A 102,981-nucleotide genomic window follows, 5' to 3' on the forward strand; every position below is an offset into this window, starting at 1 on the left:
ATAGAGTGATAAGTTCACTCAGATCTCGGTTTGCTCCGTCACATAGCACTCGAGTCTTGGACTCATGAAAATGTTTAATTGTCTTAGAGAACATATGCACCTTTACTACCCAGGTTTAATTATGTGTTTTTATTTTCTCAAGCTGCATCTCGCTGCTCTCTGAACTGCAGCACTCTGCGTGAACACCGCTCAGCGCATTCGCCCAAATGACCTCTTGTCCTGTGGACAAGCAGACAGAGACACCTGCTGGACAAAAACAACATCATGACAATAAAACAATAAAATGCATGCCATTTTTTTTTATTTCAAACAAGACACTTTATTATCCACAATTACTATCAGCTCTAGCTAGGTCAATGGAAATGTTTACAAAGAAAAACAAAACATGATCTAACGAAAAGCAAGTACTTCACAGCAAGTAATATTAAATTGATTCCCCCTCTCCCCCCTCTGGCACAGAGTAGACTATGTATTGATAATTGTACATCTCATCACAGTGAATCCTTTAAGTGCTTTTCTCATGTAAATAAGGACAAACATACAAATCATGGGATTTCTGAAGCCGCTTCTTACCCGATACGTTCATTTTTGTCAACTTGTACATTGAGGTCTGCCTCTTAAGTATTATAAAAAATATTGTAAACATTTATATTAATTGCACGACATACATTCAAATACATACTGTACTGTACAGCAAAGGTGTAAGTCCGTGTTGTTATCCAGTAGCACCATGTATAGCAAGCTAAAGGAACTATATAGAAACCTCTAAAGTGTGGAACAAAGGAGTAACTTCGTGATCGGCGGTCAAAAATCCTTCAGTTCTAACTGTGAGGGAGTGTTCAGTGAAGGCCTATTCAAGGGTTTTCTGTGTAGGTGGTCGAATGATTGTGAAAGAAAAGTCTGGTCACGTCACATCTCACGGCTGTGAGGGAGATGATTCCTCATAAAAGACATTCATCAGTGTTAAAAATCAACTACACCACAACAGATTATGGCGAGGAGTTGTTTTGTTTTTTTTTTTTTAGTTTTTTTTGTTTGTTTTGATTTACAGTTCGTTGTTGGAAAGTTCACATCACTTCCAGGTGCAAACACGTCGGTGCGGTAAATATGTTCGTCCGGTTCCTCGTCAGCACGCGCCAGGGGGACGTGACGAGGCCGTGATGTCATCGTGTAGCAGCAGAGTCGAAGCGTAGCTCATCGCGTTTCCATCCCGGTCCCGTTTCCCGCCAAAGAAAGCAGATTAAAGCGATATTCTGAATGTTATCTACAAGGATTGCTGACAAAACTGGACGGCTTCTGGACACCAAACTGACCCGAATGCAAATGATTATGAGATGTTTTCCGATGCAGATAACTTAAGAAGTTTTCTTAGCTTCTTCAGTCTTAGTGTCTCATTTACACAAAGGCAACAAAGAGCAGCTCTCCCAAAAACTAAACCTGGTTTAGAGATGAATAGTATCTCAAGTTCATGGTTCAGCGAAGTGTGGTCAAGGTCCTTAGGTCTGTGTATAGCCTCCATGCTCCGTCCTCTGCTGGAGGAGACTGGGGTGGTTTGGGGCTGCAGGTGGTTACCCAACCCATCCTTCCCAAATCTGTCCTCTGCAAAACCAACACATAAAGCCGTCTGAGTTAAAAGTGCAACCTGAGGCATCCGATAAATACCGTCGCTCCAGTGCTTTCTACCGCCACTGTAAGAAAAAGCAAAAATAGACGATAGGAGGACTGACAATACAGCATCATAGAATGACTTTTTTCCCCCTGCATTGCATGAATGTTCTTGACTCGACAAGATGAAGGAAGAAAAATGAGCCGCGGCTTTGCAATGTGGGTTGTTACTGTAAATGAATGAGTGCAGAGCTAAAGCAAATGGCAAGCTGCTGGGTCGTCTGAGCGAGCTAAACAAAAACCCGGAGAGAAACGGGGCGACAGGAGTGGAGCTTGTTTGGCTGACTACAAATAGCAGATGGGTTATGACAAACTCACAGCGACTTGGACGAGGGCTTCTTCATTTTTGGCCTCTTTCGACGATGAACTGGCCTGAGGCATGCACAGCATGTACACACGCGCAGGCCAAATGCACGTGCATGGAAACAAACAGGTAAAGACGCAGGCGTACACACGTAGAGGCATGCACACGCACAAACACACACACTCACACACACACACACACACACACACGCACACACACACCACACACACACACACACCACACACACACACACACACACACACACCACACACACACACACACACACACACACACAAAACAGAGATGAGTCATTAGGGGTCAAAAACAGGACCGGCAGAAACAGCAGAGCAGTGCTTGCATGTTAGCCTGTTTGGTGTTTGTTTGAATCTCACTGAAAAGGTTTTGGACTACGATAAAACATAGAGGCTTAAAATAAATTCTGATTATTATTTTTATTGATTGCTCTGACTGCAGACAGAAAGCAGAATCATACAGTGCCTTGCAAAAGACTTTACAACCCTTCAGATTTATACATTTTCAGTATCAAGGGAACCACTTGTTGCTGCTAACGGGGCGAACCAATAGTCACAAGGGGCCGTAAGCAGGACTTCATTTGGGCCCCGTCCCCCTTTTCAACACCTCTAACAGCGTTTTAATCCAGATGTGTTGGGATCTGGAAAGGGGGGGAGCTGAAAGCAGTCAGAGATACGATAAGGCAAGGTAATTTTATTTATAGAGCACATTATCAGCAACAAGGCAGTTCAAAGTGCTTTTAATTAATTAGAAGGAAAACAAGAAGCCAAAGGAAAGAAGAAAAAGTATAAAACTACACATTTAAGAATGATCAGTCTGTAATTGTTTCTCTGGATTCTTGTTCTGATAAGGTTGATCTAGGGTAGTAAGGTGAGTTCTTCTGGATTCTAAGTTGGTTTCCGGGATTAGCCAGAAGGAGTTTCTCTGCATAATAACATAAAAAGTATGACATTGGTCTACATAATGAATACTCCACAATTTCTACAAGTAATATGAGTTTGTTTGAACTAATAAGAATATTAGAATAAGCAGAATGAAATGACAATGTTGGAAGTGATAATTGATCTTATTTGCCGAGACGTGTTTATGGACAAACTCAAACACAAAGAAACCATTAAACTCATAGCATCAGCTACACTTTCATAAAGTAAACTTCACAATTCCATTAAAATATTGGAATCTTTCAATTTATCGATGCCCGGACCAATAAATCAACTTTAATATTGTCAATCTTTATAAACAACAGTTTACGGGAGGCTCCTGAAGGTCTGGGGGCCCCTAAGTAGCGGCTTAATTCACTTATGGGCCGGGCCGGCTCTGACTGCCGGGTATGGAGAACCTCAGCCTCAAATTGTGTGCTGCCTGTCAGAAGCAATGCCTGTATTTAGTTACCTTGTTTGTTATGTAATGTTTGTAACAAACCTCTAAATCCTAAACAGTGTTTTACCCTGAGATTTAATCACACACACTGCTGCTCTCTATCTAGTAATCAGATAGCAGATGGTAACGCTGCAGTTGTCTCGTGGTGGAGTAAGGAGTCTATTTCCTTTTTTGTATCATTCTCCTTCCACTTTGCACTCATGCCCTACTTTGTGTCTTAACAGGGGCAATCCTGATGAACTGATAACATGACAAAATGTGAAAGTGTTGCGTTCGCTTTTGTAAGGCACTGCAGACGAAGTTTTGCCGTACAGACAGAAGCCTCCCTGATTTCATTTTGTAGCTTTACTTCCATCTGGAGTGATTGTAAAAGCAATCAGAGAGGAAGACATACCTGTATTCACTGATGTGGCTTCTCTCCTTTCCCCCTGGAAGGAAGTTAAAGGGATTAACGTCGCTCCAAAAGGACTCGAGAAAAAAGCGACTCATCATGTTCTACACCGAGAGACGTGTCTTACTCACCCTTTTCCGGGTTGCACTGCTTGTGGCCCTTGCAGCTCCTCAAGCCCATAAGCTGTTGATGCATTGAGTTGAGCGCGTTGCGATCCAGAGTGCTGACAGCATTTATCAGCTGTGGGAACGAGCGAGGACAAAATGTCAACGAGCGCGTCGTAAACTCTGGAAAATGTCAGTAAAGCTCAACTCCTGTGGACAAAGGAATGCACTGCATTTTTAAAAAAATATAGTTATTATTGTTGAAGTATTTATACCCTCCACTATAGGTGTGTCTGTGCAAACAAAATACCTGGTAGGGGTCAGTACTGAGGTCAAAGTATTCCATGAACCCGGTGGCAAATTCACAGAACAGGAAATTGTGTGTGTCATTGATGGTCCTCAGGCACCAGTATGTGTTGTTGTTGGCACTGGTGCACGCACAGAACGGACCCACTGCAGGGAGAGGGAGGCCGAAGGGGAAAGGGAGGAGGCAGATTTAGAAAACAACAGCTTTTCAGAAAAAGGTCGCCATAATATTGTTATTATCTCATCTGCTGTGCCAAACGGCGGCAGAGACAGAAAACATGTTCCAAAACACTTTCTGAAAAGCTATTTGTCGTTCCTTACTCGTCCAGAAGGGGGCGGTCTGCCAGTGATGATTGTCGTGTGTGAAGCAGGTCAGGCCAGGCATGCTGCAGGTGTCGTTGTTCTGGAGCCGCTTCAGGAATTTGCGCAGTTTTTTTCGCCGCTTCTGCTCCTTCTGCAGCCACTGAGTCTTCTGCTTGGATGGCATTCTGACGGGAACAAAATCTGTCAGGGTGTCTGAAATATTAAAAACATTTTTAAAAGCCTTTACTACTGAAGTAAAGTTTTACCTGAGAGAGTGCATTTGCTCCACGTTTAGCAGATAAGCCTCCTTATTCTTGAGAAGATCACTGAGGAGACAAATTTCAGCCGTCACATTTGGTGAATCTCCGCGGCCCGACTCATTTCGGATGACCTGCTCACCTGGGCGCGTTGCACTGGCATTCCTCTGGCCGCACCTTCTTCAGGTGACCTTTCACCTCGCGCAAGTTCTTGATTTTGGTCTGCAAGGTTTCAATCTGAGAGTAGAAGAACCAGAGAGTCACCAGGAGCACGTTATACGTCAGACAAACTCAGCAGAGTTTTATCTGAACTCGGTAGAGTGTTATTAAAAATGGGAGCACCTCGTGCTCAATGTGCAGTTTGTGGTCCTTCCACGCTTGAAGGGACTTGTAGAGGCCCCCGTCACACTTCACGGTGTCGTTCATGAGGATCGAGCATCTGCACGTAGAGAAAAATCCGTGCATATTTAGTACAACACAATGAAACTTAAAATCCATCCGGTGTAAATGCTTCCTACTGAAACAAATGGATTTATCCGACAGTGAGAGCCGTCGGATAAATCTAACTAACTTCCTTTTGTCATCTCCAATCAGAAACAGGTTCCTCAGTTGAATGGAATATGTTGTAAATCTATATTTGTGAATACTTAATAAAACTTTAAATTGCTGCACCTTTTATTATCATTATTTTAGACCTTCAAAAAGCAACTTTATTTTCATTGCAGAACTTAATAGTTTGTTTTAAAGACGCACAAGTACTTTGTAATTCTCTTTCTCTAATATGTAAATTCATGTATATCTTGTTAGAAGTTGCGGTATGTCAGCAGGTGTGTGTGTGTGTGTGTGTGTTAATGTGTGTGACATGGGAATCGATTTACATTTGCTGTTTTTTTAAAGAAAGATCCAATTTAGGATTGGGTTTGCAAATTAGCCAATGGCCAGAACCCCTTCTCCCCCAAAACAATGGATCTTTGTTTTCATCATGTACTGTTGTTTACTGTGCTGTCCCTGATTCAATAAACTTGAACAGATTCAGCCGGTGACCAGACTCGGGATTATTTACAGCTTCTTTGTTTTCGGCCGGTTGGATTTGCAGAAATCCAATCCTTGTCCAATCGCCGAACATAATAAAACCAAACAACTGCAAAGGTGCAACAACTTTAATCTTCATTGCTGGAAGAGCGCCCAAAGTTATCTGTTGCTGGTATAAGTGGGTTTAAAATTTAAGTTAGAGGAAGAATAAATACTAAAAAGCTCCTTAAAAAAGACATAATGCATTTTCTAACTGTTGAGAAATGAGGTGAGAACGAGTGACAGAGAGAGACAGAGAAAGAGAGAGAGAGAGAAAGCAAGACAAGAAGGATGAAAGTATCACAACAAAGTTGCTCTGTTTCATCTTGAAACAGGCTGGATGTGTACTGTTCTCTAGGGAATACAATAAGGTTGCTTTAGTAATGATAAGCTTGCTAATCGCTTATAAATGGTGTTGGAATATCAGCTTTGTTCATGTTTTCTTTATTTCTAACTTCTGGTAAAACCCTGTTTGAAGAAGCTTTGATGTGTGAAGCTGTATTTTTTCACTCGCTGCACCAGAATGACTTAAGCACGTGCTAATCATTTTACTCCATAATGTGAAATGATGCTAATCATTTTACTCCATAATGCGGCACGTTTACAATTCCTGTTGTTTTGGTTTGAAAAGGAACCATCAAACACAGAACATCAATCTGTTTCCATCGTGTTGAAGTTTCATCAAATCGTCAAAGAGGCTGAACGAATATACACAGTGTTGCTGAACACAAGATGCTAAAGGCATTCTTAAAAAACACAAACACTGCAATCCTGACGTTGTCTCTGCTTCTAACAGAAATTATTAACAAATGCTCACAGGGGCAAAGCTAGAAATTAACATTTACTTTGTTTAGTAATAATTTTTAAAGAAAAATCGGTGCTAGAGCTTTACCAAAACCAAAGGTCACAAATCAGTCACATATTTCTGATCATTACAGCTGTTATAAATCTGTAAAAAAAAAAAAAACAACAACAACAACCCTCCTTTCATGGAGAAATTACTACTTCATTTCAGAACAAACAAACACTGAGCTTACTGTGAGTTTTATTCCGAGACACATGCAGTAGTTTTGGACCTGACAGCTTGAATATTTGCATGCCCCCCTCCCACACACCTGTAGGTGACTTTCAAAGCAGCAGGTGGTGTGAGCTTGTCACGGGTGGTTGGCTTGGCTGTGACTCCCATTCCGCTGAATTCTTCGCCGTCGTCTCTGGCGGCCGCGCCTCTCCACCTGTCTCTGGTCCAGCTGGCGTTCCCGGATCCCAGGGGCCTGTAGCCCTCCTCCAAGTCGACGGCGTACAGATCTCCATCCAGCTCGAACGAGACGGAGCGCGCCCAGCGCTTCCTGGTCTCGGCCTTACTGGACTTAATCTCTGCAGAATAGGAAAGAGATTCATTTGATTGACAGAAGATAGTCTGAGCACATTTGATCAGAGTGGATGCATTTTACAAACATCGTACATGCCAAATTTGTTTCTTTGGAATGATTTAGGGCTCAAGTGATTTCTCAACTCCACCACTTGGTGGCAGCACTGACACATGCCTCTTAAGTCATGAAAACCTGGTTGTTTTAATAACAGGTTATAGACCCGCTGCTTCCTTTTCAGGCACAGAAGACGTGTATTTCTGATTAATTCATGGTGTAATAATAGTTATTGGTACAGCAGAACAGTAAAGTGAGATAAGGAACTCACTCTTTTTGTTTAGGAGTCTCTTCTTCTTAAGGACAGACATTTTGAGCCCCCCGTCGGCGCAGTTACAGTCGTCAAAGTTTGAGGTGACAGACATGGTAGAGGGACTGCTGGCCATCAGAGCCTGCATGCGAGGGGCAAACAGACCCGCCATGCCTTTACACTTATACAGCCTCAGCTTGCCCGTCGGATCCTCCACACACTGCCACTTCTGGAACAAAACCAAAAAAGGAAGGGGAAATGCATTTAAGAGGGATCTATTGAAATAAATTTATATTTTACCATTTTTATTCTTTCCTTTGGGTCTCTGCTGCTCCTAAAAGCAGCCGGTCATGTTTTGGCAACAAGCTGATGCTTTTTGGTGTCTGGAAAATGAGCCGTTTCAAAAACCTTCCGATTGCTGAGTCACTGCACCGTTACTGAGCAACCCAAGTGGAGCTCCAGCACACTTGGCCGGCTGGTTTTACTCTTTATGGGCTGTACAATGGCTGCTGGAAAATGCAAGTGTTTTGTTGTTGACTTACCATCCAGAAACCGCTTGTTGCATTCTTATTGGTTGAGCAGGCTTTGAAACTTTGAATGGGTTTCAAAGCCGTAGGGTTGTATTATTGTGCATCTGTTTGTAGCCATTTTCACATGCGATTGTAAACATCGAGTTTGGGAGGGGGGCAACAGCAGCTTATTTGGCTTTAAAGTGACGAGAGGCCCTGAAATAGATCATTCTGAAAGGAGCTCAGATTAAAATCTCATTATCAAAGAAAGATTCTGTGCAAAAAATATAACGAACATGCTTTGCATATTCATTGCGTTCTTTCCTAACGTGTGTAACAGTTCACCTTTAATGATGTAGCACTACATATTTTTCCAGATTATGAACAAATCTCAAAGATGTTTGAAAAAAGTTATATCCCGACTCAGTCCTCTTTGTTCATAAAGAGATTAGGTGCCATTTTCAAACGCATCCCTGAGCTTACAGTGACTGAATGGCACAGAACGTTCACAGATGGCAAATTACTATCCTGCCATGGCAACACAGTTTGTATTTTTTTTTTCTGGAAATTAAATAGGCTCCCCTTCTTGGCTCATACAGGTCAGGTACCTGTCCCGGTTGTTGGCATGAAGTTTGATATTCTGCTTTCTGGCACAAGTCCTTCACCCTCTGGTATTTTGGCAGGAAGTTTTCCTCCTGGGCCATTTCCTTCCCATCGGCTCTCTTATGCGGAGGCTTCCTGAAAGAACAGACAGAACATTGACAGGGAGGCCGATGCTGCCAGAACACAGCGCCTTGAATGAGAACGCGTCTTACAAAAAGGTCAATCAATAAAACATACCCCCTCTCCACCAGGAAGGAGTCTCTCCATGTTTTACCCTTCCTGTTCAACTGGAACCTGAGAAATCAGTAAAAAAAACAGACAAAAAATCCAAAACAGACTGTGATATTTGCAGTGAGCAAACATCTGTGGCATTTCGAAATGTCACACTCCGATAGAAGATAATGATGCTGTACCTCTATGTTTGAATTGTGAATTTCATTATGTACGACAAAGCGCTTCGTTTTGGGAAAAAAAATTGAAAATAAAAAATTCTAGCTAAATCCCCGTTTGACTTGGTAGGTTTCACTCTTCCCTTTTCTAAATGTCGTCCAGGAACCGTCGATGGGATGCTAAGACGCCGAGCGTGTTCACCTGTTCATGGGTCGATCCGAGGCCAGAAGTTTCAGGATGGACTTGCCATCCATTTCGGCAGGAATATCGACACCTGCCATCTCCAGCATAGTCGGTGCCAGGTCAACGTTCAACACGATGTGAGGATTTCTGCCAAGAAACAGCAAACTCAATGTCATAATGTTGTTTCCCCCCAACAAAATATATAGACAGTTCAAAGTGCTTTACGTGAATTAGAAGGAAATACAAACAAAATAACAAAACCAAAAGGTAAAAGTATAAAACTACATGTTGGTTCCCCGTGTTTGATAAGAATAAATAATCCATTATTTATAAACTAGTAGGGGTTTCTCTGCATTTTCTCTCTGATAAAACTAGATGCTGGTTCTTCATGTTTGGTAAGATTAGTGAGCATCACTACTTTTAATTATTCCTACTTTCAATTAGATACAATTTCTGAACACTGATTGCAGACAAGCTTGTTTTAACCAAAGAGGCACCAGACTCACAGACAGACCTGTGGTTTTTGAAAGTTTCATAAGTTTTATTTTGAAAAAATTTGATTTGCAAACATTTTTTTTCTTTCTAATTTTGTTATTTTGTAGTTATGTTTTTACATGAATTATTTTAATTTTAGTCTGTTTGATGATGATTTTTAAAATATTAAATGGCTGACATCATGGATCAGTTACTCAGTACATTTTTTACCCTCGAGTAGTTTCTTGGACGACTACTTTTTACTTTTACTTCAGTAAAAATTTGTTGAAGCTGTGCTGCTCTTACTTGAGCACAATTTCTGGGTCCTCTCTTCACCTCTGGCCTTTTTATTTATACAGAACTTTGAAAATTATGCATCATTTCCCTTCCACTTTACAATTATGTACTTTTTTCAAATCTATAACTTAAAATCCCAACAAAATATTTACATAAAATGTGCTAAAAATAAAAATTTGTTGACTTCTTTCTTGCACCAGACTTCATTCTGGGGTATCAGCATAAAAAGATCTTAATTCAAATTCACAGAGTGTTCAAACCTGTTAATTCATAAATCCTGCATCACTTCCTGTCAGTTCATCAAATAAAACACGTCAAAGACTGAGATTTCAACATGATACAATGTGATCATATGCAAAAGAGTGAGTACTTCACTACAACAGTGATTAATTTTGCTGTCAGGAAAATGAGCAGGGTAGGAGAAATACTCACGTAGCGCCTTGCTCCACATTAGGCCCCCGTACGTAGAACGGCACGCGGATATCGAACTCGTAGGGCATTGATTTGCCCTTTACCAGTCCAAACTGGCCGATATGATAGCCGTGATCTGAGGTGTAAATGAGGTAGGTGTTGTCCAGTTCTCCCGTCTCCACCAGCATGTTGTACACCTACGGGGAGACACAACTCATTGAGCAGGCTCACGGGGTGGAAAAGAACAAGAAGAAAAAAGTTACACTTTTTGTTTGATAGCTCAAATCTCTTGTGCCAGTTTCAAGGAAAAGGAGATTGAACAATTTGCCAAGTGTGTCAGTGAATTCATTACCCCAGGCCCAGTCAGAACAAGCACAGATCTCCCAGGACCGCTGGCTGTCAGACGGGCGGTACGTGTGCGTCCATGTTTAAGGGTTGATGTGCGTATAGGCTCACTATGTACCTTTTGCACGCTATCGTCCACGGACAGCAGCGTCTGCATCCTCCTGCGCTGGAGCATGTTGGTGAACTGCATGTGGACAGGCTTCATTGGGCCAGTGTAGCGGAGGATCCAGTGCTTGTCTGGGTTGGGAGCGTAGTTGTAGCTCGGCGTTCTTTGGGGGTGGAAAAACCAGAAGATGAAAATAATGGGCTATAAATGATCAACTACTGAAACTCTCCATTATTGAAAAGGATTTCATATTAAAAATGTATTGTTTTTTTTTCAGACGGCACAATTTAAGGTAAATGCTATATCTCCAAGCTGTCGTAAAATGTTTATAGTTCTGTTGTGCCGACGCAGCATCATTTTCTGCTTGCGAAGCCTAATGACTTTCCAGAATCGAAAGAGAACTATTTATTCAGTGTTGTAATGGATCTTATATAAGTAATGTAAAAATGCTAATCAATATGGCTGTGCATTTTAATGAAAATTTAACACCACTCCATGTTGATAGTTGATAATTTGGAAATAAGTGCCAAAGAGCAAAGGGGAGTGAACGCTAAGGTGGACTGACAGGAAGATAAAGTATCACTGTTTTTTATTTTTTCTGCAAATCAAATAGATTGTAAAGTTCAGGACAAAAAGAAACGGAGAAATAAAAAAGGACTTCGCAGCATCAAAAACCCAGGAGGGCGCGCATTTATGGAGAAGCAGCAATTAAAAGTTTCCACAAAGACACAGAGGTTGAATTTTCTGAGTCTTCTCTGTACAAAGCCAGTGTGGTACAGGTTAATGATGCTGGAGGGATTAGAAGAAGCAGTACGGGTGTGAGGGGAGGGTGGGCCGAGGGAGGGAATAGTAACTACAATCTCATTACTGGCCTTGGATCCTTCTCTGGAGGCCAATAGTGGGCTTGCTATTAGCCAGCAGCTACAGAGAGGCAGCCAGAGGTACAAAAGGTCAGAAAAAAACAAAAGGCTTGAACGAAAGAGGTACACGGTTGTGCATATGCGCGACGAAATCATTACCTACACATTAAAAGTACATAATTTATCTGTGATCATAGCTGGCAAAACAGTACAAATCAATGGGGCTCATTGTGGTGACAACACTAACATGAACAACACTCGAGCCAAACAAACTGGAGCAAATGAAGAAAAAAAAAAAAAAACGCTGGCTGTGCATGCAGATGTCCCGAAGCTGCCAACAGACAACTGTAAGCAGTGGAAGACGACATCCAGCTCAGATTATGAAATTTGTGTCAATCTGGGTCAAATGAGAAGAAGCGTGAACACAGGGATGAGTCACTTGTTACCAAACAGCAGAGAGAAAGTAAAAATGTACCGTGTACTTGTCAGCTTTGTCTTGCAGAGATCACACAAATTCTCCACGATGGAAAAAAAAAATGAACCTTTTATTCAAACACCTTGCAGTTTAATTGAGCATGAATAGTGAAATACAGAACCTCGTGAAAGCTGTCGACCCCTTAAACATCCTTGCATTTTGTCGAGCTACAATAACATTTTTTTATGTATTTTTAAAGGATTGTGGCTGATGGACCAAACAGAATTATGAGGTGGGAGAATTATGAGCACTGATTGCGCCACACTTTTTATTATCTAGAACAAAAAGTGTGTGATTTGATGGCCCCTATTACACTGACACCATAAATGAAATCCACTGCAAACAATTGACTTAAGAAGTCACCAAATTAATACTCAACCGGACGTGACATCGACCTGAAAGAGACCTTTCAGTTCCAAAATCTAATTTTCCCTCTTGGTTGGAAAAACAAACACGTAAGCTTTCCAAATTCAGAGTGGGAAAACTGGATGTTTCTTCCCCAAACAGACCTCAAAATCCAATATGGCTGCCGTAAATGGTTTATTTGTACTCTGTTGATACATGGTTTTAATGAATAAAGTCAAGAGGAATCCATTGTTATTTCTATTGATGTTAGCAGCAAGTTGATCAAAAGTAAACAAAGATGCTCTCTCCAGATCAGATGCAAGGTTTTGGTTTGTGGTCATCCATTTTGTACCAGTCAGTGGTACTTGTACTATAGTTTAAGAGCAATGGGTTTAGATAAAAGTGGACTCATCTATCAGAAAGACCCAGTCAAAGTCCAGATCTAATTAATAGCTTGTTGCAAGACTTTTACTTTTGCAAATGTTTTCCTGAAATCTGACTGATCTACTAACCTACAAACATGAATTTACAAAGTTTTGATTCTGGGGGCACAACATGTGAGTTTCCATTTGTTCAATTATTTTAAACACACATCACAACTGGCTTTTTTTTCTTTTTTTTTTTTGCTGATCTATCCCAGTTGTTCCCAAACTTTCCAGCTTCTGTGTCTTACATGTGCTGAGAGGCGTTGGGAAAGGCAGCGCTGTACTGCGGGGCAGAGTCCTCTGGGCCGTGTGGAGCTACATGGCTCAGGACCATCAGGACGGGCCGGTGAGGGTAAATCCTCTTGGACATCCGGAAGTAGTTGATGCTGTTGTTGGTGATGATGTCCGTCAGGTAGTCCTGTGGAACAAGCAATTATTGCCCACCAGGCACTCAGCAGTCATTGACAATACAGCAGATGTCGAAGCGTATGCTGCTACGCTGGGTCAGTGACAAATACTAATAAATTCCGTTTTTCACTTTGTCAAACTGATGAGACTTGTTCGATCAATCCACTGCTTGCATTTGGTCCAACAGGAGTACAGAAGAGTATGCATCATGTACACATTTGGTTAAATTATAGATTTGATTTTAATTCTACACAGTTCTGCAATCTTTCACATATTTGTAAAAGACGTAAAGTATTTTGAGAAGGGCTAATAGAAGAGCTATGTTGTGATGACTTCCTGAAGGTGGAGTTTCAGTTTTGAAAGAGAACTTCAAGGCGTACAATTTGGAAGTATGGTATTTTATTATGGTATTTTTATAACCACTTGATGTTAACCTAGTTAATTTATTAATTGATTATGCTATAAAATGGCACTGGGTGAAAACATAATATGACCCCTTTAATATAATGTTGCCTCACCTTTTAGGAGCTATAAAAGATGCCACTCTTTAGGGAAAGTATTTCAGTATTACAATGGAAAATTTGGACTATTCTTCTGAAACCCATTTGTGAGGTCACACACTGATGCGGGACATGGTTGACGGTTTCCATTTTAATTTGAGGTGATCTATAAAGTTGAGGACTTTGTACAGCTCAACCAGAGTTTTCCCTCATTAAATTCAGTGAGCCGTTTCTTTACAAATCTTTCTTTGTGTGGTGGAAGGCAGTGATGTTGGAGCAGGAAGGAGCCGTTCCCACAAAATTAAGACCATGAAATTGTCCAAATTATCTTTGTATGCTGAAGAATTAATGGTTCCATTTACTGGAGTTAAGGAACTGAACACAACACCAAAAAACGACGGCCCCATATCATTATCCTCTTTTCACCAAACTTAACATAATGCTAAGGCAGGTGCCGTTTCCCTGACCAATGCCAAACCAGGACTCCTCCATTAGATTGTTGGACTAACAATCAGTAGTAGAACTCCACTAGTAGAATCAGCAGTAGAACTCCACTCTACTGCTGTGGAGTCCAGATGTAATGTCTTCTACACCACTGCATCTGATTATTCGTCTTACAACTTGAAATATAAAATTTGGATGTAGCCGCTCTCTTTCTTGAGCTGATCTGAGAACCACGTGAAGCCATTTACTCTGCAGAAAGTTGGTAATCTCTAGGCATGAAGCAACTTATCGCCCTTTGACCCCGCTCTCTGATTATACATATCCTAGCAATTCATAGCTGATTAGTTCATTCTAACACATGAATTCAATGATTTGGGTGGACGACCCAATAATGTGTGTTTAGTAATAATAGTCTCTAAATGTGAAGTGCTTAAAATTTATACTATAATAACCAGTTTTCTACAGTAGGCCATTGTTTTGGGACATTTGAAGAAGTAATGGAGTATCAATACCTTTGGGTAGTCGCTGCTGTGTTTCTCCCGTACTCCATTTCTGCAAAGGGTGTAGTTGTAGAAGCGGGAGTTTTTCACCAGCGCCACCCATTCCTTCCAGCCAGGTGGCACATAGGAGCCATTGTACTCGTTCAGATACTTTCCGAAGAACGCTGGGTGAAGATTCGGGAGCAAAGATATTAAAGATCTTTTCTGCACGAGTTCTCAGGACTTCGATAAAAACGTGAAGGCTGTCACGGCAGTACCGACCCGTTCTGTAGCCGGAGTTGTTGAGGTGCACGGCGAACGTGTGCGGCTCGTGGTGCGCCTGCCACGAAGGCGAGGAGCAGTTCTCGTTGTTGGTGTAAGTGTGGTGGTTGTGCACGTACTTCCCCGTCAGGATGGAGGAGCGGGACGGGCAGCACATGGGGGTGGTGGAGAAAGCGTTTGAGAAATGAGTGCCTCCCTTCTCCATGATGTGGCGAGTTTTGTTCATGGACTGCATTGAGCCTGAGAGAGAGCGGGGATGTAAGGAGGAAGAAAAAAAAGAGGATCTGGTATTGGGGCGGAGCTGGCAGGGTTACATTCAAAGGCTAACAACTGAAATATAAAAAAAACCAAGGTGAAAAATTGTTTATTTTAAATCTGGAAATTCTAGAAGCACAGCTGGGAAAATGCAAATATACACTTACAGGAGAGGGTAAAATGAATAGGAATAAAGTTGGAGAGAAAAAAAAGCGCTGGACTTATTTGAGGAAGTAAATCTTTTTGGTAAAGTGCGACCCATTTGGATTTCTGTGTACCAAAGGCTTTTCAGGCTGATGGTGATTGTTTGGGGAAACAGATGCTTGACCATAAATTCCTCCTTCAATGGCTGCCTTCTCACTGCCATCACAAGAGGACAAAAGATGTCACAGAGGCCATTATGCTGCTACTCCAATCCAATATGTTGCTAAAGGACTCAAGCGGGTAGGGAGATGGCCAGAGTTTGGCAATCAGACAATGGAAGCCATAGGCTGGCCTTAATTCATGTCAGAAAGAGATCTGGCAACGGGGAGAAACATGACTTGGACTGAGCCAGCTGTTAGGTTGCCAGGGAGCGGCTTAGGTTGGTTTTCTCTTACAAATGTTGTCCGACTGACATGGACAGAATATCTAAAATGATGGAACAAAAGCAAAGACGGAATTATTTGTACACATTATAGATTTCCTTTTTTTTACTTTCTTTATTTGTGCTTGAATGTTTCAGATTATACAGCAGATTTTCTAAACCAAAAAAGATAAGAGTAAATGCTTCATCTTATTTATCAAGATGAAAAGCTATTCAAAACAACCTGGTGGGATACAGAATAGTAATTGCTCCTAATTCTGATAACTGGTTGTGGCAGATTTGGCAACAATTGCTGTCAATCAGTCTTTTCCAGTAAGGTGGAGGAATGTTGGCTTAGTGTTCTTTGCAGATCTGTTTAAATCCAGTCACACTGGAGGGTTTCAGGAGCATGAACAGCCTGTTTCTGGTCAGATCACTGCATCTCAATGAGATTTTAGTACAGACTTTGGCAAGCCTACTTCAAAACCCTTCATTTGATGATTTCTACCCGTTCACAGGTGGGATTGGTGGTGTGCTGTGGATCAATTGAGTTTCTGCATAATCTAGGTCTGGCTTGTGCTTAAGGTCTTTCTGTGAGGATTTTGTGGCAGACAGCATAATTCATTATTCTATCAAGATGTCTTCAGGGTTCTGAGGCTTTTACACTTACACCGCTGTTCGCATGACATTCAATATTTGTTCTTTTTTTGACCGATCTGACAAGGTTTCACGCCTTGCTGTCCACAGAATGGTTTTCCCAAGACTCTTGGCGATCATCAATGTGAGACAGGCCTTCATGTTTGTTTTCATCTTTAACCCAAAGAGGCCGAAGCTGCTCAAGACTTTGTTCTTTGTTATGTTGTGACTTCCTGGATGAGTCTCCAATGATTTCTTGTTAGTGCATTTGGTAAGCTGGCTTGTCATTGTTCCAGATTTTCTCTGTTTGTGGATAATGGTTGATTTCTGGTTTTGTAACCCTGTCCAGCCTGACTGAAGGTGACTTTTCTTAATTATAGATTAAGATATCATGAGTTTAAAATTCCTGATTTGTTTAAATCAGGGGGTTTAAAGAGATTTAAATCTCCTTATTTAAATCTCTTTAAAGCAGGGGAAGATGCGCTGCTCTTAAGATCACATCTTACAAGCATGTTCATGTTGTTAGAGAGGCTTTGGGAGTTGTTGGTGAAACTAACTAGAAACTAGAAGCGTGGGAAATCGCATTAATTTCTTGATTTTACAAGGTGGGCAATTACAAAAAAAACAACAACAACAAAAAAACGTGAAAAAAGGAGATTTCTGTAAGGGGTAAATAGTTTTTCCACAGAACTGTACAACCACAGAAGTCATCTTACCCAGTTCTATGTCCTGATCATCTGTGAGAATAAGAATGATGTTGGGCCGGACGTTTCTCATCTGGCGGTCCCTTTGCAAACGAGACCTGAGGCGAAACCCAGACAGGTAGCCGGAGCCCTGTGCCTCAGAAATGACTCCCACCAAGACAAGTACGAGAAGAAGAGGGGGAACGGCAGGGTGTCGTCGCCCTGCCATCTTTTCAGCTTACAGTGCCACCTCAGTCCTTCATTCACCACACGGGGAGTCGACAGATCTCTCTGCAGCCTGTGAAACAGGACACAGGAGGGATCTGATAAGAACAAAACATTTAAAACCCAACACACACACACACACACACACACACACACACACACACACACACACACACACACACACACACACACACACACACACACACACACACACACACACACACACACACACACACACAAGGAAAAAATAAGCAGATGCAAGCCATACGCAGCCATTACAGGGTGTTCCTTCTGCTCAAATGCACCCGATTGGGCTGAGCTCAGCTCGTTAATCAATCATTAATGATGCATTAGAGTGGTGTCATTGGCTGGTTGTAATGATTGCTGGTGATGAGCACATGGCTGCCAGGCTGGGGCTAATGGGCCTGGGACTCGGGCCAGCTCAAGCCTCACCTCTCCCTGAGAGGGTTTTGTGGACAGGAGGGATGCAGAGTGGTGTGGGGTCAGGAGGACGGATGGAGGTTAAGGAGTGACAAAAGCAGAAAAAGCAGGTCAGAGTGAGAGAAGGGAGGAAAGAGGTTACAAATGCTATTTTTAAATAGCAGCAAGTAATCAGTGTACATAAAAAAGGAAATATTTGTGAACATTAAAGCATAAAAGTGACATGTATAATTGAAACCAAACTCAATACACTCCTAATATGTTGAGAGAGTGACAAATTCTTGTTATGTAAAGTCAACAAAACTGTTTAATCGCAACACCAAAAATTGTCACCAGTTTTTCACATTTTTTTTTAATTTTACTGCTGGAATCTCAAAAATGTTGTTTTGGCTTTGGGCAGCTCAATGAAGTTACAAAATAAAACGGGTTGTCGACTCTAAGCAATATCAATGTCATGTTGCCTTTTGCTGGAGGAAAATGTCTATTTTATTGGCTTATACAAGAACAAGCCAATAAAATACTTTAATAAACAAATATAACTAAAATATTGTCTATGTATATTCTTTAAAAAGGTCTTCCACTGACATATAGTGAGAATTTTATTTCTGCATGCATTTTTAGAAGAAGTGTAAGCGTAAGCCTGGCTAGCCGCTAGCATACCACGTAGAGCGCTATGCTGTGTGCCAAACGTTTGGGTGTTTGTTGTATTTATCGTCAGGTTCTTTTTGTTTTTTTACACAAATCCTAAAAATATCAGATGTTTTAGATTTTCTAGTCTTGATAGAACCCCAGAATAATGCGTGCTTGCTACATCACTGTAATTCCCACAGTTGAAAAAGATGCACCTGAAAGTGACTGTTCAGGGAGCACGAAGGCGAAACAAGTCGATTTTCCTGCTCGACTACTGAATGGTGAAGCAGAAGTGACCTATATGGAAGACAAGGAAGATATCAAAGTTTTTCTTGTATTTTTTTTATGAATTACATAAAGTATGATGTAGTGTTCAAATCTAAAACAAGAACCTGCCTTTCCAGTGTTTTATCGGCTGCTGAAATCAATGCCTCCCATGAACACACTTTTTAAAGAAGCTGTTATTTTGGTGCTGCACGCATTTCAATGGGGAGCTGACAGCGAGCTCAAATGTTGTGTCTAATTAATGATGACGCATAGCTGGAGCCGCGACACGGCCCAGTGACCGCAGCTACAAGCGCAGTTAACATCATGCAGCATCTGTGTGTCTGTGGAGATGTTCTGCTGTCATGCAGAGGTGAGGGTCTGGATCATTTTTGTGTGTATGAGAGACTCTCTCGCACATTGATAATCTGCAGAAAATGAACAAATGTACGTAGTTAATCGAGTCTGGATGCACATGGGCTTTGCTGTTATTCAGAGGCAGACAGATTTGTCGGCACCAAATCAAAAATGGTTGAAATGGAAATGTGTATTTTATTGCAGCAGCAGAATCTCACCCATTTTTAGGAGAAATTCAACCTGTATTTGAGTATATTTATAAAGTCGGAGAGTAATTTTTTAACAAAACTACAATTTTAAAATAATCTGATGAGTTACTTTTAAAATTAAAATTTTTATTTACTTTGTCACATTGGCTTCTGATTAATGATCTCTCACATTCGGTTTTCTCTTACACAGAGAGCAGCCCAATGGCCACAGAGGCAAAACTAATTCTCCAAAGCTCAGGAGCTGAAAGTGGCTAGTAGCATAATGGTGGGTAACAAAATCTCCATAGCAACCAGCGGTAGACATTTTGGAAGCCAGGAGCTCAAGTGTATCCACCAGTTTGATACTGGGAACATCACACATCACACCATTTCATATCAATAGCCATATGCTGTCTTTCAATTTGCACAACACAATTAAAAACAAAGAAAGGATTTCAGACTTTTTTTTATCTGGAGGAACGAAATGGCAGGCGCTTTAACAGCTTCTGTCTCTATCCCTAAACACAACCAATTGATCCATCTGGTCTTTAACCAGAACCATGTGCTGTGGTCAAATGAGACTGAGTTTGAACCTTTCAGTAACTAAACACTCCAGGGGCATTTTTCAGCAAACAAAGGGTGAATCCAAGTCAAGCTTGCTGTTAGGCACGGTAGAGGGAGTGTGGTGGTGTTGGCTTGTTTCTCTTGAAAATACCCTGGAAACCTTGCTAAAGTGAACGGCTTCTTAAAATTTTTAAAAACACCAAATGATTGTAAATTCAAATCTGGTGGATCCCGGCAATAAACTAAAAATGAGTCTAAAACTGGTCTTTCAACAGAAGAAGGCTGTATAACTGATTGAGATACAAAGTCATCCTTCTTCCGTGTACATAAGGATCCAGATCTAAATGCCACAGGGGTTAGCTAAAAGAAGAGAGCACGCAAGAGAAATCTAGAGAAATTATCAAAGATCTGTGCGTCAGTGTGGCCCAACCTTTCAGAAATGTTGTAGGAGGATGTCAGGAGGAAAAAGTGAGATAGATGTGCCTATTCCAAATGAAGGGTTGATTTTTCTACTTTTTTTTCCAGGGTGAGCTTATGTCCGTTCAATAAAAGATGCATTTATTTCAAAGCTTTTCACATATCTTCACCAGCACTCCAACAAATTGCTGCACTTCATCACAGGATCCCAGCAGATTATTGAGCTCTGAATGCAGCAGCGCTGCATTCCAGCACTGTTTCTGCTCCATAGTGTCCAGATTGTGCTCATTAAGGACCTCCCTAATGCACCAACATCTACATCTCTTCCCTCCTCTTTCCTGTCCTCCATGGTTCTGCATCGCACACACCTACACATGCAAATCTACTGTGTGACTGTGTACATTACAGTCTGAGGTAAAATCTATGACAGGGCTGTATTTGCTCCGGTTTCCAACACCCGGGGCACGCGCTGCCTCTTCCCCAGGGGAACATCTGATCTCTGACCCGAGGCGATGTGCTGCTTGGAAATGTCCTTGCTCCCGTTTTTTTTTTCTATCCGTTCTGCCTGCCTGGCTCTTCCTTTCATCTTGAGTGTTGGATAAATATAAAAAAAAAGAAAGAAAAAAAAAACAAAACAAGGCACCAACGAGAAAAGATTATCTAATGTTAAAGAAATAAAAATAATGAAAAATGTCCATTGAACTAGCTTTGTTTATATTTAGCTGTGAATACATTTTCACAGAGAATCGAGGGTGGATTTGTGTCGATGTGGAGATCATCCTCCGCCAGTGGCTCCTTCGTTCTCAGTGGTTTGTGAACGTTGGAAGGCGCTGTGCTCGCCTTTGATATTTGCTTGAGACGTTTCAAAGAGCTGATGTGGGCAAACCATAGACTGTAAAAGAAAAAGCCAAAATCTGCACCACTCTATAGGGAAAACTGTAGTTCTCGTCTTCAAAGAAAGTATTCAGATATATTTTTGTAAAGATCTATCAATGGCCTCATATGTAAATGAGGGAGTACATCCATTTTATGGCTGTGAAGATTTCCTTGCCGTACTCCCGTGAAAGCCGTCTTCTTCCACCTGATACTGAGCGATAATTGGATTTTCAGGCTTTTATCATTTGACACTTGGACTTATTTCTTCCCAGTTTGCTCTTCCCCTCTATCTTTTATCAGCAGAAATTGTTTATCCAACTGTGCGACAGATGATACATGAAACAAACAAACTAAACAACAACAACAAAAAAAAGCAGATAAAAACAACGTCCGACAGTGCCGAGGGCGTGACATCTCCAAAGATGTGTGGAAAAGCAGAGGAGGACAGCTGGTATGCAGTGGGGAAAATGAGCTTTGAACATGTCAACATTTTTTCCCAGCAGAAAAATTTCTAACAGGGACAGTGACATGAAACTCAGGCCAGATGGCGATAAAATTAACATAAAAAGGCCCTTAAATTATGTCGGACACAAACAAATGGCTCAGAAAATAATAATTGAACATTTTTGATAACGAAAACTTCAAACCATCTCCTGCATGTAAAAATTAATCATCTGGTGGGTTTTCAGATCTTAAATTCAAGCGCGAGCTTTTCCAGCAGCTTTAATTATGTTCTCTGAAGCCAGCAGAGAGTTTCAAAGGCTGTGTGTTTGAGATTATCGAAAACTCCACCCTTGTTTCATCTTTAGATTTGTTGAAAAATGTCCCAATGCGTTGCTCCGTTAATCCTTCACTCAGTTCTACTTCGTCTGCCGGTACCACATGTTGAAGACGAGTGACAGCTTGACATTTTCACACCTTTAAACCTCATTGTCCCGATGTCATTCTGAGCTCCTCTTAAGATTTTGTCAAATTCTTCCTGTACGTCATTAGCTTGTCGAGATGTCCTGCAACTGCAACTTGGAACTATAAAAACTGATTGTTTTTCTCGACTCCACAAACAGAGCCAGGGGAAGGGTCTTAGCGCTGTCAATCATCCTTATGTATGCGCTGCTAAATGTGCTAAAGGAAGAGAAACCACTTTCTAGATCAGTTCTATTAATTATAATAAAAGCAACAAACGTTAGTTTGCACTGGAGTGGGTTGTGTTTGCTTTCTAAATGCAAAAGAATTTCAGCAACCGTTCTGGCTTTCCATATTTTTTTTTTATCTTTCCTCATCTCCAGTAAGGTTAATAGTCTATAGTCTCATTTCTTTTGATTTTTTTATATGCTGGGGTTTACTGTGGAAGTTACCGATATGTGTTGTACTTTAACAGCCAGGTTTAAAATGTAATAACCCAGAGAAACATGGACACATGTAATATTTATCTTCTCGCTGTCGACCAGCAATACCTTAAGCTCCAGCTTCTCTCAGCCTCCGACAACATGACCAGCGCGACGGTTTTCAAGCATTTATAAAGCCGTTCCTGAAAACTGGGATGATTCTCGAGCTCGTTTTCCCTGACAGAGCTATAGCCGCATCAGCTCTTTGCACTAACCGAACTGTGAAACGACAATGCTGATTCAGCTCGATGGGACGCAATGAAAGGGGGGTGGGGGGGGGGAGGGGGGGTCTGCCTTTTAGACAGAAGCAGCAGACAACATGAGTAAATATATCTCTCAGCAAAACTCATTAAAAGCCAGAGGCTCGGAGAGAGGAAGGGCTGTGGGAGTTAGCTATAGCGGAATATGAGATCAGAGGGAATCAGCCTCTAAAAGCATGGATAAGGAACAAGGATCATCTGAGGTTATACTAATGCCTAGTGATGCTTGGAAGGAAGAACAGAGAGGGAAAGTTTTGCTCTTCAGTCATGTGCTTGTAAAGAGGCTCTAAGAGACGGCCGCGCTGCATCATGAGATGAAAACTTAATGCCGTCCATCATTTATTGATAGGACTAAATTATGAATGCAGTGACAACAGGGCTGGCCATGTCACAGCATGGGCATGATGGTAAGACAGCACCAAGCGTGGAGGGACGAAAACACACACCGGATCAACTCACAGCTACTTCACACACATCTGTATCAGAGTCAATACGAGGAAGTTGAGACACAGAGAGAGAGGGAGAAAGAGAGCGGCTTGTGAATTTTTCTCCCAACTTTTCAGATGTAATTTTCTTCCCATGAATAAAACACCCTGCATTTTGAAAGAGAAAGTTTGATTCGCCCAATCTTGAATCCCTCCGAGATTCAAAAGTTACAGACAGCTTTTGATGGAAGCCAGCAAATTGCATGTGTATTTCTTATTAAAGAAGGGCAAACCACTCTGCATTTGTGATTTAATCAGCTGCGTCTCACGATGCATGCAAAATATAGAGCCAGCAGCCCACAAGCTTAAAACCACACTCCTGAATTCTCCATCTCGAACGCTCTGAGAGAGAAAAAGATCAAGAAAATACAAGTAAAAAAAAAAAAAAAGTGGGCGAAAACAAAACAAAAAAAAAAAAAAAAAAGGAAAAAACTTTGGGAGTACAGCCTAAACAGTACAAAGACCAAGCACATCCACTGCAGATGGATTTTATACAGCATTAAACCAGACACCAAGACCAAGGCTTCCATATAAAACAGAACAGAATCAAACAGAATCCACAAGCAGAGAACCTCTATATTTCTCCTTCATTCTCGACACAGAAATGTGCGATCTGCTATTCCCTGATGGCAGGAAAAAAAAAAACATAAAGGAACTGGCCAGGGAAGCTTAAATGGACACATTCAGAGCTGAATGTGACCGGCCGAACGTTATCAAGCCAGTCCCTGCGGTCATAATTGAGGCTGGCAGGGCTTTGCTAATGCCTGACTTTGTTCCCACTGGCATGCCTGGCTCCAAACTGAAAGTGTAAAATCTCCAAGGACCCTTGAATTTTCCAACAAAAGTTGGTATTCAGATGCAAATTGAGCAACGGCATGTTTCTATGCGAGAGTAACTTCTTCTCAGAGGAGTGTGTGTGTCTGTGTGTGTGCTTTAGTATTTCTCACCTTGTAAGACCCATTTTGCCAACAAATACTACATCATGAGGACCCACTGATCCTTTTGGGCCCATAAGAAACTCTTTTGGGTTTTCTGTTTTGGGTTAGGCTGTAGAAACCCATGAAAGCAAATCGACGCAAAATTCTTGTGAAGATATAAAAATGTAATTTATGTGTACTTATTTAACTTTCTATTTACGATCATTTCTGACATATTTACTGAATGTCTGAAGACCGATGGGCCTTATGGGGACACAAAGCCCTATCCATTGTTTAGGATCAAGGGATAGGTATGGGGGTGTGAATTAAGTTTTGGTTAAGGTTAAGAAAAAACTAGTATTGGATAGGTCTGTCAGGTTGAGGCTATAGAAATGAATGGAAGTCAATACAAAGTTCTCAGACTGACATAAGTAGAAGGATGTGTGTGTGTGTGTGTGTGTGTGTGTGTGTGTGTGTGTGTGTGTGTGTGTGCATTCTCAATACAGTATGGAAAGCTTTTTCATAATACAAAAAGGCCACAGCTTGCTGCTATTGCTTATTTATCATCCTCTACAAGTAAATCTCTGCCCTGCTGCTAGTTTCAGAAAAATCTTTATAAGCGGTAAAGACCCGTCATTCTAATCAGGCTAGTTAATCTTATAGATGAAGTGGATTGAGTCAAAAAACTCATACACAAAAACAGCAAAGACCGATCTCTTTAATTTGTCAACAAGGCAGCAAGCAGTTCATTCTCAGTCCAGTTGTGTGGGACTTTCTTATGGATCCAGTCAAAAGTGATAAACTGTTCTAATTATCTTAGAGAGCTGAGCTTATCAGAAACGGCGGTCCACCCTGGCCTGCAGGATCCAGCTTACTGTCATTCGTTTGCGCTGATACAGCTCACAGAGTTTGTCCACTGGGAGGTAGCAGTAGTTACTAGAAGAAGCTCTGATTATTATTTTGTTACAGTGCTCAAAATATTGAATGCATGGTTTACTGGGAACAGAAAAGCAATAAATCCACTGAGTTTAGTAGAATCCACGCGACATCAAAACAAATTCATTACTAAAGCTGAGCCAAGAAAATGAACTGAAGTGAAAGTTCAGCAGGTTTAATTTGTGTAAAAAACAGACCTCAGGAAAAAGCATTGAATTAAAATTATAAAGATTCTAGGTTTCTAGTACATAAGAAAATGATGGCAAATGACATAATTAATGCAAATTTTGTTCAGACCGGAAAAGAAAAATAAATGGAGTCATGGCACCTTCTCGTGTCCGCTTATTAAAAATGATATTAACTAACAATAAAGGTCTGATTTTCCAAGCTATCAGCAGACAGGTCCTCAGTCACAATGAGTCCTCGTCAAAATCATAAATTTTTGCTTGCATTAGTTTTTCATCAGTGAAATTTGACTTTTTGATCTCGATGAGTTACTACTTTTCACATAAATAAACTCAAAGTCAAGAGCTTATTACCTTTTGTTTTGTTTAATAGCTCTTTGCTTTGTTGTACGATAAGCCGGAAAATTGACTTTATCATTACAGGACATAAAGCTTTAGTGTTGGGTTATTTTGGTAAGAAAGTCAGAATTTTCTGGTTTGTGTGAATGTTCTAGTCTTCATTTCCAAATAGATAGATGTGTTATTGATCTATTCCTGTTGAAATGTTCTCCCAGTTTTAATGTTTACATTTATTATTTATTGCCCCTGTTGAAAACAAGGTAAATGCTGCATACGCTTTGTGCAAACATCAGATGAACCTTTTATCCACAGAGCTGCTCATCACTTATTACTGCTGACCCGTTTACATGAGTAACAATCCACTGCTATAAAATGAAAAGAACAAATAATTTTATCCATTAGAAAATGCATATTAAATTTCTTAAAATGGAAAAAAAAGTCACCTACTTAAACATTCTTTCGATAAATGTGCCTTTGCTTCCCAAAAACTTCTCTGCCCAACTTCAGTTGATCACTTGAGAAAGATAAGAGCTAATTTGGAAGCAAGTTTCATTTACCGTAAAAGATTTAATTTAGATTTCCCTCAGGTTCTGATAAGCTCAGCACTCTGCAGACACTTTAAGATGACAAGCACTTCTTGCACAGCAATTTTCATTGTGTGCATGCAGACACAAAAGGGCACTGACTTTTAAAGTGAGAGTAAGATTTCTGCTGAGATACCAGCACTGTAGATAAGAACTGTCCCTTTGGAGATGCTCTTAAACATTTCTCCCTCTGTATTTGTGTCTTGTCTTACTTATATTAGGCCTATGCAATTTTAACAGTGTTGTGAAAAGCTCTTTCTTGAAAGTAGAATATAAATGTGTGTAATTTTAGCACTTAACCCATCATTAATGCAGTTGCCCTGGGAAATGGGGTGAAGATGTGACGTGCTCTGGCTCAACTCTCCCTCTCTGTCACGTACGTCCCCTCTGATATCCTTCTAATCAGAGGAAAAGAAGATCTACTCCTGACTTATTTAGGTTTCCTGGGGTGAGACACTAAGCTCTACGTTGCCTCAATGTGTTCATTAACTTGTAATTGTGTCTTTAATGGAAAACTGGCTCAACGAAAGGCTTTTGGAATGTGTTTGTGTTTGCATAACGCCTTGGTCTGGAAAAACATATTACAATACAAAGCTAACTATATAATTATTGCCGTTTTATATTTGTTATAATTCTGTGTTTTTTTAAGGGACCCAAATAAAGCGAGAAGACATCCTGCAGTAATTTAGCAAACTAAAATGTCATAAAACACTAAACATGATAATAAACAAACTAATTAACAAAGTGGGGATGATGTGACCTGCACCAAAATAATGTCACTGTGGATAAAAATATTTATGAATGTGGCGTAAATAAGTTTTACCTTGGTCAATACATTAACACAAGCCATGGCTTGATAATAAAACTCCAGTTTAATTTTCAGGTCCTCTACAAAGAGCTCAATACTCTCCCGGAGATGATGCCATCACCCAGGAACTTACCCGAGTACTTGTACAACAACATTTTTTACCACAACAGAGATTATATAAGATGTGAGAGTGATTTGTAGTAAATGTAGCTTCACTCACTTTGAGAAGACATCATCACTCGTGACGGATGCATTCCACGAGTAAAAGTCAGTTTTGGTTCATCAAGAGCCAAAGAGTAGAGCCAAAACTTCTCAGCTTATGACCCACAAAACAACAACAAAAGTAACTTGTAAATACTATATTTATATCTTCAAAACTTTTTTATAACAAATACTTTTGACTTTTTGTGTTAATCATTGTTATTGGTAATGAGAAAATAAAGAGTTTAAATGTTAATTTTGTAATGTTTTTGACTCCAGCGCTTTAGAACAGTAACATCTCTCTTTCACACACAATGTGAAGTTCCCTCTACTTATAAACATTATTGATTAAAGGTTGTAGTACAATAGTACACATAAAGAAAAATCATTTTAAAAGAATCCAAGAATTTGTCATGTTTTTCATTCTGTTTCGCAGTATCTGTGATTTTCCCAGAGAAAACAGTAAGAAAGGAAAAAAAATAAACTTTGTGCACATTCACAATGACTGTCATAAAACCTGGGGTACAATCTATCCTCGTAAAAAATTATATCTAGAACTAACTGCCTGTAATGCAGAAAAAGTGGGTCCAGCCCAGTTTGATTATCAGAATTGTAACAGATTCTGACATCATGGACTGGATATGACGTTGATGGAGGCCATCCTCTGACAAATTGTACTCTGGAACTTTAAGTTTACAGCAGAGAAAATATGAGCAATCTCATATGATGCTAAAAAAATAACAATAGTGGTATTATTTCGTTATACGTGTGCACAAATACAGAGATACTGCTGCTAAAGACAGTAATGCTAATGGCTCTAACACCTAAAATTGATCAAATAACTGGTAAAAACATTTTAGAAACCATTTCATCATTAAATGTTTTTTGTCCTTTTTGTTTCACTAAAATGAGAAACTAATTTTATTGTGTCATTTCTCACATACACACAAGCTGTCGGCTCTGCTCATCAATAATTAATGACGGTTAATAATGAGCACATAGCTTCTTAAATTACAGTAAAATGGTGCGATTTTGTCACCAGCTTTAGCAGTTTAGCAGAACATTTTACAAAGCCCAATACGCACAAAACACTGTGCTGCCTTGCCTTCTCATTTTACATTCCTACAAAGAACAGCTTAATAAAAATAATACTCTAAGTAATCAGTGTTATTTGTTCTACATCTCTTTATTTTTATTTTTTTCTACAGCGATTAAGCACTTCTCATAATTACTTAGCAGCTATTTCCATTGGTATTTGGATGAGTTATATTTAGTGAGGAGTTCCAACTCAATGAGGTTGAAAGGCCTCCTTGCCATCACCTTAAACTTCACCTCTAGGAAAGTGTTGGCATCTTGGCAGATATCAAAAAGTAAATATCAAGATTGGATCCTGGTTCGGAGAATCTCTGGACATGTTTAAGTTTAAACGTTTTCATCTGGGATAGAAGGGGCTAAGATAGTAGGTGGTTGGTTCAGCGGCAAGTTGCAAAGAGTGATGCAGAAAGAGAAAAGAGAGAGGTAGGATGATGGTGTCAGTTCTGACAAAAGGCCCAGTCATGATGTGTTCTCACTGGAGAACAAAGAGCTCTGACAGAGTCCCTTGGTCTGCTCTGTTGACTATAAATACACACACGCGCACACACACACACACACACACACACACACGAAACTCGACGTACATGAGAGTACACCCACAGTGTGCATCATTCTTCAAGCTCTCTCTCCAAAAGAGAACATGAAAGAGAAGAGGAACAGCCACGCTAATTATCTCTGAATCTGAACAAAATGAACAACATCGCATTGTTCAATTGTTCTCTAAATGTAAAGTCCAGTCTTCATCACGACATCACAGAGTTACTGTCATGCTTTTTTCCCCATCTTCTTAAGTTACAACAAAGACAGTGCATTTAATGAGCGTGTTATTTTGTCACTATGGATTACACAATGTCAAAATGTGCAGCACACAGGATGTTTTGGTAGTTGAATGCGGTCCTAATCTCTTCAGATTCTCGTTTTCAAGTTTTATTCAAACACTTCCATTTGGCGCTGCGTTTCCAGCGGCAACCGCGCGGCATGTCGGGCCTGAGCAGAGGTCCGCGGATTCCTTCCCAGAAGGCTTCAGTCGGAGTCTACGTTGGGGTCAGGGTATTCACCCCTCCTCCGCTGCGGCCTTGTGGTGCACCCCATGAGAGCCTACAGAGAACACAGAGGTGTTCAAGAAAAGCCAAACAGAGCTCTGATTGTCACTGCTGAGGGCTTAACACCCCCCTACGGACTCACTCTTAAGCATTTAAGACTGACAGAATGAGCGTCCATCAATGGCGGTTCTGTAAATACGTAGCTGCTTGCACTGTGGTCGGGCTCATTCAGACGTTGGAGAGAAATCAGTCAGTTCAGAAACGTTTGAGTCCTCAAGTGTCGTCGTCTTCGTTGTCCTATTCAAATTTGCATGGGAAAGTCATTTACAATCTGTCCGAAGCAGCGTCCTTTGAAACGGGTGTTGACAGCAGTAACAAGTGAGCAAGCTGGTGGGCACTACAGCCTGCTGAGTGATGACTGTTTCTTATTGGCACTTATTGACCAGAATCAAAGCCCCCCTACAGTGTCGCAGCACAACTAACTGGATTACAGACCCCATCAGACGGCGCTGCCTCTTCCACCGACTCATCTACCTTATTAAGACCGCAGGGGTGACGAGATGACCGCTGCGTGACACAGCGGAGGTGCAACACCACCAACAGATCAAATGTTTCCAAAAACAGATCACAACAAGCGCGGCGGATGGACTGCTATTGAGAAGAATTTTATTGACTTGCGATATTAAAGTTTGTCTCTAGTTCATAATCTGAGCAAACAACGGCAAAATTAGATCTCGTTCCGCACGGCTTAGAGGTTTTCCGTTATCTGTTGTGTTTTAATTATACGACTTTGTTTTTTTTTACCCCCACTTCATCTAATTAGCACCTGCAATGGGACCTGCTCCTAATGACCCTGATTTAATGATAATTACAGAAAGCAGGAGTTTCAGCTTTCTGTAAACAAATCCATTCCCACTCGCTGAATAAATTACAGATGACTGAGATGAATCAAAATACCAACTGGAAGTGGACGATGAGTTCTCCACAGGAGCTGGTATCAAGGTGGACCCATGTTTTAAAATGTCAGCATATAAATATTTCTTTACATTACTTCTATGCTGTAAAGTGCTTTTAATGGAGATGGCAGACAGAATGGGGGCGTTTTCTTTGGCCTAATGGCGCATAGCCAAGGCTGAACTACGGCTAAAGATCACCGGGGCTTTAGCCTGGGGGTATTTATCATGCTTGGTATTTGATGTGTACCCAGGTGAAAACAGGACAGAGGTACGATTTGGACATTTATACTTCAAATTACTATGAAGATGTTTATTTCTCATAGATGATTCATGGGCAACTATTTTAGCATAGTACTGATCTTCAGTGTGAAAGGCTAAAAGTGTTCATCTTCGCAGTCAATTAATGTCCCTGAGAAATTTTGAAAATGAAAAGGAATTCACAAATCCTCTCCTCCCACCAAGTCAGACCAGGAAATCATGATCAGAAAATTATTTTGATATTGCAGCAGAATTGATCCATCAGTTAACGTGGACTCTCACTGCAGGCCTCCTACAGGAGCAGATAGCCTGACTGCTTACCCAGCTAATAACAGCTTTATACTTGTGTTACTATATAAAGAGCACAATGTAAAAATAGCTTATATTCCAAGCAACAACCAATGTTTTTAGAGTTGGCTTTGATAAATAACAACTGAAATGTAGATTAAATTTAGTCTTCATTCCAATATTTTATGATATTTCAGAAAATGTACTTTTTATTGTTTTATGGTTTCATCCGTTGCTGAAAAGTGATATAAAATAAAAATGCCTTGCCACATCTACCTGAAAACCATCACAAATTCAAAGAATGTGTCTTCACAAATGTTGCTTCAGCCTTCGTATAAAAATGCTTTGATTGTGAAAAGAATCGGTGCTTTTGCAGCAGAATATTTTTCTCCAGTTTCAAATAAAATTTTCTGGATCATATTAAAGACATTTTGTTTATAATTTTGGGGTAAATCCTCTGAGAAAGTGAAACTGTGGTAGGTTTACTCAAGTTATCACAATAGCCTGTGTTTATTTCTTTATTTCCCCCCAGCTTGGACGAACCTCAACTACCATAAATGGTGCTCCACCAAAGGGTGGCAGAGTTCAGTGGGCGCTGTGGGAGTCATCTTCATCTAATGTTGAGCACACCCTTGGGACTTTGAGAGGCAACAACTCCTTCTGCACCTCTTCACTCCTCCCATTCTCCGTCCTCAACCCCCCTAAACTTCACTAGCTGCCTTTCTCCTGGCCCTTTTGTCAGCAGATTACCGACGGTTTAGAGACGCACAAACCGATCTCTCCCTCCCCTGTTGGAACCACACAGGGGGTTAAGGCCGGAGCACACAGGGGAGACCCCCCGCACAATGATCTGAATTACAGAGCCTATTCTGTGCATGCCACTTTGTATTCCCCCCTCCCTCCACTTGCTTTGCTCAGAAATCACCAAAGTTATTCAACAACTGTGGTTTTCCCAGCAGGAATCAACAGTTTCTTTGCCAAAAATCCAGATTTTCAGAATCCCTGCGAAGACATACTTCAGACTAACTCTTTGTCTTTTTGTTTCGTTTAAACACAAAACATGTGACTTCTTGTAATGAATCACAATGCAAACAGCGAGCTACAGGAAGTCCGCCTCCCCACACGGGAACGAAAACCAAGTTCCAGGTGAAACCACAGTCTGTTTGTTTTTTATCTAAAAACTAAACTAAAGTCACAGTCGATGGCTTTCCTCAGCACAGCGAGAGAACACATGCTGTCTCTCCTCTTCTACAGGTCCGTATCCATCTCTCCCTCCCCTGTCTCTGGGACAGCTGCCCAGACATCTTATCTGTCTGTCCTGACCTGTGTTTGGGACCATCAGGGAGCCTAAGTGGCCCATGAAGGGGGTCTCTGGCAATTTGCCCACTCGGTAATGACAGGGAAGCTGCAAGCAGCCAGCCTAACAGGTCTCTTATGTGGTGCTACAATATTGATATTGTATCAGATTGCAAAGGGCTTTGCAGCCTTTTAATGAGAGCTCAGATTGATCAAGCAGCGGTGACTCTCCCTGGCTGTCCCTGCAGATCTCACCTCCATCTGATCCGTTTCACTGGACAAGAATGAGCAAAAAAAAAAAAAATCAAACCCCTTAACTCACAGAATCCAGATACAAGAACACAGAAACTGCACAATAAAGCAGAAAATGAGATGTTTATTTTCTAAACAAAAATGTCAATTTTGTCCTAGGTGTTTTCTCACAAACTACAGCGCTAATGACTTCTTCGGATACTCCTGATTTTATCTTTCTGTCAATAATCAATGAAAGAGTGTCATAAATTTCTCAGCCAAACTGAGAAAAAAAAAACAAAAAAAGAAACAGGCATCCTTTGTTGCAGTCACTATTTCTTGTTGTTGTTGCGCTGTTTTAATTAATGTAGTTTTCAAGCTAAAACAAAGCATGGCTTTCAGCGGACCTGATTAGAAATGGGATTAATCTGATTTCCATAAAATTAGCAGCACAGTTTAGCTCCTCTTCTAATCTTGTTACAGAAAATGTGTTCACTGAATTCCTCAGAAACTGTTTTAATTAATAAAAAAAGATGATAATTGTGATTCCACTTAATTTGGAGTATGAAACCGAATAGCGGAACAATTAAAAATCTAGTATTAGAAGAAAACAGAGCAACACAGCGCTCAGAGTTTAAACGATTGCACTGGGCCACCACCAACACAAGTTCTGACCATTTATCACACAGGGCTCTGCTCTTTTAATATGAAAAAAACTAAATCTTGTGACTTAAAAAGAGGTAAGTGCAATAAAAGCTATAACAAAAATGCATTTCTCCAGAGTAAGAACTAGAAGACAAAACAATGATTCAACATCACTCATTCAATTTAATAAAATTAAACAAAAGACTTGAGCATTTTTATAAATATCTTTGTAATTCATTCATAAGACGTTACAAATAAAAATAAAATCATACACTGTAATTTAAGTGCATGAGCGCCAAGACCTTTTTTTTTTTTTTTTTTTTTACAGGAAGGAAAATGGAAGAGATTCATATCTCTTCCTACTTGAAGTGACTTGGAGACATTAGAGACTTTTCAGTTCAGGAGAAGACTGCAATTAAAATTTTATCAAAAACACACACACAAAAAAACATGTTCAACAACTAAGTCCTACATCCAGGGAAAGTATGTTGAACTAAAAGTTGCTCTTAACGTCACAAAAACTGAAACAGAGGTCATGCTTTCCTAAAAGAAGAAAATATGTTTTTCTTTCCTGCTTTTTCCCCCTGTGACATCAAGTTGCAGAAAAGGGGATGATAAAAGCGAATGGCAAACAGGCAGCTCATTCTACCACAAGCTGACAACCTTTCAGATGCACACCTGACAAACTCAGCCTCCAACACGAGTCTCTAAGGAAAAGTAAAACGTTGGAGTTTATGGAGAAGATGTTAGCCGAGACGAGTGAGGATGTAGTAAGTCCACCAGCACTACCAGCCAGCCTCTGTAATGGATCTTAAACTTTGCGTCCTTTATCTTCCTTTTCACCTGCCTCCACAAGCTGCCATAAAAACCACAGCAGAGGTCTTACAGTCTTGAGTCTCTCCTATTAGCCCTCCATTAGACTCCTGTCAGAAAGGCAGCCAGCCACCCTCAGTGCCCTCCTCTCCACCCCTCCATCACCCGGCACTGTTGCAATGCGATCATGACCCCCTTTCAGACCTTGAAACGCCGCCACTCCCCCGGATCTGCAGCAGGGAAGTAACAGGATGACGGTAAAAATGAAACCCTGCTCAGACTCGGAGGAGAGGACATTGTGATTGCTTGTCAGTTAAAAGACTATTCCACGGCTGTGCAGGCAATCGGTCACGCCGAGATGTGATGTGAAAACCTCAAACGCTGAATGCTGCATTACCACGGGTGGAAGGATATGAACTGTGGTCCTCTTTAAAGCGTTCCAGACGCCCGGGTGACGCCACAATCCTGCTTGTTTTCCTTACCTCCGCTTGTTTCACCTCCTTAAAAATGAATAAACAGGCCTCTGATCAAGTTCATAAACCTTGTGCCGTGCCAGAGCAATTCTCCAGACATGAGTGATCGGCCCCTACCATCGCGCATCTTTGACTCCTGTCCCCCCGTGCAACTTTAAACCCTCTTACTGCACCCATCCATCAGCTCAGAGGGAACATAAAGCACCAAACACAACGCGGAGATACAGCCAGCTTTTCAACCATGAAGGGATTAATGGGGACCTATATCCATTTACTGTGGATTGCAGGGAGCATGAAAGGTCAATCAGATTCATGAGAAAACGCTGTGGATGAATGTCTGCATTTAATGAACGCTGCGGAGAGCCAAGACCACTGTTACAATCTCCTGTGTGGAGCAGCAAAGCAATGAAAATAAATGGGCGGCGAAGCCGATTCATGATGCTCGGCAAACGATCAGTAAATCCACAGGATAAGCAGACAGGAGAGGGAGTGTCTTCATCTCGGGGAGAAGGACGCCGCTTCGCTGCCATCATTCGGCCTCGCGTCATGTTTTAAGAGACCGTTAGGAAGGCAGGGCAACCGGGAGCTACTCCACCTTTACCTCAATATATCACTTGACGTGTGATGTCATGATATCTGATGACGTGACGATGCTATTCCATGTATGATTGTATCCGATATTGATATTTTTAGTTTATCGAGCTGCATTCTGCCAGCCTGCAAACTACCATTGCTGCTCTGTTCTCAGTGGCGTCTGCTGTGGCTGTTTTTGAGGTGCTTGATAAATAAACTTTTTGAGTTGGCTTGGGGGTCAACGTTAGCACATGTGCTGAATCTAAAATGTTTAATGCGTTAATATTACATGATGTAGCTTAATTGTATCACCTGTTTAGACGTGCAAGACACTCTCCTGCAGAGGAGATACACCGTGACATACTATGGAAGGCAATAAGGGACACAAATTGCCACTTTTGCTAGATTTATGGCTAAAAAGCTGTGCAAAAGAACTGTAGTTTAGGACTTAGAATTACATAAAATATGCCAGTAACCCCATCAAAATGCAACTTCTTATGCCATTGTAAGACTATAAGAGTTGCAAACGTGTGAAAAGATGAGTGAGGAGTCAGACTGGTGTGCTTAGTGGCAAATTTCAGCTTAAAAACCATGGCAACAGACGTTTTTTAAAATTAGTCTAGCTACTTACAGCAGCTGTGAATTACCCTCCCACCGAAGCATAGCCAGTTTATAGTTAGCATTTTCAAATTATGTTTGAAACAAAGTAGCTTCAGACAGAAATACTGATAGACAGTAAGACATTTTCTTAAACATATTTTGAAAACGTGAATTTTAACAGTTCAAGCAGTGAATGTTCACAGCAGCAAAGTGTGATTAATCTGATTATATTTTTTAATGGATTGGCATAAATGATACATATGAGCAATGGAAAATAGTTGAGAAAAAAAAGATCATTTGGAGGAAATTTAACAAATACTTCTTTCAGACCCCCACACTCCATTAGGCTGCTCAAGTTAGATGAGCAGTTACGCAAGTGGACATAAAGGATTGTTTTCACACATGCACATTTTTGTCACAGCCCGGTGCTTCCTTACAAAGAGAGAACCGACTTCCCAGCTCACTGATGGGAGACGACCCAGAGCAGAAGAATGAGCCGCCTCGGTGTCGTCACCATAAAGCCCGGCTGAAGTGCCGAACGGCCTCAGTGTGTGGCGCCGCAGGTTGGCACACTCACAGGGGTCTTTATTGGGGTGCCGTCCTAAGCTCCAGGCAGCGTGCCCAGTGTTGACAAAGCCTGGTATCGCCTGCTGTCAGCCCATTCTGTGTGCGCCCGGCGGAAAGAATCAATTAGGCCTAGCTCACAACAGAGCACTTTAATATTTGACTTTTAATTGGCGGGCAGACGGCAGGACGGGATCATGAAAGCAGGGCTGGCAGAGTCCGTTTTACTGATGTGGAAAATGACGACGCGGTGCATTTTGTATACCCCATTCGACGGCTTTCATGATCGTATAAAAGTCCCTGGAGATGTGAAAGGAAAATAAACTTTTATCGCTCACAAGATACTAAAAGCCTTACGTAACCCGCTGCAAGGAGCAGGGAAGGGGTGTCACAAGTTCGTGCAGAAAGAAGCGCATCGCTCTGCAGAGGACAGTGGTTTGAGAGTCGAGAGCTGAGCTGAACTTTGAAGACTTGGGTGTTTAATCCCAGACTGCTGAAGGCCCTGCGTGTCAACAAAAGGACGAGCCAGAGAGAGAGGGAGCGAGGTGAACACTGTCCTCACACAGAGGAGGGTTTTGAAGTGGAGATCAGCCCTCAAAGAGAATATCTTACCAAAGGCCCGTCATTTACCTGTCAGCTCCTGCCAGTGTCACAGACGAGCGACGGAAAAATCAAAGTTCGGCTCCACCGAATATTCTGTCATGAAAAGTTTCTCGCCTGAGAGTATATATTCTAAAACTATCACAAAGAAGGTCGTCTGTTCATCCAAGGGGGATCTGATTAGAGCTTCATGTACTGCTGATGTTGAGGTACTAATGAGTCACAGCTGTAAGTCGTAGTTTCTGCTGTGACTTACAGCTGTTCACACAGGATGGCTCTGATCACCGCAAGATGCACCTGTACATTACAGGATGCCGGCAGCACTGCACTGCATCAATTAGCTAATTCAGTGTCTACTGTAAACACATGGAGGCGGATTAATGCTACGCTTTTTGGGGTCTCTAACTTTGCAAAAAAAAAAAATTTTTAAAAATAAGTAAAATAAAGCCTGGCGCTACAATAAAGTTTATGGATTTTTTTTTTTTTTTACTTTGGTAAAGCAGCGTGATGCACAAGTCTGTTTCTGAGGTGATGAATCTGTTCGCCTGCAGTAAATAAAGTGTTGACAGTTACTGCGGCGGATAGCGTTTGTGTTTTATTTCCTCTGGGATCTGTAAACTCCACAATAACAGCAGCAGTAATCAGAATCTGACATATTTCTCCACAGCTGGATGAATGATACCCACGGAGGTGTAAAACACGAACATCCCAGACCGCTTTAGAAAGACACGAGCGTCACACAATTAAACTTTTTCATTCCATAATTTAGTTTTAGGGTTAAGATAGATAAAAAACACCAACTGGTAGGAAGGGAGCAATCAGTATGAAGATACATGTCTGAGGAAAAACGACACAAAAGCCTCACAAAACTATTCATGATGGTTGTAATAACCAACTTTAATTTATGAGATTTTATGTGACAGGCCAACACAAACTAGTCCAGAGTAACAGGAAGTGACACATCCTTTTAAGTTCAGAACAATATATCTGATACGTATTTTTTTTTATTAAAAACAAAAATGTTTTTTACATATTTGTTAGATCTATCACTGTGTCATGATGGAATAATATGAGCAATAATCTATAAAACATTTAACTCATCTACAAAAATGCACAGCCCAAACCACCAATCAGAGCCAGGAGGAGGGTATCAGTGCTGTCTATCAATTATATGTATGTGCTACTCACTCCTTCCCTTTTGCTCTCTGAACTCTACAACTTTCTCCCAACAGCAGAGTTTAACCTGAATGCTAAAGCTATTTAGCATAGCGCAGTAAAAAAATATTTTACAGCAGTAAAATGCTTCTCTTGGCTCTGATTGGCTGTTCTTGACAGGGAGCTGTGGTTTTCTTTAGACATCAATAGTGACTCAGAGAAAAGGAGGTGGAGGAGTTTGATCGTTTCACAGACTATCCGTCTCATACTAAACAGTCACAAAATGGCGACAGTTTGAGCAAATACGTAAAAAACATGTTTGTAAATTTAAATCTCCTTAGAGGTTTGTTAGAGAGCTTTAGAAATCAAACTGCATTGTGAAGAGCAACCACTAAACAACCATGGAGAAGTTTAAAGTAGAGTCGGGTTATAAAACAATACCTCAAGGTAAATAAAAAAATATTTGCATTAGGACTGTGTAATCAGTTATTTGACAAATAAAAAAGTACAGCACAGTATGAAGACCTGGTCATCAAGCTAAACATTTTTACACTAACACTGTACATCACTCTACACACCAACCTCCTGCCTCAGCATGGTGGTGGCAGCATCATGCCGTGGACACAAAGTTCAAGGAGATGGATGGAGCTAAATGCAAGATAACTATGAAGAAAACCATTTCTGATTGTAAAATCCCTAAAACTAGGGCCCCACAACTATAGGAGCCCTATATTAAACCTTGAGAATGACCTCAAAGTAACCCGTATTTATTGAGCAAAACTGACTAAATAGCCTCAAACACCTCATCTGACTGTTGAAAGATTATTAAAGTTGCTTTTCTTTAGCTGGAACCAAAGCTGAAAATCATACTTTACAAAGTTTCATTTAATTAAGGCATAATTTGACTAAGTCATATTTTGGCCAAATTGAGAGATCCGCCTAACATTGATGTCCTTACACTATTACACCCGCCCTGCCTAGTTGCTTACATCCTCAGCCGATCAGAACACTTGCTATGGTCCAAACGTTATATTTTCATCTGCATTTCATACATGTTTACAAAAACGTTACAATATTGACTTGGGCAATCATGGCATGAGGCTAACGATTTGCAAGGCGGACAATCATATTCCTTCAAATAAACACATTGAAGCTTGTCGCTGTAACGTAACGAGTTGGAAAAAGGTTTAAGCTGCAGGAATGTTTCCAATGCTCTCTGTCTGTGACAGTGAGGAAGGAGTGGTTTCAATCAATCTGTGAGTAGGTGGTGAACAGCCTTACCTTCTTTTCTAAACAAGCTCCTTTAGATGTTCTCCTCTCCCACAGAAATCAGCCTCAGACTGCCAAGTTCTGAAAGCAAACACAAAGTGAATGAATTCTTGGCAAGCGCGAGGCTTCAACACAACTCGCACATCTTTGCCTTTCTGGCTTGTTTGCAGAAATCCTTTTTAATTAAAAAAATGAAAATAAAAAAATGTCCCTATACTGATTCACTCAGACTTTATCTCCACTCGTCCGTCTCTGTCGTAGCAGTTTTTCATAATCCTGATGCCCCTCCCATACCTTGCACTTTACACAAAGAGGATACTAAATCTGGTAAAGCACTCCAGAAAACACACACACATTTCAGGAGAGGTCGGTATAAATACAAATGATATTCACAACGGATAATTTCATATTTTACTCCTACTGACGCCTGAGGAAACAGGAAATAGTTCTGGGGAAGCTTTAATTAGACCCACGCCAGGAACAAGCCAGAAAAATGGTCTCCGTTTTTTAATATTTAATATTACCATCATCTGTGTAAAAACTACCACAAGCAGACAGGTGAGTGATGTGCCTTTTTTTGTAGGATATTATTCCAGGACAAAAGCAATAATGTTCAAAAAGCATTCGAGGTGGTAACGCCACGTAGAAGCTGGATCACTATCCAGGCAGACAACGTGAAATCCTTTTATTGCTTTTAGCTCGGTGTCAGAAGCAGCCGAGGTACAAAAGAAAAAAAAAAAAAAGACAGCTGTTTTCTCTCAGCTCTTTCCATCAGACTGCCATCTCACAATATCACTGTGTCTACAAGTGCCTGTATTTGTAATCTTGTAAAGTATGAGGCCTTGTTTTTCATCGTCTGTCAGTGAAGGCGCGTTGACAAGAATGGAGCATGCGTCTCGCGCTCGTTTAGATTGGACAGGTGTCAGTGTCCGGCTAAGTCGAGCAGACGGCTCTTGCGAGGCGAGGCATCCATGTCTGTTACGTACCACACCGCTAAGAATAGCGGAGGGCTTTATAAAGTCGTGGTCGTCTCACAGCCGAAGCATGCCAACAACCCCCAGCTGTTCTCTGTACTAAACTGAAAAACATATGTGGACATCAGAAAGCTGGTGTCCACATATGTCCACAAGACCAGAGGTTCCCCAAACAGCATGAGCTTCTGGACAACGACGCCCTATACAAACCCACAAACAGTGCTATGACATATGTAAAGAATCATTCACTATTAGGAAGTTTCTCCCTCACTTTTATTCACAGTTCTATTATTATTACTTTCGTTTAGCAGAAATTGGTGCTTCAAAGCCTCTGATTTTAGTTGGCAATGAGTTCGGGGGAGAAAAGCAGCTTGAGTTTCAGCCCATCAGAAAGATGAGCATGTCAAATAACAAAATAACATTTCAACACTTTATTTTATCTGGGCTGTAACTATTCCAGTACCTCGATTATTAAAATTTCTCAAGGAAAATTTATCTGCCTGGAAGCTTTGTGAAATTAAGTTTTATTCATTAACGGCGGGTCGTTATTTGTGTTGGGCAGCGCGCTCCTGCCGCCTATGAGTTGTTGCTATTGTGTCGTTTCTTGGGGGGGACCAGAAAGTTGTTTTGACTGACTGACGTGATGCTTGGAGTACAACAGCTTTTCTCCTCCCAGAACTGCATGTTGACGTTTTCAAATGATTGAGAGAGACAGAGAGACAGAGTACTCGATTAATCATACAAATAATCGAAAGAGTACTGGATATTCTTTTTGCAACAGCCCTAATCTTAACTTACAGTTCATGACATTGAATTGTGATCTTGTGATTAAAAAGTCCCCACTTTGAAAAACTCTAGTCAGGACAAGGGGTGTTCACGATGTTCCTAAATGTGAATATTATGAATATTTTGTCCGTCCGTCCCCAATAGAAGTTTAACAACGATGTAAATTTGGCCCTCCAGTAGGTCACTGAGTCAGACAGAGAAATTTTTAATTTTATAATGAAAGATGTTTCAAACAGAATCTTTTAGGCACAACAATGAATGTTTCTCTTAATCTTGGTTTCTGCATCAACTATTAACAGTGAATAGGACCATAAGGAGTCAGCGACTTTTATTCAAAAGCAGGCTTGGACACAACCTTTTATTAAACATGACTAAAAATAATAAGAGTGACTCATACGCACAAGATTTCAAAGGCTCAAATTGGGCAAAAACCTTTTTATGTCTCAGTTTAAGAATTAGTTATCAATTCTCAAAAATCACAATATCGCATGTTTAATTCACGGTAGGTAAAACAAAAAAGGAAAAAAAAAAGGTAGGATATTTAGTTTCAAAAAACATTTTGATGAACTTAATCTTAAAAATTAGGACACTTCTGATCTAGACAATGTGCCTCGTCATATGGATGCATTTGTCACATCACGACCACAAATTTTACATCCACTCCACCATTATGTCCCACTTTGTAAAACATATCGGTTATTGTTTTAACCAGATGACGTGAAAAATTTGAAGGCGTACGAAGAGACATTTAAGTCCACCCGAAACTTTAAAAGCCAAGTTGAAAGGTAAAATGACATTGGTATTTCAAACAAGGACACATGAGGAGCAAGTTCTTTAGTCATCATGAAGAAACAAAGCCGCAGACACAAAATTGATTTTGACAGTTTTTCACAAGGCCAAAAACTGACACCCACATGCTTGCTGCATTCGGCACACAGCAGGCTGCAAATGACTTACTTTTCTTTTTCTCCCAATAAAATAGAAGAATGACAGATTTAATATAAATAAGCGAAGAGGAGGGGAAGGGAGGAAGGGAGGGGGAACCGGTACAGGCTGCGGGTGACAAGGCGCCGTGACGAGCGTAGCAACCCGGGAGGGGAAAATGCGACACCTGGCCTTGTCCTTGATGTGAATAAGAGGATGATGCATCAAAAAGTGACAGAGCAGAAAGATGGTTATTACCCTGCCAAAGAGCAAGGGAAAATAGGGAGCAAGAGTAGAAAGTGACTATTTTTAGCAGTAGAGTAAAAATACACCAGAGCTTTACTTGATATTCCTTTTCATCAGAACATTTTGTCATTCCCATATTTTCTCCAAAACTGAATTCTGAACGCTGATTTCAGAACGACCGAATCGACTTGCCGTGCAAGCTGATGCTCTTTTTGACTGAGATAAGTAGGAGCAGGTCCTCCGCTCAGATCGATCCTGTTGAAAGTTTGATCAAAGGAGTAAGTAAGCAGCAGCCCAAGGCTCTGTTCTCCTTCCCTGAGCCAGAGAGAAGGCCGATTGATTTCAGTGGGCTGGAACCCTTGCTTTTCCCTCTATTGATCCCTTATCTCCAGCCTTGTCTCCTCACCAATTAAGAGTTCACTAAAGAGCAACTCTTAATTATTTCGTCTTCACTGCCAAAAGTCTCTGCTGTGTATACTTCTTCTGTTGTCTTTAATTTGGTACGTCTCAAACTGCGGTCGCGATTGTCGCCTAACGTTGAGAACAATGTCGATCTCCTGATATCGTAGGGAGTTAAAGAGAGGTGTAAGAAAAGCTGCCCTTTCTTTAAAAGATAAACTCGCCGTGCACGGTTTAAAAATCACAGAGCATAGCTGCAGACCCAGCTGTTTACCCCGCAGCCAGATATCTGAAGGGATCAGAACGAGCTGAGATATTTTGGACGCAGAAATCAGGGATGTGTCTGAGTGTCAGGCGAGGAAGATCAAAAGATTCATTAGATGAGAATTAGATCAAACACGGCTGAAGTTGTGCGGACGCACAGAGGAGGTGTACGAGTGAGCGTGGTCGACATGAGAGGACTAGAAATCCAGGCTGCGGAGTCAGAAAGCCAACTGAGCAGGAACAGCTTTAATTGCTGGGAACATCCACGTCCCAAGGAATCTGCCTACATCATCGTCTTTTTTTCCCCAGAACCGTCGCGTGTTATCCTCTAATCTGGCCACGTTCTGGGTGAAACTTTTATTTAAGATGTTCACACTCAGAACTTTCAGTTCGCCCTCCAACGCACGTTTCCACCTTTATGTTTAAACTTGTAATCCCATTGCATTGGTAGAGTGAGAAAAATCCAATTTCAGATAGCTGGAGGACCATAAATAATATTAGGCACAGCGGCGGACGCACCACCCAAGGGAGAGACAGAACAGGCTGTTGTTGTGAAGCAAAGAGAAGAGAGAACACCATCTTTGGGGAACAAATAAAACAAGAAAAGCGAAAAAATAGATTAATAGAACACAAAATTTGAGTAGGCTAAGTTGGACAAGTCAGTGGCTAAGCAAAGTACAGGTATGTTTGAGATAATTTGAAGAGAAGCAGAACCAAACGAGGAGAAGCAGCTTTCAGCCTCTATGCACCACCGATCTGAAACAAACTTCCGGAAAACTGCAGCTGAAAAACTAAGCTCCTTAAAACACAGACTGAAAACCCAGATGTTTAGTCGCCTTTGAAGCATCATCGACTAATTTAACAAATTAGTTGATTACTATGTTATTAACAATGATTATTTAATGACATAGTAAATACAAAATTCTTTGAATAAGCAGACTTGGCAAGACGGGTAACTTTCTGAAAAAGTAACCCCAACATTTCAGGAGTAAATAGTCATTATAAGTGGTGTTTGTCAACTAAAGCTAAAGGACAGGTCCCATCTTCAATCTAATGGAAACTCTGTGCAATGCAGCTGGAGATTATGGTGAAGGTATGAATCTCTTCACCCAATAAAAATATCAAAATACCAGTGAAACATGCAAAAAAGGGTTTGAATACTTTAACACCAATAAAACATTTTCCACTGAGATGCAGAGGATACCTAGATACCCGTTTCCTACCTAGGAAATGTTTTGGCCGTAACTGTATCCCATTTTTATTTCTTTAGATATTGGGATGTGTTTAATAAAATCCATTCATGTCCATCAAGCTACAAGAATGTGTTTTATAGGAATGAAGTCGGCAGCTATTTTTCGTAATGAAGTCAGGAAGGTGGATATTTGTTTCCAGCAGACAAAGCATTTAGAGGCATGAAGCAATCGAAGCCAGTAGGACTTATGAAATGAATGGAGTTATTTATTTGCTGAGCATGCGTTTTATTGAGCATTAATGTTTCTATGAGTTGAGTTTACAGACATGAATGTCCTCTTATTAAGCAAACGTTCAGTGCGAATTCATTTTTTTTTTTCAGGAGCACTAATGAGAAATTAGGTTGCATCCGCGACTATTGGTTGCAGTGAGCCGCTTCGTACTTAACCTCATGTTGAGTTGCCATGACAAGTGACAGCGTAATGAAATGGATAATGTGAAGGTTTTGGTGGCTTTCATTTTAGATTCTTCAGCCTCCCAATCTCCATTTCCAGCCAGCATTCTCTCTGAGCTGTTTAACTTCCCTTTATCCCCGTTTTATCAGTTTTACATTTGACCTTTTTCGAAGCCAACACAGGCCAAAAGCGCCCTTTTGAAAAGTAAATTACAGTGGAAGAAAAAGCTATTTTGAGTTGTTTTGGGTCAGAGTGTCTTACCCTTTTCCAATGAGTCCTGCAGTCCTAGATTCATTTAATTGTGACTTTAATGGCCCACTTAGTCTACTGCTATGTGAGTGCACTCATTGATTGCTTGCCGAAATTCAGGAGAGTGGGGTGTGTCTGTTTGTTTTGCTTCACTAATGGACACCATCTCAGCATGCACCTCAGCCGAAAGCCAGCGGCAGAGCAAACATAGAGATGAAAAGAAAGAAACACTGCCAGAGAAGAAAGAAATATAAAACAGTCTTTAAAAAAAATCAATGAATCACATTTTTGTGTCAGCAACTCAGGAGGAATGAAAGATGAGGACGATTCTTAAGGTAACAATCAAACCAGACCCGATAAAGCCTTGCTTATCAGACAGACAATCTGGTTTTAAACGATTCTTACAATCGTCGCTCGTAGCCATTAGTTAATTCTACAATAAATTAACCTCAGCTGTAACAAAATCCCAGATAAAGCCGAGTGGAGACGGCCACTGGATAGAGAACTGAATGCTGCATTTTAAGATGTAACATGGCTTTAGCAATGCTGCTGCTGTTTGATATTAGCAGTGAAAAGGGGCCTCAAGCTGCTGTCTCTCGGGATAGATGGGGCAGTGAAGCCCGTACTCTGTGGCCAGCAGGGTATAATTACGTTTTCCCATGGGGCACCTCTGCTGCACCAACTCAGCCACATAGAGGGGAGAGATTGAAATCTGATTGCACTCACGCGCAGCCATCAAATGTCCACACGTCAACAGTGAACGTGTGCACGGCGCACACGCCGGTCTGCGTCTGGCACGAGCGCAGAGCGAACGGACGCGCGCCCAATCAAAAGCGTCGCCAGTCGTCGTTCTGTCCGACTGTTCTCGCGGAGGAGAGTCTGAGAGAGGCATTGTCGAAACGCCCTTCAGTCTCTCTTTTATTAGAGCTGACGGGAGCAGAAACACCGGTCTCAAATGCTGATCCTCTAAAGACGCCTCATCGCAGGAAGCACTAATGGCGCCTCGTATATTTTTCAGACAAACAGGGATTCAGTTTAGTACTACTGACTGTCAAACTGCGTTAAAATGATTCAGAAGAGTCGCTGTGAAGAGGTGAATAAATAGTGCAACAATAGCGGTTTGTCTCATGAGTTAGTGATGAATTTCTGGAGGGTAAAAACTTATACAGTATATGTTGAAACATTTTATTTTCAGGGCTTCAAACAGCCTAATTTAGCATTCAAGCACCAACCACTACTCTGTGGATTTATGTTGGTTCTTAATATTTCAACACACAATAATTTATTTCGAATAGGGAGCTACAGTCTGCTGCAGACAACTAACTCGAAACGCGTATTTGCAACAGTGAAAATGAGGTATCCCAAGTACTGGCTCCAGTTCTGATGAGGTAATTTTAAAATGACCAATATTTCATCCTGCTGCACCGCTTGTTTTGTTTCCCTCTTGTGCATATTGGTTCTTTCTGGGTTCTCTGGCTTTTTCCATCAGCCCAAAAGCACGCATTGTTTGTCTGCCCAGAGAGGGCGCTGTCCAGGGCGTTCCTCTGCTAAAGTCACGATAGTGTACATATTCGGATTTCAAAGTCACGGCGTTCAATGTTTTCAATACTCTCTCTGTTTTGTTTAAAATAAAAATAAAAAATAAAAAATGAATAAAAAGATGAGTTTAAACAATTTGGTTTCATTATGTTCTAAATTTTAAAAGGGGGGAAGATTTAGAGCTTGCAGGATTATTTCAAAGCCAATGGGAGAAAAGATCAAATTTTTTCTCCATTATGTGTGATGTTGACATTCAACTTGACTTTGTTTCAGGTCCACGCATGTGGAGAGCCGGCAATGTACCTTACTGCTGTATGGTGATAAAGTTGTTTGTTCTAAATGTTTTCTCCTCTCTAGCTGCTTAATATTGCCGTATAGCAGAGCTTAGGGATAGCTGGGAGTTCTCTGTTTTGTTTTTACTTTTTATAGCTGCCCACAGAACGTGGCATTGCATGCATTTACCATATGTACCATATACTGAAGTATATAACAGCGCTGTATTTGTTTCATACACATGCGTACGGAATCAACGGGGTTGTACCGAATATTTTTGGTGCAAAAACTCCTGCTGGATGGATGTTGAGTGTGCCTGGTCTCTCTATACAAGTGTATTTGGTCCGTTTGTATAGGACCAAATATAATCTAAGGCTGCGTCACACCACAGCCTGAAATGACCCAATTACGATCTTTTGTCAAATCTGATTTTATTTTATTTTTTTTCACGTGGCCATTTGCACTTCCCAAATATACTGGAAATCACCTGTATGGATATACAGGTGATCTCCAGTGTGAACAGGCAATCGACTTGAAAGCGTCCCGCATGCGCAGTAGAGGGCACAGTAATGTCACACATAGAGAGCTAACTCAGTTTTTGTTAACCACCATAAAAAGAAGTGCTGAGCGTTTGCGGAAGTAAACATGGATGCTAACAGTAGAGCATCTTATAATTGTGAAGTTGTTGTCTGACTGGAGCAGCATATGAACAACTTAATCCTCATTACAGTCTGAAATGGTTGTTGTTTTTCTTCCCGCTTGCATGTATCAGGACACAGAATAGTGGAATTTGTCGAGTATCAGTGACGTTCATGTTGGATTAATGCGACATGTTAGGTCAAATCTGAATCCGATACGTATCAGATATCCAGGCAGCCTGCTTCAGATTCAAAAAGAATCCGACCTCTGTTGTCCAGACTGTCATGAACAAATCAGATACAAGTCGCATTAAGTAAAAAAAACAACAAAAAAAAACATCAGAATTGGGTCACTTCAAACTGCAGTGTGAACACAGCCTAAGTCACAAGATCTACAAACAATGGAGGAAGTCTTTGTTGGGACTGCGGACAAACTCACCAACAGGTCATATCAAAACAGAGTTTATTTGTTGACATTAGCTGCTTAGATTAGATTCATCGTCATTACACAGTAAGCAGTAATTACACAGTAAGCAGTAAAACAAGATTAATAGCACAGATCTCATCAGGGCTTTTATAAACAAGTGAGTTGTCTTCTGTAATTGGCATTTTAGCAGCCTATCTTAGCATGAAAACATGCCAACGGGACTGAGATGGGAGTATATTGAAGATGGTAGCCTTACATGTTGAATTACATATCTCTAATAGAAAAATGATAACGCTATGATCCTACACTTGTAAGTTACTAAGTTTAAAAGCAAATAGTTGCTCTTGATGATATTACCTTTACTTAAGAATCAAATTTTAATTCAGTTCAGCATGAATAGCAGAAAATCGCGCTGAGCACATCCCTGTGAAACTGTCTTGAGAATGGCGTACGTTCTCATGTCATAATTTAGATGTCGTAGGATAGAAAATAAGCAACGTAGATGAAACACGTCTGGATAACTCCATCAGAGTCTAACAGGGATGCTAGATTTAGGCCTCTTAATGTGACCTCATCTAAACCATTATCTGACCACAAAAGGCAACTGTGGTGGTAAAAAGGGCAGACATTAGAGCTGCCCAGATATCCTGCAGTGTCACCTTGACTGCTGATACCTGCCACCACACCACCCTCCGGCCAGGGGAGGAGGCCCGGCTGACAACAGGTCTGTCAGTAGTGTTTCGAGGGGTGGAGATCGGAGGAACACAGTCCTTCCTCTGCCTTCGACAGCAGCTAAGGCGTGCAGTATTAGCATACAATCCATATTCATGTGTGTTTTCCCTTTGACTGCGTCAAGCAGCTCCTCGCACACATTTTGAGCCAATTTTACAATCAGCATGTCGAGCATTTTCTCCAGCAGTCCCGCGGGCCTCTTGGATATTCTCAACACGGGAAAAGAAAAAAAAGAATACATCAACAGGTCTCAAGGTCGTTACCTCCTCTTTTTTGTCTGCGTGTTGGCATGTGTGAGGGGTTCGAGTCTTTAAAAAAACGGTGAGGGAACAATAAAATGGCCGATGGTGGTTCAAGTGTTGTGCGTGAGCGTCATTTTAAGCAGCGCGAGCGTATTAGATGCGTATGTGCAACTAATTTAGTGCAAGTCGGTGGTTGTGGTTTTATTTCTTTTCCCACAACATTGGCGAGGGTAACCAAGCAATTATGCCTGGGAGTGTGTGTCTGTGTGCGAGCATAAATGTGTCCATCTGGGCGCAGAGTGCAGCATGCAGTTCCGACATGCCTTACAGGTAGAGTAAGCCAGAGCATCCTCCTTTGGTCCACTGACATTTCGGTGAGAAAAGAGGCCAGTTGATGTGGGGTTACAGCTTCCATGAGTGTGTAGGAATAAATAATGAATGCTTAAGGAAGAGATCTCCTTTTCTTTCCACCCATTCATCCATCCCTCTGTCCATCTCTGCATTCGTTCATCCACCCAGCAGGAGCACCAAAGAGAGCATTCAGAAGCTCCTGTCATAAATATTTCAGCCATCAGGTCAGCGATCACACCCTCCTCCCCTCAGCTGCTCTTAACCGCCACTGCTTGGTGATGACACAGCCTTTTGACCCATAAAGCTATTGACAAAACACTGATAGTGAGTACATTCACTGAGACCATTTGTCGGTAGATCACCTGGCAGCTGTTGAAATGGAGAGTCTCAAATGAACCCCTAATTGGCTTCCAGAAAAAAAAAAGGTTGCCACAAGTTAAATAATTTCACACAGACCTGCACCAAACTTTAAAAGTAGTAGCATTTTCACTTTTGTTGTTTTTTGCTCCAGAAGAACAAAACAAAATACCAAAACAGACAAAAGAACCACTAAACATAAAAAGTGCAATCTTATGGTCGATTTTCAAAACCAACAATCCACTCAAAAACGACATCCCTTGCGAGGAGTTGCTTAAAAACCAAACAAGAGACAGAGATCACATGTTAATAGTGCGAGTGTTTGAAACTCCAAACTTCGTTCACAAAGCAAAACGCCAAGCCGCTCGCTGCCCTGACTCGGAGCCAGATCCCGCGGAGCCTCCGTTATAAGCGAGAGGTCTGATCTCTTTTAGACCGATGAGCGGCGCCGTTAGCGGCATGCATAAATCTCAAAGGCGAACATAACGGATCAGAGCGTTCAAGTGTAAAACTAGGGCAAAGCTCCAGCACTGTGCCGTCTGGATGCGCTCCGCTTGGAAGGAAGGAAGCAAGTCCTGCAGAGGACCGAGATCCGGCATGCGGGGAGAGATACGTACACATGCTGCTGTATGTCAGCGGTTGTAAACAGACATGAGCCGTCAGATATTTATTCACGCACCTGTTTGGCCAGCCTACGCGCCGTCCACTCCCGTCCTGCTCTGCTCGGATCCAGTCGGCTTGCGCCGGCAAAAGTGAGGAGCGAGTCTCACCCCCCACGCAGCCCGGTGGAGACAGCTCACTGTTATGGATGCACTGACAAGTGAAAAGAGGGAGGCGTGGCTTCACATGAGATAAATAAAAGAGGGAGGGAGAGAGGGAGGAGAGAGACTCCCTCAATCTACAATTCAATTTTGCCCTCACTCTCTTTTCAGGGCCGTTTTGTCCTCCTCTTCTTTTAGCATATTCTCGCCCTTCTTAAGCACCCCCTCTTCTTTTCCTCTCTCCCTCTCCTGTGTGTTATTTGTCAATGGTTTCCATTAGTTTGACTCTTTCTTCTCCTGGGTTGTTTCCTGTTTATTCTTCGTGTCGCATTTTCCCTCTGCCTCTTCAGGCTTTTTGGGCTCTCATTCATGAGCAAACATGCTGCAGAGTTGCATGCGTGTGTGCGTGCGCGCGCAGACACCGAACCAGGGCAGCTCTGGCCATCTGTTGGAGCCTGTGAGCTTCACCTATTCACAGTCTCATTAAGGCAGAGGCACACAGAGGAGCAAGAGAGAAAGGAATGGGAGGGAACGAAGGATCAATCTTAACGCTGCAGGGTTGTGGAGGGAAAACGCGTCGTGGCAAACGCACACACTCTCTCTCACACAAAAACACACACTATATCTGTCAGGCTGGCACCTCTGAAGAGAGCTGGCATGGGCACGCCTGCTCACTGGGTTCAGACACTGAAGGGGATTTGGCTCGCAGCGTTTTGAGCACGCAGACAGAGAAGAAACGCGCACCCAAATCAATTAACACAGAAACCCACGAAAAGTAAAAACGGCACAGTACGCAAAAACACACGCAATCAAAGAACATTTCTCTGACAAACTAGTGCTAAAAAAGTGAATAAACTTAAATAAACAATACAATGGAAACATTGGACATTTTTTAAAAGTCCCTTCTTGTTGACAGTCGGCCTAGGAAAAATAAAAAAGGCATTTTCTAGCCCGGCTTCGGCTAGATATTCATCCTGAGTGCGGGCGTCACCTCCTATTTCTGACCAGAAGGAAGAGGTGCGACGGAGGGTAGCAGAGGGCGGAGGCATCCATCTCTGTCTGCTCCAGCCGTCCCATGATGGATGCGCCTGTTTATCCCTCTCTGCAGGTTATTTAGATGCAGTCACAGCCAGAAAGATTAGTGATGGGAAACTTCTGCACCTCTCTGCCTCTCCTCCCACCTCGTCTAATCAATAACACTCTTATCTATAATCAGCATTTTGAGGCATTTCTTCATGGAAATATGAAGAACAGAGAGAGGGGGGGAAAAAAAAGAATAATTGTCCCACTCCTCTCGATGTTTTCAATTACAGAGTCGGCTATGGATCATCTGCGTGTCAGCGGGGCTAAACAGGTTATTTGTGTCGCTGCGGTGAGATGAAACCATGCTGAGCAGGGAAGAAAATCAAAATCAAAACAGCATTTCTCTGACCAGGATTGTTTCTGAAAGAGGCAAAACAAATGGTTTATTCAAGATGGGAGCAGACAGCAGCCAGGTGGAAGAGGATGCTCTACGTCAGGGCCAGAGCCAAATAGAAATTTTTGGTTTATGTGCGAAACAGTCTAATTACAACATCCCCACAGTGAATCATTGAGGAGGCAGCATGCTGTGGGGATACGTAGCTTCAGCGATGACATGGAGATGAAAATGAAGGGGCTCAGATAGGCTTTAAAAAGGCTTGCTGCTGACACAGAGCTTCGGCTTTCAGCAGAATCGCAAAGCCAGAACAATGGAAAGGTTTGGATGAAAGCATATTTCTGTGTTTAAAATGGCCTAATCAATGCCCAGTATCCAATTAAAAGACTTAAAAATTGATTCCTGAAAGTTTGTATCTCGCCAGTCTGTCCAGGGCCGGCCCAAGCCTCCATGGGACCCGAAGCAAAATTTGGTTTTGGGGCCCTCTATTTCTGCTAACAATGTGGGCCGGCTGGAAACAACAGTTAGAATATTAGATCATTTGCACACCAGCAAGGACAGGTAAAAGACAGAAAAAAATAAAATAACATTTCTTTCAGAAAATTATCTTAGTGCTCCTAACATCCATCGTATTTAACCCAAACAAAATGTGTGGTACATTAACACGGGCCTTGTATAAGGAAGGTGAATGCTGCTGTGACGAGGCGCAGGCTGACACCGAGTTGGACGAGCTTGGTCACAAAAATGCACACATAAACACACACAGACAAAAAACACCCGTGTAATTACACTGATAAATGAATAAAGGCTTTAGCAGTCCTCTCAATTACCGTCTGTTTATTTCAAAGCATGATACACCAATTTGAAATACAACAGGAGAAAATATCAGCTGAAATATTTATTCTGTGGCAGCAGTGACGGCTCGCCTTTAAAGTGCAAATCAGGTGGAGGCGTAAACTAAAGGACTTGCAGCTGTAATTACAGTAAAAGGTAGATTTCAAAAGAGTTTCCCCCACCACTTCACAGTTAAGGCTGAAGTATGCAACTTTTACAAAAAAATAATAAAAAATGTTTTTTTTATTTGTTCATGCTATCACTGTGTGGCGACTGTAGAATATGAGACGTGTACGTGCTGCTCAAACCCTCCACCTTTCTCTCTGCTGCACTACAACTGGTTCACCACAACGCAGCCTGCCATGATTGGTCAAGGCTAGTTAGCATAGCCACTGATGATGGCAGATAAACACTTTTCTTGGAGCAATAATTTGTTTCTCTGCCATTAGCACATTTAGTAGAGTTGATTGACAATGTTAACGCCCGCCTCCTGGCTCTGATTGGTTGTTTTTGACAAGAAGCAATGCATTTCCTCAGGAGTAAACACTGAAAAAAATGCGACCTTTTCACAGATCGTCTATCATATTATATTGTCACGACATGGTGATGGCTTTAACAAATGAAGAAGAAAAAAAAACATATTTCTGTGAAAGTTACATCCTGCAGATTTAAGTACTACTTTGTGATTGTGTGTAAAATAAAATATCAAACAATACTTTGCTATTTGTGGCTGTAACTCGGAAAAAGGGTGGAAAAGTTCAAAGGTCAAAAAGACTTGACAAGATGCCATCGTGGATTAAGATTTTAACAAACATACAAAAAGTCAAGAAGTAAAATTGTGCAACACATGCATGTATTAGTAACATAAAGAAGCCATCTTACAGCTCTTACATGCTAGATTACAGACGATTCCCCAGACGCTGCCGTGTTTTTCCAGAGCCATGCCGGCATGCCAACACAGCAGCCCAGTGACACCACTTAAGCACATGGTTTATTCATGCTCACTCTCTCTCGGTCCCTCTCAAATGCACTTAAAGCTGTGTCATGCTGCTGACTTCTAATTGGGCTCAACACAGATAAACAGATGCGTCTTCCATCAAATCAATCATGAACAGAGGAGCGTTTCTTATGCAGCTGGGATTTATCTCAACAGATATCATCCCGGACAGAAAAGTAATAACAAAAAAAAGACCTCAATAAAAGCCGTAAAACATAGAAAGGGAGTCGCACAGTAGAAAATAAGTCTTTATGTTAGACAAAAAATAATAATAATCACAGTTTAAAGCCTCAGAGAGAGAGGCCAGACCTTGGGAAACACATTTTGCTTTTCTGTTTTCTGCTTCATTGAATACAAAGTGGGAGAGGCCTTGTGAACAAGCCTTTGCATGATAATGTCAGGGCAGATGCATAAATAAAACTGAAGGGTTTCTCCTCAGATAGGACAGAAAGACAGCCATGTTCTATCAGGCTGAGATCTCGTCCTTGGCTTCAAGTATGTTGTAACAAATGAATTTGTTCCTCTTCTTGCCCTTTGTGGGCCAGGCTAATAAAAATATCCCCCGTCAGTTGGCAGCATAAAGAGGAAAAGGGCTCATTGCAAATGAGGCAGACCACCTCAATGCCTTCCTTTCACCGACTCGCCGTCTCTCAGAGTTTTACTCCTATTATTTTTGCAGCCTGGCCTCTTCGGTTCAAGGCTGACTTCTCCTCATCGCCGCCGAACAGGCGTACAGACACATCCCCAGCGGGCTGTCCTCTGTTCAGCATAAATCCCTTGTTGAATGTCTATGTCACCATGACTACATTATGACGAGAAACAGAGCTGGTGAGGAAAAGTCCCAGAAGCTAAAAATGTAAAGACTCAAGGACAAGGGATCGGTAGGACCGAGGAGGAGAGAAGTCCTTGTGTTGTGGAGCCTTTCTGGTGAAAACAGTGCACAGGCTGCAGCAGGTTCCCATTTATCCTCAGAGTGCATTGCTTGAGGCAGGCAGATGCATATCTGTGCCTCTTACAGAGCATGCTAAAGCTCAGACATGCGCTAAACGTCAGTTTGCATTCGTAGAAAATGTCCTGACCTACTAAAGTCACTATCGTCACAAGGTTCAAATGTAGCGCATGTCCTGCTGTGCCCGTTGCTCCAAGACCACATTATGGATTCTAATAACACACATCAAACATCGCCGTGATGTAATGAATTCAAATCAGCTCTTCTGTCATCATTTCCAAGAGTGCCACTGAGAACACAAATAGCAAAGGAAGCACGTGTTTTTGATGCATTGTTCCACATCTGCAGGTAATGCCATAATTCAATCAAAAACAACAAAAAACACGAGAAAGGCAAATTAGTTGTTTCAGCTGCAAACGTGTCAAGGCTGTGCTCACTGAATGTCACAGGACGTACAATGCAAAGAATTTACCAAGTCAAATATTTACATTATTAACTTTATTTCATGCATCATAGTTTATGTCTTGAGACTTAAATATTTTTGCTCCTGTTGAGTCACATCCTTCACTATTTCTTGTTATTTACACACAAATACAAAAGACTACCCTGATTTCATTTGCTCTCGATTTCTAAAATACTACGCTGCCAAGGTAATATAGTTTAATGCCAGTAAAGTACATCATAAGATTCATTCGACATGGGCAGAGAGACTGGAACAGAATCAGATGATTTCCAGGTGGACTGAGATGAGGCATTACACCATTAGCCACACTATAACACTCTTCAGAGAAAAAGTTGTTGCTGTCAGAAGATTCAAGTTACAGTGCTTTGAAAATGTAATTTTCTCCCTTGCAGATTTCCACTGATCTTGATTTTTTGTCACACTTCAAAGCATAAATCAATCATTCGTTAATTGTCTAAAGCCACTCTATCCTTGTAGCGACACCTGGTGGTTGCCAGTGTTGCTCTGCAGCCTGACCAGGGTGCCAGGCAACAATATAACCAACCATGCTGCTGTGGTTTTGTTAGTGAAGGAGTGAAACTTTCCCAGTCAAACTGGCCAAATATGAAGTAGTTGGGAGGCAACAACTGTTTTTCTTTTTGTTTTCGGATTATGCAGCCGGGGATCAGGAAGCACACAGCATGGCAGCCCTTCATTTGGATAAGACATGCAGTGATGAACTGTCCTCATCGAGGACCAATGTCATAACTTGCTTGTTCCTCAGATCAGAAATTGGGGAAAGGTCTGCTGACAACACTGTGCACCTTATAGCTGCTGCCTGGGTTTGTACTCCCATTTAACTCTCAATTCATGGTGTTTATGGTTTATGAGTACCTCAAAGGTAGATGGATGAAATACTGTTTGTGGACTTCATTTTCCATCCATGTTGGGACCTTTCAGATGATCATGAGGCGTAGTAAAGATGTATAGATTACAGAAAAAAACGAATGCTCTGGCAAGAGATGTTTCTTGATCGTTTCTAACTTATTTTAGGTCGACACATCAAGTTTTCCAGATCTTTCAGGTTGTCAACCAGGTTACTTTTGAGCACATTTTTTATCATTCAGGTCTGGTAGTAATAAGTCCTGCATGTGGCTAGTGAAACTGAACAAAAGAAAATGCCATCAATCAACATTAACTCATGATTTAACAGAAAGGGCAATTGTTTTTTCAAAATAGAGCCGAATTGCTTTGAATTGCTTTCTACTTGATAAATATGATTACCATTTCAAAACTGTACTTTGTGTTCTTTATCTGACTTTAAGAGTTGTTTGATGATCTAAGTTACTTGAGACAAAATACTTTTTTCTTAGCGATCCATCTTCGCTGTCATGGAGGTTTTAAAAATGAAGAACAAAAGCTGTAAGAGGGTGTTTAAAAGGAAACTACTGTTAAACTCGTCTTCATCCCAGCAGCTCGTAAACTGTAACAGGGAGTGAGTCGTAAAACAGACACCAAGCAGGAATAATGTGTTGCTTGGGTTTGGGGTGTTTTGAACTTTCTATGTCTGTCAATTAATGAATGTGTTGCATTGAGAAATGCAAACTTTTAGGAAATCTCTCAGTTAAAGTCTGCATGTACTTATGAATACACACTGAATTCACACAGATTAACAGACTAAGGGTGAGATAAATAATCCTAAATCATTAACATATACAGATGAGAGCATTATTATTGTAATCACAGGCAGATTTAGGTTAAAAATTATTTTCATCCAACCGAAAGGATTGAATCTGATTAAAACAATATATCCAAATAAGATGATCTAAAATTGCAGTGCTGTAAACTATTTTTCCGTTTTAACAAGACTGTGTATATTATATATCATGTTGTCTGAAGGGAGAGGATAGCGTTGGGATTAATAACCCGTTTAGAAAATAGCAGTTTGTTGTTTTTTTGCTGCAACTAAGAAAAATCTCATGCTGTGACATATGTAGAATTTGCACAAGAACTGAAAATGAGCTGAAAAGAATAAAATCTTCTGTCGTTTCCTCTTTCTGAAGACAAACAACATAAATGATCAATAGTCAAACATGAAAAGTTAATTCAACCTGACAGTTAGAAGCTGACAGAAAACGATAGTTTGGCAAAGGAAAACTGTAAACTAATTGGATCCGTCATAGAGACAAACACACACCCACAGAGATGCACACACTTTGTTCCCGTCCGTCTGTTTTTCAGCGCTACAGAGGTTGTGGAAGTGTTGGCAGACCGTGGGATCCGCAGATCAAAGAGCAGCCCCCCTGTTGAGGACTGCAGTCCCAAGGAACACAAGCCGCTATGGGCAAGAGCCAGCATCACATCCCCAGCTAATTAGCCAAACCCCCTTTGACACCACGCTATTTGCATTCTTGATGTACAGCACTTGGAAAGTATCTGCTTCACATATTAAACAAGAAGCTTGTGGGTTTGTCTAAAAAGGCACCCCAGTGCTTTCAGCACAAATGCATTGGTAATCACTTTAAAACGCTGTGAGAACAACTACACAGAGAAGGTTAATTACTCAAAAAAAGGTGAATTTAAACTTAATTAAAACGAAAGACTTGTGCAAACCTGATTGCTCTTGACTTTGACACAGACTGGCACATGTAGTGTAATTTTGAGGCAACCCACACTCGAGGTACAACGAAGGACAGCTGAGTCTCGAGAGCTCTGAAGTGTGGCCTTTCGATCTCGCTACTCACTGGAGTGAAAGAGTGGCGTGAATTATGGATCAACCGGCCCTAAACAGCCATGTAGATCAGCAACGGGTCGTGTTTGGAGTCTTCAATAATTAATTACTTGTTTGCTACTGAGTGGACCTAGCTTCTTTTCTGTGTGCCTTTGTGTCTGCAAACAAACACTGGCTGGCATGCAGGGATGTGAGCAGAGCAGCAGAAGAGCCTGCTGTGCAGACCGACATCAGAAGGAAAGGTCAACAACGAGGCAACTGGGTGGGGTCAGGGATAGAGTTGTAAAGCAAGGCCAGGGAATAAAACAGTATCCCAAGATTTGTACGTCTCATTGGTGAATCTAGCACAAATATCTTAGTGCATCTGAAAGAAAACAAAACTAACTTACAAGTAACTTTTCAGTAAGATGTTGGAGCTTGTTTTAAGTCAATAATTTCTTAATGTTGATGAAACAGTGCTAGTTTCACTGGTAGAATATTTCACTTATAACATGGGGAAAATGTTTTGTTATGAGTGAATTTATATGTCACACCTGATGATCGAATCGTCAAAAGTTCAGGCCAGTCAAAGTTCAGGCCTAAATCCATTTAACAATCTATTACAAGACTTGGAAGTTGATGTCCATCCAATCTGAGCTGGAACTATTAAACCAAAACAATATGAGCAAAAAATTCACTCTTTCGATGTGTTAAAGTCATCTTCCTACCTACCGAGCCAAAAAAGACTTGTTTGTAGAAAAACAATAGTAATGAAAAAACATCTGTCATTTTCCTTCCACTTCTAAATGATACACAATTTTGTGTCAGTGTATCCAGCAAAAACGCATTGAAGATTGTAGTCGTAAAGCGGTGAAATGCGAAACAAAAATTTGACAAGTATAAATACATTTGCAACACAGTGCATGCGAGTACACTCTTACAGCTGCTAAGACGAAGCTGGATTATTCTCAGCACATGTTGGCACTTACTGCCAACAGAGTCTCCAGTGTGCTATAACAGAATGATGTCTGCACAGCATATTAATGAAGTTATCTGTGTCTGTCCAGTGCATCCTACAAAAACGGTAAGGACATGTCTTCCTTACCCTGTGGCCATGTCTCCATGGGTTCCCCAAAACAGCCAGCAAAGCAGACTGCAGTCAGGAGGGAGGATATGAGGCAGCTCCTCCCTCTGCCCTGCAAGGAGTAAAATGATGAATTGCACTAAATTCTATTTGGCAACTCAAATAAGAGAAAAAAGACAGATTAAGCTAGCAACGCAAAAGCCAGAAAAGAGCTGATGCAGCCGGCGCAGAGGAGGGCCTATTAGAGAGAGGCTCCTGTCTGTCTTTCTGTCCAATTGGGTGACACCCCATCCCTTAATGAGCTGTCTGAAGTGAAACAGGACAAATACCAGCACAATAAATTACCAGGCTTATTTCTCCCTGTTCGTCTCCCCTCAGACATGGATGAATAATCTTTCTATCTGGTCCCACATCTTCCACCAGGAAACTCTGTCCAAGCACATGCAACAATCTGCAGGGCTATTTACATAACTACAGTTGATGTTTCCAGCCAAATGGGTGACATGTTTTCTTCTACTCTTAATTAGATTCGGGAATTAGTTTTTCTAAGAGAAAAAAAAAGGCACAAAAAGAAGATGATTTCTCTTCTGCTTGGAATAGAAAATATTCCCATTTGGAAGTGACAAGATAAAATTGTGTATGGGGCTAATTGCGTGGCAGCAGTGGCAGAATTAGAGCAGGAGAGAAAATTTATTTATGCAGTTAGGAACTAATACTCTTTTCCAGCACGAGTCTATTTAGCATGCTCGCTGTGAAGCGCTCACTCCGACATGGCGAACCTCATTAAGATAGAGCAAAGCAATTCACTCGAGGAAAAGAGCTAATTCCTCATATCTGTCTTTTCTGCATGAGATTTTAAGACAAATTGAAGTGAGGTGACAGGCGAAGGTAGACCTTTATCCTGACATATTTAATGCAGATTAAGGAGTCAATGGTGAGAATATTACGCCACCATTAAACCAATGTTGACATAATTAGAGAGCAAGCTGAGTTTTATCCAACTCTTTGCAAACCTGTCAAAATTTCTATTACTTCGACAGTCACCTCCAAAAATAAAAACACTTCTTGAACGTTTTTATATTTCTTAAAGCAACAGCTCGTAACTTCTGTGAATTTCTGCTATTTTGTGATAAACCCGACAGCTTATTCCAAAGTAGAATGAAAATATTCCCAAGTAATGTGTGCTGTTACATGTGCTGTAATGCACATGTAACAGTCAAAAACACTGAGTCCCTTAATATCAAGGCTAAAAACTCACCTAATTAGAGTTGCCTTTGATTAAAAGTAAGTGCTCAATCTGATATGGATTTGGTTGATTATTCTCATTATGACATTTAACAAAGTTATTTTTGGCATCATTTCTTGTACACTTGAAATAAAGCAGAACTGATTTACAAGTAACTTCTTATTCAAGATATAGGAGCTTGTAAATAATTCCTAAATATTCATTTTGAACTAGTTCCACTGATAAATTATTTCACTTAACATGCCAGTGACACAAGCACTTTTTTAATCAATATTAGGGATAATTGACTTCAGAACAAGCTCCCATCTCTCACTGAAGAGAACGATGGGAGAAAGTTACTTATGAGATAATTTTGTCTTACTTCATGTGAACTTGGATATTTGCACGATAAAGTAAAAACACTTGGTAAGATTTTGTTTTTACAGTGCTGTAAACTTTAAACAGGTCTACAAAATGACACTCTTTCCACAATACTTTCTTCTTGCCATTTATTTAGGAAAATGTATGTCGAAAGTACGACTCAGATATTCACACACCTGCGTTGTAGATTCCAGCAGATCATCCAGAAACACCACAGGCCTCCTAGCTGCTTTATTTGCCATTGAGCCATAATAACCTAAGCTTACTGCAACACTTCTCGACTTCTTCCCTGTCCTGTCTTCTGTGCTATTTGATCTTCATGATGCTGAAATTAAATTACACGCAGGTGTATTTACTTATAATATTATATTTACAGTACAATCTGTTGAGGTTTGTATGGCCTGTAGTGTGACAAAATGAGAAAAGAACCAATAGGAGGAGTAATATCACCGGGCACAGTTTGTATTCAGTCTATGCTCAACTAATGAACAGGTTTGAGCTCCTATCAAGCAGAGGAATAGGAGGAAAGGCAGGAAAAAGACAGGAAAAAGAAAGTGACAGACAGAGGCTGGTCATTCTTTAACAGAGTAGTCCACATGGGATGTAACATTTACGGAAAAAAGTCAATGCCATAACAGTTAATCAGGCCTTGAATGCCATCTGTTTCATTACTCTTTATAACACTGCTGTGGATCCACATTTTAAAAATGGATGTACACTTTTCTCTATATTTGCAGGAGCAGCAATATGTGGATAAAATATTGTCACTTGTCTCCAGACTGATGTGTCAAACTAGGACACACACAGAGAAAGGGAATGAATACATCATTTACGCAGCCCACAGCAGGGCCGGGAGATGCCACGCCGTTTACTCTGCAGGGAGTTGCAAATTTCTTTTGAATAACCAAGGTCTAATTGACAGAAAAACAATGCGCTGTCACTTTGCTGGTGTGACTGCCATTAACACATTTGTCATTTTTTCTGTACGTGCTCCGAGGCATTATTGTTTTGTTGGCCCCAATCCCTCCCCAGTGCAGTGAATATGTTTTAAAATGGTTGTGAGCAGAATGTTGTTAGCTGCACTGCGCTCCCCGGGGGGAACAAAACAGGAGAACAATTGGCTCATTAGAAGGAGAGAGAGACTTCAGGCTGCAATATGGCTGGAACGCATTCAGAGGAGAGACACAAAGTCAGCCAAGGAAGTGCACAGATGGATAGGTGGGAGGGACGCTGGGAGAAACAAAGGCATATCAACGGAGAAGAGACAACTTTGTGTTCGCAGCAAACCGACAGTGAGATTGGCGAGTGAGAGTCTCGAGACGAACTGAAATATTAACGCGTCTGAAAATGAGTGAGGGAGGCGTTAAATGTCATGCATGTTGTAGTCCAATAAGTCAATCACATAGTCGTAATCACTTCTACACTAATAGAAGACTTTGGAATTAGTGTTAAGCACCTGGAAGGTGTGGGTATCACAAAAATTTGGTAATTCTAGGTATTACACGTCTGCATATGCAATGCCTGTAACCTTGAATTGTAAGATAACTTTAAAGGACTTTTTTTTATATCCCTATACACCAGAGGTGCTCAAGTCCAGTCCTCAAGAGCTACCATCCTGCAACTTTCAGATGCTTCCCTGCTTCAACACACCTGAATCAAATGAATGGCTCGTAGGCAGGTCTGTTCAGAGCTGATCCTGGTCTGTAGGGAGTAAGGATGCATTTGAAAGTTGCAGGACGCTACTTGAGCATCCTTGACATACACAATTTATAATACCGTATCTTATTCTCACACAAACACACCTACCCATACAGGAGGCTGTTGAGGCAGGGGATTAAATCACCTTCTGACCACAGAACCAGAGGGTCCACAGCCGAAGAGTTTCACTGCTGTGAAGGTAAAGTCACCCCCTTTACAGATTTGTCCCATTTCAAATCAAACTAATTTTCATCTTGGATGAAGATAACTCAAGTAATGAGTTATGTTTTTATTTATCAATGGAAAAAAAGCACGACAGTCCAATCTGGTGTTTGGCCAAGATATATATTATTTCCACTATTAAAACATGAATTAGCCGTTATGCTGATTTTGGGTTGAATTTTGTCTCAAAGGGGTTTCAGAGGCTTTCGGGTCCTAGTGACTCGCAGTGAAGACATCACAGAACTGAACCTTCCCAGGAGGAGCCATAATTACTCCAGCAGCACATGGTGGCAGCGTGATATTCTGGGGCTGCAAAGCTGCTTCAACAACTTGAAGGAGCCATGAATTCAGCTCTCTCCTAGTTTTATGGAATTAAATTTGTTTCACAATTATTCCATCAAAAAAAGCAGAGTCAGAGTCAACCGCTTTAGTCAGCGCTAACCAATAGGAGCACGTCTTACGTCGCTCGTCTTTAGGCCCCGCCCAGGATGTTCATGCTTCCACCAATCAAATGTTCAATCAAAACCTTAGGTTGCCAAACCCCCCAAAAAATCTGACATGTGCAAATAAAAGTTTATGTTCTGCAAATAACTTTTTCACTTCATGAGACAAAAAATGAGTTTTTTATTTTTTTAATTTTTATTATTATTATTATTATTGTTTTTTTAAACAAAACTTTTTATATTTGGCATACATTTTCTTTCTCTTTTTTATTTAATAATTATGAAACAAATTTAACTTCATATAGTTTTAGACATTTTTGGTTCATGTGCCGTTTAAATACTGAACCGTTTAAAAACTTGACAACTCAACCAAATAACAGGTAAATAGATATAAGCATAAATAAATGTAGTTACAAAATGAATTAATCATTTGGTTAAACTAAATGCGACTTTCAACATCTGTGTGAGGCTTAATTTGGACATTACATACAAATCTCTAAATGTTCCAGTATTTATAAAGATAAGGACTGACCAGCCGTGACTTTCCTTTGAAGCTTTGAAGAAAAAGGCAAATTAAAGAGTCAATTTTTTTTTCTTTTAAAGAGGAAATAGAAAGCAAAAGTGGACATCCACTGGAGAGAAAATGTCTTACTTATCAGAAACATTTTTACCAGGAGAATGCCAATATGCAGTTTTAACAGCAGAGCAGCTTTGACTCCATCTGCAGTATATGGACAAAAGGTTTCTATCTTTAATGACACACAAAGTCCACAAAAAACAAGATTTATGGATTCTTGGAAACTCTCCAGATTCGAGGGAATAAGCAGATTTTTTTCCCATCATGCCTTTTCTGAGTACTTTAAATGGGGAAGAAAAAAAAATCAATAAAGTTTAATAAACAGGCTTTTTTTCTGTCCATATCCTGTGCTGCACGCCACTGTCATTTCTGATGACTAATAACACCCATACTCTGATTAATGTGCAATAGAAAATGGGTGCTTTAGTGGGTCAGCTTTTACATGGCAGCACTCCAAATACATTTTTTTAATCTGCAATAAAGCCCTCCACTGGAAGCAAACAGGACAGCTGCTGCTATATTTACGCTCTTTATGCTCCTTGTGTGCCAGCGTGTCCTCTCTCTTTGTTCCCAACTACCTCAACTGGCTAATGCACACATCTGTTCTCCCCATTGTTGCTCCTTATGTCTTTTACTTAGTGGCCACTGAGTTACTCACAAGGTCACTTAGTATTAAGGAGGTCTGACATTTAAACCTTACAAGAGACCTATAAAAGCATGTCTATCCTTTACATTTTGCTGTGCTTCAGTAATGTTTTTTTTTTTTGGATAAAAGGTTTGTCTGTAAGATCTATTGTATATTATTCAACTTTTAATGGCGCTTTTTTTTTTAGTTTTTAGAAAATTAGCTTATTGACTTCACAGTGCAGCTCCGGTAGACTGCTAAATGAGCAGAGATACTGCAGAGTTCCTGTCGATGGGACCTCCGGGTTAAAATTTATTCACTTGGTAAATAATGTTTCCAGGACATAGTGTACAAAATGAGAAGAGAGAACCCAAGAGAGGCTGTTTATTAAATGTTATTGATTTTTACCATAATTCATCACACAGAAATAGCAAAATCATTTTTAGGAGAATCCACAAATAACGTTTTTAGAAGTGCGGCTGTTTTATTTAGAGAGACCAACCCTAATTCAGTCTGTAGGGGAGCAGAGAGGAGGGAGGCATGAGGCATGAGTAAGACTGACTTTGTACTTAATCTTATTTCTAGAGAATGCAATAAGTATGTTGGCAGAAAAAAATTATTTTACACTGACAGTGAAGTAAAATGGCTTTTTTGCCACCTATGCATGTGAAAGCATACATTGTAAAATATGAAAAAGATGCATTTAATAATTTCTGCAATGCAGAGGCTTCTGTTATTGCAATTTTATCAGAATGTAAACGCCAAATTCAAGAAAAAGATTGATCCATGTAACTACGGAAACACCTTGCATCACAACATTAATTTGTCTATTTTAAGACAAAATTAAATAACTACTATTGTTTTTATCAGTGCTATTTATGACTGGATGGAACATTCAATTAGAAATGATCCACACATACTTTCACGCAGCAGTCGCTCTTACACTGATCAAAGGTTCCCCATTACCCACCATTCATGTCGAGTCGACTTTCTGAAAAATCAACTAGATGACAATAAAGATGTTAAATGGTGATGTCTTTTTTGAAATAAAAATAATCCAAAGGTCTATATTTTTTACAAATGCAAGTCTGAATTGAAAGTAAATATTACATTTCAAAAAAAGGTTTACATGTGTTTTTTTTGTTTTTTTTTTATTCTAACCCAAAATTGTTGCTCTGGTGTTTTGAAGGCAAGAAATATTTTTAGGTACTGCAAGTTTAACTCTTAATCTGCAACAACAAACCATATTTAACTGACAAAGTTTGCATAATTCAGTCTTGGAAGACTGAATTATGCAGTCTTCCAAGACTGCATAATTCTAGCTGGTGATGCAAAAATCAGTCAGATCAATAATGTGCAAATATTCTCTTGATCAACTCTGAATACTTTCTGGCAGGTCAGATAGTGGAAAAAGTCAAGAGTATTTTTATTGATTCTTACACATCAAAAGTTTACAAATGATCACAATATAAAACCTCACACTTTTGGGAGGTTATAAATATCTCCTACTCTCTATGCATGTTTTAGTAAATAGTATAGATTTTAGATTAAATCTGTGACATTTAAGCAGCGGTCATGTTCCTTAGAGGAAGCTCACATTGTTGTTGTGGAAAAAAAACCTAATTATATCTAATTACATTCGCGTTTAAACATTCAGTATTCAAATTGGTTTCTTTTAGCTCTTCAGAAAATGGCTCAGACTGGCCCCACTTTGAAATCACTGCAAACGTTTGACATGTTGAAGTGAGTGAATCTTCATTATTCAAAGAGGAGCTGCCTAAAATAGAATAGTATTTTTAGTATTTTTATTGGGTTACATTGAGAATAGATAATTCTGTTTTCCTTCGATGGATAGTTTGATGTTGACAAATTGGTCTTTAACACCAAATTTCTGTGTTATGTTTGGTTTTTCTGTTTTCTTTTAAGAGAAGAAAACGCAGGGTGGATATTATAGAGATAAATACATAAGAGATAAGATGTCAAATCGGAAACATTTTATATTCCATTCTGAACTCTAGATGACGGATTTGGAGAACTCTTCAAACACTTACCAATATTTTAGTATTCAAGTATGTTCTTACAAACAATAACAGACTCCGAATTGATTCCAAATTGATAATTTGATCATATTTTCAAGGAGAGAAGGTGGAAACCATATTCCAGGCCAAATTATATGTGAAAATGGGCTACTAAATTTGATAAAAGGAATTGGAATTAAAACTGTTTATGGAAAATTGTTTGGAAAATAAAGAAAGAAAATTACAGCAGGAGCCATCAAAATCCAAGGCCTTGAATCCACCATCAGAACACTGGATGGAGGGGAGGACTCCCTGTGACCTGATGACCTCATTACACCATCCAGAGAAGAAACTCTGCATCCCACCACCAGAGCCCAATTTTGGGGGATTTGTTTTTAGGAGTTGTGCATAATTTCCTTCAGATGTGCTATTTTTAATAATCGAATTAAAAGGCCCATGTAAATCATAAATGTCTCAAACATTCCCTTGATTTATCCCGGGGTTGGATTATGAAAACAAATGATCCTATAGGCACAACCGTGCAAAGAGGACTCTTTCTCAGCCTGGCGGGGAACCAGAGTGATGATGAAGGACGAGTTTTCTTCTCAATTAGAGAGGAAGGAATTTGGTAACAACACAAGGTCAGAGGGATCTGAGAGCACTGCGTCAATAACTTGACAAAGTAAAGGAGCACGAACAAGATAACTCTGCAAGAGATCACTTCGTGGTTAATGTTCAAATTGGGATTTAATCATGTTTTGCAGATTTCACAGCTTCATTATTTAAGACACCATTCTCTGCCAGCTGATCTCCAGCTATTAGACGGTTTCAGACTTTCTCAAACTCTTTCTATCTGGTTCACCGCTCTGTTGTACAGGTGGCAAATGATCCACGCACTTTGAATGAAAGAGAAGATCTTAAAATAATGTCTGTTCAATCCTCAGGCAGCTTGCGTTTCCGATGACTCAGATTTAAGCCTCTTTTTAAAGAACATTTTGTTCTTTTCTTTTACTTCGGTCATTTACATTGTAATAGCTTTATTTTATTTTTGTATTTTCGTCAAATTTTGTTCTTCATTCTTACAAACAGAGTTTATTGGGACATGTGGAAACGGTACAATATTAAAATAATAATAATCACAGCATAAAAGTTAAAGAGGAGAGGTACCAATGCAATTAGTCAATGATTAAAACCAAACTGGCTTTCTATACCATCACAACATGCTGGACAAATATTTTGGTTATTGTACAAGTTTAAAGCATCATTTTTATCCTCTTTGTTATTCATATTGTAATTTTACAGCCGGATCTCAGTACATTTTAATATTTCTGAAAACCTTGTATTTGTTACTCATGAAGTTTAAACTGGTTTACGACACAGATTCATTAGACATTAATATATATTAAGAGTTTGTTTCTCCTAAAATTTCAATATTGAAGACCGATTAACATTCGTTTAATCTGAAGCGTGAGCCGACTCAAAAGTATTGACCCGGTTCCTTTTGCCTGAAATGCTGCATCAGTGTAGTGAAAGCCTCCGACTGTGCTGAGGTGTAAAAGTCGAGCCCATCTTTGTTGTATTGATGGCGAGATTGCTATGATTGTAAGGTCAGAAGTCTGCGAAATGTACAAGCCAGAGAGCAACTGTTACAAAATCACATGCTTTCACATGGGATTTCTTTGTAAGGGTATCTTTTGAGAACATTTTCTGATAAACATAAGTGTAAAATGTGGAAAATTTTAGGTAATTTTAGAAGAACCAATATTTTATTTCTAATTTTGGTTTTAAAATAACAAAAAGAAGAAAAAAACAAGACGGAAACCTATTCTCCTATTGAACATTGATATAAATTCTGTTTCCAACATAAAGACAAGAGAAAAAAAATACTATTGCTGGCACTTTTAAAGTAATTTCATTGTGCAAATTCAAAGCAGAAAAAAAACTGGTAAAATCCCAATTTATTATTGTGTCTACACTTTTTCTTTTTTTTTATTCGTTGGCTCTACAAGCTGCTAGCCAAGCTATTACGCCTGTGTCTTGCCTTTCAGACCAGGAAAGTTTAGCTCAGCGACCACTAACAGAGACACTCGGTGTTCTTTTGGCAAGTGACAAGCTGTCCTCACCTGAAGAAAATCCTGTTAGCTCGTCTGGTTCTGGCAGCTTGAGCCCGCAGCGACCTCTTCCGACCGCAGAGCTGCTCCGCCGCCGATGTGACAACCTGGAGGAGCGCAGCCGTTACCAATCAGGCTAATTGAAGCCGCGGGGCTTCCTGAACAGGGCAGCAGGGACGCATTTGACGCTGTTACACCGACCACGACATTTTAAAACTGGAACAAAATCTCGTAATGGTTTGTGAAAAGGTTTGTTTTCTTGCGGTGTTATTTTTCAAGCTAACCCCAACAAATCAAATATGGAGCAATTGAGCCCCAGCAAACAAAAATAGTGTATTTTCTTCCAAGCACATTGACCTTTGCTTTCAATAGTCCGAATCAGAACTAAGGAGAACACCAGAAATCTGCATGTTGAAACTGAAGATGGAGCTCCACATAAATTCTTAATAACAAAATGTAAAATACTTCAGTTAAGTGACATTAAAGAGAGATACTTGATAACCAGGCTAACACATTGGCAGTATAAGCTAATAATATTTTTTCTTTGCTAGGTAAATTCAGTCAAGCCCAGAATTATTCAAACTCCTGGCAAAATTTACATTTTGAATTATTGACGCTCAACAAAGAAGTGTGACTGTCACAGGAAATGAGTCTGGAATTTTTCAAAATATTGTTGTTTTTTTTTCTTAAAAAAAAAGAAAAGCAAAAAGAGTCAATTTTGAAACAAAAAATATTCTTCTGTGTAAATGTTATAAAAAAGTTACTATGCTCCCTCAGATACTCTAGTGGATTCACTATAACAAAATAAACATATTGCTGAAAGGAAAAGATCATTTCAACTCTCAATCTTCAAACGGTAATAGTGAGGGAGGCAGCTAGATAAGCACATACACATAGTGCAAATAAGAAAATAACAACATACACTTGATGTAAACAACATGCACAAAAGATACATTTCTGCTTGAAGTAGGAATGACAAACCCATGTAAATAAATAGTTGAGTCCAAAAGAGGCATCAGCACTGCAGACAGAGGTGACTTGCACGGTGTCATGGCCTGAGGCAGGACTGATTTCCTGTACCTGTTGCCATGGCAGCGCAGTTGGAGAAGTGTTTAAGGAGACACTCGGCTGCTCTGAGGGCGATCAGGGTTAGCCATGATGGATAACAACATCCTCCTCTTCACCACACTCTCCAAACTGTGAGGTTTGTTCAGCAGAGGATGTTGAATCGCGACATGTAAAAAGATTCAAAAGAAACCACCAATAGACTTACTTCATCACGGTTACCGCTGGGTTTCAAATGTGAGGCAGACATCTTGGATTTTGAGATTACAGCTTGACCTCTGACCACTCTAGATTCTGACTCCGAGGTTAAATATTCGCTCATTGTTTCATTGAAATCTTACACTTTGGAGCACAGATGAGATGCATGCTGATGTTTATCTCTTACACAATAGTGCAGTGCCGGTAAATAATAATGTTTTTGTTTCTGCTATTTTTTGTTAGTGTAATATTACTGATTAAAAAGATCCCATTATAAAGTTGTTTTAAGGGTTGCACTGAGGTGGGAGTTGTTTCATATCGGCCACAAGATGGCGCCAGCAGCTCACCCTCTTCTCATCTTTAGTTCTGCTCCAATCAGTTTTTCAGGCCTTTAGTTTTGAGGCAAGATTCAGAAAAATGCCCCCTTTTTTTCTCCGAAATGTTTGCCAAACGAACAGAATAGTGACTTTTGTGCAAACGTTTTTTGATTCTTAACCACCTTTATTGGACTTTTTATCCAAATAAAATCTGGATTGCAAGTTGTATACCTTCGCAAATGCATCTGCAAATATCTAAGATGTCTTTGTCTCTTTGTTATTTCAAGCAAGTAAATCAGGTATGCTGAAACCTTCCTTCAGGTGGGAAATATCAGCTTGCAAAGACTTGTATCACAAACACTCACCATCTACCCATTACAGCTGCAGAGCAATAGGTGTAAATGAGATATGACAGCAGCATCTGCCTTCCATTGCCCTGGAGGCTAATGTGTGTGTGTGTGTGTGTGTGTGTGTGTGTGTGTGTGTGTGTGTGTGTGTGTGTGTGTGTGTGTGTGTGTGTGTGTGTGTGTGTGTGTGCGCGCGCGTGTATGTGGAGGGGGTTTAGACAGGCGGGAGGCAATCTGCTTAGCTTACATAAACTCATCCAGGAGTCATGGGAGAGCGAGAGAAAGCAGAGAGCAGTAATAACCTGTGGATCACGTCTCCTTAAGTCAACATCAAGGCCGAGTGTTTATTTTTATTTTTTCCCCCCTAAAGGCAAAAAGCTCCTGGAAAAGGACGGTCTCATAACAACATCTCCTCTAACCTGCTCGTTTCATCTAAACCATCCCTTCTCCAGAAAGCGCAGCATCACTCGCTTGCAAAGGGCAAACAACATCTTCGCTCCTACAGCTGGGTTTCAGTTTTCTCGTGGAGCGATGTGAAGAGCCTGTAATAACAGGCCACACCTACAAGCAGAGAAGCCTATGATCTTTTTTAAATATGTCTCTGAGAATTGTTGTTGTCATTACCAGCAGAAGTGTCATTACAGGCATTATTGCGAATGTGACAAAGGGTTGTAGAGATCACAGATGGCAACAGCAGCTGGGTGATAGATAGAGCCCAGATGGTTTCACTCCGCCACCCCGAACCGAGCGAGTCGACTGCAGGATTCACCGAGAGTGAAACGGAGCCGGGCCAGCGAGGCGAGTTGAGTGAAAGGTCAAGTGGCACCTGCAGACAAAAAGACATTGGTGATGTCATAACAGTGTTGTAAAGAGCCCCTGCTGGGACAGTTTGCTAGAGACCAAGTTAGCACACTGGGGATGTTCACAGCGAAGCATTTGGGCTCACTGTTAAAAAAGTCACTGTAGAATTTACAGTAACTTTCTGACAGCAGGGTTGCCAGCTAGTTACTGTCATTTTTACAGTAGCTGTACTGTAATCTTATTACAGACATTTCTTTGCAATCTTACTGTAAATCCTATTGCAGTTTTACTGTAACAGAATTACAGTTTCACGATCAGCTAGCTGTAGCAAACAATGTAATAGAAGCAACAGTAGCTCGATATAAGTACAAAAAATATATTTTCGTCCGCAAACAAACACGAAACTGCAATACAATGTTTTTATAAAACTACTTACCCGGTGAAAGTCATTGTTGGCCCGCCCCCTCGCCCGTGAAAGTTCGCCTCCAGCCGGCGAACATTAACGGACTTGAGTTGATGTAAAACGGTGCATTCAAAGTTTACAATACAGCTGTAAATTTCTGCGCGTGATCCAACAGTCCAATCACGTCCCCTATACTTTCCAAACTCATTTCAGATCACAGTAAAGAGCTGAATTTTCAAATCGCAGCCACCTCACTGTGGTGTCCCTGTTGTGATGTATTTTCATGGTGTAGTTTTTGCAGCCATTCTTTACAGTGCTGGTACCTTCACACCCTATCTGCTCCTGAAGGGTCCGGTTTGGTGAGGGCTATGAAACCAAGTCACCCGTCAACAAGGCCACTTTTTTGTGGCTGACAGACTGTCAAACTGTTTCAGATTTTTCACCCTATCTGAGCAACTTTTGGTGTGCCAAACGCGTTTAAGATCAATTTTGAAAATATTCATTCCTGGAGGTTTAGACCCACAAAAGGGAGCAGCCAAATGTTTTTCTTCGCCGATAGCTGACCGTGGTAAAACACAGCATTTCTTGTTGCAAAAATCAGTAATCCTTTTGTTGATGTATTCCGTTTTCTATGAATCCAATCAAATAATCTGCAGTCTTACAAAGTGACGTTTTGTTGGAGACCACTTCCAGATCCTGCAGCTGGGGTTGTGGAACTGCAGAGGCATGGCTTACAAATACCCGGGTTCACATCGAGCTATTGCTGACCACTGTAGCCAAACTGCTTCGTGGAGACAGAAAATCTTTGACCATGAGCTGGAATCGGTGGTCTGTGCTCGTTTAGCATGACAGATGTGGTAACTGGCGAATTAATGCGGCCGCCACCAAAATCAACCTGCTAACTATCGTCTCCTTTTCCCCTGACATGAGATTGTCTTGCTTTCTTCGCCTCTTCCCTTCTTTCAGCATCCATCGCTAACAGTGAACACGTCAACATCCGTAGCTTGCAGTTCTTTTATTGATGGACGAAAAGCTCAGTTGGATCTGTTGGACACGTAACGCTGCAGCTATAAGTCATGCAGTCTGGCACCTTCCATTGTGCGGTGTGACAGGACTCATTATAATTTCTCGCCCTTACAGTTTTACAGGTTAAGTCCTGTAAGATTTTAGAAAATTCTACAGTAAGTGCCAAAGCTTATGACATCACTGAAACTGCTGGAGGTGACGCTCATGCAGGCAGGCTGTCCAAATGCATTTAGCACTTTTGCTTTGTTCCACGCCAAACTTGTTCCCCTATTGGCTCTTAAGGTGCCAGTGGTTGCAGGTTTATACCTTACAAGGTAACTCAATGCAGAGTATAGATCACTGAACAAAACAAATGATCCGAGGTTTCTTACTTTGCCATTGAATGCCGCATTACAACATCTGTGATCCTGTTTAACTTCAGCGTTTTTAGAGCTCTGGCTTTTCTTTCTTTTTTTTTTTTTTTTTGATAAATGAATTACAGTTTACAGAATCCGATCATTTGGTCAGCCTCATATTTGTCCTCTACTCAAAAATAACCCACTATTTAATCCTGATTCCTCTTACTCACGTCATTGATAAGTAATCACCTTTCTTTGCCCTGCCTCCTCGCCATAATCGTCACTTCATGAGAAGTCAAACCGTCTCTTTCCCTACTATCAGTTGGATGGTTTACACTCATCGCTGTCTTAAACCTTTTATTTGTCCAACTCTGTGAACACAAACACAGCTAAAACCAGCCCTTGTGCACCACTAAGTCTGTTGAGCCTCTCCCAGTGGGACGCTGGGAACACTTGGGCAGACGATTGTGTTGGCCTTAGTTAGCCTGATGATTCACACGTGATATGGTGCCAATCTGCGGGTCTCAACACACCATCAGCACACACCTGCCCGGCCCAACCAGCAGGATGATGCCTCATTGTGCAACAGAAGGACAAATTCCCTCCTCCTTGCAGATTTATTAGTTTGAAACTAAAAGCTGACTGTGGTGTTCGTAGCCTATTCATGTGTAATGTGTATTTGCGCTAAGCCCATTTTACTCTGGCGCATCTAAATTAAATCCAGTGCACCTGACTGGTAATAAACCACCTAATAAATCCAATGAAGTGTAATTTAATCCCAGTGTCAGTTAGGACGTTTTGTTAACGAAGTCCTGCCTGCAGTTCACACACACCCAGCAAATGTGTGGGAAACTGTGTACTGGTCAGACGAAGCCAAACTGTTTGGACTGTGTGTTTAACGCAGTGCGGTGGAGAAAGTGACATTGTGTTTCACTACCATAAGGCAATAATAGCATACATTATTATAATAAATGTTAAAAATGTACCTCATTTATTATTATTCATTCATTCGTGATTTGTTAAATTATACTTGATTACATCAACCTGCCCAGACCTGCCCAGAGACTGCAGGTGGAAGTTGCCATTTTTGACACTGACCTGGTGCCATGCATCTCTCCTTTTAAGAACATGAGTCAAATGTTGCACATCGTCTCTATGCAAACAAACAAAGAGAATAAATGGAGCTAATTAAGACTGCCTCATAGCTTCACCTTCCAGCTCTGTGAATGACTCTAAGCTGACGGTCTGAACAATAATAAACTGGTTTAGATCAGCGGGTCCAGAATCTGGTCTGGGGCAATTAAAGAGTGGTACAAATCTGACTGTCCAGCAGGGGCAGCTAATACAGATCAATAATACTTTGGGTGAGGTTTTTTACCTGCCATTTTGATTTCATCTGCAAAACAGCCCTTGTTTTACGTGTTTGCTCTACTGGACCAAATAGAGCAAGTGTTTTCAAAGAAAAAGGAACTGGCATCCTGTTCCTCCTTCCGACCATAAATTAATCATAATGTATCTTTCAATTATTGCATGTAAAATGTGGCAGGTGAAAACAGACAAATTCAGAAAGAAAACTCAATGATAAAGAGAAAGCAAGCTCTTTTAACTTGTGATTTTGACCCTCAGAGATGGACCAGTGGTTTAGATAGAGGCATTTCAGCTGCTGGAACGGTCCAGTCAAAGTCCAGACCAGGTCCCTCTCCAAAACAGGACTTGGTGGCAGCAGTAAAATATTATTTAAGGAGAGGGAATTTTGATAAATTTGTACTTTCCCCCACCTCCTGGAATCTATTTCATGCTGTATATTCATGAAAAATATATATAAAGAAAAAAACTAAACTAACTATGCATAGACAGGATAAATATATTATTGAAGAAGTATATTCACTTAATTCAAGATGATATTTTCTGTCTTTAGTGGATTATTTGGAAAACGCAGATGTTTTGCTAATGTTGTTAGCCTTGGTTGTTAGCATCGGTCCAGGGAGGATTCGGGTTTGGACTGGGGGGGGAAACTATTGAATATAAAGCTTCAGTGACCTAAAAGTAGCATTGTCATCAACATTTTGTCTTTACATGCAGTACATGTCAACAAAGCGCTCGAAAGTCTGGTTGGCAGAGCCGCTCCGTCCCTGCGGCCTTGACGCAGGTGAGAGCCGCGCCGACAGTTTGCACCTGTAACCCGAAGAGCTGCGGTCACGCCGAGACAACTTGTTCTCTTTGTCTGTCATGCAAAGCTCCCTCCCTCTTGTGTATCTGGTGTCCACCGCCCATCTCTTGCCCTCTGCTCTAACAAAAAAAAAAAAAAAAAAAGAAGAAGAAACAAGAACTAGGGTGGGAACCGGAGCTGATACAGGTGGTGAGAGAGGGATGTGCAAAGGTTCAACCAGAAGAGTGAAACGTGAGAATGGAGACGAGAGCAGGGGAACCATTTCTCTTAATGGCTTCCAGAGAAGGCAAACACCAACCAGCGCTGCCCAGATGCAATCAGTAGTCGCTCCTTCTCTTGACGCCTCGCTTCAATGAGGATTGCCTTGTTTTCTACTGGAGTGGCTGTACAGTTTGTTCCATTTCGGGGAAGAGGAGGAGGGGGCTAATCAGGCCGCAACTTTGTGGAGAATATCACAGAGCATGCCTACGACCTGTTTACCAGTAATGCATAATTAAACAGGGTTTCCCCCCCATGCAGGCGTGAATGTCATAATGCAGCGAAGAACAACAACAACAAAAGAAAAGCAACATAAAGTTTCCTCGCCGTGGGCGCCTGTGACGCCTGGCTCTCCGAAAGAGGCCGATTCTGTCACAAATTTTCCACTGTTTGAGAGGGAAAACGCAGTTGCAGTTTTCGTCCTGTGCCAAAGGGAAACCCTGATTTATGCTGTTTACTGGAGAGTCAGGCCTGAAATTTAAAACAGACACCGTCAGGAACAATCTATAATTTGCATCACAATCCCAGCTTAGCTCCTAATTTTCCCTTAAGACTCCCCAAACGACGCCTTCAAATCGCTCGCACGTTTTTATGTTACAATAAAACCATTTAGTATGTTCTACTAGAGTTTCCTGTAAGTCCTGGAACACAAGCTGGGTCATAACTGTGACAAATAAATAGTGTGATGCATAGTTTTGAATGCATTTTTTAATTAAAACAATCTGGAAAGTGTGGTGTGCATCTGGATTCGACCCTCTGTACTGAATTCTCATAAAATGAGACCAAAATTAAGTTGTTGTATGAAAAAAATGCAAGTGTTTATCACTGACAGTCTTCATCCAGTGTGACTTATCTTCTGCTACTTTGTAAAGAATGGACTAACGTTTTAGGACTCACATGTGCTAACCCTATGAAGACTATGCTCCAAAAGAGGACTGTGTGGATCTCTTGTTTGCAGAAAATAAAAAAGGTATTATGCAAATGTGAAGGTGCATATTGTTTTTCTTCCATTTCATTATTATACTTCACCAGAGTTGGGTACTAACTAACTCTGTTTTATTTACTTTAGCAATTTTTAAGGGGAAAATGTACTTGTATTAGTATTTTTACCATGCTGTACTTTTACTTGAGTCATTTTTTCATAACGTATCGCAACTCTTGAATAAAATTTCTAGAGACTCTGTGCACTGTGAGTAACTTCACTGAATGGAGAGCAAGTTTGTTGCAAACAAAAAATTCAGCTGCAGTCTTCAGACACAGTTTTTGTAAAAATTTCAAGTTTTTTTATACATATAATTTGGAAAAATTTGTACGTTTGCCCGTTTCTGGTATTTTGTATTTAAAAATACCAATATTTCCACTAACTTTATATTTTTTGGTCCATCTGCTGATGTGATTTTTTTTTATATTCAGTACCTTTCTTCTCTTACTTCAGTTATTTCTTGGGAAGTTTTACTTTTACTTGAATAAAAAGAATGTTGAGGTTGTGCTGTTCTTACACTGGCACAGTTTTTGCTTTCTCCACCCACATCTGATATTTGTCAATCAAATACACTGACGAGGAAGAAAGTCCACTGGGAGTGAATACTGTAATCCTGAAAAGATTGACGGATGTCAATCATCATAAAAATATAAAAAGTTCTGCGTTTGCACGTTACATTCGGACCTGCTGAACATAGAAATAGGGGAAGCAGGTTTTCTCATTCTGGCAAGCATTCTCTGCTTTTTGTACCTGTATTTGTGTTTGAGTGTGAGGCCAAATAAGGACTGATGGATGGTGAGGAAGAGAAGTGGGTGTTTATGTTGAAAGCAGGAAGGTGAAGGAAGGGAGGACAGAGAGCCTGAGCGTCGTACCAGGTAATCAACAGAATAAGGAACATTTGTCCTGACAGAACCCAACAGGAGCCGCCTTTAAAACAAGGCGGCGTGTGTTGGAGCCCCGGGGGGTCGGGAGGGAGGTATCGTGTTTATCGCAGCTGTTTAATATGTATGTCAGAGCCAATGTGTTTATGTGACCGCTCTTCGACTTGGGAGCCAATCGGTTGAAAGACCACTGGAGGGGTCCCTCTGTGAACACTTGGCTCCGGCCTTTAGAGCGAAGGGAATAACAATCCTCTCTATGATATCTTCCACATGTGCTTCATGATCCGCTCTCCTGTTTTGTTTTGTTTTTTCTGGCTGTTGTGTCCTTCATCAGATGTGCTGGAGTTTGGACAAGACTGACAAAGGGGAGAACAATACAGAGGGGTTAGAAGAGGCAAGTGAAAGATTTTTAAACAAAATGTTATTTCTCTGTACGTCTCCCCCCCCCCCCCCTGCTCCCACCGCTCCAAACAGCTACACAAACACTGTGACTGAAAGCTGAGTTTCGGAGGGTTTGGAAGGGGCGAGTAGCTGAGGCAGGGAGGGATGGATAGATGGATGGATGTGGCAGAAGGAAGGGAGCGAGGCGCTCAGCAGAGCCACTGAGTCTAGACTCCAGATGTTCCGGCAGCAGCAGAGTGGGTACTTTGGCCCCCACCAGGCTGCGTTGGGAGTATCCCCAACACATGTCCCCACGCCGCCTGTAAATCAGCCCAGCCAGGCCTCAGGCAGCACCGCAGCCACAAAACCCCTCCGCCCGGACCCCCAGAGCGGGCCGGCCAGCGACAGACGGACGCCGATGAGCCCGCCGAACAGCCTTACGTCTTTTACTGGCCTCCCCGCTCTGCCTGTTTAAAATGGAAACTGTTAAAGGAAGAAAAAGAAGAAGTGACTACCCTTTTCCACGTTCACCTTTCTTTTACCTTCCTTTTTGCAATTTGTATGCACAGCTGGAGGCACATGTTGGCGTACGCCGTATGAGAGGACACACAACGTTTCATTCTTTTCTCTCCATCTGACGTCAAATCAGCCTAAACTTTTCCTGGTTTAGGTCAGTTTGGATTATCAAGGTCTACTTGTTAAATACCAGAACTGTGAAACAGAATATCTTTTTTTTTTCAAAGCTAAAAGTTCAAATGTTCTTCTTAAAACAATTCAGAAAATCCCAGGTGATGATGTCATAGTAGAGCATTGCAATAAATCAATTTTAACGATTAACCAAATTTTCTGATTTTTGGAAAACCTTATTATTTTTTTACAATGCACTCCTTCTGTGTCCAAATTTGAGTGTGATGTTAGCTCACCCAAGAACTGCCGTCTATTTTGACGAGTTTGTTTTGCAGCTTCTATTAGTTTCGACTTTGAACCTCGGTAAACTCCCAGATGGAATTATTTCAATAAAAGCCAGGTTTTTAAGACATTTTCTGTCATTTTTTTTTTTTTATTGTTTCAGTTCCTATGAACTGAACCGCAGTTTGTTTGAGCTGCGACAATGTCTTCGTTCGGTGGAAGTGAAGTCTGGTTGTAGTTCGAATGCATATGTAAACACCAAGATGGCTGGAGAAAACTCCAAAAGCAGGAAGTGGAGTGAAGCACCACTTCCTGCATTTGTTTGGGTAAATACAACCAAAACAAATGCGCATGTCCAGTGCTAGCGGGAGAAACGGCTCGTGGTCTTTCACCAAACACAAAAGAGAAACACTGCAACCGCTATAAGACTGACACTACTCCGGCTCAATGTCTTCTTGTGAGGTTTTTGTGCCGTTTCCTTTGGTAGTTTTCAGTGCAGCGCCACCACAGGGGAGAGAGGGATCAGGTTTTGTCAAAGGGTTTAGTTCATTTGACACAGTGTGGCCTGGAAGTGAACCTCTCGAAGTGAAAATGCAGCAAATGATGCAATCTTAGTCCAGAATCCAACCGAGTCCACTGGACTGTCAGCTGTAATCCTATCCAGTTACTGAGGAAATCGACCAAATCTTCTGAATTTCATTACATTCTGTAAAACAATCCCAACTGACATAAACCAGGAAAAATTTGGTTTGGTGTCAGAACGTCATAAATTAAAAAAACAGCTTGTCTTTTTTTAAAATAAGCATATGTAAATATATGGGTTCAACTGTGGGCGCCGCTGAAGACGCGAACGGTGTCCACTGTGTCCACCGTACAACAGAGAGCAAGCACAGCTCTGCATCATAAACTCAGCCGTCTCTCCTCATTTAGCTCGACCGCCGCTCGTCTGCCGTCCCGCTCCCGAGTCTCACTGGCACCAGGGCATTCCTTCAATTGCACCCTGCATCCCAAACTTTCACATGCACTCCGGGATCCATTCACACAATTACAGATTCCTGCTGGACGTGCGCGCGCGTGTGTCTGCGCAGTCCTTTTCCCATCAGCGCTCAACACATAATTAGATGTTGAACTTAGAGGCTGGGCCCATATATAGTTAGCAATGCAGACCACAAACATGCGCTTAAAACCAGATTTCTTATTGTACTTTGTTGGAGCAGAGAGACAGAGAGAGAGAGCTATTTTGGAGGGAGAAACAAAGTTTTTTGAGCAAGTCACACACATCCAAACCCAAGATAGCGTCAGGAGCCCAAAGAGGGGAGGCCCGCCGCATCCATTTCCAAACTCAAGCCCGGATGATAGCATAACATGCTAAAGTCTAAGTGTTCAAACAAACAGCCTTTGAATAAACAGGTGAAGCAAAGGGAGGAAAAAAACTGGACTGGTGGCCACTGAGCATGTCTATTTGCCTGTGTGTCATTCAGCCGTGAATTAAAAAGAGGCCTTTTATACTTCTGCTTGGCTCCCTGTGTGAACAGCTGAGTGAGTCCTTGTTTTCAGAGGACACAAACACCGTAACTGTGACACCTATTTACACACACAAATCCCAGCTGATCCTCCAAAACACAGCTCTCCTCACTCCTGGTGGTTTCTGGAGTTACGGCAGCCATGTCAGGCGCTGCGTGAGTACAGGCTTTGACTAAACGGTTGTTGAAACATCTCGACAGGCTTGACCCCCGACCCCCCGCTCCGTCTCGTCTCTCTCAGTGTCGAGGCACGGGGCGCTCGACGGGACGCCGTGGGGAAAAACAGCTGACGGTCCCTGGAATGCTGTCGGACGCATGAGGTTAACTGGGCTTTGACCTCGACACCGTGGGAGGGGAGCACCGCTGGATCGTGGAGCAGACCTCTGACCAAGCTGTCGTCAAGAGATTACGCGAGCTGATCACGGGTTCTCCGCTCGGCAGCACGAGCGCCGCCAGGCTGACTTGGGATTTCTAAAGTATTACCCGATTTTTACAACAGGGTGTTTGCGGGATTAAATGAAACGGTCATCCAAACAAACAGTTTAAGACCCGATCCTTCCCGTCTGTTTGAGCCAAACACTTAAAAGTGGCAGGAGAACGTGTTGGAACCCTCTTTTGTTTTTGCTTTTTTCTCATCATCCCTAAATGTTTCAGATCGTCAACTTGATTCATACATTGGACAAAGATAGTGGAGTGCTGGAATTAAGTTATACAAAACAAATTTGTCTAATTTGGATTGTTTTTAGTATCTGCATCTCGCCAAACTTCAATAGAACCTCTCTGGCAACATGAAGTAGGAAAAAATGTTTCATGCCCTTATTTTTTAGAAATTCAAGCAAAAATGAGACTCAATGGTGTCTATCGGTCTATTAAAAGTTACAAACACATTTCTGCGGCCTTGGTGCACCAGCAAACTTTAGCGATAGCCATTTTTTACGAATGGAGAACAACACGCAACAATAGGGAGTCTATTGTTGCATGTGGCCAGCCTTCCAAAATGACTGCGAGAGCTCAGCATCAATTGACACAGACTCAGCAGACTTCACTTCCTTCGTTGACATCGGCGCTCAGGATTCAACAACAAAGAACAAGACAAAGCGAGGAGTTCCGACGCGAACACTGAAAGGCTTTCTCACATCTGACGGAAAACATTTGATCCCTTTTAGAAAAACAATCTGTGGACAGACTGGCTGGACCAACCAACACGGCTTCTCAGAAATAAAAACATTGTGTTGACAGTCAGACATGGTCTGTTGTGTAGGTGGTGATAAAGAGTACTGAAGGCTATAAATAATTTGATCCCAATAACTTTCAGTATTGGAGTGGGACTGACACAGGAGGTGAAGTGATTTGCCTCTCATGTTTAAATCACTGGTAAATAATCACACAGCAGATTGTACCTTTATCTTTTCTGCATTTCTGTGAACTTTCATGGGACTCTCATAAGCTGAACACCTCCACATCTGTTGAGTTGTTTCTGGATCCTAAATCAATCAGTGACTGGAGTCCTATAGCCATGCATGGCTACTCCATCAAACAGGCTTTAAATATTTAAGTTTGTACATAGATGGCGATCTGAGCTGGCGCTCACATGTGACACATGCATGTGCAAAGGTTCACCAGCGTCTCTATTTTCTTAGACGGCTTCGATTGCGTGGCGTTTCTAAGATGTTGATCTTCTACAGGGGAACCGTCGGCTCTGTCTGAGATATGGCATTACTGGATGGTTTGGAAATCTTTCTGCTAAATTAAAAAGTCAAATTCAAAGTCTGGTGAAGATGGCAAGTGAGATCATCAACACTCCGGCTCCATCTTTTCCACATCACCCGTCTGTGCAGGCGACCGTCAGGCGAGTTCAGAGCATCTTGTCTGATGGGTCACATGATCAGAATATGTTCCTATGAACTCTGGGAGAAGGTTTAGGTTCCCCTGAGCAAATATAACCGTCTGAAACATTCATTTGTTCTTCTCTCCATTAGCCTGATAAATGGGAGACTAGCAGGGCTGATGATGACCAAGAGCAGCATGTAGAGGATGTGTTGTATGTGAATGGTTATGAGGACGTTCTGCCAGTCTGACATTTGTGCTTTTATTGTTATGTATTTATTCATGGTGACTGTCCTCTTCGATGGGCTTTTATTTTGTATTGCAGTTTTGCTCCTGCTTCAAAGATAAATTTCTCCTATGGGAGTCAAATAAAATGATCTTATCCTATCTTAGCAGCGGGTTTCTCCGAGTTCCTGCTAGGTGACAGAACGTCTTGGCCAGTCTCTAAAGTTGACTCCATCCGCCCTACAGGGGAAGTGAGATCTTGTTGTTTTGGTCGTGATCTATAACTGAAGGTTGGGTTATAGAATGACTGGCACATCAAGAGTTTTGCTTTTTTATTGGAACTGGTCTTTCTTCACCAAGACAAACCAGGCAGTCTGTTGTGGTGAAGACAGTTGACAGACTTGTGTTGGATTTCGAGGGTATGATCAACAGGATGTCCAAGGGAAGATTGTCACTGTGGGATGAACACACCACAAGCTCATATGAGTCTCATGTGGAAACAAGAATACATAGATGATTGATAATCTCACTGTCCCCAACTCTTCATGGAGAGATTAGACTGCTGAAAGAAATCAGGTTTTGGTACAAAATAGCCTTTTCTTTTTCAAATGTTGCATTTACTTAAACATCTACAGGTGAGGTAAACCTTCTCACCATTGTCTATTCTTCTTCTTTCTGTTTTAAACTTCACCATTCCTCTCTTAGTCTGACCAAAGAAATTGCCACTCTGCGACGAAACAAAAGCAGAACAGAAAACATTGGCTGGGAAAGGTGCAGGACAGATCAGAGTCCAGAATCACAAACCATATCAATACCTGTTTCTCGTTCTGCTGTCAGTTCTATTTGCTGCATAACAGAAATCACGCATCGGTTCTGAAAACAACAAAACACTTAAGAAGAGCCCTGTTGCCCTGAAGCCAAAGAGGAAAAAGGTCCTTGAAATGGATGTTCCAACAAGACAACAACCCCAAGCACACCAGTAATTAAGATGCTTCCTGGTTCCACACCGACAACATTAAGCTTGTGGAGTAGCCGGCACGATGCCCAGACTTTGACCTGTCAGCAAAACTCAAGAAAAGGAGAGCAGCCATAGACTCTAATTTGACACTCCTGTGTTAGAATACCTTAACGTAGGCCGCCTCTGATAGGTAGATCTGAAACAATTCTCAGAAACAACGGCTGTGGAACCAGATATTTAATCAAAGAAGCAACATTTCTAATAAATTTTGTCTGTAGTCTGATCTCAGATTTCAATCATTGTAAAAATGATAGGTAATGTTGTTGGTGTACCTCAGGGTTCTACATTTACTCCTTTGATTTTTACTCTATGTGTTATTGACCTTTGGGAAGTTCAACTTGCTCACCTCACATATCAGATGTGTTTATTGCATATTGACACTCAAACTGATGCAGTTATTGGGATCTCTGCATGATTACGCAGCATGTGCTCACAACTCAACCCTGATCACATCGTCTGCATTTTCCTTCCTAGATCTAGAGATAAAGATCCATATCCAAGTGTTATAGAGAAAAAATATTTTTGTGCAGCAACTGATTCACAAGTGAAATAGAATTGGATCTGATGAAATTAATACACAAAAGGAACTGCTTTGCTGACTAAAGTAAATATCATAATTTTTTTCCCAATATTAATAATCATAAAAGGTCAAAGTCGTGGCATTACTGCAACATTTTAGCATTTCATATTTTTCTTAAATAAATAAATAAATGCAGCCAGCTGCTGACACATAGAATGCTGTACCAACAGAGTTGAGGAGCATCAGATTTCACAAACAATTTTCAAAATCTGTGCACAAGATGCAGACTGACTGTCTTACATCTTGTTTTGAACTAACCATTAAATTCAGTTTTCTAGTTTTGTTTTATTCGGTCGACATGCCGGGGGCCGTACATGTACACAACGGGCAAAACTTCCCCACATAATTAATGTGAAATTCCCTTTCATAAATAGCATGAAATCAAATTTCCTGTGAATTTGCATACATGGATATAACAATGGGCATTACAGGACGTTTTATTCGTTTTTTTCAAAACCAATTTTGTTATTTAAAACAAAACTGTACGACTTGATGTGGTTCAGTGCTGCAGAAAACTTGACTTGTGTATTTCTGAATAAGAGTCTCCCTGGACTGATGGAGTCCTGCCAACATAAAGACATCAACCAAGTTTCCTAACAGACGTCAAGATATTTGAACTTGATCTTTTTCTTATACTCTTTTTGTTTGCATATAATAACTTTTGTATAATGCGCATTCTTTTGTTTTAATTTTGCAACTTGCTATGCTTTACTATTATAAGTATTATTAATAGAATCTATTTTTTTCTGAAAGAGACTGTATTACACTGTAACAGCTTGTATTTACATTAATTGGACTTGGAGGGACTACAGATGGAAACTAGCCTTTATGGCTAACTCTGGCATATCATTACTCCCTTTTGAAATAAACCAAAAGCAGCAACAATTCAGCCACTTTAACTTGAGAACTGTTTCTAAAACGGACAATTGCAAAAAAAAAAAAAAAAAAAAAAAAAGAAAAAAACAAACAAACAAAAAGGGGATTTACAAACAGTTTTCCAACAGACTGGATTTTGCTCCACAAGGGGGCCACCTACACCGTGTGAGATCCTCTCAGGGGCCAAGACAGATAGGCGTCTCTCTGTCTATGTGTGTATTTACTTGAGTGTCAGCTAGCATGCATGCATGAGCAATCCTGAGTGAGGGCTAGGGAGGAGAGGCGGAGGAGGGTGAGGGTCCTGGAGACAAGGCAGTCAGTCAGACGGCCCTGGACTCCCCCCAGTTAATTACTAGCAGGGCCTGGACACAAACAGGCCAAAAGCGGCCGCTTGGCTCGCCGTCGTCATGTGAAACGGCTGCAGGGGGGGACATCTCCCCGAAGCTGCAGATAGAGCTGTTCAAAGAGCTTATCTGAGGCCGTCTGGCCTCTCCTTATCTGATCTGACCCCCGGCTCACATGCCTCCCTTTAGGCCGCGTTTCATCCGGGAGCCGCGAGCGCGTGCGTCCATCTGAAGGTGTGCATGCATGCTGGAATCTGGTTATAAAGTTAAATGCTTGACTTGGATGTCAACCAGGCCACAGTGAGGTCACCGCCGGCCGTAACACAGTTAAATAAGTGGAGAGGGGCGCGGGGGGCCGGGAACTGGAGGGGTGCAGTTCAGTTCAAATCAGCCACATGTAATCTTACTGCTACAGTGAAAGCTGAAATCGTTTAAGCGCACATTTGTGCTCTGATTTATGAAGTGAATTATGGGAATGCTACGCAGGCGATCTCTGTGTCCCGAGCTGGAGTGTGTTTCCGTTTAAGTGTGTTAAGAGGACAGCTCAGCAGGTAAACCTGGACGCAGAGGGCAAAAGACCCTCATTCTCATTTTTGCAGGAGGTGAAAAAGAAAAGTCGCTTTCAATTGTTTGTTTACACAACTAGTTTGGTTGCTTCGCTCTCCAGCCAGTGTGGTAAACAGCCAAGCAGAGTGGCAATATTTCGAGTCTCGGAGCGCCCGCTCGTCCTGCAGGTGATCGTTTATGTTTCATTATATGCTAATGAGCCGTGTTGTATCTTTCAAACGAGCAATTTTGTCCCCCGCTCCGTGCGTCCCTCTCTCCGGCTGGCACCGGCCGGCCTCCTGTGGCCAGGCACCCGCAAGTCAGACACAATTTAGCTACAATGCCGCAGTAATTGTTGTTGCCCACCGTCTACCCCTGTCCCACCCCACCCAGGGGTGACCCCTCGCTTCCTGAAACACAAACACATGCAGATACAGATGCACAGAATCACACACATTAGCACACAATGTTGACACAGCTTCAGCAGGGACAGGCCCTCCACCCCCCAACCCCATGACAACCCCCTCCAACTCCCCCATCTTTGCCTTCTTGATCCCTCATCCCTCTCCACACACACACACACACACACACACACACACACAGTGTTGTTTGGTGGAGATCAGAAGCCCAACTCAGAGGCCCCACACCTGGGCATGTTTGCGGAGGAAGCGGGCCCTGGGCGGGCTGCGCTCCATGCGCCTGTCGACTGGCTCCACCAAGTCTGGCCAGCTGTGCTCCTGGCCTGGCCTCGCGCTGTGGGGGCTGTGCAGCTGGGAAAGGCATGTTTCCCAAAAGAGGAGAAAAAAAGAAAAAAAAAAGACAGAGAAGGGAGGAGGGAGGACACAGAGAGGAGGGAGAAAAATGAGAGAAAGAGAGAGAGAAAGGGGTTTAGGTTATTTTGAGCTCATTACACATTCATCCTCTCAAGCATCTCCTTTTATATGAAATTCTCAGAGAAGCCACTCACTACCTTTGGAAGTGTTGGGTTTCATTGTTATAGATTTCTTGAACCACATTTAGTGGATTTGAGATTAAAAAAAAATACAATGGAATGAGTCAAACAGAATCCAGTTGTAATTCCCGGCTAAGAGATTTATTTTGAGTTATTTCAACTTCCGAGATGGACTACCGCAAATCAAAAGTGTGACACGAGCAACATCTCACCCTTTCACACCTTAAAAACGTGTAAACCTATGTGCCGTTTCAAAGTGTCAAACAACATAATGGCCAGAGCTTTGCTAACTGTAGCATGTTCCTTTTTTTTTTAAAGTATTAGAATAACTGTTTGCTTTGCGATTGGTTTTCGCTTGATGATTTATTTTGGTTCGCTTTTCGTTTTTGTAAAAGTGATACGGATGACCTTTTGTCCGGACATAAAGACTTCCATTTGCCGTTTTCCTTCGCAAATAATCAGGCGAGTTGTAAATGCACTAAATTCTGTCGAGACAGGCCCCGACCGCCTTGTAAAAGACCAGACACGTGTGCCAGGAAACTATGAAGGAACTGGAATTGTTGGTAGCATGTAATTCATTATGAATTAAAATATTAACTATTCTCAGGAAACCGTCCCCAGATGGACACACTCTGTACTTTTACCAGAAGACCAGGAGTCCAACAGACAGGTCAGGGACGGAGCTGCGGAAAAGTCTGAGGCTTCGTTTAGGTTATAAAACAATATCCCAAAGCTTTGAGGAGACTCTTTGATCCGTCTTCTGAAAACAGGAATATTACGACACAATAGGTGTCAAACAAACCTAAAACTTTATTGTGATAGTCCACGTTGTTTTAATAAGGAATTGTAGCCCCACAAACACAGAACCCCATCTGGAAATGGGCTACTTCAGGACACAAGTGGCTTTAAAATAAAAATAAAAAGTATGACTCATCATTAATTTGCACACAGCAACTGCTTTTTATACTATTTGTTGATGCAAAAGCAACAAACTCCGCAGTGCAGCCAGTTTAGGGGAGGCCTTTCATTTCAATGTTAAATTGAATTTATTGTTTTGGTGACAAATCAAAATTCGTAACGTGGTAAGAATTGTACAATAAATACAATAAATATCTAGGCGTTCGGTACAACGTACAATGTAATGATGTAAAGTTGTTCACTCCACAACTTTGGACTGAACCAAATAAAACCATTAGAAGTTGTGCTTACACTTTGCATTTTATGAGCTACAATGTTGTTAAAGGGTCAACTGGTGAGTTGTGTTGACTTCCTGGAGGCGGAGTCTCAGAAAGAGCAGGAGTTTTTAAAGAGACAGAGACATTCATTTAAAACCTCAAATTCCCCCTGTCAGGCTTGATATATTAAGCATTTTGATAAAAATGTTAACATAGTGACTTGATTGTTCTGTGAAACACATACTACTGCCTCTTTAAGGCAATTATTGCCACAAAATGTTCCCCATTCTCGTGACATGGATGGACTTTATGCCACTTTATATGTTTGGCTTTTATCATGTTATTCAATACAGTTAGCTGCTGAACCATAAGGTTGTAAGACTAAGACTTCAGCCAGAACTACAACGGGATGTTGAGCTCGAAGCGCGTTGCATATGTCTTACATTGATCTATTGCATAAATCCCAATACAACTGATTTCTTTCCTTTTTCCTAAAGTTGGCTCCAGTGAACGGAAATGTTCTTCCATCCATGTGGACCTCCATCCCCTTGTCAAATCCATCTTGACGGACGTCACAAAAGGTTTGGATTACAGTCACGGGTGAAACACACAGAAGTTGGTAGGAAACTGTTTTTTGCTTCATGCAGCCTTCAGCCACAACTTGTAGCACTCTTGGCATGCTGACATGATCAATATGTGCAAAACGAAGCTGCACGGGATCCTTCAGACACGTTCGGCGCCAGTTGTCCGGCTCGGCTATTTATTGCCCCTGGCAGGTTGTTCCCTCAGAGAACCTCAAATGTGGGGCAGCAGCTGGGCAAAAATACCCATTTGTCCGTTTCACACACCTGGAGCTTTCTGACCCGGACTGGGTTCCTGCTGGACCCATGTGGGAGCAGAAGCTCTTCATTTTTCAGTTTGGCCTCTGTGCCAGTGGATGCTGTTGTGGCTCAACGTGTCAAAGCACCTTGAAATATATATTTATTTTTCAACCAGCACACCTGTTCCTATTGGCTAGTCCTGATGCCCTCTCTCATCCCCCCCCCCCCCCCCGGGGGCCTCATGCCTCACTGGGACGAGTCGTACCAAACATGATGTTTCTAAGTGGCACGCACTGGCACTTTTGTTCTCTTGCTGGCTACAAGTTAGCAATGTTGCATCACAAGTGGTGATAGCATTACTGGCAGGTGCTGTGTTGCAAGTTCAGACAGAGAGGCATCTACCATCATGTTCTCTCCTCTTCTCTGGTATCAATCCTTTCACTCGTCCTCCATTCCTGTTTCGGCTCACCCACACTCTGCCTCTGGATCGTCCTGTCTATACCCGTCACTGTTGTCGCTTTCGGTGTGCCCTTTAGAACCGGGCTGCCGGTATCGCCCGGGCTCACACGCCAACACCCACTGCATTCCACCACTGTCAGCCAGAGGGGAGGGCAAGGTGAGCATCAGTCCTTACGGATGATACGGCCTTGTGCAATATTGCAGTTTGTTTTATCCTAACCAGCAGGTATGGACTGTTACTGTAGTGTAGTAGAGCTGTATGATGAACGGCTCATTTCACTGTAAGGTTGCCCTCCACAGGTCTGATCTCTGAGAAATAAAAGGTGCAGACCTAAATTTGATTGAAAATCAATTGGATTTAGGTTTAGACCTTAAATTAGACCTTAAATCTTTTTTCCTCTGGACAAAAAAAAAAAGGAAAAAAGGTGCCCTTCTGAAATTTGTTTTTTTCATGTTGTTTTGTTTTGCAGTGTGGAGCCGATTGCAGTATTTATGGATTACATTACCAATGGCGTAACATTTCTGCAATTTTGCTCAACAGGTTCTTTTAATGACTCAATCGTAAAAACATTATATAAAAAAAAAAAGAATCATAAACAGATACTAGTCAATAGTTGTAAAAGCAATAACAGACACAGCATTTTGTCAAGTGGCATCATTGAAATCATCAACACAAATCAAATATGTTGGTCAATTTTCCGTAAGTTGTGGTTCAAAAGCAACTCTTAAACAGTTTTTTTTAGCTTTGATTTAAAGGCCCTCGGGGTTTTGGCTGTTTTGCAGTTTTCTGGAAGTTCGTTCCAGATTTGTGGTGCATAGAAGCTGAATGCTGCTTCTCCATGTTTGGTTCTGGTTCTCTGAACGATTCTTGTTTCTTTTCAAGCTTGTCTATAAATGCATTCTTTTCTTTCCAGTTCACAAATATGTAACACTTTGTGTCACGAGAAAATGTCAATACAACAAAAATACTTTATTGTCTGTAGCTGCGACTTGACAAAGATGCAAAAACGTGAAGCCACGAAGCCGAACACGGGCTTCGGTTCTCAGATTTGCTTTGCATCACGTCAAAACAAACTCGCTGCTCAACAGCAGAGAAAATGGAAAAACAGTACAGAGGTGGAGGGGAGACCTCTGGGGACACAGAGAACGAGGCAAAAAAATAAAAAAAATCCTGACAAAAGCAGAAAGTCGAGAATTATCTCCCCAGCTGTCAGGAAGTCTCTCCCAGAGAGTCAACTCTGGCCGGCTTGATCACAGAGACAGCGCAGGAAGTCCAACCAAAAAGGAAAGGAAGTGAACACCAGCTCCAGGAAGTGCATTTTTTTTCTCTCTCTTTTTTCTTTTTTTCTTTTTTTTTTTTTTTGCAGCTTCGGCTCCACGAAGTCTGGACCCCGAGGGGAGGGAGGGAGGGAGGCAGCCCAGCTGAACGCCAGAGTGTGAGAGAGGAGGAAAAGAGGAGGAAAAAAGGCAGAGGCAGATTAGGGCGTAGTGACGGCAGTGACAGCTGTCTCTGCGCCGCCAGCTGTGTGTCATTTACTGAACGCTTATAAAAACGAGCCTGGCACCAGGAGAGTGATGTTCCTGATGCCGTGGCGCCAGGCTCTCCGCTTCAAATGACACTGGGTGCCACCGCCGACTTCCTCTCAGCCTACACACACATGCATGTACACAAACAAGAGGGCAGGCAGGCACGCACACACTCAAGCAGAAAAAAGAAAAACAAAAAATGTTTGCCTCAGCACAAGTAAAATGCAGGTCTTGCGTTTGTTTGCGAGAGCCGAATTTCCAGCCTCTTCTTCAGCAACAGAAAACCGAAATGTGTTCCCACAAAGCGTCTAATTACACAATGCAGCCATTCAGCAGCATCACGGCTGACGCCGAGTACGTCAGGACAAACAGATTAGTGGCTCCAGCAACAACAACATCCCCACCAGCGTCCTGCTCCCACACACACACGTGCACACCTGTGTTCACACATTTTCCAGACTTAGCCTGGTGTTTTGCATGCAAATAGTGTGTGTCACTGTGCTGAGGAGGTGCTAACTTCCTCTCTGCGCCGCACCTGGACCAACTGCTCATCTACATGAGAGGAGGCCAGTGAAAGATGGAGAACATCGGAAGCGTCAGAGGAGGGGCTGATTGGAGGCGCAGCTAATCGAAGCATGCTGCAGAATTTAAAAGTGCAAAATTTTATTCGGTGGTGGTGGGGGGGGATTTCTTCTCCGGCCTATGCAAAACAACCCCAAAACTAAACTAAACAAAAACACAACCTGAATCCTCTGTGCACCAAGGTGAAGTGACAAACATCAGGGCCGTCAACAGATTTGTAATTTTGGGTCAAGATCCTGAACTCTCTCAAAGGGTCGCTTTGAGCAAACTTATCGATAAAACCCTAATAAACTGTTGAAATATTAATAAATAGTTGTCTCTGTATTCCATACTTGAATCTAAGTAATACTGAATATATTTTCACGTTGACGTATGTGTCCCTCCAGACATGTGGTAGACATGTCTAGAGGGAATACATTGAGTTTGACACATGTGATTGTCTTGAAGCTGTATTAATATCCCATGATTTTTGTTTTTTGTAGATTGTCTTTGAAGCTGCAACACACTTCCCTGTAATATACCAGGATTTAATGTGAAAGACCAGGACAAAGAAGCAGATCGATCCAAAATAACAATAATATCTGGATGACACCAAGCCAATACGATCAGATCGACCTTTTAGTTTCAGATTTGTTTTATTCTTTGTATTGTACTTTCTCAACTCTGCCTCAAAAAAGATTTTGTTTCAAATTATACATTTTTGTACTTTATGGGTGAAAATCATGTCAGTGTGTTTTTTTTGTTTGTTTTTTTTTAGGCATCTACAGACATTATCTAAATTGTGTTGGGAGGTTTGAACAAGTATAACTGAAAGGTAAAAACACGATAACACCTAAAGGTCATTTATTTGATGACGTATCAGACTCAAAAAGTATCGGTATCGGCATCGACGATACGGGCCCTGTATTTATCATTTGCAAAACGCGCAGTATGGCACACCTCTACTAAGAAGCACCTAATTGCAAAGCTGAGAAAAAATAGTTAATGGTTCACAAATTACCTTTAGGAGCCATTTATTTTGAACATTTGAGTCCAACTGGGGAATTTAATCTAAGTATAAAATGCAGGTCAGGCCTCAGAGGATCATTGGAGAAACATTAGTGAACAAAAAGCCCAACGAAGACCAAGGAACGCAGCAGAAAGGCCATGGAGAGAGAGACGTTAAAAGGAGAGTGAGGTTATAAAACAAGGTCCCAGCCTTTGACTGAGCTCTGCTCAAACCATCATCTGAAAACGTAAAGGATATAGCCGAACCGCAAACACGATCCGTCCTCAGGACAGAAGCCCAGTGCGCTACAAATGTGGAGCCTTTAATAAAAAGCAGGAAAAAGAAAATAGAAAGCTACAAACAGCTCACGTTGCAGTTTGCCATAAGTCATGGAGCTCCAGTCCGACGGGAACAAAATGTAACTTTTTTACTTCCCTATAAGCAAGGAGCAAGCGAGACTGGAGACCAGGTGTATTTTTAACGCTTATTTTAGTAATCAAGTATTTCATTGATTGGTAAAAGAAATTATTGGTACAAAAATCTGAAATTGTATTCAATTTTAAAACAAAGCGGCAGGGACACAAAAATACTTCTAAAAAAATGTCTATACTCCAGTTTTTGGTCAAAGTATTTGTCTTCAGGCGATTTAATAGATAAACTCTCATTCTGTCCATGTCAACGACTGGATTTGATTCAGAAACATCGACCAGCCACGTACCGCCGTCATGCTGGTCTCTCTGTTGAGACCAGCATGATGGTGCATTTATTTTCCAGTCCGTCCGTAAAGCTACACTTAGTTAAGCATTAACTGCAGAACAGCAGCCTGCCGTGTTCATCCTATCGGCTCACCTGTATAAATACTCCCACCGCTTTTCCCGCCGCCAGGCAGCAGCTTCCTGCCAGTCAGTTTAAGGATGGTTACTGATTCCCCAGTAAACCTGGACGTTATCATCAGTCAATAAAATCCCCCCCGAGATCGAAGCTGAAAATTGGACATTATGGTGCTAGCACTGCAACACAGTGCGCTAAATAATGAAACATAATTTAACGAAGCTTGGAGGCAGGTAGTTTTTGTCGAGGCATTTTAATAATCGAGGTCTTCGAATCAATGGAGGAACCAACTGCAGATCAACCTGAACGCATCATCGCCACGGTGAAATATGGCCGTGGGAGCATGTTGCTGCTGGGATGATTTCATCCAGCAGCTACAGGGAAGATGGAGGGAGATCCTGGAATAAAACTCGTTGTTGTGGTTGTTATTTTACAGGTCTAAAATAATTGAGCGGGTTTGAATCCCTGGAGAGCCATTAAAATGACCAAATTTAGAGCAAACGTTATAGCACAACAGAAATATAACAGAAGAGAACACGGAAACCTAAAATGATGATGTCAAAGTCTTCAGGTTCATGACTGTAAGTGTGTGAGGCTCTTCGTGGTTCAAATGTCAGCCGGCCCTGAAACCACATCTGAATGTTTTTCCTTCCTGGTTTATAGGAAGACCCTTTCTCTTCTTACAAAAAGTCACGATACCAAACGATACGAGAATAAATAAGGAACGCACAGTCTCCGCAAACACGGATAAGCCCAAGTCATCGCGTCTCTGTGCAGCCAGAGCGTCGTGCTGATATCTGTGTGTCCTCTATGCCTAATCAGTGGCAAGCGATAAAGCCAAACACGTTCTGCGTTGGCTATCGAGCCAAGCTCTAATCCTGCCACGAACCCAGCAAGGGCACGATCCGCTCCGTCCCTCCGCCGCTCGTCAGACGGGGGGGCCCTGATGGCGTCTTGGAGTCGGCACGGGACGCGCAGTCACAACACCGGGGTTGGAGTCTTTCCCAACAGACATAATGCAGCACAGCTTTGAAAGCAAACGGCTGATAATATTCAAAGCGACTGCTGGGAAGAGGGAGAACGTTCACTGCTCTATATTTGGTCATAATCTGGGTTTCTCCCGGCTCTGGATGACTTCACCTAAGTTTTTTTTTTCTTTTTAGTGTGTTGTTTCAGTCTCACTTTCAGTAAACTCTGTGATCACCTTGCCTCTTTGCGTTCCGCGGGCCTTTCAGCCGGAGCACAAAGAGAGGGGAACCCACAAAAAAAAAAAAAAAAAAAAAAAAAAAGCCCCCAGCTTTGGCTTCTTAAAGAAAGCAGAGCTTTAGCTCTTTCACTTCCACGCCATTGTTATGCTAAAGCGCAGCTTGGGAATAAGAGTGAGCCATTAGCATCTGAAGAAGAGCCAACATCTGAGGGAAACATGTCTTTAAGGCCCCGCAAAGAATGGACTCAATGCTGCCTCTCCTCCTCATTTTCTCCTTCTCTCGCTCCATCACTTGTTCCTCAACTCAGCTCTCATCCCGGGCCTTTCGACGGCCCATTCTTCTTCCCTTCGCTCTCCTCTGCCGGCTCTTTTGGCGCCGACAGAGGGGGTGGACAAGGGACGCCGCTGTGTGTATGGGCGGGTGGAGAGGCAGATTAAGAACTGGAGAAAATGGGCCTTTATAGATACTAAACATTGCTAAATCAAAATGGTTAATTCATCACAGATTTATGGAGGCGGGAAAGATCTGCTGGAGCGTTCGGAGGACATCGGGGGGAAATCGGTACTTGAGTGCAACTCGCGGCTATAAGAAACAGGTCTGGCGGTTTATACATGGACGCAAAGTTTTGACAAAAAGATGAGTCATCTAAAAAAAAAACGAAGAAAAGAAAACATTTGTTTAGGTGAAGGTGGAAATTTACAGCAAGGAGCAGACGTTTGTTTCCTGTAGTCACTAGGATTCCCAGCTGCTGTCATGTCTCATCATGTTGCCATGATGAGTAATAACAAGTAAATCACTTGTTGCACTTTCAGTTTCTCGGTTGCATGTTGAAATGGGACAAAAGTCTGCAGCTTGGCTTGTTGAGGCCTAATCACACACGTGTCAAACTGAAGGCCCGGGGGCCAGATCTGGGCCTCTGCTGCTTTTGATGAGGCCATGTAGGCATCAACAATTTCCTCCATAAATCTTCACAAATCTGCAAAATTCACAAAAAAATCAACAGGTTCCGATATTTTTTATTTTCAGATTTTTGCTTTAAATTTCTCTCAAAATTGGCCACAAACGTTGGGATTCAGTGGCCGCTGCCTCAGCCTTAGTTGATGTCAAGCTATAGTTCGTGATCGATACAACAATTAAATCGCATTTAATGACGGACATCAGCGCACATCTCGTAAAAACCTAACACAAATATTTCCAAATTAACGCCACAAAATCTGTGATTTAATTGTAAAAAAGAAAACACCCACGAAAACAATCAATAAATCCTGGATAGAGTCATCAGTGTGGAAAGATGTTCAGTATTATTTAGTCTTAAGAAACAATGGATGCTGAAACCAACAGCTACTTACTGATATTTTCACAGTTTGATGGGTTTTCTCAATACATTACGGCACAACCGGCCCTTTAAGAACATTCAGATGACCCAAACTGCAAACTCCTACATCAGCCCACAAAAAGCATACCCACAGCATGATTCTGCCGCCACCATGGTTCACTGAGGAGGCGGTGTGTTCAGGGTGATGTGCATCGTTAATTTTCCGTGACACAATGTTTTGTACGTGAGCCAGAAGAGTTTGCTGTTATCTGATCAGAGCGCCTTGTTCCACATGTTTGCTGCGTGCTCTACATGGCTTCTGGCGACAGCTTTCCTTCTTTCGTTGCTTCTTTCTTCGAGTCTGGATGTGAAGGTTTTTGCAGGCTTATGCTCCTGATTCTTGTTTTTATTAAAAAATCCGTCCAGACAAATGAAACCCAGAACGGTTCCAAGGCATCAAAAGCCCCAAATCAATACGACGTGCCGACGATGGGTGTGCTGTGTGTAAACCTTCGTTAACTGGTTTAATCTCATGCTGAGCTTGTTCTGACGATAAAGAAATCTCTCGTATCGTATTAATGTAATGAAAAAGAAGTTAACAAATTAAAATCATGCCTCTCAGGGGAGGCTGGTAATTCATCCTGTATCAGCCTCTATGCAGGATACAGGATTTGTTCCAGACCTGGAAGTTTGTTCCAGGTCTGGAACAAACTTCCAAAAAACAAAACGCAGAACAGCCGAAAGCCTGAGCTCCTTTAAATCGATTCTGAAACTCCACCTGTTCAGAGTCGCTTTTGAACCACAGTAATTGCAACTTTGACCAACATGTTTGATGAGTGTTGATGGTTTTAGTGATGCCAGTCGACAAAACGTCACGTTTATCACTGGTTTCTCCACTGTTTTTATGACTTCTTATGCTTGCGTTTCAGTGACGCCTTGTTCCTGAAATGTGCTACACAAACAAAACTCGACTGATTGACTGATTAATAGATTTAAGTTGCTCTATCCGGAAGTTCGCTGCTGTGGGATATCTTCGAAACAGAAGTCGTGTTTTGCAAAAAAAAGTCTCCGATGAACGAAGCCTTACCTGAGACAATAATGTCACCCAGATAAAGCAACACGGGCTCATAATAGCCACCGAGTGCTCTGGCTTCATTGTTGCGGAGCCGGTTTAAAGCTCAAGCACTAAGCTGCTGCTTCGGGCCTCCAGGCCAGCAGAAGACCCACAAGAGCATTTGATTCGTTTGAGAAGAAGAACCTCGATCTGGGAATGACGTCAGACCTGAACAGTTTCTTCAGAGAGACAATGTGAAGTTGTTCTTTGCTGCGGTACTCGCTACAATCTGCAGCACAGCATGATAACAATGCGTCACAGGCACAAACAGAGGCTGTGCAGAATGGCGGGGTGTTTTCACGCTGATGGTGCAGCTGACTCGGTTTGATCGGGGGCCAAAATTGTACGATTTTGTAGCGTTTTCAGCTGGTGTCGTTTACTTGTGCGACACGATCCAAACCCGTCGATAAGCCGGTGGTGGCGCAGCACACAGAACCGCTACAGGAAATGACACGTCAAACCCCTGAGCGCAACTTCCTTCTTCACAAACTGTGAACAAAAGTGGAGAGGCGTCAGATGTCAGAGGTTATAGGAGATGTTGTTGGTCTTTGGTAGAAGATCCTGGGTTTGCGCGTTTGCTTTGGTTGTGTTCACCCAAAATCCACTTCCTGCTTTTGGAGCAGAATCCAAACCAACCGAATCAAGACCCAGGTTTTTAGGTGGCCCAGAGTGCGCATCAGAGTTTGATTGCTAATTCTCACCTCTTCTAGCAAACTAGAAATTGATTCAAGTGGCTGGTGTGACTCCAAGAATCAGAGCTAATTAATGGTTTATCCTGGCAGCTTTTCTTTTCTATAACTGCCGGCCAAGTTGGAGACTACATTTGGATTTGCAACTGTCTTTCCCAGTCACAATTCTTGTTTTCCCCGTCAGGAGTTTGTAAAGTCTGATAACGAATAATCTTCATAACTTCATAATACTTTGTTTGTGCACTTTGTATCCACACACACAAAGCAATGAAAGCAAATCAGTCCACAATTAGCTTATGCAAGAGGAGTTAGAAGGCGAATAAGTGTTTAACACATTTATCCAGTAGTGAAGCTGGTCTCTACCTTTAGGGGTCGTTGGGTGAGAGGCGGCACACACCTTGGACAAGACGCCGGTCCATCACCAGGCAACGCAGAGACCCAAAGGACAAATAACAATGCACACACACACACACGCATACCTAGAGGCAGTTTAGAGGCCACTTAACCCAAAGGTTGGACTGTGGGAAGAAGTCAGGCATGCACAGAAAGAAAAACCCCAGGTTGAGATTCAAAGCCAGGATCTTCTTGTTGAGAAAGTTGACCTTCTGTAATACCCAAGAGGGGGAAGCACAGACATGGAAGATTCTACACCATAATGTTTCAATCTGCAAATGTTTTTTTTTTTCCCTTTTTTTCATATGGTTGGTTTCGGAGAATCGATCTGTCTCCAAATATGCTACATGCAAAAACGCCCAGAAGTTGGATTTTGGCCGTTATCTAACGATCTTATATTTCACTGACCTGTCCCGACCTTCTGCTTCAGCTTTAACAGGCTTTTTCTTCAACAGTGGAGTCTTGTGCAACGAGTGTTAACTTCCATCACTATTCAGTAAGTTTATACTAAACCAGCTGATGTTGCCTTGCAGATCGCAACAGGAATACTTCCGAAATAATAACAAGTTGTGTTTTCTGCATGTACACTTCCTTTTCTGAATGCCTCCAGATTCTACTACCTGTGTCATTATTCATGTCGTTATTTTTGCAGCAATTAGTTTTGATTTCTCTGCATAATCTGATCAGTGTTCAGTAGTTATTTTCCCCCCGGAGTTCTAAGTGAACATGAAGCTAATTTTGCTTATAGAGCCCCATGCCATCAGAAAATATGAACTGTGTGTGTGTGTGTGTGTGTGTGTACACACACACACACACACACACACACACACACACACACACACACACACACACACACACACACACACACACACACACACACACACCACTCCGGGTGGGATCCTAAAGATGTTAACAAAAAAAATAACAAAAACAAATCCTAGATAGAGAAAATCTCTATCAATAAACATAAAATCAAACTTCTTTACTCGCAGGAATTGGGGGCTGATACCAAGAAGCGCTGAGTCACTGCAGTTTGGCAGGCAGGCTCAGAGAGATTTCTGTTCTTCTCCCAGCTGGCTGCTGACACGTCACAGTGCGGCGGATTGCAGAGCGATATCAACAATGCCATCACCCGCAGCGCCGCGGAGCCGACCGTGTGATAAACACATGGCTCTGTGACGGGGTTCTCTGCCTCGGTGACAATCCTGAGCCGTTCGGGGAACAGCAGAATGAGCAAGTCCTGCACCTGCCTCTCGTCTCGGTCAGGAGAACAGCAGCAGCACGCTGACAGGAGGAGAAGAGGGTGAGAGGTCTGTATGAAACCCCCCCCAAAAATGAAATAAAAAAGGAATTTCCAAGGACAGGGGGAAGATGTTGTGAAATCATATTGCGCATGTGGCCAGCACAGCTGCAGAGGGAGTGAATCGCTCCATGTGTAACAGCATGAATCACTCAGAGTTCCTCAGAAGTCAGATCACACTTTCAGTTCTTTCTCACTCACACACACACACACACACATTTTCCTCCCTCCACTCCCCGCACTCTGTTTTTCATACCTCACCTTCCCAGTCGCAGGTGCAAGCGGTGAAGTAAGCGCACCAGAATTGGCCACATGTGCAGCATCTCCATGCACAGAGCAACACGCCTCACAATGAACAATGCCAGAGCCATCCAGAGTCTCCTCGTCAGCATGAGGTCATGTGGCGTTTTGTTTTTTTTGTTTTTTTCTTAACCCACACCGCTCACACACTTCCTCTTCTCGGCCCTGTCGCTGCGGCGCAGGTGGGCCGCCGGCTGCATTCCCGCTCTGTTGTTAAGTGACATCTCCTCTGTAGAAGCGTCCTCATCCTCAGCCAGGAAAAGCCGCATGACTCATCGGGTTCTTTACCTGATGCGTGGATCCTGTTCAGGGTTTCTGAACACGCTGCCCTGAAGAATGCCTCACTGAAGGCAAAGCAAAGAAATGTGACAATGTTCCAACAGATTATGGGACGGTTGGACTTTTTGTCAAGTGGAAACAAAACTGAGCTCACACCTTTGTTGCTTTTGCACATGACACAATTAATTCACTTCCCAGATCCGCGCTGAGTTGGCCTAAAAACAACAGAAAAAGGCCATTGGGTTGCTGGGAGGGTTTGATTGCAAACCTTTATCACATTAAAATATGTTGCATGTTGTGTTTGTAATGTGACCAAAAGTGGAAAAGTTCAAAGTTAGGCACTTTTTGCGACAATCTGTCTGAACGCTCACCGAAATTTTAGAGTCGTAACAAAAACAAAGGTGCATGGATGAATTTCACGAGTTTCGTTTGTGATTGAGCAATAACAACGGTGATTCAGAGTTAAATTCCATTTCAGTCAAACCCCCCTCACACACACACACACACACACACACAACCTGTGATGGCATGTGGGGAGCAGAAGCCGGAAAGGGCGTTGACGTCTTTATCTGTCAAAACCCAGGCCTTCTGATGCAAACGTGACAGCTTTCAAAATGTGTCTCTAATGGTAATTGAATAGCTAAATCCACCCAGAGTTGGGCGCGTAGAATGGCTTTGCCCTTCAGGGCAGCGGTGTCACCCCCGGCGTCCCTGAGGACCGGTGGGCGCTGCTCTGTGTGGTCCAGTCTCCCCTTTTCTTGTCTTCCTCCCCCCGAGAGGGGAGTGATGCTCCTTCATCTCCTTGATATCAGAAGTGCTGGAATGGAGAGAGAGAGAGAGAGAGAGAGAGAGAGAGAGAGAGAAAGCTGAAGGAAAGGGTGGGGGTCCCGGGTGGAGAGCCGAGGTCTCCGTAGTTGCCAAGCGAGCAGCATATGGGCAGCTCTCTGGTGTTACTGGGGCCGCAGGGCAGTTCCCAGAATTCACATGATAATGAAGCCCGGGGCCATTCATGGCGCTGGCCTAAAGCTGGGGCTAAGAGCTTTTGATAGCCCCCAGCAGCCTGTAGGCCTGCCCACCCCGGGCCCGGCCAGCTTTCCTGCCAGGCACAAACCACCTGTTTGATTTTCCCAGGGCCCTGCCACTGTGGAGGGAGAGAGGAGGGGAGGGAAGGAGAGCAAAGGAATGTCTCCCTCGTACTTTGTCACTGAGTGTGTACTTCCCATTCACTTCCTCTTTATAATCCCAAAGCCCGGCCCTCGCGTGCACGCACACGCATGCACGCGACATGTCCAACCTAGATGCACATGTGAACACACTCGCGCTGACCCAAGCACAAGCTCTTGTGCCCTTTGTTTAAAAACAAAACAAAAAACATAAAAACAATCCGAGAAGCAAGAAGAGCGAGGTTTAAAAGTAGGGCACCTTCTGCCGCGTCAAGATTCACACAAGCAGATTCCTGGCAGAGAGAAAAAGAAGCAGGACTCTTGTCTTAACTGTGCGTTCGTCTATTGGACGTGGGAACCAGAGGAGGATCATCTCTGGGCAGCCAAACGGAGACAGGGAGCCTGGCAGTATGGGGGGTGAAGGTGTGGGGGGGGGGGGGGGACTGCAGGAGGGATGCCAGGCCAAAGTTAGAGGTGTGTTGAACAGAGGGGGGATGAGAAGCCGACATACTGACGAGTGGGAACAACGATAAGGGATGAAGCTTATGGAGTTTGCAGGGGAGGTCAACGTACAGTATGCTTACAGGAAGGACACATTCCTTTGCCGTGAGAATGGCTGCTCGATGCTTATCAAACAACACAGGGACAGACAGGACAGATGGCCTGCAGCGACAGTACAGGAGAACAATAGTTCTGTCATTGAGGTGGGAAGATGGGGGTTGGGGGCAGTTTAGGCTAGCAGAATTTGGCTACGAGGCACAGAAAAATGGCATTTGCATATAAAATGCCGACTGAATGTGAGCTTTCTTCCCTGCAAAGATTCTCCGCCAGGACATTTCCTGTGCAAAGTCACGTGACGGGATCAACAGTAGCCAAGCACACACTCGCAGGTGCGCAGGTGTGATGTCGTGTGCTCTGCAGCCACTTCCAGTTCCCAGTGCAAAAAAGGCGGGGCAGCGTTCCTACAGTTTAACCTGAAATGCTGCCTTGCTGGGGGCTAAACACCTGCGCTGCACCGACAGGGTTTCAGAGAATGGATTGGGTGGGAGGCACAAGTTAGCTGCCTGCACCTTTACCTGAAAGGGTTTCTGGTTACCGCAGTGCCCCGTACGAGCTGCTGCTCTTTTGCAAACAATCCAGGTCAGGTGTATGGGGAGCGCAGGCATAGAAAAACATTACAATAACCTTCTCCTGTGACAAGAATGCCCACACCTACACCTGTTGCACCTGTGCCGCCGTATGTGGGAAGCCTGAAAAGATTCCCACACCCAAGTAAATTCACTTCCTCCATGGCTTTGACAAACAGAAACAACAAACAGGGGGGAGGAAGGAGAGGAGCTGGAGGACGCTCCGACCACAGCTGGGTCAGCAATGGGCTGTTGAGGTGGGACTCAGGCGTCAAGAGCATCGGGAGAAAGAAACAAAAACTCCCGGAGGCCCAAATAACTTGATTATACCAGCACCACAATCAAAACAAAAGTGGCAGCCCCAATCTGTTCACTGTCAATGGCGGCTCATTTGTCAAGCCCATCCAAGAGGTTGGTTCTCAGGCAACTCGCACAATGCCCGGTGACAAACAGGAGGACTCTCCTTTTTACCCCTGCCTGCCACCGGGAAGCCCATCTGAAGTATTAATCTTTTGGTGGAGGAGTGGAGGAGAGGGCTCAGCCTGGCCGGGCCATTGTCCCCAAGGCCTGGGCCCTCTGAATGGGGCTTTGTCAGCTCACCAGCTGCCACTGTCCACGCTCCATCTATGGACTTTGGCTCCCATGTCCCCCTGGCCGTGCTGACTGGACGCCTCTGTGCAGCTGTGGGGATGTGCGAATGTGTGTGCGTGATGGGACGGAGAGAGAGAGGTCAGGTGACGAGCCATTTGTCTCACAACACACCAGGGAAACACACAAATATGTGGCTTAACGCGGGCCTTACTTGTCATTTCAAAGCAGGGCGTTCAGGTTGCCAAGGAGTTCGAAGGACAACAGCATGAATGGCCGTTTTTGAGTTCGCCGTCATCCGGTAAACGTGACGATAAAGAAATTGCATGTGTAAAGAAATTCTGTTGTCGTTGAAGTTACTCGGTGGTTCTGGAATTTGTGACAACAACAAAAGGAATCTGATTACCTGTGCTGCACAGGAGTAAAACTAAGCAAAACAAAACAAAAAAATCCCCCAAAGATTTGCGTCCCTAATTATGCCCATCGAGCCTAACGATCACGCTGGAGGAGGAAATTAGAAATGGTGCGAGAACAGAAGAGCCTATTTATTTGTTCCCCATCTTCCTCTTGCAGCAGGGGGGCAGCTGGCCAACAGCAATCAGCTCTGTCCCCCGTAGGCATCCTCTGGCTACCAGCTGGGAACAGCTGGTCTCCCCTTCTGCTTCCAGCACAGCCAGGCCCTGCTGGAAGCCCTGCAAAGGAGCGAGCCTCATAGGCCTGTGACAAACAAGCAACATTCACTCAAAGACAGGGTGTGCTAACGAATAAGCCTCATTAGGCTTCATTTACAGCTCCTATGGAGGCGCACCAATTGTTGGGTTCAGGAGGTGAGGTAGAGCCAGTGGTTTCCTGGGGACAGCTGCGCGCCTCTCCAGGTTTAGTCTCCAGCTTCCCCGTCCGCATCACTGCAACCAGAGCGTGACGTTGATGGCAAACTGTTGCTATGTTTAAACAACCCGGCGGAGGGGGCGAGGTGGGGTTGTTAAATAGCTGCTAGTTGTGCAGGGGGTGAGGACCGCTGAACGGAAACAAGGCTCTGGCGTTATTAGATTTGCAACAAGGCGTAACACTGTCACCCATTGTGTCTCCCTCCACCCGTCTCCTCCCTCCTCCTCTCCCCGAGCCCCCCGAACACAGCGAGAAAACCGCAAGTCTTCCCTGATCGCCCTTCCCTTCACCCCCACCTCCATCTAGCACACACATGCACGTAAACATGCACACTCACCCTTCCCTCCATCACCCCCCAAACTAAAGCTCTCTCTCTCCAGGCAATTGCCACTGGAGTGGAAAGTATTCCAGAGCACAATGCCCGTGCTCTCAATGGGTGCTTTAGCATGCCACCAGTGTGCTGTCACCAGCAGATGGGGAGCTAATTAGAAGCCATTAAAGGGCTTTGATAATGTGTGTGGGAACCAGGCGGAGGGCGATGGCCACAGGGATGTGAAGGAGGGGTGAGGTTTGGGTCCAGAAGACGAGATACAGAGGGAACAAGCTGGCCAAGGACGAACGGCGGCGGACACCTGCGGGATT

At 42.0% G+C, this 102,981-nt stretch overlaps 1 protein-coding gene across 4 annotated transcripts; it reads right to left on the reverse strand.

The window, feature by feature from the left end:
• Positions 1 to 284: 284 nt before the first annotated feature.
• sulf2a (sulfatase 2a) lies at positions 285 to 67,740 on the reverse strand. 4 transcript variants are annotated; one of them, XM_055027196.1, is made up of 23 exons: positions 67,638 to 67,740; positions 58,347 to 58,437; positions 39,097 to 39,165; positions 17,197 to 17,461; positions 15,025 to 15,264; positions 14,776 to 14,927; positions 13,160 to 13,329; positions 10,819 to 10,969; positions 10,377 to 10,552; positions 9,192 to 9,320; positions 8,838 to 8,894; positions 8,606 to 8,735; positions 7,510 to 7,717; positions 6,930 to 7,188; positions 5,086 to 5,182; positions 4,886 to 4,980; positions 4,753 to 4,812; positions 4,505 to 4,671; positions 4,188 to 4,330; positions 3,905 to 4,013; positions 3,777 to 3,810; positions 1,984 to 2,037; positions 285 to 1,599 (listed from the first exon to the last, which is right to left on the reverse strand). In XM_055027196.1, the coding sequence occupies exons 4-23, from the start codon at positions 17,390 to 17,392 to the stop codon at positions 1,569 to 1,571; spliced, it is 2,658 nt and encodes an 885-aa protein (XP_054883171.1). In that variant the 5' UTR covers positions 17,393 to 17,461; positions 39,097 to 39,165; positions 58,347 to 58,437; positions 67,638 to 67,740; the 3' UTR covers positions 285 to 1,568. The 4 variants fall into 4 exon arrangements, with proteins under 4 accessions (XP_054883171.1, XP_054883169.1, XP_054883172.1 ...); XM_055027194.1 differs by lacking the exons at positions 58,347 to 58,437; positions 67,638 to 67,740 and adding an exon at positions 49,811 to 50,287; XM_055027197.1 differs by lacking the exons at positions 39,097 to 39,165; positions 58,347 to 58,437; positions 67,638 to 67,740 and adding an exon at positions 49,811 to 50,287.
• Positions 67,741 to 102,981: the final 35,241 nt, after the last annotated feature.

The sequence above is a fragment of the Poeciliopsis prolifica genome, unplaced genomic scaffold, assembly GCF_027474105.1.
Source record: "Poeciliopsis prolifica strain line A6 unplaced genomic scaffold, Auburn_PproV2 SCAFFOLD003, whole genome shotgun sequence".
Lineage (NCBI taxonomy): Eukaryota > Metazoa > Chordata > Actinopteri > Cyprinodontiformes > Poeciliidae > Poeciliopsis > Poeciliopsis prolifica.

What these genes read in the sequence shown, in the direction of transcription:
- sulf2a (XM_055027196.1), bottom strand. Translation starts at nt 17,392, where the DNA reads ATGGCAGGGCGACGACACCCTGCCGTTCCCCCTCTTCTTCTCGTACTT. An exon ending in ACAGCAGCGACTACCCAAAG is followed by an intron (nt 13,330 to 14,775) that starts GTATTGATACTC and finishes CTTGTTCCACAG; the next exon opens with GACTACCTGACGGACATCAT. An exon ending in CATGCCAACAACCGGGACAG is followed by an intron (nt 7,718 to 8,605) that starts GTACCTGACCTG and finishes GTTTTGTTCCAG; the next exon opens with AAGTGGCAGTGTGTGGAGGA.